Here is a 144,179-nt window from a genome sequence, read left to right as displayed (position 1 = left end):
ATCAAGATAATGCACTTATTATCATACCCAAAACTTTGATATACAACTACTCTAAAATCAGTGCGACTGTGGTCTAGGAAACACTAATCAGTGTTTTCTGCTTAGTATCAGTATCATATGGTAGTATCATTTTTTATTAACATAATACAAATATCCTGCACAGTGATACCCCTTCCATTGCTCCAGGCTTTGGAATCAAAATGTCACAGCGAATTTTACTTTCACTAATCGATTGAGAATTGCACATTACGTTAGTAAGAGTGAACGGGAGTGTGGTATTATGCCAAGATGGCAAAAGCTGGCACACTCAACAACACTGGAAATGACATCTTGGTTACCCTTTGTCTCTAAACACTAACAAAAGGGTGAGCAGTGCAGGTGTATGTGCTTTTTGCCTTTTTAAAAGTAAAGTTCGCCCTTTTCTCCAACTTCTCCATATGTGTTGTCAAAATATCACATTATACAATTCGCAGGAATTGAACTTACTGCTAAATACCCATTAGGCTCCCAAGAGATGCCTCCCATTAATTGTTTAGTGAGAGCTCCCTTAGGCTATCACCAGGGAAGCACATTAAATGCATAAAACGAGAAGTTGACAGAGATCCCCGTAGAACAAGAAACACCTACCAAACTCAAGACACCTCCAGGAAGCATCCGATAAAGCAGTGTTAAGAATGTTCATTTGGGGCCAGGTAGTTTCTTCTTCTATTTTTTTTTTTAATTTCTAGGGTACAAGCAGGCATATTTTGTGGGAGGAAAAAAAAATAAACAATGCTAGCAAACCCTAAGAAAAGAAATGCTTGCAAATCATAAGCAGGGTTGGTTTACTATGGCTTGGTTCTGAGGACCTGATGTAGTTTTCACACAGAGGAAGGATTAGGAGTTAGAGATGAAGGAAATTATGCACCTGATAAAATGTAAAAGTAATAAAACAAAGGGCGAAAGAGGTAAGTTTTTGAACTGAACGGGAAGAATGTGGCTGGTGGATGTCTTAGGGTAATGGCCAAACGGGCTGGCGGAGAGAAAAAGTCAAGCCGCGAGATGAGTGACAGTGGGTACCAGCAAAATATGTTTTCATGCCTGTCTACCACATACTATTGAAAACCTTTCCCTTTCTGAATACAGCACAGATTGTTATCACTCCTCCGTTTAATTACCATTGCCGCTGAAGCCATTGTACATCTATTATGCACTATTATGTTTGTTTATTTCACATTATTGTGTTCAGAATGTTTCTAAAAAGGAAATGTAAGAAAGCAAACAAAATATGTGCTCAAATGTCTTTATAAAAAAAAAAAAATCCTTTTGCCTGTATTACTCTAAACTGCCCACTAGAGGGGGCACTAGTAAAACAATAAAGGGGACTTTTTTTTTTTCAAACTTGCGTTCTTTTCTCTAGGTGAATGCACCTTGCCTTCTCATTTCAAGCCATAATTGTACACCAGAGAAAGCAAAAATGAAGGGACCGCTGGGTATTTAACAATCTTACATTAAGTTCCGTTTAATTTTTTTTTTCTTAATGTGTTGCAACTAAATAGCCCAGATAGCAAAAATTTTTGGTTAAATATAGCTAGAATTTCATGTGCGTGTGCGTTAGGATGGGTGAAAACTGAACTCAGAGATGTCTTACTCTGAAGATTTTATTTTTAGGGAGTGAGTGTTAGGGAGTTAGTGTCCTGATTGTTCACTAGGCACATGAATGACAAGGATTAGTCTAACTGTTAAAAATGAATTTATCCAAGTTGCAGGCTGGGGCCTTTGCTCTCAGTGTGCTGTTTCAATCCTGGGAGGAAAAGGCTAATAAAAAATATAGTATCTCTTGTTAATAAATCTTGGTGAAGTTCCAAAATTTGCTAAGCACTGTAAACTTTAAAGTGAGTATTATTTTGCTGCCTGTTTTATGGCTGTTACTTTTGTATCGAGTCGTATTCATTAATCAGGGAGGCAGCCAGAGCTAGCACTAACAATGTATCATAACAGAGGTACCTGGCATGGAGGGTTCAATATCCTGAGTCTTAAGGGCATGTGCCAACAGGAGCCTCCATGCAGTTGCTAGGAGCTCAACACCGTCACTCACTTCCTAATTTGTAACACTGACAGAAAGTTTAATTGTCAAAAACTTGTAAAATGCCATGTTGCATCAGATGAAATCAAGCCACCTGTCCTAAATCCTCACCATAATGATTGGCAGAAGGTGTATTCAATAAATGTTAGCAAAAGTGTGTTTTTAAAATAATTCTCATCCATTGGAACTAGTCACTCCGGCACCAAGTATATACTAGCTTGATTTCGTGCTGTCTTACCGCCTTAATATTTCTTTCAGCCTTTGCCCCTTGCAGCCTTTCTGCAGAACAATGGTTATTCCTTACCTGAAGAGTCTTTTCTGCACTGACACTCAGAAATGTTATATTTCTCAGGCTTCAGAAGACTATAGTACATTGTCTCTCATACACACACACACACACACACACACACACACACATATACGCACACATATGTATGTATGTATATATGGTCAGACATTGCTTTAGGAAATTAAAATTTAATTTCCCTTATTACTTAATTTCCTTGTTAACTGAAAATGGCTTTGAGGAAAAAAACAGTCATCCTGTGCTATGTATCAGAGTCATTAGAACATACAAACCTGGAATATGTTTCCAGGCATGACTTAGCCCAGATGCTCAAACACATAGAACCCAGGGGCTCGGAAGAATTAAAGGGATGTCCAGAGTCACAGCCTGTGGAGGGAGCTGAACCATCATTGGAAACTCATTTCTCTGCCTTCCTCTGCTCTGGCTTTAAAGACTTGCGTTGTAAATTAATTATTTTATTTTTAAATTTCCAAATGAAGACAAAATAGATTTGGGGAGAAGAAAGATAGAAGGTGGCACCATGACTTGGGCTTAATGAGCAGTGCCAGAGCACTTTAGAGTTTATAAACTGCATCTCCACAAAGTCTGATGGTGAGGGAGCTTTGGAGGTGGCTACAGCATAAATGGTCTCTTCACCGGAAGAATTTTTCACCATATCCTTTTTTAACAACATCTTGCTCTCTGTTTCCCTAGTTCTGGTGCAGGGATGGGCTGGTTCCCTTTATGCAAGTCATTAAGCTGATCTGGATACATCACAATTGGTCGGAAACCCTTTTTCAGACTACCTTGCTCAGGAGTATTGAATTACATTTCTTTTCCCCCACCTCCATTTTGCTGTTTTGTGACCTCAGGTTTGTAATGGACATGAAGGGTTGTGATGGCATTTGGTGCCTGGGGCAGTGTTACCAACATGCTGGCATTTCATGACACCACCATCCCTTTGATCCGAAAGAAACTAGGCAGAGAGGAGGGGTGAGAACATTACTTTGATCTCTAATTCCCTGTGGTCAGCCATTTTTCTCTCTATTTCAGAAACTAGCTACTGACTCCCTTGGGATGAGGTTGGGGGGACTAAAATTTCTGTCCCCTAAGAGCCATGATGTTGTTGTGGTCACAAATCTCAATTTAACAGGTTCTTGGCAATTAACATAATCAAGTTCAGAGCCACCACTCTCTTCTTTGTTTACTTGACGAATGTCATATGCAAAAAAAAAAATCCTTCCATTCTTCAAGTACTTACTAGATGTGGAAACAAATTTAATTTTCTTTTACCAACATCCAATGTTTGCTCTCAGTCATGAATCGTGCTGTAAAACATCAAGATGTTTTTCTCAATATCCAACCAGTGAGTCACTTCTAATTGTTTTGATTAACTCTTTTCAAATTCTTCTGAAACCGTGTTTTCGAACTATTCTGTAACATCCAGGTAACACAACACATTCAAAAGAATCCTATTTGTCTTCATAGGGAGGCTGTGATTCACTTGGGAGTAAGAGAAATGCTGTGCTCATGTTATACATCCTCGGCAAGGGGTTGAGGGCTATGGATCAGTCTGTAGATTGTATGCTCACCATATACAAAGCGCTGGTTTCCGTCTCCATCACTGCTTAAACTGCTCGTGATGCTGCGTTCCCAGAAGCCCAACACTTTCCCAACACTGTATTGCTTCAAAGTAGAATGTGTTCAGTGTTTTAAGCTTAACAGGGATCCTACGCAAAGGGATGGAAATCAGCACAGGTATAAAATTAGTGGCATTTCAAGCTCTGCATCCTTCCCAGTTAGTCTCCAGTTTCTTTAAGTTGAGCATTTTTTCTTAGTTCTCAGGTCTTTAACTGACTTCGGAGCAGGGGGCCAGGGACAAACCCAAGTGCTACTCGATGATGTATCTGGAGTGTTTGGCTATCTAAGAAGGAACCTCAACCCATTGTCACAGGACCCTGAGTAATGGGCTGGAAGAGTGAATTATGATGGGGAAGAGAAGTGATAGGTTGAAAATAACGCCTCAAGACAGGCAGAATATTGTATTGAGGCTAGCCAGGGGGCATTGGGAAGTCAGTAGGCACCAGAGGTTGAAGGAGGTATGAGTGTCAAAAGGGGTCAGGGAGCCAGGAAAACAGAAGTGGAGTTCAGACATTAACCGCGAAACGAAAAAAAATAAAACCAGGCTCTCATTTATTTTCTAATTCATGCTGCAGCCTTAGGATACGTAATGGATACAATTTCCTGCTAGCCCATGGTTCCGCCATGTCTACTTGACATAGAAGCGACCTTGCAGTTTCACCGCAAAGTAAAACATCCAAAGAGTAGGCGATGCTTCGACGTCTCAAGCCAAATCAGTCGTCTGTACCTTCCCCTCAGCCAGAGCTCTTTCTGCCCCCTGGCTGATGCTCCCCCAACCCCCTGAGGGAGCACCATCTCGAGGAAAGAGCTGAAATGTGTGTAGGGACGGTGATCCATTTCCACCCACACAATCGTCAACAGGTTTGTGCACGGCGGCATCTGCAACGGGAGAGCTGACAGGCTAGGAGCCAGCTGTGGCTCGCACTTGAAAATAATAATAATATCCACTTAGGGGTATGGAATTATTTATCACTGCTCGTGGAAGTTTTGCCAAAGGCAAAAGGAAAAAAAAAGGAAGGAAACATCCAATGAATAATATCCTCAGTCCACAGCCCATCATGAGAGCCGATTAACTCAGTGACCAAGAATAAACAGTACTCCTGTTGTTACCATGATTGCTCGGCTTTTAAAAGACATTGGCAAGTAGGAAAATCAGAAAAGTCGCAGCAGCTGACAGGATACGGATGAGTAAATTTTACAAGAGAATTCTATGCAGTATTCCCAAGTCCTCAGCGCTTTTCTTTCTTCCTCTTCTCCTTCTGTCCTTGGTGTCCAATCTTCTTCCTGTGGTTATGTTGAGGCTGGCAGTAAGGTGGAAACGATACCATAGAAGCCTACGGGCGTTTTAATAAAACTTACAATCCAGGATTATGTTGGTCATTGAGAGGCAAGCATATGTATATCCCCACCCTGTGCCCTCTGTATGAGCTTCTGCCCCCACCTGGAGGGAAACAGATCCCCTGAGGAAATTGCACCTTTCTCAACCCGTGCTTCTTTGTGACAAGTGTCTGCGACCTGACTTTGGATCTCTAACTTGGGTTTTGATCACCTCATGGGATCGTTTCCTATCTCCATGTATATTTGACATTGTTTCTGTTCTGGGCCTGCTTTAAATTATGTGGTTTTGTTTTATAAATATTGACCCCAGGACACGCTACATTTCTTGTAATAAGGTAACCTTTTACACTCTAATTCTTTGGGGCAGATTTCTGAGCTTTTCCTGGGTTCCCAAAATCATGAATTTCATGACGGTTCTCTGTTCTTAATTTTGACTCATAAAAATTAGACTTAACAGGCGTTAAGAGCCTTCTATGCCAGGATTCATTCAGCTGCATTTTCTTCTTTTCTCTTTCGTTTTCTTTGTTCCTTTGTTTAATTTCCTTTTCTCTTTCCTTATCTTTCTTCCTATATTTTCTTCCCATTCCTTATTTTATTTTCTCTATTGTTCTTTTCTTTTTTTTTATACAAATTGACTAAAATGTCCTACATTTGGTATCTGGGAACTCCCAAATGTTCAAGGCATATATAGTACCAAGGATGAAGACATTGGTTACATGGTTTAAAATCAAGGAGTAACCGTTCCAGCTTGTCACGTGTATAGGTGTATAGAAGGTGAATGTGGGAGGAGCAGAAGTTCAGGTCCAGTCTGCACTACTTAAGACCCAATCTCAAAAAAAGTTCCATTTGATATGGTTTCTCAAAGTAAACTATAAATCACATAAACATTGAAATTTTGAATTTGAAGTTCATCTAAAATACTAGTCTTGATAGTTAGGAAGTTCTAGGTTAAGAATAGGAAATTGGTGGCCATTGAGATGGTTTTGAAGATAAAGTTACTTGTTGCAAACCCCAAGGGCCTGAATCCTTTCTCTAGAACTCATATAGTATAAGGAGAGAACTGCCTTCAACAAGTTGTTTCTTACCTCCATACATACACCACAACACACACAAACATATACACATACACACATGCACATGCACACACACATACACAACTTATATATTCCCACCTATAGCTGCACACACATATGAGTAGTCCTGGAGGAGACTACTCAGGACATACATACATCACAACGTCAACTACAACACAACCCCTACACCCAAAGCTCAGAGAACACCATAGAAAACGGGAGCAGAAAATTGTAAAAGTCCCTGCCCCTAGAGGTGCTGTATGTGTGACAGCTGTGTCCCATGTGCATCAGTAGGTGACAAAGTGGGTGGGTGGGCCTATGTTCAGTGTTCTTACCTGTGAACTTCTGAATGTGGTACAAGCATAACAGTCCCTGTAAATCCACGAACCTGAGGAAATCACCAGTCCATGCCAGGGACCCCTGGACAGATTGCTAGCCTGAGATGACCACTAGTCACTACTGAGCAAAACTGGGGATAAGGTCATGATCCAGATGTCCCCTGCCCAGTGTCATAATGCCTGTGCGGGGCATAGCACTCGTGAAACCACTCCTGAGATGATCCCAGATGCTCAGAGACCCCAGACACCACTAAGCAATGGAGAAATGGAAGAGAATGAGAAACAGAGGGAGGTGGGCACAACGAAAAGAGACAGAACTGGAGACCCAATGGTCGGGAGGAACAGCCTGATGGAAGTAGCTGTTGATACCACCTGGGACCATATTTGGACATGACCCTGCAGCAGCAGGAGTCTATTACCACCAACGGCCATGTAGCTATCTCTAGTCTGAGCTACCTCCTGGGGACATGTTGATGTGTGAGGGCTGTGCATAACTGGCCCTGTCCCTCAGGCATCACTGGAGAGCTAGCTCTGGTGGCATGGGTACAGGTGAGCCATCCCTGAGGGTGTGAGCATAGGAGATCTGGCCCTGCCATTTGTCTGCCTTGTGGTAGTGTAGGTGAGGGGAAGATGCCCTCCCTCCAGTCTCCCCATTTGCAACCAATGGTGGTTGTAAGAGCTGGCCCTGGACTCATGAGAGCAGGTAAGCTGGCCCTGCTCCTCACCTGCTGCAGCACTTGTGAGAGGGCATGCCCCGCATCTTGCTGGGGCAGCAGGGTAGAGCTGACCCTGGTTGCAGTGTTGCTGGTAATCCAAACCTGGGAGTGTGAGAGCGGGAGAGCCTGGTGGGCTGACCAGCTCAGATACTTCTCAGGCCCAGATCCAGGGCTTTGACTTGTCCCATCCTGATATCTACCCTGTGGATGAACTACTAGAGTCCATAACACAGGGCAACAACAGGAGAGGTGTCCCAGCGAGGTTCCAGTTTTGATAGAGTAGCAGAAGCCAGGAGCCTCGGTCCACACCAATGCACCATTGCACTGAAAATTTGCAAGTAAAGATATGTGGCAAAAAGTGTGTACTGTGGGACACACTGTGACACACTTCAGCTTCTGCAATGAGAATTTTTTTCTGTCTTGGGAGTAGGAGTTGCCACAGTGAAGGGCAGATATGAGGGAAGGAAAATATGTATGGGGTTGGGGTGCATGATATTAAATTCACAAAGAGCCAACAGAAAGTAAAAAAGAATGATTTTAAGAGTCAGAGAGCCAGGAGGTCTGTTGTGAAATTGTCTCTTCAAGGAATGACTGTAAAACCAACACCTGATTTGAATATAACACTATCAATATATGTGGAAACATGGGTCCCATAACATTCACGGAGTCCCATTCCTAGAGAAATAATTACAGGCAACCAAAGGCTGCGGAGTGAGAGAGAATTATCTACTCACAGGGATGAGCCTCCTCATTGGCTCTCCAATAAAGTGCTCATCCCTGACTCATATATATACCCAGAGCAAGACTGGACACAGTGCTGGACACTTGTGCAGCACTCTCTATTTAGAACAATTATAGAAAGAGCTCATCAACAAGAGAGGAAGTGTGGGAACATGGGAGCTGTTGGAGGGAGGAAAAGGAAAGGGGTACGGATGTAGTTACATTTCAATTAAAAATATAGAATTAGTAAGTATAGCAATGGTTAATTTCCTTGAGACAAACTGTCTCAAAATGATAACACAATGTAATGTCTAGCAAGCATTTCTCTGCATTGATAATATGTATCTACAGTTCATATCTTAGGGGATCATTTTTAGTGAAACAAAAGGCAATTCTAAGCATCCTGGGAGGATTCGTGCCTGGCTTACTGGGAACATTTCACTACATATCTGTTTCATTTTGTCCAAAGGTAATGCCTGTTATTGAAACCATGTTCTTTGTTTTTATTTCAGGAGTTTCCACTCATGCCCTTTAAACCTCCCTGGATGATGCACATTGCTCTGATCATCCTGGCTTATTTCTTCAACCACTGCTAAGGCTATCTGAACCTTCACAGGATTAGTCAGGGGTCTCTTCACAAGATCCAATGATGAAAACCTCTGACGGCTGCTCATCAGGGCAAGCCAGGGGAGTTTGATTTCTGTGTTCTCTGCTGAGCTTAATACTCCACTACAGATGCATATCAATACTCAATCCATACCTCCCTTCATATAACTAAAGACGAACAGAGAATAAGAATTCTCATGATCCTAAAAGCCACTTACCTCAACTTTTGGCCACATTGGCTAAAGCATGTCGTTACATTTATAAATGTCATTTCATGTGGGAATATGACTTTTTGAAGCAACATTTTTCAATTAAAAATGCACTGCTGCTCTCCATTAAAGATGTGTACACTATGTTCAAGAATTCACCCTACATATTTAAATACATTATTGAATTAATATTCTTCAGTGACTTTAAATATTGTAAATTCTTTGAAAACTCTCCCAGCAAATATTAGCAAGAATATTTACTTTGCCCAAAGCTCTTGATTAGCATGAAAAGCGAGAGACACATAGTGAAGCCATAAACATATATATTGATATTAAGAATATATATGTAAGTATAATGTTACATACCTAATTATATATACAAATTATATACATAAATAATTATGTGTACATGTCACTGTATATTAATATATTCATCATGTTTAAGACATTACTTTAATTGCAATGCATTTACAAATACTTTTATGACTATTTAAAATTTTAGTTAACATATATTAATGATATATATTAATATGGTTGACTATACTATCATAATACATGACTGTAGTATTCAGATCTAATTCAGCATCCCTTTCACTACACCCCGGTCTCCCACATTTCCAACCTGTTAGTCAGTAGTCTACATTCAGATCAAGTTTTATAGCTTCCGCATTTGGAAAACAACAGAGGTTCCTTGTTTTCTGCCCTGTGTCATTTATTTCATTCAATGTCATGTTGTCTAATTTCATATATATGTTGCTTATCTGACAAACCCATTCTTCTTTAGGGCCAAATCATATTCAGACCATGACATTTATCTCTATATATCATGTCTTCTTTTTCCTCCACTAATTAACTCATTAATTTATTCTCTTTATATCCTGATTACTGCCCTCCTCCTCTCAAACCCCATTGACACAGTGCCTCCTCCTAACACTCCCTCCCCTTTTCCTCTGAGAGACTGGAGGCCCCTCCTGAACATCCCCTACCCTGGCACATCAAGTCTCTCTGGGGCTAGGTGCATCCTCTCTCACCGAGGCCAGACAAGGCAGCCCAGCTAGGGGAATGGGATCTACAGGCAGCCAACAGCTTTTGGGATGGCCCTGGCTCTGCTTGTTGGGAGACCCACAGAGAGACAGAGCTGCATATCTGCTACATATGTGTGGGGGCCCTAGGACTAGTCCATGTATGCTCTTTGGTTGGTGATTCAGTCTCTGAGAGCCCTCAAGGGTCCAAGTTAGTTGATTCTGTTCCTCCTGGTGATCACATTCCTTGATCCACTCTTTTTTAATAACTTTTTATTATATTAAATATTTTCCTTTATTACATAAACAATATAAACATTTTATGCTTGCAAACATGCCTGCAAAGTGCGTGTGTGCATGTGTGTATGTATGTATGTGTATGTATGTGCATGTGTGTATGTGTATGTGTGTATGTGTATGTGTGTGTGTGTATGTGTATATGTGTGTGTGTGTGTGTATGTGTGTGTATGTGTGTGTGTATGTGTGTGTGTGTGTGTGTGTGTGTGTGTGTGTATGTATGTGTGTATGTGTGTGTGTGTGTGTGTGTGTGTGTGTGTGTGTGTGTGTGTGTGTGTGTGTATGTGTGTGTGTATGTGTGTGTGTGTGTATGTGTGTGTGTGTGTGTGTGTGTGTGTGTGTGTGTGTGTGTGTGTGTGTATGTGTGTGTGTGTGTGTGTGTGTGTGTGTGTGTGTATATATGTGTGTGTATGTGTGTGTATGTATGTGTGGGTATGTATGTGTATGTGTGTGTATATATATGTGTGTGTATGTGTGTGTATGTATGTGTGTGTATGTATGTGTATGTGTGTGTGTATATATGTGTGTGTATGTGTGTGTGTGTGTGTGTGTGTGTGTGTGTCCGCATGCATGCCCGTGCACTTGCTATGGCAGGTGTATGGAGGTCGGAGGGAAGCTTGTAGAAACTGGTTCTCACCCTTCTTTGTGCAGGTCCCAGAGATCAAACTCAGGACTTTAGACTAGGAAGCTGCTTCGTTTTCCCACCGAGTCGCCTCACCAGTACCTATTCATCTCTTTTCTCACTTGGATTTTACTTCTCAAATGCCTTTTGAGACATATGGACAGGGTTAAACAATTGTAGACACACAAATTATAGAAGGCAAGGAGAAAGCGAGACAGCAGGGCCTTTTCAGTAAGTGTCACATTGTGTCTCTTCTCCCCGTTAGTGCAGGCAGTATGCCCAGGTCTAGTCTACCCCAATCATGGCAGTTTAACTACAGACAATATGCTCTCATGATTCATTCCCCAAGCATGTTTACCTCTTCTTGCCTTAAAGCACCAACTACTTCATATACGCAGATCTTCCTCTGTCTCTTCTGTTCCAGGTGAAGCGGTGTCTTTAGCCGCAGGTAAGGACACCTGGGTTTGGTAGGTAAAGGGTCTGACTGTCATGGTTTATTAACACCGTCAGGATATAGGTAAAAAAAAAATGAAGCAGAATTCTTTGTACTTCAATAGCCGGAATTTATTTCAAAAGTTGGAAATACTTTTTCAAGTTATTTTTAGTGTTCGGATCTAAGGGAAAAGGACTTCAGAGAATCAATATGGTGTCTCTCCCACCGCAGTCATCTTTCCTTCAGTAAAGCGATGTGCTGCTGGGTGCTCGTTACTTTGGAGACGCAGCCAAGTCTCATTGTATGAACTGTGGCATCCCCCTTCTTTTTCTGAGACTAAGGGGCAGGTTGAGTGTTTTCTAGGAGCTGGGAAATGATGCCACGATGCGAAAGGGGATGGTTGGGAGAAGAGGAATCGTTTTCAGGCTAGGGTTGCCAGTCCGTGTTCAAAGCAAGAGGAGCTTTCGAGCCAGGGCTCCACATTCTCGTTTAAGCTCAGTTGATTCTTTAGGCCAGTGCTCTATCTTTTTATATTGGCTTCCTTCGAATGGTAAACTGCACAGTCATTTTTGTCCTGTTTGATCAGAAAAATGACAAACTGGGCCGTAAAGGCCACTTTGGGGGTAAGGCGAAAGAGATTGCTTCCTACCTGTGTTTTATCTCGGGTTAGAAGTGTGGACTCAAAGCATGTGAAAGGTGGGCCAGTCTGAGTGGGAGGCCTGGATTCCTCAGGTGTCAGAAGTTGTTGTGTTTGTAGTTAGGGCGCGCTGTACAGAATGCGTATTTCTATCTCTTTGTAACTTGTATCACCTTGGCGTGTACAGCTTTGCATGCAAATGCTCCTCCTAACTTCAAACCGGCCCCAAGTTCAGACAAAAACAAACAAGATGCAATTTGAAAGATTCAGCAATTTCTACACTACGTTTGGCAAAGGGAGCTTTAAAAATTCTTAGTGGGAGTTTGGATTTGAAAGCAAGTCACCAAGTAAGTCTAGACAGAGGAGAACGCTTCTTCCCTTAAGCCTTGAGAACCAGTGGGACCGCAAGCATGGGTTTTCCTTTCAGCAGGGTGAAAGGTTGCTGATCCTTTTCAAGTACAAAGGACCAGAAGCAGGATGGAGTCTCAAAGCCAGATGCTCAACTGTTGGAGAGGTGAGGTGTTTGCACAGGCTCTCACAGCACGCCAGAGAGATAATGGCATCCTAGCTCAGGAGGCATCCTAGCTCAAGTTTTGGTACTTAAGAGTTTAGACTCGCTGAGACAGGGGATCTCAAGAGTCTCACAAAACTAACGTTGGCAGCTCTTCTCCTCAGTTCAATCTGAATTCAACAGTAATCCATAGCTTAAGGAATATAAATTTATAAATTTCAACATTAAGAGGTTGGTGCCTGATGGCTGGAAAATAAATGGTCCAGTGCTTGATTACAATTAATTGCTGTTTTCTAGAGGTCTAGAATTTGGTTTCCAGCACCTTTGTGGTTTGCTCACAATTGCCTGTAAGACCTGCTCTAGGGGATCTGACACCATTCTTTACCTCTATGGATACCCCAACACAAATTCATACAGCCATACAAGCACATGTACAATTAAATAAAAATAAGATTTTTTTTTCTAACAAAAGAGGCATGTGCCTTTGTGGTCACCTGGTGCTCCACACTCAGAAAATGCTTATTGAGCAATTAATAGATGGTATGATAACATTTCAGACCACCCAAAGTTACCAATACAGAACTAGGATGTCTTGTTTTGGGTGAAAATAGAGGATTATATGCTGGTGAAACATTGGAGCATTTGCATTTCCTGTAATTTTGGTATTATTTATTTGCGTGTTTTATGAAACAAATCATTTTTTCCCTATATTCTCTCTGCAGAGATGTCCATGGTTGCTTTCCCAGCACGAAAACTGGGTGAGAGAAAGATAGCAAATGACTTTTCTAGTATTACGCAGCCTCAGAAGGGGGAAGAGACAAGGTTCCTGAACATTCTGGAATTGATCTTCAGTGTTTTGTATGCTGTGTTTTACCTCAACTGAAGGTTCTTGAGAATGGACATGACCTCCTAAAACACTGGTGCTAGAATTCGTCCTGTGTTTTCAGTAAACCACTCGTTCTAACGTAACTGGGCCAGGGTATGAAGTCAATTATATCTATGTCAGATAGATAATGAGTTCTTAAACTGCACTCCATGGCACTTGAAAATCCATGCACTCCTTGAAGGAAGCAAGCATGAACTAGATCTTTAAAATCCCAAAACATAAGCATCTTTCGGAGATTGCTTGTGATGCGGTAAAGGTAAGCAGACTCTCCTAGAGTCCAGTGCATTCTTTGCTTGTCTCGATTTAGCTGCAAATGTCAGGTGCTTCCTTTGGAAAGAAATCTCAAAATCCACGCACTCTAAAAGTTCTGGAACTCTTAGGAGAGAAGTCAAATGCTCCACACTTGCTCATCAGAACCCTAGAAAATGTATTCAGTGCAGTGCAGTCTCTCCAGCAATGTGAGCAACCACGACTGTGACTCAAATCCTGAAAATAGGACATTCTCTTGGCATTGCCTTAAAAAAAAAGGGTACTTGTGGGAGGGAAAAAAATAACCCTGCAATTATCCATCACCAGACAACTTCCTGAATCCAGCTCACCTAAGCTATTTTTTTTTTCTCTCTCTACTCTGTGAGCAAAATGAATGCTGTAAGCGACCAGAGTACTAATGGTCTTCCCCCCCACCTCCCTCCCCATACTGCACTGCACTTCCTTCCCAAACCCAAAGCAAGGGACTGGAGAGACTTCAGGAGCCTCTTCACGCTATCACATCACAGGGTAGAAGATGACAGCTTCGCCAGGGACTAATGCAGTCCGACATAATTGAATGTGGCCTGGAGCAAAGCATCTGCCTGCAGCCACTCCTGATTGTAGCTGTCATCAGGTAGAGCCTGCTGCAGGAGAGTACATTTCAGTGGAAGGCCATCCTACCACCCGGCTCCATAGTGATAACTCATTCCCCCTTACACTGTGGCCACAGTTTTGTAGTTAATAATTGTCCTGTCACCTTGCTGGCTGAGTGCAGGTGCTCGGTCTCTGAATCCTCTCTCTCTCTCTCTCTCTCTCTCTCTCTCTCTCTCTCTCTCTCTCTCTCTGTCTCTCAGACACACACACACACACACAGAGACACACACACAGAGACACACACACAGAGACACACACACAGCTCTCATTCTCGTTCCTCTGAAATGAAGTTTTACCTCAGAACTCTTTTCCTTTACCAGAATTCGATCTGATACAGAAGCACTATGCTGTTCACTTTTTAAAATAAATATGTAACTTTACGTGTTCATCGTTTCTCCACAGAGCAAACCATTCCAAGCGTCCCGCTTCTGTACACTGTATATGTAAAATATTATGAACTGAATTAAGCTTTATTGGTAGAATTGAAAATATCTGGCCGTTTTATTTCCCTTTTCGAGTTTATTTACAAAAGGCCAGGGCGGAGAAATGAATGCCCCAGTGACTGCATTTTCTCTTCACGTGAGACATGTATTTTAGGAGGACTGCAATAAACTCTACAGAAGCAATTTTAGCTGAAGAGTAAGTGTTTCATAAGCAAACAAAACGATATGCACTACTCTAAGCATAGGTATGTTCAATATTTGTACATTTTCATTTAAAAAAATTGTACCTATTCTGCAATGCAAGTGAATTAAAAGTGAAAAAAAATCACCTAATTTGGGTTTACTGAATTATTTTATTCTTTATCTCTGGTGGTTTTTGATTAAATAAAAGTCACTATTTTAGCTGCATGACTATACTAGACACACACACACACACAAACACACACACACAAACACGCACACACATGCACACACACATTGATTTAATTGAAAGATTTTACGTACTTGTGATTTCTCTATTGTTCTTACCAAGTTTCAGTCTGACTGTGATGTAAGCATTATTCTTTGGTTGATACATGGGGAGTCTGAAAGGGGACAGGTATGACATAAGCATGCAGAGATCAGACATGGTGCTGAACAGAGTCCTAGAGGCCGTGACTAATTTAAATAGCAAACCTAGGTCCTTCTAGGAAAGTTCGATAATTTCTTCACTATGATGTCTGCACCTAGTTGTCTAGTATTTCTAACAAATTCTTGTCTACACCCAACTCTGTAATACCAACCTGCCATATACTGATACTTAAAAAAAAAACATTTAATTCTTTCAAGCATTTAGGAAACTCTTTGATTAAAAAGAAAGAACAAAGGCCGTAAAGTTGGGTGCGAGATGGGGTGACAGTACCCAGAGAGTTGGGAACACATAGTGGTGGAAGGATAGCACGTGATCATTACACATTGTATAAACATATACAATTTCAGTGAATAAAAATAGTGCAAATGAGTCGCTTAATTCATATGTGTTTCGGTAGTAGTCTTAGCTTCAGCCAGACCATCATTTTATGATTACTGAAACCATAGTTTGTTCTTCTTAAAAATAATTATGATTGTGTGCGTAGGTCTGCACACAAAATGAAGTTTGTTCTCTTCTTCTGCTTTCATGTGGTTTCTGGAAATCAAACTCAGGTGTTTAGGCTTGCACAGAAAGTGTCTTTACCTACTGAGCTACTATGACAGACCAATATTTTGTTCTTGATACAAAACTAAGTCATAACTATTGCAGCAAAAATTTACTATTAAATCACACACACAGCCACCCCCACCACACACACACACACACACACACATCCCATATGCATCCTTAAACCTACAAGGTACAAACTAATCCCTGCTGATTTCTGACAGCATCAAAGACAAGAAATTTGGGTCATTCTAATTTTAAAATGTCCCTTGAAATATCCATATAATAAGATATATACTTATGTATCTCAAGTTTCTTGAAATAGCTACTCATCTCATATAAGAAATTAGATGTAGGAGAAATTAAAAATGTACTATTTTTCTCCATTAGAAATAAAAAAAGAAGTAAAGAGAATATCGATTGGTTTGCTGTGTGCATCCGAGTACTTTCATGTTTGATTTTCTTGAATTCTTTCAGTAGCCTGCCATGTGCTGTATGCTGCTTGATACTATTAAATTGTCACCTCAGTTACAAATGCAGGGCTTCCCACGGCTACTAGCAAGAGCATCATAATTGTGTACTGGCCTACATAAGAAAAATATTCTCCATCACGTCATTATGGAATTTTCCTGTAGAAGAAAACTGTTGCCCACTAGTAATTCTTATTTTTTTGTAATTAGTCTTCAGATGTCCCTTCCTGTAGGTTTTAAGCCATAGACATGCCTATGGGCTAAGATTTATGGGCACTGAGATTTCATTTCACAAAATTGTTATTTGAAAAGGTGTAAGTGGGGAGGATATTTGCCTTTGAAGGAAATATTGCTTTGACTTGTACAGGTCATTTCTGTAACTCAAAATGTCATGAATGATGTTTACAACACAGATATCTCTAAGGCACTAGAGATTGCATTCCGCAAGGAAGCATGAACTTACGTAAAACTCACATTTAAAATGGATAATTTTTCCCCAGTAGATCAAAGAATAAATATTGAAATTTGGGGTTGGGGATTTAGCTCAGTGGTAGAGCGCTTGCCTAGGAAGCGCAAGGCCCTGGGTTCAGTCCCCAGCCCCGAAAAAAAAGAAAAAAAAATATTGAAATTTGATGATGGTATGTATAATATTAAAGGTTGACACATGAAGGCTCATAAGCAGTCAGCCACCAAAAGGTCCTCTCTTGCTCATTCTGGAAGCATAATATAGAAATAATATTATGGCGTTCCACCTCAATACATTTTATAACTTGCTCATTTATAAACAATAGGGTATCAACATAGATCTTCCATGTCCATGGCCTAAATCTCATAAATTATTGTTCATACTGAATGCTATACTTTTGCCAGAAAATGACAACCTAAAATCTATGATTATATATTTGTACATGTGTGACAATAATGTATAAATACATGTAAATCTTCCAGTGAAAGGATTCGAAATCAAATTTGTTTAAGAAATTTAGCTATAATGAATCAATCCTTCTTTGAATGTCAAACACATTGTTTTCTAGAATCTGGTCATTTTAAAGCATAGACAAACAATTTACTAATAGCTCTATTTTAGTTTAAAAATGTTATTTTGTTATGTATATTAAGGAATGATACTACTTGTTTTTCTTTTTAATGAAGAATATATTTTAACCTGTCAGATGTGTAGACAGTTTATGTTTTTCCTGTAGTTTGCTTTTGAAACTAACTGCATTTCATTCCATGTTCATGACAAAATGATTCACAAAAGCCAACATACAGAAACTATTAGTGCCCATCAGTGCCTGAATGGATAAAGAAAACACATACACACACACAGACACACACACACACAGACACACACACTCACACACACATACACACACACACTCACACACACACAGACACACACTCACACACACACTCACACACACATACACACACTCACACACACATACACATACACACTCACATACACACAGACACACACTCAAACACACAGACACACACTCAAACACACAGACACTCACATACACATATACACACACTCACACACTCACACACTCACACACTCACACTCACACACACATACACAGACACACACACACATGCGAGCATGCAAATAAATGTAAGAAGCAATGTTCTGTTTTTAAAAGGAATCCTATAACCTCCAACATTAATGCAACTTGTAAGGGAAGCCAGACCCAACAAATATCACTGTACATCATCTTACTTACCTGTGCAACCTAAAACAACAAAGTAAATTTGAATCTGAGTAGGACTGGTTGAGACAGAGAAGTTAAGACACATAGGGCAAAGAGTATAAAGTATGGAGCACAAGAGTATGTAATGCTTACTGTACAGAGTGGTGAGTCATATATAGTAAATGCATTTGCCAAGAACGTGCGTCTTACGTCCTCACAGACAACACTGTATTAATTACAGTGCACATGGAACAGCACATCAAGTCACCTTAAGCGTATGCAATTTGCGTTTGTCAATCGTACCTTAATTAAGCTGAGGAAAATGTTTACATTCACATGTCAGCAATCAATAATTTTGCTGATAGCCATCATGACAGTCGCCAACAGTTCCTGTGAACTCCACAGGGTGTGGCTGTGTTTCTGAGAAAAGTGAACAGGGGCAGTTTGAAGTGATTGCTAAGTGGCTGCCAATGAGATTGTTCTCAGAGGACTCAGACTGTCCATGCCTGTGAGTGAGATACAAGTTTGCTCTATTTCCTTGAACATGAAAAAAGTCTATTTTTAGGAGTCGACCAACTATGACTAGTCAGCTGTCGGATGATATTTAGATTTGGGGAAGGCTATGAAAAGAGGGAAACCACTTGTTTCTCTTTCTGTGTCACCACTTGTCACTGCCATAAAGTTGGCTCTGGCTCCTGGGAGCCCTTGGTAAAGTACAATGCCCAGGGCTATGGGAGACGGAGTCCTCCATAGCTGATATGAAAGGTCCTTAATTAAGCACTTAGCATTTCAAGGCAAGCATCACGGCTCACCCACAGCCCGATCTGGCAGTCCGTCACCGCAGATAGGCCACCTAGAAGACTAACATGAGTTGAGTCGAGTCTTTTGTACTTGAGGCAAGGCGCCCCGAGGCACAGGCTGATCTGGTGACCCTCCCATATACACTTTCTCTGCCGGAAGGAACAAGATATCGGATGTGACAACACTCCAGCCAGGAAAGGAATCCCCCCTCCCTGCTGTCCACCCCACACCCTCAGAAAGATCAGGGATTTGAGGAGAAACGGAGAATGTCAGTGGCACTTCCTTGGCTCAGCTGATCAGTATGAACATAACCGAACCCAACGAATGAATGAATAATGATGAATGTATTATGAAGCAAAAAGGGAAATCCTCTTCGTTGTTAAAAGTCAATTATTTTGCAATTACCCAGGGCTTCAGAAAGTTAACAAGGAAGGAAGCATTTTCTCCCAGACCCTTGTACGTCATTCTCAGAATTGGAGAAAGAGAAACCAGAGGAAACATAAGTGTTTGGGGGAAGTTTATCTTTATATTAAGGAGCTGCAAGACTTGGCGGAATTAAAGACAGAAAGGGTTAATGGAATGAACTATAGATTAAACTGTAAAGCAATCAAAGAAAACCAAACAGTTTATAGCAGACAACCATCTTCTGGTGTTTGGGTCTGTGTCAAGCCATGGATGTGGAAAATTAAAGCCATACTGAGACAGGAAATGAACCATGTCTAATACATCCTCAGCAATAAAATGTTTTCACTAGGACTGTAAAACTGTGGCTTACATTAGGAAAAAGAAAATCAAACTATATGTCAATTCCACATCATGGGACATGAAGTGTCCACAAAAATTTATATTACTATTTAGAAGTGTTTCATTCTGGTGTTTTATTGTGATTGGATGCGCCCTCGTCAGTATCTTTTGACTGGTATGAAAATGATTTGAACTACTTTTTTTAGCATTTATTTTACATCTATTACCTGTTCTATTACTTTTTATTATTTTATTGTGCTTGTGTAGAGGATTTTGCACAGTTTTCATTATAATGTAACATTAAGTCAATTTATTTGTGTATTACATGCTGTATAATTGCACCTTTTTCTAGAACAATTTGGATTTCATTATCTAAGAAAGCAGCACTGTTACATTCCCGAAAGCTCTTGTTAGAAAATCAAGTGCATTTTCAAAGTAGGACAACAGAGGTCAAGTTTGCATCAGGAAGACTCTGCGCTAATGCTGGGACTGTTTGAACATCAGGGGAAGGTCATAATGAAAAGAGAGAAAGCCTTGTTTCTTTGAGCAAATATTTAATTATTCACCATTGTACTAGGTTAAGATCAATAAGGATCAATACTGCAAGAAACGAAATCGTGTAGAACAAAGGGTTCTGACACGGAACAGAGGAGCGTGAGGTATAGATCACGGAATGAACAAATTAATCCAGGAAAAATGTCAATTGTTACTGTGTTAGCTTTATCATTATAAAGGATGCCATTATACCATCGAAATGCTTGGTTTACAAGGCCATAAATCAGAAAACCATCAGGCACAGTGAACTTTTTTTTTTTGTAAAGATATTGCATGAAGTGATCTGTGCCCTTTTCGGGGCTTGTGTAAATGATTTTTTATCACACAGGTAAGATGTAAAACCAAAATTAACCCACAAATGGTTAGAAATTGATTAGCTTGTTAAAACATGAAGAGATGGTTTATAGGTATGATTAGATTTTAAATTTGCAATGAGCTAGAATGTAAAGTTCACAAGTTCTTTGATAAATCCTTTCTAGGTTGCATAGTTGATATTTATTCTATATCCATTTATTCCATTTGGATTGTTGGGTGAGTTCCTTGAGTGTTTGACTTGGGGTTCTCATTAGATGCTTGGTGTAGTAATTTTATGCTTCTTCAGAACCCTGCAGAAAGCAGAGATAATAGGAATGTTGACTTCCCGGTACTATTACTATTCTCCATCAAAATATTACTTCATTCATTAACACAGTAAGTTGCTTATATAAAGAATGAATTATCAACTTCATTTTTGATTCTCATAAAAGAGATATATCCTATAGGCGCTTTCAAATTTGAGAGGAATTTTGACTGTCATTTGTCAAGGTCAGTATGAAATCTCTTTTTGGTGAACTTGGTGATGTAGGTTCCAAATCTTTACCAACTGAAGATGTTTGATTAGAATAATTCATTATACAAATAGCAAAAATTTAAGTTTTCAATCATAAAAATTCCAACCTAAATATTCTTTAAAATCTGTGAAATCTCAAATCTTATGAAGTTATATATTCTTGTCCAAGTCAAAAATACAAAGAGTGTGAAAGAGTGTCCTAGAAAAATTTTACATGTTTTGGACATGTGGGTAATACAGCTTCTTTGCATGTTGGCCTCCAACGCTAAGTTGCTACCTTCACAGATATTTCTGTGGCATACTATTTTGTCCTTAATACATAACAGGTCAAGTTGAAAAAAAATCGAACTCTTAACAACAGCAGTGACTAAATACACCCGTGTATCCATCGGCTGAAAAAACAAAGCTCAGGGGAAGTCCAAGTGGAATATCCTTCTCCTCTATTCTGTTTCTTCGATTGTCCTTTCCTTTGCTATTTATTTGCTGTTGCATCATTCTTAATTTTATGAGTTCTTTCTCCTGTCAGAATTTACATATAAGCAATCTGAAAAAAGTTAATCTGCTTAGTAGACTCTATCTAGACCTCTGTTCCCTGTAATACATTGTTGAGCTCCTGTAGCTCATTACCTCATACTGACAGTCGCCCATGAGTACTTCCATGACCTAGGTTGCTTGTGTACTTGCTAAATGTTCCCTTTCTGTTCTTAAACTTTTCTTTGTAATGGCATAGCACCAGTGTTGTGTTCAACAAATGACACAACACATATCTAAATTCTGATAGGAGAAAGAACTCATAAAATTAAGATCGATGCAACTCCAAATAGCAAAGGAAAGGACCATGGAAGAAACAGAATAGAACAGAAGGATATTCCACTTGGACTTCACCTGTTAGTGTAATCTTGTTCTGGCCTTCCCTTAGCTATGCAGTCCTTGTGATCTCTATGGAAAAGAATTAAGAAGAGGCACACAAATCAGAGTGCAGAAATAAACAAGATTCATTACAGAATACTAAGAGATACTCTCAGAAGAAGTGAGAGTGGTCAGTGGTCAGATAGACTATTGTTTCAGTTCATGTGTTTAGGCAGATTTTATACTGTTACATAAATTCTGGGGAACAGACAGCTTCCTGAGATAAGTTTGCCCAAGTGAGTAATGGGACGATTTGGATGAACTCTTAACGGGAGGTTTAAATCTATGTTTTTATTCTTTATCTTGTGGACTTATGCATGGACCATTATGCTGGGTTTCCATTTAGGGATAGAGAGAGCAGGGAAGAGGGAGGGTGAGAGGAAAGAGAGATGGAGGCATCAGAACCCATTTCCTTCCTGCAATTAAAGTCCTACAGGACAGTTCCTGGCTTTAGTTGCCAATTAAGAGGGACAGGGCCATCTTCAGTGACCTTTAACCTTACCAACATCTGACTAGCTACCTAGTAATATGAAACAATTACGTGTCTCTATGAAAGCTGTTAAATATTTTTCTAAGAAGACTTTGATAAAGTGATTGCATAAAACATAGAAATATCTTAGATACCTATATTTAAGGAAAATCTTGAATATATGTTCTACATATTCTTATTAGAATATTATATAGTTAGAATACATATGAGGGAATTATTCAGCCATAAAATTGTTGAAATGTTGCCATTCACAACAATAGGAACAAAAGTGAAGTTCTTTAGTAAAATAAACCAAAAAATGAAATATAATTAATTCATGATTTCATTCATATGAATTCTAATGAACTTGCTAACATTGAAAAGGAATGTAAAGGGTGAGCTGTCAGAGACTGGGGAGAGGATGGAGAAGAAACAATGATAAATGGTTGATGAATACACACTATGTTACAGTTAGAGCACACCTTGTTCGAATGCTATATCATACAGTATTATTACAGAATAAGATTCTGAATATATGTGTATTTGCACATATTACATACATGTATACAGCACGTATGTCTCATGTTATACTTTATATTAATAAAGCAATGGAGAGTATTTCAATTCCACTGTTTATTTGAGAGTAAATGATTTTATGACTCTTTGAAAGCTCAAAATTAACCATACAGGAGAACTGTAGTGAAAACTCTGTCAATAAAGTGCTTACTGTGTAAGGAAGAAAATTTGAGTTTAAATCCCCAGACCCAAGTAAGAAGCTAGGCTTGATGCTTTAAATCTGTAGCCTGATGCTGGGAAGAATGGAGATAAGTCGATTTTGAAGCTAACTGGTTATTGATACAGGCAATCGGTGAGATCCAGTTAAGTGGGGAAACTCCATTTCAGAAACATAAGGTGGAAATTATAGTCTCTAGTCTCCATGTGTACATACACATACTTCAACTTAACATGTACTCAGCACATATACACCACACACAAACATCCTCACACATCACACAAACCACACCACACCACACACTATATGCACAGGCTCACACAGACAAAGCCATTATACCACATCATACACACATCACACACTACACACACACACACACACACACACACACACAAACACACACACCAAATAATTGTTAATGAAAATCAAATAAATTAAAGACTGAATTTCCAAATTAAAACAAAAATTAAAGTATAAAGATGCATCAGGAAAGTAGGAAAAATATAACATTTAGAGTAGAAATAAAGTGTTAAACATAAGACCAAAAATGAATACATCTTTATAATGATATATAACTTTATATACTTATATAACATTTATAAACATATAACTAATATATATTTCTGCATAGTTTTGAGAGTAATGTGTTGTGAAACACAACAAGAATTACTGTTCAAAATGAAATTACTCAAAAGTTTATAAATACAAACATAACATATAAACCAGAAAATAAGAATTAAGTTAACACAATAGGGTTCAATTTAAAAGCAAGTTACTTAAGAAAAGGCTAAACACTTTAAAAGAAATAATAAAGTATATAAGCATTTTTCTAAAATATAATGAGCACCCATGTTTCAAATGGAAGGACAGAGAGGTATCTGATATTCTAACAGTTTAATAATTGGATGAATAGTGATCATGAAGGCAACCATGTTTTAGTTACTGACTAAATTTAGAACTCAAAATATGAGAAAAGATGCAGATATTTTAGGTAATTTCTTTTTGAGATTGGGTTACTTACTGGCATGGAGTTCACCAATTTGGCCAGACTGGCTATTCAGGGAGCATCAGGACCTCCCTGTTTCTGTTCTCTCAGACAGATGTACATGCACAAAGTCCGGCCTTTTCACACAGGTCCCAGGCAATGGAAAACTTGGACTCATGGTTGCAAGACAAGCACTTTACCAACCGAGCCATATCCACATTGCTATTTTAAATACCTTAATCATATAATTACAACTGTAAATTCAGCATTAAAAGTTTTATCCTGCAGAGAGCACAAATCTTATTTCACATGCTGTGACCTGTTTGATCAGAGCAGGATCAGAGCCTGGGGATGGTAGCATACATCTGTCATCCCGACATTCAGGTAGCTGAAGCAGGAAGATGGCAAATAGGAGGCTAGTCTGGACCAAAACAGTGAGAAGCAATAAAAGTAAAAATAATGCAATCCAAAATTGCTTTTTATATAATAAAAATAAATATAAACATCATTTTGAGGAATAATAAACTTATCTGTATGGAAGATGTCACCATTGTTCACTGAGTTTATTTTCATTAATATTCACCAACATTAGTTTAATTTAGGACAATAATTATTCAAATTATGCAGGGACCATGTGAATTTTTGTCAAAACTGAGTATTCTCTTTTAAATTTTACTATTCCTTTATTATTTATTTCCATTTTATTATTCTTTTTGTCCTTTTATTGGATATTTATTATTTACATTTCAAATGTTGTTCCCTTTCCCAGTTTCCCGGACATAGACCCCTATCCCATCCCCCTCCATTTCTTATGTAAGGGTGTTCCCTCCCCTTCCACTCCCCCTTAACACTCCCGACATTCCCCTACTATGGGGGTCCAACCTTGGCAGGTCAAAGGGCTTTTCCTTCCATTGGTGCCCAACAAGGCCATCCTCTGTTACATATGCAGCTGGAGCCATGGGTTTAGTCCTTGGGAGCTCTGGTTGGTTAGCATTGTTGTTCTAGTGCTGTTGCAAGTCCCTTCAACTTTTTCAATCCTTTCTCTAATTCCTCTGACTGATTGTCCCTTTCTCAGTTCAATGGTTTGCTGCTAGCATTCCCCTCTGTATTTGACATGCTATGGCTGAGCCTTTCAGGAGACAGCTACATCCAGTTCCGGTCAGCATGCACTTCTTAGCTTCATCAATCTTACCTAGTGTTGGTGGCTGTATATATGTGGGCCACCTGTGGGGCAGGCTCTGAACGGCCGTTCCTCCAGTCTCTGCTCTAAACTTTGCCTCCATATCCCCTCCTATGAATATTTTTGTTCCCCCTTTTAAAAAGGACTGAAGCATCCTCACTTTGGTCATCCTTCTTCTTGAGCTTCATGTGGTCTGTGAATTGTATATTGGGTATTCCTAATTTTGAGCTAATATCTGCTGATCAGTGAATGCGTGCCATGTATGTTCTTCTATGATTGGCTTACCACACTCAGGATGATATTTCCAAGTTTCACCCATTTGCTTAAGAATTTCATGAAGTCTTTAATAGTTGAGTAGTACTCCATTTTGTAGATGTACCACATTTTCTGTATCCATTCCTCTGTTGAGGGACATCTGGGTTCCTTCCAGCTTCTGGCTATTATAAATAAGGCTGCTATGAACATAGTGGAACATGTGTCTTTGTTGTGTGTTGGAGAATCTTTTGGGTATATGCCCAGGAGAGGTGTAGCTGGGTCCTCAGGTAGTACAATGTCCAATATTCTGAGGAACCTCCAGACTGATTTGCAGAATGGTTGTACCAGTCTGCAATCCCACTAACAATGGAGGAGTGTTCCTCTTTCTACACATCCTCACCAGCATCTGTTGTCACCTAAGTTTTTGATGTTAGCCATTCTGACTGCTGTGAGGTGGAATTTCATGGTTGTTTTGGTTTGCATTTCTCTGATGACTAAGGATGTTGAACATTTCTTTAGGTGCTTTTTGGGCATTCAATAATCCTCAGCTGAGAATGTTTCGTTTAGCTCTGAACCCCATTTTTAATAGGGTTATTTGTCTGTCTGGAGTTTAACTTTTTGAATTCTTTGCATACTTTGGATATTAGCCCTCTATCAGATGTAGGATTGGTAAAGATCTTTTTCAAATCTGTTGGCTGCCATTTTGTCCTAAATACAGTGTCCTTTGCCTTATAGTTTATCCTTTGAGTACAGGAAGGCTACTGATTTGTTTGAGTTAATTTTATACCCAGTTGTTCATCAGGCTTAGTAGTTCTCTGGTGGAACTTTTGGAGTCACTTAAGTATATTATCATATCATCTGCCAATAGTGATATTTTGACTTCTTCCTTTCCAATTTGTATCCCTTTGACCTCCTTTTATTGACTGATTGCTCTGGCTAGGACTTTGAATACCATATTGAAAAAGAAGGGAGAGAATAGGCAGACTTGTCTATTCCCTGATTTTAGCAGGATTGCTTCAAGCTTCTCTCCATTTAGTTTAATGTTAACGACTGGTTTGCTGTATATGGCTTTTACTAAGTTTAGGTGTGGGCCTTGAATTCCTAGTCTCTCTATGACTTTTATCAAGAAGGGGTGTTGAATTTTGTGAAATGCTTTCTCAGCATCTAATGAAACGATCATGTGGTTTTTATATTTGAGTTTGTTTATATGGTGGATTATGTTGATGGATTTTTCATATATTGAACCATCCCTGCATCCCTGGGATGAAGCCTACTTGATCATGATGGATGGTCATTTTGATGTGTTTTGGATTCTGTTTGGGAGTATTTTATTGAGTATTTTTGCATCCATATTCATAAGGGAAATTGGTCTGAAGTTCTCTTTCTTTGTTGGGTCTTTGTGTGGTTTGGATATAAGCGTAATTGTGGTTTCATAGAAGGAATTGGGTAGTACTCCATCTGTTTCTATTTTGTGGAATAGTTTGGCCAGTATTGGCATGAGCTCTTCTATGAAGGTCTGATAGAATTCTGCACTAAACCCTTCGGTCATTGGCTCTGTTTGGTTGGGTGATTTTAAAAACTGTTTCCATTACTTTACGAGTTATGGGCTTGTTTAGATGGTTTATCTGTTCCTGATTTAACTTTGGTACCTGGCATCTGTCTAGAAAAATGTCCCTTTCCTCCAGATATTCCAGTTTTGTTGAATATAGGCTTTCATAGTAGAATCTGATGATTTTTAAAATTTCCTCAGATTCTGTTATGTCTCCCTTTTCATGCCTGATTTTGTTAATTTGGATACACTCTCTGTGACCTCTCATTAGTCTCGCTAAAGGTTCATCTATCTTGTTGATTTTCTCAAAGAACCAACTCCTGGTTTTGTTCTTTCTATAGTCCATTTGTTTGTACTTGGTTGATTTCTGCCCTGAGTTTTATTATTTCCTGCCTTCTCCTTCTCTTGGGTGTATTTGTTTCTTTTTCTTCTAGAGCTTTTAGGTGTGCTGTCAAGCTCCTAATGTATGTTCTCTCCAGTTTCTTTTTGGAGGCACTTAGTGCTATGAGTTTTCCTCTTAGTCTTGCTTTCATTGTGTTCTGTAAGTTTGAGTATGTTGTTCCATCATTTTCATTAAATTCTAAAATGTCTTTAGTTTGTTTTTTTATTTCTTCCTTGACCAAGTTATCACTGAGTAGAGCGTTGTCCACCTTCCATGTATATCTGGGCTTTGTGTTGTTTTTGTTGTTATTGAAGAGCGGCCTTAGTCTGGGGTGATCTGATCAGATGCATGGCATTATTTCTATCTTTCTGTATCTGTTGAGGCCTGTTTTGTGGCAGATTATATGATCAGTTTTGGAGAAGGTACCGTGAGATGCTGAAAGAAGGTATATTCTTTTTTCTTTGGATGAAATGTTCTATAAATATCTGTTAAATCCATTTAGTTCATAACTTCTGTTTGTTTCTCTATGTCTCTGTTTAATTTCTGTTTCCATGATCTGTCCATTGATGAGAGTGGGGTGTTGAAATCTACTATCATTGGGTGAGGTGGAATGTGTGCTTTGAGCTTTAGTAAGGTTTCTTTTACATAGGTGCCCTTGCATTTGGAGCATAGATATTTAGGACTGAGTGTTCATCTTGTTGGATTTTTCCTTTGATGAATATTAAATGTCCTTCTTTTTCTTTTTTGATGACTTTTGGTTGAAAATTGATTTTATTCGATATTAGAATGGATACTCCAGCTTGTTTCTTTGGACCATTTGCTTGGAAAATTGTTTTCCAGCCTTTTACTCTGAGGTAGTGTCTGTTTTTTCTCTCAGGTGTGTTTCCTGTATGCAGCAAAATGCTGGGTCCCCTTTATGTATCCAGTCTGTTAGTCTATGTCTTTTTATTGGAGAATTGAGTCCATTGATATTAAGAGATATTTAGGACTAGTGATTGTTGCTTCCTGTTATTTTCATTGTTACAGGTGGAATTATGTATGCGTGTCTCTCTTCTTATGGTTTTGTTGCAAGGAGAGTTGCTTTTCCTAGGGTGTAGTTTCCCTCCTTGTGTTGGAGTTTTCCATCTATTATTCTTTGTAGGACTGGATTTGTAGAAAGATATTGTGTAAATTTGGTTTTGTCAGGAAATATCTTGGATTCTCTCTCTATGTTATTTGAGAGTTTTGCTGGATATAGTAACTTGGGCTGGCATTTGTGTTCTCTTAGGGTCTGTATGACATCTGTCCAGGATCTTCTGGCTTTCATAGTCTCTGCCGAGAAGTCTGCTATAATTCTTATAGGTCTGCCTTTTTATGTTACTTGACCTTTTTCCCTTATTGCTTTTAATATTCATTTTTCTTTTGTGCATTTGGTGTTGTGACTATTATGTGATGGGAGGAATTTCTTTTCTGGTCCAGTCTATTTGGAGTTCTGTATGTTTCTTGTATGTTTAATAACTGAATATTCTTATTACCTATTGCTGCCATTCTAAGCTATAGGATCTTTTTAACTTTTTGTTTGTTGTTTAATTTTGACATTTAATTTTTCTTTTTACTTTATGTATGTGGCTCTTCTGCCCGCATGTATGTCTGTGCACCATCAAGGTGCATTTTCTTTTAAAATGTTGTTGGATCCCCTGGGACTAGAGTTACATATGAATGTGAGCCACTTGCATGTAGATGCTGGGAGCTAAACCAGTGTCCTTTGGAAAAAGCAGCCAGTGCTTTTTACCCATGAGCCATTTCTCCATATCTTCTGACAAAGAAATTTCTTAGAAGGTACCTGGAAATCTTTGTTAGTCTTCTGTGCAATAATTGACAGATTGCAATTTGGAAATTAATAGTCATTTCCTAACTGTATGGGTGGAAAAGAAAATCAGAGACTTTGAAATTAAAGATAAAAGAAAAATATTTACCTCCTCTCTAAAAACTTTTATCCAATTCCTTGGAAGGCGTCAACATATAAATATTTCAAGAGTGGTGAATAAAAAATAGTAGGTAAAAGCTGATGAGCAAGAAAATGTGCTTCCAGAATCACGAAGTTCCAGTGATTCTGGAAGGTGGAAAAAAAAGAGTCCCAAAACATAGCAGAAAATACAACAACAGAAGACAAAAAACAAGACGAGGAGGATGCAGAAACAGATGTGGATGAAGAAGAAACCACAAAACATTCTAAGGTAGAAAATGATGAATTATAAATTATACCCTCCCCTTGGATCCTGTGTGGGGAGAGGATGTGAAATTTTGTTTTGTTTTTTTTAATTGGGTATGTATTTACTTTCTTTTTTTTTGATAGATACCAAAGCCATTTATTCATACAATTTGCTTGTTTTACATACTTGCTTAGTAGCAAAATCTTTGACCAGAAGCAGAACTCAGTCTGCCTTGCAAAGAGACTGCTCTGCCGTCACAACGACTTCAAGGCAAAAGCAACACTCCATGAGCACAATTCACTTGGGGGAACTACATTTCAAGTGTTATTCCCTTTCCTGGTTTCCCGTCCATAAGCCCCACAACCTCACCCTCTCCCCTTCTATAAGGGTATTCCTCTCCCCATCCACGACCCCTCACTGGCCCCCTGACAATCCCCTACACTGGGGGTCCAACCTTGGCAGGACCCAGATCTTCTTCTTCCATTGGTGCCCAGCAAGGCCATCCTTTGCTACATATGCAGTTTGAGTCATGGATCAGTCCATGTATAGTCTTGGGTAGTGGTTTAGTCCCTGGAAGCTCTGGTTGGTTGGCCTTGTTGTTCTTAAGGGGTTGCAAGCCTCTTCAGCTCTTTCAAGAGGATGTGAAATTTTAAGTCATTTCTTTTGAGAGAGACTTTCTTCGAATGTCCCCTCACTCCCAAGCAATGTTTGAATTGCAGGTTACAGGAAGAAATGGGTGTTTCAGTTGAGTGTTTTTCTTTCATTCATTTTTCTGTTAGCATTCTTCACGAATATAAATTTGTATTATTTAACTGGTTATTATTGTAAGGTTCTGTCATATGTGTTAATGCGAAAGACAACCTCCCATGATTTCCCAAAACAGAAACATAAAAACAGGTGGGGCTGGTACAGTGGCCCTCTGTTTAAAAGTGTGTACCACCAGACCTGGTGACCCAAGTTTGGGCCTTTGAATCAACATGGCGGAGAAAACAGACTGACTCTATCAAGCTGTCTTCTGAATTCCACACAAGTACTGTGGCACATAACACATACATGCACACACATGTACACACACACACACACACACACACGCACACACACACACACACACACACACAATTTGTACTAAGTAACAATTAAAATGAAACAAAGCATGAGGAAGCAGTAATTTATTAGTACCAAGACACAGTTTTGATATTCAGATAGGGGAAGAAAACAAGACTCTGTTTGGTATAGAACCTTAGGGAAGACTAAATCCAGGAAAGAGCTGAGGAATTGGACCGCCATCTGAGAAATATGGATGAAAACAATCTTTCTGGGAATTTATCTGACTTAAGGCCCTCACCTCACTCAAAATAGGTAGTGATATTACAGGCAGGATAACAGGCATTCTTGGATGGCGAAATCTGTTGGTTGCAGAGAAAAGCATTATATTCTTGGTAGTTTGCCATCGTGTTTTTTGATGCTATACCCTCTTAATCCATTAAAATATTATCAGTTCCATATATACACAGAGAAAGATCTCACCAGTAGTATTTTTTGAATAGCCATTGTTGGGAATTTGCTCATAATGAGTGCTAAACAAAATATTTAAGCTCCTAAAATAGTAGTGTTGGCTTTGACTTTTTTATAGATTATTTGTAGATTATATAGATTTCTTTATAGATTATTATTTACACAAGTCTTGTTATAATTCTATTTTGAGATTTTGTTTATTTTGAGACAGGGTCCTTAGTGTGCCAGGCATAAACTTGGGATGTAGTTGAGGCTGGTCTTGAACTTCAGTTTCTGAGATTACTGCCAGGCAACACTATTTCTGGTATGTGAGGTACTGGGCATCAGACACAGTGCTTCCTACATGGTATACAAGTACACCAGCAACTGAGCTACACCTCTTTAAGTAGTACATATTGTTTTCCTAATTATTAGTCATCTCAGAAGGACAAGCAAGCATTCTTTTTCTGCTCTGGTTGTTTCACATGGAAATCTACTGTAGCACATGTACTCTTCTACATGGCTCTAGTCCTTTGATCTTGTCATTTATAACCGTTTTCTCTACTAGGTTTCAGCACATCAAAGGCAGATATTTCATCTCTGACAACTGAGTTTCTATTTTTAATATGAGGCTTGCCCTTTAGGAAGATCCAGGGCTTGCAGAAATAGGTGAGGATTATTGCATAGATAACTACAAGGTAGATCACAGCTATTAAAAACCAATCACATCTGTGAGAAGTCAGTAGACCAGATGATATGAAGGTAACTCACAATAGCAGAATATTGTGAGTTAAAGGTGACCCGACCATAAAATTATTTTTGTTGCTATTTCATAAGTGTAATTTTTCTTTTGTTTATGAATCATGTGTTATCTATGTAAATATCTCTATTTTCTGTTGCTTTTTTGGGGGTTTTGATCCACGTTGGGAATCCCTTCTTTAGAGGAAGCTACTACTACTAGTACTACTACTACTACTACTACTACTACTACTACTACTGCTACTACTACTAATGTTGTTTTACTAAATTGATACATTGCTGAACAGCCTTTTGCATTTATATGTTCACAGTAAATGCACATAAAGACATCATTAAAAATTAGAATTATAAATTATAAATATAAAATTTCTTACTAACTTCCATGTGACACATGGACACCCCATCTTACTCTTGCTTTCTTTGACTCATTTTCCTAATAAAATACTGAGAAATTTTTCCTCCTATGCCCTACTTCCACCCTCACCACCCCTCCACCCCCACACCACTATTTACACAAAGCCCTTTCATCATAAAACAGAGGTTCTGTTTAATTTTAGAGAAACATAGGTTTAGTAACATCAGTTTGAAAATAGTCAGCAGCCGCCAGCTCCACACAAAGGCCTGTATGTGGCTCAAGGTTACCATTATTCTCTATTGTTTCCAGAACTCTAATTTAGAGCATAGATCAACACAGTGTCATCCAGTCAGACAAACCACCTAGTAGTAATGTTAATGAGCCTAACTCCTTACTCATATAGTATCTGAGTACTAAGGTTGAGACTCTTAGAGGTGACTTCATCCTTTCTTTTGATCCTGTCAACAGTTCCGTCTCTTCATGTAAATTCTTATTTAGTTCTGTTCCAATGTGTCAAAATGCCCATCCACACATGGTCAGCTGCATCAGTCTATTCGATGACATCACATGTTCTTTACCTGTGGTTGCCAAGGCCTACTTTCAAATTCTCAGTTTTGGTTGTGTCGTCTGAAGATTGCCTGCCCTTGGTGTGTCAGCTCATACTTCATCCATTCAAATGTGTCTAGGGATAATAATGCCATGTTATAAGATTCTATCTTTCTATACCTGGTCCATAGACAGACAGACAGACATAACGTCTGAGTTCTGTATGCATATGAAGGAGATCAGAACTCAGCTGGGTGGAATTGATTCCAGATTTACACGGATTTCAGGCTCCACCGTCATGAACTGCCTGACCAATCAACGTAAAGGAGAAAGTATTATTTTTGTCTTATAGTTTGAGGGAATATAGTCCATCATGGCTAAGTTAAACTGATTAATCATAGCTAGAATTTACAATTAGCTGTTGAATAAACTTATATGAAACCAGAAGTATTCTAAGAAAGCAAATACTAATTTTACCACTATTCTGCCTCTTCCAAATTGGGTTAGTTGTGAGTAAAAGTCCAAATCTACTGAGCATTTCTCACTGCAGCTGAGAGGAGACGTACTTTTGCTTTTTTTTTTCTTAAAGATCCTGGCCCTAGACAGATGGTTTTTATAAATTGGGTATTAAGCTTCTTAAACGGATATTTACAGATACCAGAAAATTTGTCTTAAGGTGAGTTCAGCCAAGTGCAAAAATAATTATACTCTTTTATAGGATTTAGTGAAATTTCCTTCTAGGGAACATTAAAGGACAGGTCCACATTTAGCATTACTTTTTGAGAATGTAGACTCACTTGTGCTTTAGAAAAACCATTGCATACACCATGTAGGTTGCAAAAGTTCATAATTTTATGTGTATTTTTTCTTTGAGCAGACTTTTATCCTTCACCTATCCCCATCTATCTTTTTCCTATAAACTTGCAAACTTATTGTTTCAAGTCCATCCCAGACATAATCTGCCAATAGATCTGCACCCCCATACCTAGAACCAGGTTTCATTGTGTACTCTGTTCAGCCCTGTGATGTGTCTTCATTAGTGAGGTTATTAACTTAAAATTAAATTTTTGACTATCTTCTTATTTTTGTTCTATGTAGTCTTAGATTCCAGTGCCACTAAAGAAAAGATAGGGAGAGAAAAAGAAAACACAAAATTAGGCAACCCGACAGGAGTAAATGTCACGTACAGACACACGATGTTTGTAGGTGTGTGCAGGCAAGTGCCTAAGTTTCCCAGGGAGGTTGAGAGGAGCAGAGGATCCTGGCTTCCACCCATGTTTCCCTCCACTGAGAAAAATGGAAGCTGACATCTCAAGGCAATTCTTTGTCAAAAATACACATCTGCATGAAGAGAAGAGAGTTAAAAATTTAATCTGCAAAGCTATTTAGAGAGTGGATAGGCCTTGACAGGCCTCCCAAATGTATTCCAAGAACAAGAAGAATGGAGTTATGAAATATAAAGCCGTTGTGGCAAGCAAAATGAAACTAAGCCTTCTTGACAGAATCAGTTTGCCAAATGACTTTAGAATTGCATGCCCTTGTTCTTTATCTCTTAAATCTACTTTACTTTAAATGTATAGAAGAAACTTTTAGAATTAACATGGTACCCTTAAAGGATGCCGGTGTAGTATATACTCAGTATTACGTGAGTGTGAGATATTTTAAATAGAATTAAAATACAGTGATATCACTAAATAGTCAGGAATATTGGCAAGGATTCCAGAGGTGTCGATCGTAAATGACACAGAGTGCTCTAACTATCACGCAGCACCAAAAATAGCGCTATCAACCGAAATTATAGAAACCAACTCCAGAACAATGTGACAGGTTGAATTGGGCTTGAACTCTGTCCTCATTGGTCCTTCTTCCTGTGACTGTAGAAAGTTTGCTCTGATAGTCTAGTCTAGTCACCACTGTTTTAAGGAGAATGCACTACTTTTCTGCTGGCTTATACTCGGTACAGATTTTCCTTGTGTTTGGAATGCATATTAATTTCCCCTGAATGCGAAAATAAACTCAAACACACGTCTTTTCTTTTTTTTTTTCCCTCTAAGTTGTTCTTAGGTCAGGTTGATCATCAGTGTAAGAAGGTTTAAAAAAAAAACAAAATGCAATGCCTTATAAACTTTTAGAGAGAGGTGGACATAATCACTTAAGATGAAGTGGTTTATCAAATAATTTTGATGCATCAACAAAATTCTGGAACCCAATGTTACTTTTTCAGCTCTGGGTTTTATATGTGAGGAGAACACAAACAAGGCAAAAGCCACTCTAGCAGCCTTCTTCCCATTAATATTGTAGAATTTCTCTCCATTAAAGTCTTAACAACTACTCAAGCATGAAGTTTGAGCCATAAAGTACGATTCTATAATAAAACATTGCTTTAAATCTTTAATACCTGGGACCTGACTATGGTTTTCATGCAAAATGTGAACTTTTAAACTATACATTTTGGTCTTTAGTCATATCCACCATTTTGTCACCAATTCTGTTTCTTCTTGGTGAGTTCTGAGTGATCTTAGCATCTTGAACAAGATAGAAGCTAGGGACAAACATCCAAAGTTGTCCTCTGACCACTACATATATACATAATCATGGTATAAAGGCTGCTCACAAAACCATTCATACACACACATCCTGAGCCCACATACCTCAAACATACAACATACATCTAATGAAAGATTAAGGTTCATCACATCGTAATAGATTCAAAAGCTGCATTCTCCCTTGCTGTGATATACACAATTGCAATATAAATTGTGTCGCAGTTCCCCAGAATGTAATGAAATGAACTGCAATCACTTTTCTTACTTTGACCAATGAGATTTGAGTAGCACCAGTGTGTTTTATTTCTAGGAAGAAACTACCAATTCTTTGTTTTTATTTTTCTTTTTTCTTTGGACACTTTGGAAACATGTATATAGTCTTCTGTGAAATTCGCTTGGCGTCTGCCTGTGGTTTCGAGTATTTGCTGCTCTTAGAGCGTCTTTGGGTTCAATTTCCTGCACGCACAATGGTGGCTCAACCATCCATGACTCCAGTTCCAGAGGATGCAATGTCTCTTTTAACCTTGAGGGAACCAGTCACACACATGGTACTCATACATGAATTCAGGAAAAACGTACTATAAAATAAATCTTAAGAAGTTTTATAAAAGTCTCTCTCTCTCTCGTGTGTGTGTGTGTGTGTGTGTGTGTGTGTGTGTGTGTGTGTGTGTGTGTGAGAGAGAGAGAGAGAGAGAGAGAGAGAGAGAGAGAGAGAGATGTGTTCATGTGTATTTGTGGTATATATATGTATATATATGTATATATATATATAATATGGGAAGGTACACAGTCTCTCTCTCTCTCTCTCTCTCTCTCTCTCTCTCTCTCTCTCTCTCTGTGTGTGTGTGTGAAGACGTATGATGGATGTTTTTATGGGTGCAGGTCCTTATGTTATGTTTGTGGTGGCCAGTTGGTTCTCACCTTTCTCTGGTTTAAGACAGGATCTATTTTCTTGGTTTGCTCTTGTGTATTGCAGGCTGGGTAAACCCCAACTTTCTTGGAATTCTCTTGTATATGCCACACACCTCACTACAGGAATGCTAGAATTACACATGCTCACTCCTACACTGAATTCAGATGGTTCAAAGATTTGGAACTCAGGTCCTCATGCTTTCTAGAGCCCTTTCCCTTGGATTTATACCTTTAAAATGTTTACTATTTTATTTTATGTATATGAGTGCTTGCCTGTATATATGTAGATGTGTCAGGTGCATACATGACACCCATGGAGATCAGGAAATAACAAGTCCCCTGGAATTGGAATTATGGAATTTTGTGAACTACCATATGGATATTGGAAATTGGACATGGGTCCTAGGCAACAGCAACAAGTTTTATTAACCTCTGAGTCACCTCTCTTGTCTCAATGGCTTTGGAAAACTATGATGAGATAATTATCCTCAGTTTTCCCTAAAAACTACTTATGGCACCTACTGGACTTTTTAATATGAGCAATATAAACTGAGCAAAACAAATTGATTGTATTAGGTAACTGAGATTTTGAAGTGGTGAGTTACTGGAGAACATTCTCCTAAATCCCAACCTAGATAGTATAATTTTAGTTGCTTTAAATGTGTTTCATGGAGAAAAACATTATTTTTTGCTAAATCTATTGAATTTTCTCTATTATTTTCTCTATGTAGTCCTCTGCATTGATATGATATTTTGACCTTTTTGATTGGAATATTACATAGAATGTGATTCTCTTGTTTTAGGTGTGTAATTCAGGGCTCTTAATAAATGTATCCAGTTGTATGACCATTGATAACCTATAAAACCTGCTGTTACTGTTGTGAAACACTCAACTCAAATCCTATTCAACTGTTGTATTTTCTATTTTTGTGGAGTTGATCTTCAATACACTTCTCATATATAAAACCATGTGTTGTGGTATTTGAGATCCTTGCTTCACTTAGCATCATGGTTTCAAGGTCCATTCATAGTACAGCATGAGTCAGAATTTCATTCCTGGGGCTGGTGAGAACAGCTCAGTCGTTAAGAGTTGCTGCTCTTCCAGAGATCCTGAGTTCAATTTCCAGCAACCACATCGTGGCTTACAACCATCTGTAATGGTATTGATGCCTTCTTCTGGAATGAAGGTGTACATGCAGATAAAGCACTCATTTGTAAAGTAAATTAGTCTTTAAACAAACCGATATGAATTTCATTCCTTTATGTTGTTCAATAGTATCTCATTGTATCTATGAACCTTATTTATTTATCCACGTACCCATTAGCAGGAATTTAGCTGATTTTTCAGTTTTTGATATTCTAAACATCGTAACTGTGATCACTTACATGAGCATATGATTGCATTTCTGTTGCCAAAAACCTAGAGCAGAATTGCCAGTTGTCTGGTAAATTTATGTTTAACATTAAAAAAATGATTAAACAGTTTTCCATAGTGGAGGAAATGCCTTTTTCTGACTTGAAACAGCACCATTGAATGATAACCGTATATTATTTATACTTTTGCCTAGGAGAAAATAATTCACCACCCACCCACCCACCCACTCCCTCCCACCTCCCATCCCTGACATTCCCTATACGGGGCATCAAACCTTCCCAGTATCAAGGGCCTCTCCTCCAATTGATGCCCAATAAGACCATTCTCTGCTACATATGAGGATGGAGCCATAGGTCCATCCCTGTGTTCTCTTGGGATGGTGGTTTACTCCCTGGGAGCTAAAGGGGATCTGGTTGTTTGATATTGTTTCTTCTTATGGGGTTGCAAACTCTGTCAGCTATACCAGTCCTTTCTTTAACTCCTCAAATTGGGGATCCTGTTCTTAGTTCAATAGTTGGCTGCAAGCATCTGCCTCTGCATTTGTCAAGCTCTGGCAAAGCCTCACAGGAGACAGCTATATCGCCTGATCAACTCCTGTCAGCAAGCACTTCTTGGCTTCGGCAATATTATCTGGGTTTGGTGTCTGTATATGGGATGGTTCCCCCAGGTGGAGCAGTCTCTATATGGTCTTTCCTTCAGTCTCTGCTCCACGCTTTGTCTCCATATTTCCTCCTTTGAGTATTTTTGTTCCCCTTTCTAAGGTCTGAAGCATCCACACTTTGGTCTTCCATCTTCTTGAGCTTCATGTGGTCTGTGAATTGTATATTGGGTATTCCAAACTTTGAGCTAATATCTGCTGATCAGTGAATGCATGCCATGTATGTTCTTCTATGATTGGCTTACCACACTCAGGATGATATTTCCAAATTTCATCCATTTGCTTAAGAATTTCATGAAGTCATTGTTTTTAATAGTTGAGTACTACTCCATTTTGTACATGTACCATATTTTCTGTACCTATTCCTCTTTTGAGGGACATCTGGGTTCTTTCCAGTTTCTTGCTATTATAAATAAGGCTGCTATGAACATAGTGGAGCATGTGTCCTTCTTATATGTTGGCATATCTTTAGGGTATATGCCCAGGAGTGGTATAGCTGGGTCCTCAGGTAGTACAATGTCCGATTTTCTGGGTAACCACAGGACTAATTTTCAGAGTGTTTGTACCAGCTTACAATCCCACACACAATGGAGGAGGAGTGTTCCTCTTTCTCCACATCCACACCAGTATCTGTTGTCACATGAGTTTTTGATCTTTAGCCATTCTGACTGATGTGAGGTAGAATCTCAGGGTTGTTTTGATTTGCATTTCCCTGATGACTAAGAATGTTGAACATTTCTTTAGATGCTTCTTGGCCTTTCAATATTTCTCAGGTGAGAATTTGTTGTTTAGCTTTGTACCCCATTTTTCTTAAATAGGACTATTTGATTTTCTGGAGTCTAACTTCTTGAGTTCTTTGTATATATTGGATATTAGCCCTTAATCTGGTGTAGGATCAGCAAAGATCTCTTACAAATCTGTTGGTTGTCAATTTGCTCTTTAGATAATGTCCTTTACCAGACAAAAGCTTTGCATTTTAAGGAGGTCCCATTTTTCAATTCTTGACCATAGAGCATGAGTCATTTGTGTTCTTTTCAGGAAAATTTCCCCAGTGCCCATGTGTTCGAGGCTCTTACCTACTTTCTCTCCTATTAGTTTCAGGTTATCTGGTTTTATGTGGAAGTTCAAGATCCATTTGGGCTTGATCCTTGTACAAGGAGATAAAAATGGACAGAATTGCATTTTCCTACATGTTGACCTCCAGTTGAAACAGCACAATTTGTTGAAAATGCTGTCTTTTTTTCCACTGAATGGTTTTAACTCCTTAGTCAAAGATCAAGAGACCACAGGTGCGTGGGTTCATTTCTGGACCTTCAATTCTATTCCATTGATCTACCTGCCTATCTCTGTACCAATGTAATGTGTTTTTTTTTTTTTTGTATCATGATTGCTCTGTAATATACCTAGAGGTTAGGAATGGTGATTCCCCTAGAAATTCTTTTATTATTGAGGATAGTTTTGGCTATCCTGGGTTTTTTGTTATTCCAAATCAATTTTCAAGTTTCTCTTTCTAACTCTGTGAAGAATTAACTTGAGATTTTGATGGGAATTGCATTGAATCCGTAGATTGCTTCATGCAATATGGACATTTTTTGCTATCTTAATCCTGCCAATCTATGTGACATCTTTCCGTCTTCTGAGATCTTCTTCAGTTTCTTTCTTCAGAGACTTGAAGTTCTTGTCATATAGATCTTTCACTTATTTGGTTAGAGTCATCCAAAAATATTTTATATTATTTGTGCCTATTGTAAAGGGTGTCATTTCCCTAATTTCTTTCTCAGCCTGTTTATTCTTTAAGTAGAGGAAGGCTACTGATTTGTTTGAGTTCATTTTATACCCAGCTACTTTGCTGAAGTTGTTTATCATGCTTAGTAGTTCTCTGGTGGAACTTTTGGGATCACTTTATATACTATTATATCATCTGCAAATAGTGATATTTTGACTTCTTCCTTTCCAATTTGTATCTCTTTGAACTCCTTTTGTTGTGTGATTGCTCTGGCTAGGAAGTTAAGTACTATATTGAATAAGTAGGGAGAGAGTGGATAGCTTTGTTTAGTTCCTGATTTTAGTGGGATTGCTTCAAGTTTCTCTCCATTTAGTTTGATGTTGGCTACTGGTTTGCTGTGTATTGTTTTTACTATGTTTAGGTATGTGCCTTGAATTCCTGATCTTTCCAAGATTTTTAATGTGAATGGGTGTTGAATTTTGTTAAATGTTTTCTCGCCTCTAATGAAATGATCATGTGTTTTTTTCCTTTGTGTTTGTTTACATAGTGGATTACCTTGATGGATTTCCTTATATTGAACCATCTCTGCATCCCTCTGATAGAGCCTACTTGTTCATGATGGATATTCGTTTTTGAAGAGTTCTTGGATTCAGTTTGTGAGAATCTTATTGAGTATTTTTCCATCGATATTCATAAAGGAAATTGTTCTGACGTTATCTTTCTTTGTTGTGTGTTTGTGTGGTTTAGGTATAAGCATAATTGTGAATTCATATAAGGAATTGGGTAGTACTCGGTCTGCTTCTATTTTGTGGAATATTTTGGACAGTATTTGTGTAAGGTCTTCTATGAAGGTCTGATAGAATTCTGCACTAAACTCATCTGGATCTGGGTCTTTTTTGGTTGGGAGACTTTTAATAACTGTTTCTATTTCTTTAGAAGCTATCAGACTGTTTAGATGGTTTATCTGATCCTAGTTTAACTTTGGTGCCTGGTATCTGTCTAGAATTATCCATTTCATCCAGATTTTTCCGTTTTGTTGAATATAGGCTTTTGTAGTAGGATCTGATGAATTTTTGGATTTTCTCAGACTCTGTTATGTCTCCCGTTTTATTTCTGATTTTGTTAATTTGGATACACTCTCTGTGACCTCTGATTAGTCTGGCTAAGGATTTATCTAACTTGTTGATTTTTTTCAAAGAACCAGCTCCTAGTATTATTGATTCTTTGTATAGTCCTTTTTGTTTCAGCCCCGAGTTTGATTATTTTCTGCCTTCTACTCTGCTTTGTTGTATTTGCTTCTTTTTTCTAGAGCTTTTAGGTGTGCTGTCCAGCAGCCAATGTGTGCTCACTCTAGTTTCTTTTTGGCGGCACTCAGAGGTATGGGTTTTCCTCTTAGCACTGATTTCATTGTGCCTTCTAATTTTGTGTATGTGGTGCCTTTATTATCATTAAATTCTAAAATGTCTTTAATTTCTTTCCTTATGTCTTCCTTGGCCACATCATGGTTGAGTAGAACATTGTTCAGCTTCCATGTGTATGTGGGCTTTGTGTTGTTTTTGTTGTTATTGAAGACCAGCCTTAGTCTGTGGTGAGCCGGTAGTATGCATTGAATTACTTCAGTCTTTTTGTATCTGTTGAGGCATGTCTTGTGACAGATGGTGTGGTCAGTTTTCAAGAAGGTACCATGAGGTGCTGAGAAGAAGGTATACTGTTTTGAGGTGAAATGTTCTATTGATATCTGTTAAATCCATTTGGTTCATAACTTCTGTCAGTTTCACTGTGTCTCAGTTTTAATTTCTGTTTCCATGATATGTCCACTGTTGAGAGTGGTTTGTGGAAGTCACCCACTTTTACTGTGTGAGTTGTGTTTTGAGTTTCAGTAAAGTTTGTTTTATGAATGTGGTTGCCCCTGCATTTGGAGCATAGATATTCAGAACTGAAAGTTCATTCCGGTGGATTTTTCCTCTGACAAGTATGAAGTGTCCTTCCTTTTCTTTTTTGATAACTTTTGGTTGAAAGTCAATTTTATTCAATATTAGAATGGCTACTCCAGCTTGTTTCTTGGGACCATTTGCTTAGAAATCTTTTTCCCAGTCTTTTACTCGAGAAAATTTCTGTCCTTTTCACTGTATTGCATTTCCTGTATGGAGCATAATGCTGGGTCCTGATTAAGTATCCAGTCTGTTATTCTATGTCTTTTTATTGGGGAATTGAGTCCATTGATATTGAGAGATATCTGAGACCAATGACTTTCTTCATATTATTTTTGTTGTTACAGGTGGGATTATGTTTGTATGTCTTTCTTCTTTTGTATTAGTTGGAAAAAAAACTTACTTTCTTGCTTTTCCTAGGGTGTAGTTTCCCTCCTTCTGTTGGAGTTTTCCATCTATTATCCTTTGTAGGGCTGGATTTGTAGAAAGATTTTGTGTAAATTTGGTTTGTCATGGAATATCTTGGTTTCTTTATTTACGTTAATTGAGAGTTTTGCTGGATATAGTAGCCTGGGCTGGCATTTGTGTTCTCTTAGTGTCTGTATGACATCTGTCCAGGATCTTCTGGCTTTCATAGTCTCTGATGAGAAGTCTGGTGTAATTCTGATAAGTCTGCCTTTATATGTTACTTGATTTTTTCCCTTACTGCTTTTACTTTTCTTTCTTTGTTTTGTACATTTGGTGCTTTGACTATTATGTGATGGGAGGAATTTCTGGTCCAATCTATTTGGAGCGTTGTAGACTTCTTGTATGGTTATGAGCATCTCTTTCTTTAGGTTAGGAAATATTTCTTCTATAATTTTGTTGATGACATTTACTGGTCCTTTTAGTTGGGAATCTTTGCTCTCTTCTGTACTTATTATCCTTAGGTTTTATCTTCTCATTATGTCCTGGATTTCCTGGAAGATTTGGGTTTAGATCTATTTGTGTTGCATTATCTTTGACCGTTGTGTCAATGTTTTCTATGGTATCTTCTACCCTTGAGATTCTCTCTATCTCTTGTTTTCTGTTGGTGATGACTTCTGATCTCTTTCCTATGTTTTCTATCTCCAGGGTTGTCTCTCTTTGTGCTTCCTTTATTGTTTCTATTTTCATTTTTAGATCCTGGATGGTTTTGTTCAGTTCCTTCACCTTTTGGTGGAGTTTTCTGTAATTCTTTAAGGGATTTTTGTGTTTCCCCTTTAATGGCTTCTACCTGTTTACCTGTGTTATTAATTTTTCTTTAAGGGAGTTATTTATGTCCTTCTTAATGTCTTCTAACATCATCAGGAAATGTTATTTTAAATCAGAATCTTGCTTTTCTGGTATGTTGGGATATCTAGGACTTGCTGTGGTGGAGAACTGGGTGCTGAAGGTGCCAAGTGACCCTATTTTCTTTTTTTAATTTTATTTTTCTTCAATATTTTATGTATTTGCATTTAAATATTATCCCTTATCTCCCTTCTTCCATACTCCCTCCCTCTCCCCCTGTTTCTATGAGGGAGAACTGGGTTATGAAGATGCCAAGTGGCCTTGTTCTGTTGCTTAATTTCTTCTACTTGCCTCTTGCCATCTGGTTAACTCTGGTGTTAGCTGGTCTTGCTCTCTCTGATAGTGGCTTGATCTGTAAGTCTGCATGTCAGCACTCCTGGGAAACCAGTTCTCTCCTGAAGGGTTTGGGTTACTGAGCACTGTGGCACAGGATCTGCTCCTGGTGCACAGGAAAACTGAAAGGATCCCCTCTAGACTGCTCCTCAGCTCTTGTGTCCCGAGGTTTCCTGTTGGGTCCGTTGGAGAAGAAGTGGTAGTCTCAGGTGTGTCAGTGCTCCTGGGAGACCAGCTCTCTCAGAGGTATCCAGGCACAGAAAGCCATGGCACAGGGTCAGCTCTGGGTACAGAGGGAAACTGGAAGGCTCCTCTGGTATTCTTATTTTATGATCTCTGAATTATCAATGAGGCTGTACCTATCTGCCTTGCTTAATATTATTTTTATGAGGTGCATAAATTGTTTTGGAAACAACTGGAAGAGCATTTAAGGGCATACTAGTGATATAATAGTTATTTAGGGAAAATGTGTTTCATTATAGATTCTTGTTTATCTTTTAACCTATAGTTAATTTTCATGTATTCTCACCAATGGAATAGGATGCAGCCATGTGTGGTTTCAACTACTCAGAAGTCAGGAAAATTTCTTGTGCCCAGAAATTTGAAATAAGTCTGGGTAACACAAAAAGATTCCATTTCTTAAAAAAAAATAAGTGAGGCAGTAAAGTAAAATTACATTGACTAAAGGAAGTTCCTCACTGTTTGTTTCCAGCATGTAGTCAAATCTTTTCTCTTATATGCATGTAACTCTATTATCATTACCACCACCACCTCCACTACCATCATCATCAACATCATCACCATTATTGGCACAAGGTATATCTACATAACCATAACCCTAGCATGCCCAGAGCTTGGTACATAGATCACCTGGCCTCAAAGAGTTGCATATCTTCTAATTTTCCAGTTCCCAAATTCAAGATGTGCATTACCACGCCTGGCCTACATCACTCTCTTATATATATGAATCCTGATACAAGATCAATCCTACAGTGGACACTTAAACTGTAATGCCTTTAAAACATGGTAATAATCAGAAAAGAAAATAGAGAGAGCTCACAATGGAAAATTACGATGATGGTGCTCACAGAGGACCAACATCAGGAACAGAAGCAAGTTCAAGATGTCAGATTGGGTTTAAAATTCATGGCACCTGCAAACTTTCATGACCTCTAGATACAAAGTGAGTCTCCCTTATACTCTGTACTGAGGAACAGGATTCAAGTGGAGGCAGGTTTCTGGGTGAGATGGGGTCATTTCAGTAGAATCATACAATATATGGTTCTTTGACTATTTTCTTTCATTGGACACAGGTATTGCATTTATATTTTTATGAGAATAATGATCTACTGTATGGATATAGTAAGTTTTTCATCAACCCATTTGGGCTGTTTTTCAACTTTGAACTATTATAAGTAGTACCACGTTAAAAATATCTGTCACTTTCATATCTCCTGGCTAGCAGTGGAATTGGGGGGCTCATAAAATGACTTCTGTCGGCGCCAGCACCGACCTGGTACCGAGAATTGGGCGAAAGCCTACGGGATGAAAGAAACACACACACACACACACAGGTTATCGTGTCAAGCCAGGAGAGGAGAGAGAGAGAGAGAGAGAGAGAGAGAGAGAAGAGCAGAAGGAGGGTGAGGGTGAGGAGTAATAGTGAGAGAGAGACTCCTGTAGCTTTATTCACCACTTATATACCCAAGTCTCCAGGTAGAAAATAACTGGGAAGCACAGAGGGAAACCCTGGCTCGTGACAACCTGCTTGTGACTTGGTAACAAAAGACCAACTAGGAGACCTGAATTAATTAGGGAGAAATCCGAGAAGACCAGCCTAAATCTCCAGGATAAAGGCTGAGGAAGTAAAAGGCAGAAGTAAATTGACCACCACCCAGGTGTGGTCCAGGTGTGTCAGTTCCACCTGCATCAGCCGGGCTCAGCAGAGGTCATGCAGTGGAGACACCGGGTGTTTACTACTTGGTCTTTTCTTCCTGTGCCGTAAATACATGGGAGAGGCCTCTGTCCAACAATCCCATGACTTTGTGGCCATACAGTTACAAAGTGGCCAGGCCCAAATCCAATATGGCACTACATCTCCCCCGTTATTCTTTTATAGTATAAAAGATCATTAGGTGGAAGTAGTGGTCTGAGAGAGATCAGACATGCCTCACAGAGTGCCCAGCTCGGCCATGGCGAGCCACTCTTGCAGTTAGGACTGCACCCCAATGGTTAGGAATGAACTTATGCTGTAACACACCGTTCTGGGCTAACCGTGTGTTTATTGGGGGAGAAACTGGGCAGAGGAGCATTTGACCGGCCCGTACGTTTAAACGGGGTGTAGCTACCTCTGTCTTAGGATCGACCTCTCAGACCCCAGCCTCTCTGTCATAGGACCACCTTGTCGCCCTCAAGGCTCCATGTCTAGATTAGTCAAGGGTCAGAGGAAGTTGCCCGTCACTGAGAATAGCTACATCAGGTCATCTTCTCATTCCTCTTACTTGAGCCCAGGGGCGAAGGAGCAGGGGCCAGATGGCATTAATTTAAGAGATTGTGGAAGTTGAGCCTCTCCCGATAAGTGGTGGGCGCCTCATCTGGTTCTCCTCAGCTGCTACCACCAAGGGCCGTAGTCAAGCCGCTCCTATAATAAAATTTCGAATTCCCAATTGTTAGCAACTACTCCAGAAAGTTCACCCACTGTGCTTGCCTAACAATAGATTGGGAGAGGGTAACTACAGACACTGCAGACACAATGGCTGCAGCAGTAATGGCTGCTACAATAGCAGCAAAAATGCCAAGGTCTTTCCCAGGACAGTTCAGGATCAGTCATTCTCTGGAACAACCAGCAGGCAATGGAACCATTTCTGAGATCTGCAGAACCAGGGCAGAGTTCCCCAGTCCACAGCAGCTTCACGCAGGCAGCAGTGCACAGAGGGTCGGAGCGAAGGCCGCGCTGGGACGGGACACAATGACTGCAGCAATGCCAGAATTTTTGTGATGACAAAAGATGAGGGGGAATCCTCCGTCTTCCTCTAAGGGCACAGGAATAACTCCAGGGACCCGAACCAGGAGAGCTGAATCTTCATGCTCCCAGGATCAGCATGTCTCACCAGACACCCAGGCAGCTGGCACACTCCTGTAGCATCCTGTAGAAAAAACACAAACATTCCCTCTTCCCCCATATAAAATACCTGGACAGGATCATGCCAAATGCAGAAGTATGCCTAGTTGTAGGGTGCCATAAACACTCACGAGTTCCTTGGCATCCAAATTTTAAAATTGAAATAAAAGGAGCATTATTTAGCGTACAGGGATAACTCCCCCTTTTATTAAAATTGTTAAAATATTATTTATTAAGATAAGTCCTCGAGGATTAAATTGAGGACACTGAGCACTTGTATTTATAAATTGACTTGTATACCAAATTATTGTTTTGGTGATATAAAGAATGAGATTTTTTGACTAGTTGTTCCTATGTAAGGCCTATAATCTGCCTGGTATTATTGTCCTCCCTTGCTAAGGGGTCCAGGCAATCCAGTTTGAGTTTTTAAATGATCTATAAAGGAACAGTACTTAGTGCTCTTAACCACTAAGCCATCTCTCCAGCCCCTCACCAGCTTTATTTGCCTAAACATAAGCATTAATTAGAAATGCCAAATCCTGTAAACAAGGTCCAGATTTAGCCTTATTTAGAAATCCCTGAGTTGGCAGGGTGAGGCTGGGCGTTGAAAGTAAGCAACTGGAGTCTTCCTCTTTTCCTGAGGGTGTGTTATCAACTCCATTACCATTTTCAAAGAGCTGGATCTATGGTTTTGTTTAGTTCTCTGAGCCAGAGCACTGAAAGGACAGTGAGTTGTCAGACAATTCACACTGAAATCATCACTCACTGATTTCAAGTAGAAAACCTGCCTCTAATAAAGCATTAAGTAATTGTAAAATTTGAGGGCTAGTAGTATCTAAAAAAAAGGAAAACTTTTTAATCAATTGTAAAACCAGAAGCCACACATTGGCTATCAGTATATGAATTGAAAGCTTGATTTTTTAACATTTAAAAAACAGTGGCTACAGCACGTAATTTAATAGTCTGTGTTGAAGCAGGGGAAACTCAAGAGAATAAACCAGTGATCCAATCATACATGTAGCCTTTTCATTAGATGAACCACCTATAAATACAGTAAGTGCATTTTCTATGGGTTGCATGCACAAATTTACAGGAAATACAAAAGCATGCAAAGAGTAAAATTATCAATTTTGCCTGAAATTTGTATATGTAATAGGCCAAATATCAGTATTTTGTAATAACCAATTAAATTGCTGTTTGGACTAAGGTATGTTTCACCAGGTTTCTTTTTAAAATACTTCCATTACTCTAGCCTACAATTCTGTATTAACACAGCTGAAGTTTTACCTAACAAAGACCTAAGTCCTCTGGTAAGGTGAGGTACTTAGCCAATTAACATATCCTTAGAAGCTTAAAATTAGTTTTAAATATTAAAAATGAATACACTGAAAGATTCAAAGTTCTAACTTCTTACATTGAAGAAGCAACAAAATTACATAATATAAGGCTATTAGCCACTCTTTTGTAAAAATTTTTAATGATATCACTTCATGGGCTCTCTAAAATTATAAGCAAGCTCACAAAATGAAAACTCACAATTGCCAGGACGTAAACAAACTGCATAAAACAATCCTCTAAATCCATCTTGAAATGGCAGTTGGAGTAAGCAAACTGGCTGTAATGTTCTCACAAGTTCCAAAACGTCATCAATCCTTCGTGAATCCTGTAATAATCTCTACCGGTTTGATTTTTTCTCAATTATAAATAAGTTTGAGTTAGTCAATGTAACACTGGCAATCCTCAATCACAATCCTAAATTCTCCTTGTAATAACAGAGCACAACCACAAGGTCACCTGATTCCTAAGTAAGTGACTAGGGCGGCTGTCCTTGGGGCAGTGGAATTAGCATCAAAATACACATAACTTCAGGGCAAACTACGACTTTGGAAAGCAAAACTCAACCTCCAGCAAACTAGTCTCCAAAACACCGAGTCTATCCTTCATGCTACTAAGTTTGACTGCCAATTCCTACATATGAACGCACGATGGTGCGGTCTCCAATACCTCAAGAAAGAGACATTGCCCTAAATTCTTTTAGAAGCCTGGTTTCTACAATAAGAGTTCCATAAAAATATCTTAATTTAGACCTATTTCCCTAGGTTGGCTCATGCCGCATATTGTCTAGAATGACTCCATCCAAATTACCAGCTTTATGTCAACTTTCTGTTACCAATATACCTTTTTAACCATATCCAATAACCTAAAAGCCAATAGTCCATAACCAAGGCATGTAGAGCATATTTATACATTTAAAACCAATCAGAAACAAAATTGAAGTGGCTACACCTATCTTTAATATTTAGACCAAGCACCATTTTTACTTTTCTAGCTATGATTTTAAGAGAAGCACCTTGTCACCTGCTAAGTCTAATAATAAGTCAGGGATTTTTCTAAGAGAAACAGCCATCAGCTCCTGTACCAAAGAAGCTGAGGAGCTGCTGGTACCTTTAGGATCTGCTAGTGTAAACATTTAGCCAGCCCCCTGGGGAGCTTGCCCAGCAGACTTAGGCTTCTAGCTACAGATGTGGGCTCCAAAAGCCAATTGAAACTTTTTATTTATTTGTACCTTTTTTGAAAGGAGTTAAAACTACATCAATGCGTGAATCAACCAGCATTTAAAATTTTAACCTTTTCTTTTAAACATGAAACACAAAACATTTAAACAATGAGAAACAAAACCACAGACATAAACTGACAGACATGGACAGCTTGGTGCACCAAGGACAGACAATAGACATAGAGGGAAAAAACTAGATGGTGTCCCACCGAAGGGACCCACATATCCTACCTATGGAACCCAGAACCAGAAATAAACATTTCTCCAATAGGAGCCAGCAGAGAGGCAGGACGTCTCTCCTGCTTCCCTCTGTTCCTAGGGAGAGCTCTGAAAAGGTTTTTCTCTTTCTCCAAAGCATCTCATGGAGAGTCCGGGAGGACTGTTTTTCCAAACCTGTTCTCTCTCATGTCTAGGGTGTAAAACTATCTCTAGCCAGGGTCCAAAGACTAAAATATAACTCTAACAGAACGCATATGCAAAAACACTTTACCGTTACCTTGTCCCTTTTTATGACAAGTTTTACTCAGGCTAGCCCAAATCATCCAGGCCTTTCCTGCCCCATCTTACGTCCAATCCGTCCCTTCTCCTACGCCGGCCGGGCTCCAGGGACGTCCCGTAGGTGGTACCCCCTTTCTTCTCCGATCTCGGTGGGACCTCCATTTGTCGGCGCCAGCACCGACCTGGTACCGAGAATCGGGCGAAAGCCTACGGGATGAAAGAAACACACACACACACAGGTTATCGTGTCAAGCCAGGAGAGGAAGAGAGAAAGAGAGAGAGAGAGAAAGAGTGGAAGAGCAGAAGGAGGAGTGAGGAGGAATAGTGAGAGAGAGACTCCTGTAGCTTTATTCACCACTTATATACCCAAGTCTCCAGGTAGAAAATAACTGGGAAGCACAGAGGGAAACCCTGGCTCGTGACAACCTGCTTGTGACTTGTAACAAAAAAGACCAACTAGGAGACCTGAATTAATTAGGGAGAAATTGAGAAGACCAGCCTAAATCTCCAGGATAAAGGCTGAGAAGTAAAAGGCAGAAGTAAATTGACCACCACCCAGGTGTGGTCCAGGTGTGTCAGTTCCACCTGCATCAGCCGGGCTCAGCAGAGGTCATGCAGTGGAGACACCGGGTGTTTACTACTTGGTCTTTTCTTCCTGTGCCGTAAATACATGGGAGAGGCCTCTGTCCAACAATCCCATGACTTTGTGGCCATACAGTTACAAAGTGGCCAGGCCCAAATCCAATATGGCACTACAGACTTCTAGTTTATGTGTTTCTGGGGATTGAACCCGGAGCTTTGGGCTACAGAATGCTTCATAGGTTGAGGTCTTTATGCAGGAAGGCTGGGACAAGATAGAATGAAGCCTGTCAGTGGATGAAAAGGAAGGATGGGAGGGAACAAAGTTTTGGAAAGAGGAGAAGTTCCTGGGAAAACATGGCAGCAGATGTTAAGATTCTTCATTGAGCTTAGATACAGGTGGATATGAATATTTTTAAGAGTTAAGTGGGTATAGCATTTTGTGTTATCTAGATGGGCAAGTTATATCTTATCAGTTGGGTCAAAGGTTATTGTGTGGTGTGTTCTTTCATGTGTCAATTTAATTGAGTTCAAGAGAAGGTGTGGTGGTAGGATACACCAAGCCCATCACTGAATTGGGATGTACATGCATGGCGTGGTAACAACCTGCCAAGGGATCTGTGAGTGTAAGCAGTGACACACTGGAACAGCTCCCAGACTGCTCAGGTCAGAAAGTACTTGGGGGCAGCATGGGAGGTGTGAGCTTGGCATAGTAACAAATATCAAAGAAAATAGTCAAAGAACCGTATATTGTATGATTTTACTCACATGACCCCATCTCACCTGAAACCTGCCTCCACTTGAATCCTGTTCCTCAGAACAGAGTATAAGAGTATGAGATAATAACACAAGGGAAAAGATAGTAAGCAAAAAATTGTACTTCATTGGATTTTAAAGTTTTTACATCTACAGCAATTTTAAGTAGTGTGTTTCATTCTTTGTCAATATATTTTTATTTTTACAATTAGAATGCATCTTATTGAGATTCTTTTTCTTTATTTTTGATTTCTTTCTCAAGACAGGGGTTCTTTGTATACACATACCCTGGCTATGCTGGACTTACCCTGTAGACCAGGCTGACCTCAAACTCACCCCAGATCCACCCAAGGGCTAGGATTGAAGGCATGTGCCATCAGCATTTGGCCCACCATATTAAGTTTTATTATCACATTTTAAACAAATGTTGTTATCATTGATTCTCCTCTCTCCCTTTCTCTATTCCCCTGACTCACATCCGTGTATCTTTCCACGCTTTCTCACCTACCTTCCTCAATATCATTTCTCACTTATGGTCCACTTTCTATTTTCTAAGCTATACCCACTCTCATTCCCATTTCTATACGTACACAGAGACGAGAGAGATGTGAAGATGAGAGCCAGCACAAGAATTTTGTATGAGTATAAATTTCTTTAGAAAGTATAAGTTATACTTTCCAGTTTCATCCATTTCCGTAAGCACCTCATGATTTAATTTTTCTTTATAGATGAAAAAATTCCTGGGCATTGTATTTGTCATATTATCCGTATCTATCTGGATGGACACCAGAATGCTTTCCTTTTCTTTGCTGCTGTGAATAATGCAGTAGCACACATGAACTATAGAATTTACACAAGTTTGCCCTGTCCAAACCACAAACAATACTTTCACAAGTGAAAAGGATTTTAGGTATAACATTGCATAGAAAGCATAAGCCAAGGCTGCTCCAGGAAAAATCAAGCATGTGATCACTTGATCTATAATGGAAAGTTTCATTATGAATTTGTGTTCACTTGTGAAGATATTTTGCTTGTTTTCTATTTGAAGCAAACCTGATGGATTTGTATTCACTTCACATTTATAAGCAAGACTACCTGAATATACATGAATGTAAATATCAGATTAAATTAAACATTGGCTACCTTTCCCCAGAATAAGCCAAAACAACGGTTGCAATAGGAACCCAAGTCCATCCTATTTTTACAGTGTTCTGTATTGCTTTTGGCAGTTATTAATGTGCATTGCAGTATGAAACTCATATTTCATGCAGTATCAATATTTAAGGGTGTTTTGTGTATAGTCTATCAATTTCTTACTACTCTACTCATTCCTATAGAACACTTCTCAACATTAGGCATATAAATGACCTTCCTCCAAAAATTTGTCAAAGGAACATTTCATGTTATGGTGCTTATTATAAGATACACACCAAAGGGAACAGTGTTTATGTTGAAAGGATAGGGGTTTCTGAGACACACGACACACTCCCCATAAAACCTTTCTCTTTATCTTCTTTTCTTCCTCTTTCCCTTTCCACTGTAGTTCTCTGCTACCCAACGAACTAAACTCACTACATTTTTTTTTCAGTTGGGTTCACTCCTAAACAAAAGCTGGGCTGGGAGTAGTTACTGAATCAACTGGAATTTGAGTTTTGATGAATGGAGTGATCATGTCTACAAGTTAATCATCTAGACCATGGCAGTGTATGACTAAAAAGTGATGAATAGTCTCCTGATACTGACACACAAGGGAAGTATTGGACAGTGTGTTATGGCTTGCGTCTTTACTCTGGAAGAGCTGTCTTTGTTATAAGTGCAGGACTCACCATCCTTAACAGCCATGAGAGAGAACATAAGAGAGAGGGGGGTGTCTTAAAGAAATGGGGTTTCTTCATGAACACCAGAGTTTTATGGGAAAGTTGACCTTCACAGCTGCCCAGGTCAGTAGGACCTGAGGCCATCTCTAGGGTAAGGTCTGGTCAGGCGAGCTAAAGCAGCCTTGGGCACTTTCAGTATAGATACCAATTTCTTCCTTCTTAGGATAAGAAAACAAGGCTATTTGAGTTCAACTTTTTCCTTCACCTTTTGGTCAGATTCTTTTGTACCCATGAGCAGTATACTCAAGAGTGACTTCTGATGACCTAGAAATTTCTTTTAAAGGATTGAGTCTTCTCGTCAGACCATGGGATAATTTTTAAAGAAATCCTAATCTATTCTCTGGGCTACATGAATGACTGCATAGATTACTGGTGACACCTTACTGCTGTCAGGTTACTAGGTTCTAGGTTCCTTTTTGTCATGAATTCCATGAATAATTTCTCAGGGTTGGGTTCACTGTAGAAAGAATTACTCATGCTATAGACTTGTTTCTTTGACTTCATTTGGTTCCAGACCAGTATCCCTAACTTAGGTTTCTTTGGGCTAATCTGACTCTTAGTTTCTAAAAGCCACAGTAATTTTTTCCAAGGAAGAAGACACTCTGTTTACTGTCAAATGAGAATATTATACACCCTGACACTCCAATGTGTTCGTATTACTTATTGCTTTGCTTTGTTTTTAGGATATGTTACAAAATAAGAGACATACAGAATTCCGTCGAAGTTCATAGTTGAACATGGGTAATTAAAAGATTGTGGTTGACTTTTCCAGTCAATCCAGCTACAGCCTGACCAGCAAAAACTTATTTTTGGATACTACTCTTCCTTAGCCATAAGATTGAGGATGTATAATGCATCTTTCAGTCAAGAGATGTAAGATTAAAGTGGTACAACTAGCAGACCTGGTTTTCTTTATAATAGTGGTCATATACTTGGAGATTTGTTAAAATTAGTCAAAGTCAGTTACAAAGTAATCTTGGATTAGTACTTAATTACATCATAGGTTAATGATCCTAGTTTCCTAATAACTCAAAATCTACTTATGTATACATACCTAATGTCTATAATTATTATATCATTAAGATTATGAATATTAAAAAGGAATTATTCAGTAAGTCACCTTTGTACACCAATTATGATAATTAATGGTAGCACTGTCATAGAAAACCCAATAAAATTCAGTAAGATTCAATTTCCATGAGGCCCTGAGCCACTGTGTCTTTGATTATGTAACTCAACATGAGACCTTGAATATTTACATAATCTAGAAAATGATGTATGCTCCAGCCTCCTCATTTTATAACCTTCTCCACTAAGACAGTGTATAAAGTGTAGTAGAAAATGATAATAATGAATTTCTGTAACATCTATTGTTGCTTGAAAGAACACAGTGAAAAGAAATCATATAGAATTTGATATGCAAAGTGGGGTTGGTCAAAAGTAAGCAGTCTTTATGGTGTATTAGATGTTTCCCCTTCCCTTAGCTTCAGCTGTGTTTCTAAATGATCACAAATTAGACTAGTTAGAGGGGAACTATGCCTCATTCATGGTTTATCAGAGGATTCTCTGTATATTTTACACAAAAAGTAAGACAGCTCTTATACATAGCATGCCTAGATCATAGGGACCAAAAAAAAAAAAAAAAAAAAGTAAATAGAGCTTCGTGACATAAATCATTGGCTCTATATCCATGTTACACATTAAAGGTATATAAGTCAATCTTAAGCATACACAAATAAAAATTATTCCCCTGCCTAAAATTGTGGCTCTTCCGTATGAAACATAATTACTTTTTTTTCATAGTATGTATTTACTTCTTATTTGCTTTTGCAGTGCTAGGTCCAGAGATTGGTGAATGTTAGGCAAGCACTCTAACAGAACACTATATTCCCAGCCTTCTATAATCCATGTTTTGCAATCTGCCCTTTTGGATTTTTAATTGAAAATGATATGACTGACCTTTTATGTAATTAAAACAATAGAACCCTAATTATAATGTCCAGATAAAATTAAAAATTATCTATTTAACTATGTATTTGTATCTTGATAAGTAAAATCTTTTGTTCACCTACATTAGGTGACGTATTATGTTAAGCTGATGCTATGGACTGTATGTATTCCCTAAAGTTCATGTGTTGCAAATATAATTTTGGGAAAAACACTAGTGAGAGATACTATGGTGTAAATGATGATTAGAAACTTCACTGTGATTATGTGTGCCAGAATTCCTAGTTACTCTGGAAGGAAAGGAATTGCCAGATTCATGAGTATGACACCAGATTGGCCAAAATAGAAAAATCCTAATTGCAAAATAAATAAAAAAAAAACAAACTTGTGTGATTAGGTCATAAGAACTTTGGGTTCATGAATAGATTCAGGTAATTATCATTGGAGGGGGCTGATTATTAGAGGAGTAGTTTCTTGAGCGAAGGAAAAAATTTTCTTCCCCTTCTATAGTAATGGTTGTATATTCTTGACCCTTCCCTTTCCCCCTCCTACTCTCCTCTGAGAAGGGGAAGCCCCTCTGGTTATCATCCCACCCAGCGATGTCAAGTCACTAACTGCATCTTCTGTTACTGAGGCCAGACAAGGCAGACCAATTAGTGGAACAGGAGTCATAGGTAGGGAACAGAGTTAGGAACAGCCCCTGCTCCAGTGGTTGGGGAACCCACATGAATACTTGACATTCTTAACCTTTACAGTTGAAATAAGTAAATAAAATCTGTGCTTTACGAGAACCTCATCTTAGGAATTCAGTAGGGCAACACAAAACGGACGAAGATGGCTACAACTGTGCAAGGAACAAATGAAGATAGAATCCACAGATAGATTCTGAAAGACTTATGAGTAACTCTTAATTTTTAAAGCAATCAGTAACATATAAAGAGTTCAAGCTAAATTGGATCTATTCTTCACTACAACTTCATTCAAGAAAGCTTTAGGACAAGAAATTTCACTACACTAAAATTGGAATCTATTTTATTCTTATTACTATCATAGCAATGTTCTAGGAACAAATATTTATTCAGTGACCTTTGCCTTAAGGCATTATTTTTTGACCTGTAATAGAGGTTACACTTTTTTAAAATTTGATGCTTAAACACTACTGGTAATGTCATTAATAACTGTGGCAATTTCAAAATATACATTTGCTTTCCATCATTATTTATAGATAGTTCTGATGGCCTTTCCAATACCCTAGAGTTCACTACTACTGGATGACTTCTTGAGATGTAAGCATGTATGTATTACCACCTGAGAGGGCCCCAAGTGGATAAGCAATAGTTTATTGAGCATTGAGTGGCATGAATGTCTCAAAGGCAGGTACAACAAACCTGCCCACTATATGTAATGACTCATAAAGATGCATTGATGACACTCCTTGCCCAACAGTTAGGCAGTTACTCTGAACTGAGAGCTACTCTCCCTTCCCTCAGAAACTGTCTGATGCTTGTGATGCCCATGAGAATGGCCTCCATGGGTCTTGTGACTTTCCAAGTTTCTTGAGCCTCAAAAGTTTTATGAGCTTCCTGAATCTAGAGAGTTTCTCTTCTGTCTCCAGGAGAGTGTTTCAATTCAGGTAAAATGACTATAAAACAACAACCCAAACTGTAAACTACAGTGTGGTCTAAAGCTCTATAGAATGGCATTACTATTATATCCATAGTCAAGTAGGGATTCTGAATGGATATTTCTCTTGAAAAGTTGGTAACTATATAATTTGTACCCACATAATCTAACTTTAGATATTTCCATATGCCCATGCATAGATGTTTTCCTAAAAAAAAAAGACTTTCTTTACTCAGAATTAAAAGAGTTTGATAAAAATCATAAGCTCTTTAGGTTCATACTTGCTTTTGCAGACAAATATTTTATTTTGGAACCTCGATGTTTATTTTCCTTTCCCACATTGGATGTAGAGCCTGAGGTACTCTTGGATTCAAACATGCAATCCCAGGAATGGCTTTTATTTTGTAATGGGGTTGTGCAGACAGCGGTTCCCGCATGTGTGGTAGAGCAGGCTGATCAATAACCTGATGAGGCATAACTGTCCTGGACTGCCCAGCCCTGCCATTTTCAACCTAATTAGCAGCTGCTCAAAGATGGGAAACAGGTGCAGATCCAGGGCCAGACCAGGGAAGTCTGCCTGTAATTAACAAGGAAAAAAGGGTCAGATATTGGGAAGAATATCAAATCGGCCCACTGGGGTTAGCATGCTGGCCTCAAAGGCATAGTCACCTGAGATCTTAAGCATGCTAATGTAAATTATGCAAGCTTTCAAACAACGTGGCTGCATAATCAGTTGGCAGAGTGGAAAATGATTTTTTTTCTCTGTAAAAGAGTAGGGAAAAGGGCATCTACAAAACTTATTTATTTTTGTAGCATAGTGTGGATTTTAGTGAGGGAGAAATATAAAATAGTGGTATTTTCTCTGAGGCAACCAAGGATTGCTTGCAAGCTGTTAACGAATTCCAAATCTTCAAGAAATAGCTCAAGTTTGTAAGAAAATCTAATAATCAGATTGTTTAGAGAATTACTCTCCTAGAGATGGCTCAGACACATCACACACATAAGCTGCTATATAATTATTTTGGTTTTGGTCATGCAACTTATCTGAATCACTCCACATAGCTTAGTTTGCTTCCTTTAGAATTAATAGGAACTAAGGATTAGACTATGCTTAAAGAAAGTGAAAAAAAAAAGACAAATTCCTGATCGTTATTTTCCCAGCTGATGATTCTAGATTTAATAAAGCAAATTTTGAGTGTTAAGGCATTCTCCTTATTCTTGATCACGGAACTTAAAATACACTCTTGGTTATGACGTCATATCCAGTCTCTTTACCATTTAGGTCTAGAGTTACAGTAAGCTGTCTTCTATTCACTAACAAATATCCTAGGCTATAAGGGAGTTTTGTGGCTCTGGTTGACCAATTGGTTGTAAGTCTCAGGTATCGTAGTCAGATTAGTTGTTATGGTAAGAAGAAAAAAATTAAAAGTCTCAGATGCTTATAAGAACCAAGGTTTTATTTCTCACACTGCATGTTTTAATGGGCTGGCTATGGACTTTGTATTGATTTCATTAGAGATATAACTAAAGGGACAGTCTCTGTCAAGAACATCTTTCTAATGCATATGCTACTTGAAAAGTCAAAGCAGTAATGAGGCAGCTTTAGAATTTTCCTTTGTAAGAGGACAGTGAATACTGTGAATCACATAAAGTCAACTGGAGTGACTTAGACAAGTCCACATATTATTACAGAGTCTAAATATCTCTGTCATGTGAATTCAGAATCTCTCTGCAATGCCAAGACTGAGATAGAATACTTTGCTTAAAGTACTCACTTTTGCTTAATGCAATCCTCAGGTTTGCTCTCAGGGTTTCTGCTCAATTCTTTCACGAAGTGTACAAAGTTACGAGTATCAAAAAATAAAAATTTAAAACGTAGGTGCTGTGCTTCAAATATGTAGTGAGTTTCCGCAACTGGATGGGCTTATTTACTGTCACAGAAACACAGAAGTGGTGGGATGTCCTTGCCACGTTTGGAAGCAGTGGCTCAGAGATTTTCATTTGTGCAGGTAAGAATCAGCAATGAGATGAGGGGTACTCACCCAATTTACACCTTCTTCTTCTCCTTGATGACGTCTCTTCGTGCACCCCAGTCTGGATTAAGCTTTTGATCTTCTTGTCTGAGTAGTGACAGCCAGGACTACAGGTATGTGCCACCACTCAGGGTACAACACCCCATTTTAATAATACATTGTGTTACCATTGAGGATACAGCATGGTGGATTGGAAGTGTATGTCTCAGCGTTTTAAAATCTGCTGCCATTATCAAATTCCAATTCTGAGGCGATGAGGAGGAAATGGGAGGATGTCAGATGAACTTTAGCCAGTGGTTCTGGAGCTAGCCAGGATGCTAGAAATAAGAGGTTAGGGCATGTGATCTCAGGGCTGGACCATGGTAGCATCTTCAAATGCAGTGCTTTTATGTCACATTTTCTCTACATTGTCCTTACCTTCTGCCAAATATTCTTTATCCTGTATGTATGTGAAGTGGTTTTTTGAAGGAGACCAGCCTTTATAGGTTAGATGCAAATATTAACTTTCCCTCCAATTGGGAAAATCATCAGTGTGATATGTATAAATATTTTCAAATGTCCTTGCAGTGAGATATGTATACAAAGCACACATAGCTAAGAACTTTTGCTCTCTATTCAAATGATACAAATCAAACACCACTGAAATAGTACTACATATGTAAAATCTAAGTAAATCACCACGATATGGGTCATCACAATGCTTTAAACAATATTATAGATTGCTTTATGTGAGAGGAAGAGATAATAAGCAGTCGAGTGCAGACAGTCAAGTCTTACCCCAGTGCATGATAAAGGAACCAAGAAAAAGTAGAACAGCTGGAGGTGGTTAAGATATGGAAACACAACAAGGAAGGTTGAACAGAATTTGATAGTGGGCAGAAAAGAAGGCATTTGATTTTTTATTCTGTGCCTCTTCCCAAGATCATCTTCAATAATTTATGTCCAGATAGATGTCAAAATCCCCAGTGTCTTCAAATAGCTGCTCCCACTCCTGAATACGAGGATTCAAGGACATATGATGGTGACTTAGACTTCCAGTCCTTCCTTAGCTTTGGGGATGAAATCAGTCAGGAGAGATGCTGAACTGAATTAAAGCAACCTCTTTTTACTTCAGTTTAGGAAGGTAAGAATGAAGAGAAAGAGAGAGAGAAAAGAGAAAAGGGCGTAGAGGAGAGTCTGTGTGGTGTAATGAAAATGTTAGCAAGGTGCTACAAATATCAAGTTCAAGCCACGTGGTCTCAGAGCAGTTGGGCATCAAGAATTACATCATCTCTAGTTGGGATGAATGGTCACTTCTGTAAACTGGAGCATAGTATTATTTAATCACATTATAGTCCTTGTTACAGGCCAGTAGGGATGCACCGTAAATAAGCTTTTTGAAGCCTTTTTTCTATACCAGCCACAGAATTTTAACATGGAAGGCCCAAGGATATCCAACCATCTCCATTTATATTGTCTTTCCATGCCTGGTGGAAAAATTAGCTAAATAGATCTGGGTTAGGAAAGGAGGGGAAATAGGAGATTTCTATTGGGAACTCACAAAATAATGGAATGAATAAGCAAGATATTTTGAAGAAACTAATTTTCTGGGCTTTGTTGTTTCATTTGGTAATATTGGGGGTTCCACATAGGGCTGTATGCAAGCTGGCTAAGTGTTCTGTAAAAGCGACAACCCTTTCTGTACTTTAAATCGTTATTATCGCATTTTGAAACATGATTTCACTAAGTTGCCTGGAATGGCCTTGGTTAAACTTGCAAATATCTGGTCTCAGCCTCTTCAGTAGCCAAGACTATGGAGCTAATATATACACCATATAATATATGTGAAATAGTACATAGCTAGGAAAACGCAGACCTGTGTGACTAGGTCTGGCTTTTATTAAGGTTTTAAAAAATATGATATTAAGAAAAATTATGCAAAAGCTAGGACCATTTGTCTTTAGAGGAGGAATGTTAGGTTGTTCATTTTAGTTAAACATCAGGGACCTATGGGAGGATTCCATAAGTACACCTTGAGCCCCTCTGAATAGTTAATGTATGTTTTTTTCTTATAAAGTTTCAGTGGAAATTTTAATTGCTTATGTGGTTTGACTTGACACTTTTTGATTGTATTTTTTATTGCTATCTTATGAGTTATATACATTTTCAGTAGCAAATAATCTGGGATGTTTGCTTGAGTCAAAGACCAGGGACCATTGAAAGCTAAGTACTATTTAAGTTGATTGGAGCAAGTTTACTGGGGAACCTACTGATGAAGGATTGATCTTACAGCTGTTTTTAAGTAAGTCTAAATTTTCTGGTACGATTTTTAAGTACAGATAATGATGGCGATGTTGATGGTGTTGGTGATGGTAATGGTGATGATGAAGGTGACAATGACGATCTGAGAATTGGATCTCAGTCAGTAGCACTGACTGAGCTGGAACTTGGTATGTATATCTGGGTGGTCTCAACTCACAGAGATCCACTTGCTTTCCTAGTGCTGGAATTAAAAACTTGCACCACAATGGCTAGCCTTCAATGATGATGATGATGGTGGTGGTGGTGGTGGTAGTGGTGATGATGATGATGATTATTAATACTTTTTCTTTAATTATTTATTTACTTTATGCATAAGTGCTTTGCTGCAAGTATGCCTGCATGCCTGAGAAGGCATCAGATCTCTTTTTAAATAGATGGCTGTGAGCCACCATGTGGTTGTTCAGAATTGATTTCAGGACCTCTTGAAGAGCAGCGAGTGCTCTTAATCTCTGAACCATCTCTGCGGCACCAAATATTATGTCTAAGTGCAAGATATTAAAATATATCAGACAAGTGATCCAGAAAATAATCTATTTCATCTTTTTTTCCCCAGAAAAAGTCTAAATAGGGCAGTTTTATTTAAATCACTGCTAAGTAAATTTAAACTGGGATTCTTATACCTAGGCAATCTTGAGTAACAATCATCATCTTGCATTATGTTCAATAAACACTAGGCTAATACATGTTCCTTACAGGGCTAACCTTATCTCACTGTGGTTCCACATCATGCTGCATATTAACAACAGGGGACACGTAGCTACATTTTATAAATAGCAATAAATAGAGCAGAATCATTTAACATTTCTGTCAAGTTCAACAGCTGCCCTCAAACCTTCTTTTAAAATTCAGAGGTTCAAAATAGACACACTAAGATTTATAAAAATAGATTTGTCTGTCACTTCTAATTTCACATTAGAAAAAAAACAAACCAAGTTGTGTTTCAATGAAAATTTGCAGATAGATTCAACGTCTAAGCATCTGGCAATTGGAAGATAATCATGTTTTCTATAGTTTTGAGTCTGACTACAAAGGGTAATTGGTAAAGATGATCTTTTGTTTGAATAGCCTGAATGATTTTATCCCACTCACCCTGATGGCAGATGGTAGGTATAGTTACTACCAACTCCATTTTGTTACAAGAAAGAGATTAAGAATGAAAATGTTGAGTTACCCATGGCTAAAGTCATATGCCATCTTGGAAGGAGTTCAAATCCCGTACTAAAATTCTGACTACTTCATTATAGCATTTGTGATCGTGGACACAGCCTTTTGTTTTGGGACTTCAGTTACTTAGTTTTAATAAAACAAAGCTCATTAGGGCCTCCCTGTTCAAACGTGGTCAATGGACAAGCAACCCTAGCATCATTTATATTTAGAGACTTTTTTAAACCATACATTTCAAACTTCATCCCTGACCTCCAGAATCCAGAATGCATGTTTGAATAGCTTACATGAGAATTTGATGGATGAAGGGACTTGCCACACACACCTAGCGATCTGTGCTTTATCCCTGGAATGCACGCAAAGGACAATGGAGGGAACAGAGTCTGCAAAGTTGTACCGCAGGATGTGTTTCCTTCCACCATGCACATACATATGCAATAATACAAAATTACAAAAGATGAATGTGTCTGAAGATCTCAGATGACTCTTATGAATACTGAAATCTAACCAGTCCTAGATTTAAGCTTCTCAATGATGTCCTTCAAAGAAGAACTAGTAGGGTGAACCCTATTCCTGTTGGAAGAGTTGACCTGGAATATGTCACAGAGTAAATAAGCAAGTAAAGAGGAAGACATTTTGACAGAGCAGGACTTCAACTACCTTGACCTAGAGGACCTTAAAATTTTAGAAACCCTCTTGTCTGTCTTAGCAAGGGTCAGGTTTTCCCTGAACAATTAAAACACAATGACACCTCATCCTTGTATCCATTCCCATCTTTTAAAGATGATCTAATTTTTGTAATGAAAGCTGCTTATTCCTGATTTTATGTGGCTCAAGCAGTGATACAAGCTGTCTTTTCCCTCTTACTGGCTTCCTTTCCCCCCACTTTCCACATACCCATCCAGGCGTCGCATTACTGCCAGGTCATTTACACCATCTGCTCATTAAGTGTCTGTTGATGGGAGGATGGAGGACACCTGGTGACCATGAAGTCAGGCCAATACACTGAGGAGGATCAGCAAAGTGGTACAAAGTAGAAAATCAAATAGCTCTTGGGAGTCCAGAGGGTTGAATTTCAGAGAAAGGAGGGACAGGTGAACCAGGTCGAGTTTCTGAGGCCCAAAGCAGTCTTGTCGTTTCTTGACCTTGTGCTCTGTGAGCACTGCCTTTAGAAGGGGAAGGGATTCCTTAGGAAGCAGAGGCACATATATTTTTTGCTGAATAGCTTCTTCAAGCAAAGCAAATGCTATACAGGGAGCCTCTTATGGGTACCTGTTGGACTGAAGATTGCTAAATTACCAAAAGGCCATCTGTGTGTCCAGGTTGCTAGCTAGGTCATTCTTTCTAATTTTGCAAAGCACGCCCAATCAACTATTTATCATTTCTGAAAGCACACCCACATTGAAAGACTTAGGTATAAGCTGGAGAATCACGGCCAGAGGGCTACTCTCTGGACCACTGCACCTCAGAGAATCACCTTAGGATGCACAGTGCTCTTAACTCCACAGAGCTTCAATAGCCAGCCATACCTCACCTCAGCTCAGAATATCTTCAAACCGTGTGTCTCTGCTCAGGCCATCATTTCTATTCACAACCCAGAGCTGTATTAGTTTCATTTCTAGTTCATAAATTCCATATCTGCTAAGAAGCTTTCTTAACCGGATTTACCAATATTCGGGACAATTAGAGTCACTTTAGTAGAAAGTATATATTGTTGAAATGAACAGTCTTTGGGTCAGAATCCTTTTTTTAAAACTTCCTGTGGGACCATGCACAAAATACTCAATGTCCTGTCTCAAATTCATTTTCCCTAGAACCAAATAATGATAGCAACCTGCCTTATAGGTTTGTTTTAAAGACTACTTAATACATATAGATGAATAGAGTAGTAGACTCTCACACAATGTTAACTTCTAAGCAAGTGTCTGCTGCTGTTATTGGAGAAGTAAGATGATTCTAAGACTTGTTTTCTTTCATTTGCACCCACAGGGAAGAGAAGCTAATTAAAGAAACTGTTATGATCAGAATTTGTATGGATTCCAGGCTCAAAGGAAAGGTGATAAACCTCTCCCACAGTTCCATTTCCTGCCGTCTTCTTTCCCATTATCTTATTATTTGATTCCTGCTTCTTTTAGAGAAAAAATAAGGAAAAAAAGAAATCTATGTAATGATTCTTTCCTATGGTGTCTTCCTTGTCAGCATGTGCTTCATCACTGCAAGGTATTGATGTATTGAAGGTTCCCTCAAGCTTGCTCAAGCAGGGAATTAACTTCAAGCTCAGTGATGAGAGGGGGCTCTTCTGAGCCAAGTCCAGACCTGTACAGTGGGTCAAGTTACAGGTCTTGAAACTAATGCGATTCAGAGCAGAAGGGTGTGTGCATGAGGAAAAAAAGAGGGGACAAGACAGGAGGACAGACAGAGAGGAGAGAGAGAGAGAGAGAGAGAGAGAGAAGTTACTTTACTTTAGGGAACACTTGGCAAACAAAAGTGTTGTTCTACATATAAAGCTTCTGAACACCAGTGACCACCAGCATTCATATACCACCCAAGTTGGAGAGGAAAAAAATGGTGGCATCTTGGAGTACTGATTCTCTATAATAAATGGGTAGTGGCTACTGTTTATTCTAACGTGGGATCCAACTATTATCCAACATTCTGATTTTTTAATGTTAACTCTAGACATCTGAATTTCAAAAAATAAACATGAAATTGCCATGTTTTTCATCCTGTCCACAACTAATTCAGGCATCCGGGAGGAAGCAGACACAGAGGGAATCCCTGACCAATAACTGGCCTAACTTGAGGTCCATCCTATGGGCAAGCGCCAATCCCTAACATTATTAATGATACTCTGCTATGCTTGCTGACAGGAGCATGGTGTACTCTGAGAGGCTCCACCCAGACTGATACAGACATCCTCAGCCAAACAGTGAATGGGGCTCAGGGATTTTAAGGAAGAGTTGGAGGAAGGATTGTTGGTCCTGAAGGACATAGGAACCTTACAGGAAGACCAACAGAGTCAACTAATCTGTACCCCTGGGGTTCTCAGAGTCTGAACCATCAATCAAAGAATATACATGGGCTGGACCTGGGCCTTCCTGTTCATTTGTAGCAGATGTGCAGCTTGACCTTTTTGTGGGTCCTGAACAACTGGAGTGGGGGCTATCTCAAAAACTGTTGCTTGTACTTGGGATATGCTCTACTAGTTGGGCTGCCTTGTCAGGCCTCAGTGGGAAAGGAAACACTTAGTCTTGATGTTTTAGGGTGGGGGGAAACCCGTGGGTGGTCTCTTGCCCAGAAGAGAAGGGCAAGGGGGAGGGGAAGGATTGTGGGAGGGGTGATTGGGAAGGGGTCAGTGAGAGGGATGTAAAGTGGATCTTACCTATGAGCATTAATTTATCATTACTCTGCAGGCATCCAGTGGTACAGTTTATATCTGAGGTGTCCCACAGAAACTCACCTCACGTGTTAAAGTGTTGGTTCTGAGGTCATTTGATAGAAAGTAAAAGAACACTGAAGAGATGGTGACTAACAAGAGTGTTTGGGGCACTAAAGACTCTCTAAGGCGGTGGTTCTCAACCTTCCTAATGCTGCAATCCTTTCTTTATGTTCTGGTGACTCCTGAGCATAAAATTGTTTTCATTGCTAGTTTGTAATTATGCTACTGTTCCAAATTATAACTAAATATCTTCATTTTCTGGTGGTCTTAGGTAACTCCTATGGAAGGATGACACACGGGTTGAGAAGCACTGCTCTAAGGGATTGTAGCATGCTGTTCTCTTCCTATTTCTCTTTTGCCTTTGATAGTGCAGAGGGAACAACTTTTCTCCTGACTGTCCTAGCACAATGTGCTATGTTCTCTCACCATGGGACAAAAGAATTGACTTGGCCCATGTGAGTCAAAATATTTCCTCTTTCTATAAGTTGATCATCTCAGACGTTCCATTGCATTAGTAGAAAGAAACCTGACTAACTGACTTGTTTGATAAACACCAGATCTAACCCAGAAGGTATCTTCAAAGTAGTTTTGTCCAATAAGGTCTCACTGGGACTACAAACCACACTTAAGAACAGGTCCCATGTCCATCAGAATGGTCAACACAAGATGAAACATTTTTGTCCATAATGCTTTATCTGGACACCATTTTAAAAATCTTTGGTTATATTTTGGGTTCCAGTTGTGTGTTTCATAGGCTTTCTGTGTATGAGCATCTGTATTCTCATGTGGAATATGGTTTTTTTTTTGTTCTTGTTTTTGTGGTTCTTTTGATTTCTGTTTGTTCCTTTTGTCTCATTTGGTAGTTTTTGTTTTGTGTTCCGTTTTGATTTTGGTTTTTTTTTTTTTGGTTGTTGTTTCTTATTTTGTTTTTGTTTTGTTGCTGTTTTAGTTATTGTTGCTGTTATTGTTTTGTTCTTTTTTTTTCAAGAAGACTGAGACTGAGAGAGCTGTGGATTTGGGAAGCTGGAGGAGGTAAGCAGGATCTGGGAGGACTTGAGAGAAAAAAAATTAGGATCCGATTGTATGGCATTTAAAAAATCTATTCTCAATAAAAATTAAAATTATAAAGAAGATGACCTTCTGTGGAAATGCTTTATGCTTTCCAGAAATTGGAGCAGCATTGCAGCATTGGCTCTTTAAAGGTCAGGCATGTCCTAGCTGGAGTCAGAGATTTACCAACTGATACTGTGAAATCTTCAAAACTTTACTCTCTGGAGTTCAGATTCTTTGTTTGTAAAATGGAGAATTATCTTGCCAGCCTCTCATGAAGATTAGCAAGATAAACAAAAGGAAAACATTTAACTCAGTGTATCTGGTGGGTTATATATGTCCAATCAATACAGATTTTTCTTCAACATTCCTTTCTGTCTTAGACAGTTTCTGAGTCTTATTAATTCACTCCATGTAAAAATCCACTGGGAGGAATTTCAGCATCTAGTAACATCTCAAAAAAGGCACAGGGAGTTTTGAATAAATATAATAACCCGACATATTGGAAACAAACTTACTGTGATCTCTTTCATAAAGTCATGCAGAAATATATCTGTGATCAGAAAGTTTATTCTTGAATGTGAATTGCTAAACCAAAGTTTTTATAGAATCAGTCTGATAATTTCAAGCTTCTCTATATTGGTTCTGTGCTGAAGTTCTCTGTTGAAAATGGAAGCAGTTGATTGCAACTCCAGTTCAAAAATTGTTTCAAAGAGTAGGTGAACAAGTCTTTCATGTCATGAATGGAGACTGAAGAATCATGATCATGTGTGGCCTGAGCAATTATGCACTGAGCAGAAGAGCTTATGTGCATGTGTGTGGGGTCCTAAGTTTCATGGTATCTATTTTGATCCCCTCTGGTTTTCATAGACACGTGACATCATAGTCAAGGTAATGCTGGAAGAACCATGAATTCTTATTTTGTCTTCCCTGGATGAACTCACTTTGTACATGTAGATAACTATGCTTTCCACCCACCCCTCCCAGATCTGTGGAGATATGTGCCATCAGAAATGGGTAGGACAAGTGAAATTTCATATTGGATGTTTTGATTTCACTGAGGAAACAGAACTATCATTTTTTTGGTAAACATCATTATAGTAAAAGTATATCCATATGACTTAGTAGCTAAACTTAGAGACATATCGGAGAGAAGGAAGGGATTAGTAATTATACCAATTGACCTTGGGTGTATTGGTCATGTTCTCTTTGGGAACTTAAGCCAAATATTAAAATTATTACCACAGAGCAAACCCTAGCCAAATCAAGTTTTCCATGGATTCTTCTTAATCTCTGCTCAGTGCCTACTTCTCCCAACTACCTCTGCTTCTCTATTACAGGTCCTCATTGTTATCTGGATTTTAATTCACCTCTTCCTAGCAATACCTGAAGACTGTACTGTACACTGCAAAAAACTCAAGTCACACATCTGAAAATTGATCTTTACAAATTCACTTTTGATCGGGCATCTTATTGTAGCCCCTTTAAAGAAAAAGTGATGTTCATATGCAACATGTGCTATCTGGAGCCAACATATTTGAAGAAGAGAATTTTGGTCTCATTTGGGCAATTTTTAAAGACATAGGAAGCATAGAGAAGGTTTCGTTTGTGTCATTTTCAAATGACTTTCATTTTCAAAGTGTGTGTGTGTGTGTGTGTGTGTGTGTGTGTGTGCATGCCTGTGTGAGCACACATGTGTGTATGTGCCTGCACATATGTGTTTTAGTTCAATTGGCTTTCTCCATAGAGGAAACAAATATGCTAGTGATAGTGGCTTAATCTTGCCATATAGACTGTGTCTTTTAAAGGCAAACAAGCAAGCAAGCAAACAAGCAAGCAAATGAACAAATAAGCAAAACTACCACAGAGAACTGGAAAAGCAAATTACATGGACCAGCTGAAAGATTATGGGTTGGCCATCATTAGGGATTAATGAATCGTTGTCTGTGTAATTGTGAGAGATAGTCACAGACTTATCTGAACTAACAGTATTTGTGATAATAGTTACATAATATACTGTACTAGAAATTGTTGTAGGTACCTAACAGTATTCACAAACCAAGAAGTTGAATGATTTATACATTTTTAAAACAATTAAAATATAATTATAACATTTCTTACTTCTCTGTACTTCTTTCAACTCCTCCAGAGCACCTCACACCTTGCTTTCCCTCAAATCCATGGCCTCTGTTTCTTTCATTCTTGTCACATAAACACATGGATAATTTCTAGTAATTAATTTATTTATTTTGTGTGTTTGTATGTATGTGCATACACACGTGTGCGTGCGCATGCATGTACAACATGTGCAGATGTCAGAGGTAATCTATCAGAGTTGGTTCTTTCTTTCCATCATGTGTGTCTTGGGGATTAATCTCATGGTCTTGAGATTTGTGGCCTGTCCTGCAGAGTCAACTCGCAGTTCTCCAAATCAAGAGTTAAAACTGAATAATCATTTTAAAATGATTACTATCATTTTCATGATGCAATGCAAAATTATGATTTCCCCCCATATGAGCAACAAAATTGTTTGTGGACATTAGCCAGACTTTGGAATTCTATACAGAAAAGGATGCTCCATTCCTAGCCCAGTACTCATAGTCACTGACTGTCAGTACTTTAAGCCATTAAGAGTTTTGCAATAGTCAATCCCTGAACCAGTACGAAGCTTCTTTGATCAACATTGAGAATCTCTCAAGTCTATGGATATAAGCATTCATATTCGGGAGGTAGTTTTACAACATTAGTATTTAGCAAAAAGACATCAAAAGGCTTCCCTTTGTGCCTTTGACTTCCCTAGTCATGGGTTTTGATCATATTTTAGTATCAAGTATGAATCACTTCCTGTGAACCAGGTGTCAAATCCAATTCAGAGTGATTGGTTACCATCATTCAAAAGTCCTGACAATATCATACCATTGGATACATGGTGTCTGGGAGGTCCAAATTGTACCATTGCACTGTCCAGACTTATTGTTATCTCTACAAGATCAAGCCAGTTAAAAGTTGCATCATGAAAGGTGGAGAAGCTCCAAAGGTTTCATTTCTAGACAAAGAGCTATTGGCAGTTGATGGTTGCTGGAGAAGCAAAAGTTTCTTTTCTTCGTCGGCTGGCCACTGTTCAGTTGTCTGTGTCTCAGTGGATGACCCCACACTTATGGCATATGGGCAGTGCTATTTGGAGTCAGTATATTATAAGAGAGGACATGACATAGGAAAGGGGAAATATATATTGGGGAAAGTAGGGGAGTGTTAGAAGGAAGAAGTGGAGGTGGAAATGATTAAGATGCATTGTATATATCTAAGTTTTCAAAGAATAAAAAGAAATAACTCAGATTTTTAGGTAGGTTGTTTCCTTATATAATGTAGCTCTTCTAAGGTACTTTATTTTCCATTACATCAGCGCCTTATTTACAAATTATTTCCTACTTTGTTCAAGGCTAAGTGTGTGTGTGTGTGTGTGTGTGTGTGTGTGTGTGTGTGTGTGTTTGCAATGTTATTATTTGTACTGAAGTAGTGTGGATTTATACGATTAGGTAAAGTTTGATGCTAGAGGTGATATGATGCAATTGCTTATCTTAGTTCATCTGGCTAACAGTCTTCAGTGACACTTAACTCTTGTTTTATGTCTATTTATATTCAAATACTTGCAGACAAGAGTTTAGTTTCCTGTTGTGACTTTCTGCCTAATAATACTTTATAGTCTAAGTTTCAAGCATAAGAGAAAGAAGGGAAAACATGAAAACAAAACTGTGCAGGAGACACTGCAGTCAACCACCCATGAAATATTTATGAAGTCTTCTTTCCCTAAATGGAGACCAGAGATATAATTAGACTAAAAAAATTACTTTAAAAAATTACTCCTTCTGCAGCTCAATGTGGGCTTTCCCTATGGGTATTTGTCAACAGTTCTAGGAGTTTGGATTCTGATGACTTTTGTTACTGTCTAAACACCATGTTCTGCATATGATTAAGGCTTCAAATAAAATAGAAAGCATCAACTAGGATTTAAGGAAGGAACCAAAAATATAGGAATTCTAGAAAATGGTTATTTTGAGAAGAGGAATATAGGTTGTGTTGAGAGTAATCAAGGTATGCTCTATTTTTTTTAAAGGAGTGAATCTTCAGACTCCAATAATGAGTGGACTAGAATCCACCAGTGCAGTAGTGAGTGGTCTGATATCCACTAGCTCAATAGTGGCATGAATGTTATGGGAGTAACCAAACATTTTGTGATTTAATTTGAGGCCTCCTTCACAAGATGCAAGTCATACTTAGTACCATTATCAAAGACAGGCTGCCTGAGAAATGTAGATCATAGGCTCATGGACCAAACCTCTACTATTGTTCATCTAAAAGGACAAACTATTACACTGATTACTAATGACGTATTATACTCATAGGTCACTCAATCTCTCAACCCTCATCAGAGAGTCTCTCTCTCTCTCTCTCTCTCTCTCTCTCTCTCTCTCTCTCTCTCTCTCTCTCTCTCTCTCTCCTTCTTGCAGTAGATGACAATTAACCCAGGTGTAAAAGGTAAGACTGTAGGCTGCTCAGCCCTAAGTGTGATATTGGTATCATAGCCCATTTTCCCAAGTCACAGGGATCATTGTAGAAGAGAGGACAGAAAGACTTTAATAGCCAGAGGTAGTTAATGATTTCAAGAACAATCAATATCTCTGGACACAACAGGGCATATGAACTTGTGCAGCAATTGTGACAGCATGCTAAAGACCTGTGTAAACCCAAGACAGACAAAATCCTATTAGTGGACATGTTGTCTCACCGTAGATGAGTAACAACTGGCAATTAATATTTGCTGGGAGAGGGAGAGTTAGTTTTCCTTAAGGGCATAGGTTGTCCTGGTAAGTAAACTACACTCCAGGGGATGATGCTCATACTCCCAAAAGTATACAATCAGTCGTACTCATTGGACTTGATAGGTTTATTTTTAAAATAATATCGAAAAATAAGAACACAAATTGGGAGGATAGGCAACAAGAAGTAACAGAAATGAGTAAATGGGTCAAATGTCCACCTTACCAATGAAAATTTAGTCTTTCTGTTTTCTACTGTTCCTCCAATTTTATAAATGGCAGCTATTAGAATTTAAATTTGAAATACATTCCACAGACTCTGGTATTTGAACAGCTAGAGAGATTGTAGAACCTTTAGGAGGTGGAACTTCACTGGATGAAGTGGGCCAAGGTGGGTTGGGCCTTACAGAATATTATCTAGGCCTACTTCTGGCCTAGTTTCCATTCTTCCTGGTTCCTGCTGCTACATGAACTTTAAATAACTGACTACCACATTTGTGCACTCTAAATAGACTCACTTTCTTTGGGAGCCAAAATAAATATTTCCTTTTAAAAATTGCTTCTTCTCAGATATATGACCTCAGTGAGAAAAAATAATAAAGACAATGGATTCTGAGACATCAACTTTTGCTGTGATAAACCCTCCCTTTTCATTCTTAATCCTTTGAGATTGGTTTGCAGGATGAATGTGGAAAAGTTTCGGTCAGTGGACTAGAAAAACTCTAAACTATTGGAAACAGAAGATATTGGTGATAGTGTACAAAAACCAGAAGGCCAAATGAAGTGAGAACAATTAGGGCTGTGCTTATACAGATTTAGAGGGGGTAAGAATTCTATTAAGAATTGGGTTGGGGGATGGAAAGATGACTCAGTGTTTAAGAGGACATATTTTCCTTAGAGAGGTACAGAACTTGGTTTCTTATAGTCATACCAGGCAGCTTACAACTGCTAGTATCTCCTGATCAAGGAGAATGGTGCAAATTTTGGCACACCAGAGGTACTTAATTTATGTGTACATACTCCCAACATTCTCATTCTCTCTCTCTCTCTCTCTCTCTCTCTCTCTCTCTCTCTCTCTCTCTCTCTCTCTCTCTTCTTCTCTCTCTCCTTCTCTCTCTCCTTCTCTCTCTGTCTCTCTCTCTCTCTCTCTCTCTCTCTCTTTCTCTCTCTGTCTGTCTTGTCTGTCTCCCTGTCTGTCTCTCTGTTTCTGTCTGTCTGTCTGTCTGTCTGTCTGTCTGTCTGTCTCTCCCTCCCCACTTGCTGACATTCTGAACTGAATGACTAAAAATGTGCCTCAGGGCTCAGCCATATGAAAACCAAAACTCATTTGATTTGAAGAAGAATGTCTAAAAAGTTAAGTTCTCAACGAGCTTCTGGAAAATGGCCACCTAGGGAAATAATTTTCTTAATTGAGACACATAAGCAGCTGGCTGCTGCAGCCATAAGAATATTTCAAGGCTGTCAAGAGTACATCTCCAAATGATTGCAGAAGTTGTCATTGTTTTCATGTCTTGCTGACCATAGCAGCAGGTAGAATTAGAGTTATGGTACGTATCACGGAAGCCTACATCAAGGTTCCAGGAAGCTACCAGGACCAGATATTGTACCAGGCTCCACTGTTATCCATGGATACCCTAAATGGTTTGCATGTGACTTCATAAAATTGAAGGTTAAGTTTCAGTGCAGTCTTTAGAATGCTGGAGATTCCAGGAACATAGGGCATTTACTAAAATAATTTTCACCTATTAAGAGTGTCTGCAAGAGGCATATACAGGCAGGCAAGGCTTTCCAAAGTCCATTGGAGCCCAGATGATATCACAGAAGTCTAAGATTTTGGACATGGGATTACAGTGTTTTGGAAATATACTGCTAGATTTTTACTCCGTGTCATAATATATTCAAAGTTCATAACATTTTTTTCTTTTCAATTTACAAGAGGTCACAGCTAAGAGGCTATCTTCGGTCTGAAAAGAAACTTTGAAATTTGGAACAATATTTAAACAATTAAGTCCTTCCAACATTTAAAGTTGGATTGGAAAGTATTTTGCATTATGACACAGCCATGATCCCATGGGGGATCAGGCATAGAACGTTATGGCTTGAATGTGAAATGTTCCCCCACAGTTTATGTGTTGAAAGGTCTGATCCCTACTTAGCTTTGGAGGACGTAGAACTTTAGTAGAAAGAATGTACCTGAAAAGTATGTCATATGGAGTGAGGCCTTATACTTTAAAATGCAGCCCTGCTTTTAGCCATCTTTTCCTTTCCTGCTTCTTGACTGACAGCCTGTGACATGCAGCGTCTCTATGCTCTTGCCATAAACCACAGACCAACATGCCTTCCTTCTCATGATGGACTATATTCCCTTACAAAATGAGCTAATTAAGGCATTTCTTTCTTACACTCCCTGTTTTTAGGTCATAGTGATGATAAAAATAACTAATAAGCAGGCATTACTAATCAATGACAGAAATTTGTCCAAACGAATTAGATGCAGAATCAGAATACTTTCAAAAACGTTCAACTAGAATTCTTTTTCACAAATCATCTGATGTGCCAGTCTCTTCCAATGTCTTTAATACACTTATTATTTGAAATCCACTTATCATGATAGAAGTATAGGCATCATAAAGATGAAAGCAAGTCAATTCCGAGGCAAATTAAGTGGGGACAGACAGACAGACAGACACACACACACGCACACACACACACACACACACACACACACACACACACACACCCTGACTGAAAAAGGCTACTACACATAGCCACATATGGGAAGAGTAAGGGATTCCAGTAGGAGAGAAATGAATCTTACAAAGTCAACTGGGTTGGTATGAATGGATGATGAATGAATAAGTAATAAAAGATGTATTCAAATTAGGCAAAATGTCTGTATTTCCCGCATGAAAATTTTCTTCATTTTAAAATGACCTAGGGCAAGCCCTGTATGTTAGACATTTACCAGCAAGACAAAAAAATAGAAGTGTGACAATATTCTTACAATTCTGGCAAAACCTCCACTTTTAGGGTATAGAAAATACCACTGGGAAATAGAATGATAAATATAAACATGTTGTGTATATGTGTATGTATGTGTGCCATTACCTATTTATGAATTTATACATACATACATTTATTACATCTTTGACTTAGGGAAAAGAATAAGATACCATTAATGATTCTAAAGACGTTAATGTTTTAGATTCACATTAATGTTAATATATGCACGAGGAGAATTGAGCTCTTGTTTCTAAGCAATTGAAATAAAGTTCATGAGAGATAGGATTTGGGGAGAATATTTCAATAGATAATATGAAACCGCCTAAAGTTTATATTGGAGAACAAGGAGGGAAATTGTAATGGAGAATGCCTTCAATCTGCATTTTCATAAGATTATTTTTACTTATGCTTAGGGTTATGTTCGTATGGTTGGAACGAAACATTTGGTAAATTCAGTTTCGTGCTGAACACAATATGCTTCTCTTTTCCTTACTTTAGCTTTGAACATGTCTTCCTTTTCAAACTGTTTAATGTAATGTAAAAAGAAATTCTAAGTTCACTAATTGCCAAAATTTAAAATATATCTATATCTATATCTATCTATCTATCTATCTATCTATCTATCTATCTATCTATCTATCTATCTATCTATCTATATGTAGATAGAAACAATACCTGTTAACGTTTTCGTTGGAGATACATTTCTAAAAGAACACAAAAATTAAATTAATACTTATATGTATTTTTCATCAAATGAATTTATTTTTACCTAAGATGCTTGATTTTCTTATTAAATTTATTTTTATATTAAATTTATATCTATAACATTTCTATAACTGTAATATGTTCTATTGCATGGTTGTAATGCAAGTTACTTAACTAATCATTGTTTTAACGATTTATTTCTATTGATGTATATGTGTATGTATATGTATATATGTTAATGTATGTGGTGGGCATAAATTAGACCATAATGTGGTGCTAGGTTCTTGGAGCTGTAGGTACAGGTGGATGTGAGTTGCCTAATACAGATCCTGGGAATTGAACCAGAATCCCCTGCAAGAGTAATGCATTATTTTAACTACTGAGTCATTTCTCCAGTGCCTTAACTAATTCTCCCAAGAAATTGTTTATTTATTATTGGTATGTATGTGTATGTATATGTATGGTATGTGTCTATGATTTATGTATAGATTTTCTATGCCACAACTCACATGGGAAAGTCAGAAGACAACTTATAGTCAACTCTCTTCTACCTTTATGTGATTGGAACATAGTTTGTCTGACTGGTGGAACAAATGACTATCTACTAAGCCATTTTAATTGGCTGTAGTGGTTTGAGTGAAAATGCCCTCTAAGAGGATGATTGGGAGTACCTTTCTGGAGGTGTAGCCTTGTTAGAGGAAGTGTCACTGGGGATGGGTTTTGAGGTTTTAAATGCTCAAGCCAGTCCCAGTTTCACTCCCTCTTCCTGTTACCTGCAGATCCTGGCGTAGAACTCAGACCTTTCTCTCTAGTACCATGTCTGTGCACCACCATACTTCCTACCATGGTGATAATAAATTAAATCTCTGACCCATAAACCAATCCCAACCAGATGTTTTCCTTCGTTAGAGCTGCTGTGGTCATGGTGTCTCTTCATAGCAACAGAAACCCTAATCTGGCACTCTTCTTGCATAATTCTTAGTTGTAGATATAAGATTGTTTCTAGATTTTGCAGTAGTATAAAGAAATCAGATTATAAGTTTTAATACCAAGGCTTCAAATTTATCCTCAATAATTTATTTGTAGTTAACTTGGGATATGGCACTACAAAGACAAGGAATGTACACATTATTAAAATTCTAAGGTGTACCTTGCTATCTGTTCCTAGAATGGCTGCTATTCTCTTTAAATGGCTCTGCATGGATCTGCCTCCTTTTAGCACAGTAGATAGAGCCTCAGTGGGAATGGCTGTGCATGAACATCGACCCAGCCATGTTCGTACTCAGAAATTTTTTTGTCTTCTTCCTTTACTTTCCACCTTCTTGAACACGAGAAATGTGCGATTGTGTCTGAGATTAATTTTGTCATTTAAGTTTTTCTAGTGAGTCCAGATATATGTTTACTAGCAATTTGTATTACAGTCATATCTACTTATTGATGATGCATTCAAAAGCTTAAGAAGATGGCTAAAGTTATAGGTAGAATAAATCATATACTATATATATACATACATACATATATACATATATACTCATGAAAACAATTTCATCAACAAACTTGATTTTAGAAAGATTGACAACTATCACTAACATTAAAATAAAGCTTTACAAATGCATATTTTCTTTCCTCAGACTAATATAGCAGATTTGTTCCTTCAGTAATATTTTTTATGTCCTGATTAAATTGAGATCACTCCTCTTTTCACTTGGAAGAAGCAACATTACCTTCTTCACTAACAGAACTGACAGCACCATAATTACATTCTGGTACTGTAACTGAATGAAATGAAGATCATTTGAACAGGAGCACCACAGTTCTCTCAGGAGTCAGTCTAATAACCAAGATGACTACTAATCACTATTACAGAGGTAGGTTCGTATAACGTGGGTAACGCTATTTAAGAAGTGGTTTCGTATCTTGCCACGGGGAGAGCAGACAGAATTGTGGGAAGTTCCATCATGCCACTCCAAATGGAGAGCAGTTTACAATCTCTGAGTAATTTTTCTGGAAGTTTCCGCTTCATATTTGAGACTACAGATAAATATAAGTAAATGAAATAGCAGAGATCAAACCAAATCTCACAGGGAATACTGTCTTCATTTTGTGCATCGCACATTCCAGTTTTGACCATTTTCTCTACCAGCATTGCCTGAGTTTTGTTGATTCATAATAATTCAGATGAATGCATAAATCCCCTGAGCATCATGCCTTTCACAATTTTAGTTCATTTCTCAAATTGTACCTCAAGAGTTTGAAAGAGTCCACAGTCATTCCCACACTACTAAATCTTCCCACTATGGTGATTGGTAGCCAAAGTATAATATTAAACCAGCCAGGAAAAAGTAACACTCTAAATGTGTGTGAAAGCTGAGAGTGAAACTAAATCTTGGTCTAGCCAAAAGTAAAGTATAAAATTGGATCAATTTTCAGCTAACAGTAAGAGTAATTTTTTTATTTAAGGATTTTAGACCTACGTAGATATGTCTTGTGGGCTCACTTTGAAATGTGCTTATATTTTCCAATTTTCCCTTTTTTGATCATCGTGGTAATGATTCAGCCGGGGTGTCTATGACTTCAGGACCTGACCTCAGTAGGAAACAAACATTAGCAGTCAAAGTGATTTTGGTTTATGGGGACTCATATCCAGGGTCAAATGCTGTATCCAGGTATGCCCCATGGTTCAGGGAGGAGCTGGAACTGGCAGCCTCACCAGGCCTTTAGGAAATCATTGTGGGGCTCTGACTCCCACTTGTGGGAATCATCACACTCTGCTGTGACTTTCTACCAGACTTAAATCTCAGAGTCTCACCTTTGATTCAGCAAGTACAACATGATGGATATTCATAAACTCATAGACGTGTCGCCTTCCCACCCCTAATTTTTTTTCTTGGTGTTTGGTGTTAGGGTGAAGGGCGAAGGCCACATTTGAACATAAGTCAGGGTTTTTTTTTTTTTATTTTATGTGGGGGAAAGCCGGGGGCATTTGTAGAACTTAAAACAGAAATCAAACCTTTAAAGGTCGACGGTATGTGTCTTGCTACTCATATTCTGTTCTGGCTTCTAACTTTCCTTAGGCTTAAAATAAATCTGGAGTCCCTGGTTCCTTTGTTCTTTGGAGAGTTCATTTCTTATTCTTTCAAAAACACTGTTTTCTTTTTTCTTTTTCTTTTTTTTTTAGGGCAGCAAACAAACACAATAAAGCTTCCGTTGATCACAATGTCAAAGGCTTGCTACTTACCACTCTGTAGAAGAAATTAGGCTGCTCTAATTTCTGTGTATGTTTCTCTGGGAAACCCAAGTTAGGTGTATGAAATTCTGACTGGTCAGAAACACTAGGGTCCATTTGTTCACCATGAAACTAGGAAATACTGGGGCAGAAGAAGTGGTCGTTAGAAGTGCTTGTTGAAGTGGTCATTTGCTTGTTTTGAAGTGAAGTTAGATGAGAAGTTACATACAGAAATGATGTGACCAAAACTATCTTCAGTATCTGCCTTTTGTAAGTCTAGCTACAAAGTTTGGCATTCCATTTCCTTGCTGCCTAATGGCTTTTCTTGTTTATGCCACTGTAATACTTGGGGACTTTAAGCCTGCTGTTCTGCTCATTATGGTTTTCTAATTCCATGATGTTGGTTAGAATTCTCTTCCGTATCAAAAAGTTAATACAACAATCAAAATAATGCTTGTTAAAATGTTCTCTCCGTAGAAGCTTTTTCTTCACAACAATTACTTTACATCTATGTCGAAAACATAAATGTCCTTGACTATTATGAGGGAAAACATCCTGTCTAGTGAAGTGACTTAATTTTCTGCATTGAAAGGACTTTATACTTTATTGTTAGATAATGAACGTGATTACTTAAAGTTTGGATTGTATCCATTTCTTGGTACAGTACATTGATCAATTTTAATTCCTTTGCCCAGAGATTCCTTTATCTTTTTCCTTCTATCCCCAGTATTAAATCTGTTTATAGTTCAAGTTTTAGACTTCTCATTAAGTCATTTCCTTTTGATATATATTGAGTAAAGAATGAAATCAAATATACAAGGCCCTTATCAACCTTGAGGTTACAATACAAAGAAATCTTTGTTTCTCTTGCAGTGCAACTGTTTGGCTTGAATTGAACATAATTTCTCACTTTCTGTATTTCTTTAAATACCCAGAAGATTAAATCATAAGGATCTTTTCACTTTTCCATGGGTTGAGGGCTTATCAATTTCATTGATATAAAACTGTAATACAAGCAGTATACAAAATATCAAACTCATTTTGTTAACACTCATACAGTGGTCAAGTACAGTTTTTCATGAGTCAGTCCATCACTAGCTACTCATGCCATGATGATACTCATGTGGAAATGGTACACAGGTACTGGTTTGGGCCAAATTAGCTGCACTCAGGTCTCCAGCAAGCCCTAAAATTACAAGGAAGAGAAAAACAAACAAACAAACAAACCTAAAGGAAGATAAGGGGACAAGAATGGGAATGGATGACATGAACCTTTTTTGTAATTTCAAGCTGGTCTTGAGGATATAGAATTACAAAGGCAGTTCCAACACAGGACCCATTCTTCTTTAAGAGGGGAAAGCTATACTCCTTGCCCATGGACTCTTTATTTTCAGATGTTTTCTGTGGATAAGGCTGCTTATTTTAGATTTTTTACTTATTTATTAATATGAAGGAGAAGTGAATGTGATGGGGAGGGAGATGGGAAAGGAGAATGGAGGTCAAAGGACAACTTTTTAGCTTTCTGAGGGTGAGGCTCTGAAAGCTGGTCAGTCTTGTTCAGCAGGCAAACTCACACACTGAGCCATCCCACCCACATTGGGGTAATTGTTGAATCCATGAGGACATATAATATGCCGTACCTGTTCATTAAATATTTATGAAAACATTTTACCAGAGAATCAACAGATTTTAGTTATTTGATTAGAAATACAGAAGAAATCCCTCATCTGTGCATATTCCACTATTTGCTAAGTTATGAATAGTATATATTTTACTGTGTATAGATTTTATAGCACTTACATATTCTGTTAAAACTTCTTTTATTACATTTAACCACAGCTGGTTGTTTATAATTGTATTTACAGCATTTTATACTTTTTAAAATCTAAGTTTTATTTTATTTATTACAACTATTATTATTATTATTTTTATGAGTATGGGTGTCCGTGGTGCATTTGTCTTTATGTGCATATGTTTGTAGGTACCTGCAGAGCTGAGGTTATAGATGCGTAGGAACCTTCTCACTTAGGTGCTGGGACCCAAGCTAAGCTTCTCCAAACATAGCAAGAGGTATTAACTACTGAGCCACTTCTCCAGTCCCTACACTTGCTTGGGTTTAGTAAAAAACATGACTGTATATTAAAATAAAATCCTAAATGACAATGCCAGAACTCCAATGTCACCGAAAGCTAAACTATTTGACAGTTTGAGGAGTCATTGACTTGAGCTTTGGGGACAACTAGAAATACTTAATTATTTTCCTGTTTTTTTTTTTTTTTGTTTAGATAGGGTCTTACTATGTAGCCCTGGTTGGTCTGGATCTCACTGAGATCCACCTGCCTTTGCTTCCTGAGTGTTGCAATTGCATATGGTTGCAGCTTCTACTTGGATCACAATCTGACACCTGGAACACTACAGAGAGTAGGGAGTAGGACCTGGATGGAGAGTCATCCAACAGGCAGGAAAATGTTGGTGGCTTAAGTTAGGAAACCTTGATGATAAATGTAGAAATTTAAATTTTCTTAGTTATACTATGTCTTATGCTACCATGTACGTGGGGCCGGTCAAAGGAACATCTGAAATCTGGGTCAGGGTGACAGACCTTTATTATTTAGTCAGGAATATGAGTGGATTTTCCTAACAGTAACATTTGCCTAGGGTTTGCCATTATTGTGTCTAATTATTAACTTTCAATCATTCTAAGGTGTGAACAAAATTTTCCTTCAGGACCCAACCTCTGTGGAAAACCTAACATTTCCACCCTGAAACCCAAAAAGATTAACTTTGTTTTAGTAATGTGGCCAGTGAGAGGAGAGGAGGAGGAAATGACTGACCTACAATTCATGCTGGAGACAGAGGACCCAGGAGAAATAGCTCGGGGGAAAAGAAGCAGGCAGAAAGCAGTTTCCAGACTTGTTTCAAAGACATTAAATGAAAGAAGAAACTGTGGGTGAACAAGTTGGCTGAGTAGTCTTCTTGGTGTCTAACTCTGTGTGATCAAGTAGCACAGAGTGACAATAGGCAGCCCCTTCTAAGAACATCCTGGTAGGAAGACTTTTCTTCCACAGGGAGAGCTCTAGCTGCAATGGTAACAGCTCATGTGCGTGGGCCACAGGAAGAGGTTTAATAAGTCTTTTATTTCTAGGTCAACTTATAAAGTAATGGAAACTGTTTTATGCTAAAAATAAAAATCAAAAGTGATGTTAGATCTGATGGTACCATTTCTTATTCCTCCAAGATTTTTTTTCTTAAATTGATGTTGTTCTAGAGAAATTATTTAAGTAGAACTTTTATTTTAGTCCTGCTTTGAAACCTGAGATGTTAGGGCAAGATAATTATCCGTGTGCTCTGAAAACATCTCCATATCTCAATAAGCAGGATCAGTCTGTAAGTTATCTTTCGCCGTTAGCTTCAGAAAATTATGGCAATTTGTATTTCTGGCAAATGCTGTGCTTATCTGGGTAAATGGCTTCTAAGAGTGAGGGGTGGGTAGTTAACTTCCTGGACCCCAAATAATCAGCCTGAAGAGTTAGTTCAAAGCTTCCTTCCACATCGTTCTGTCTTTTCACCACCACTACCCAATGACTACACGATGTTCAACCATATCCACTCTCTTCTTGAGATACTACCTGAGATTATGTGCGGGCAGGCGGCCAAATTTATAAAACTCTTTGGTTCCTTTCCTTTTTTGAGGTGCTGTGAGTACGTGGCCCTGAAAGCATCCCTTTGCACGTCAATGAGTTTCCAAGACTTGGTTTTGTTTCACCACAGGGCTTTGTGAGCTTTGTCAATAAGAGAAAGTTCAAGCCATTGAACGTCCAATATGAATATTTTCCAATATGTTATATTTTAAAATAGGGACTATATTATCTTATAATATATTCATTAAATGGTAAGAAACATAGGTAGATTGTGCAGTAGGAGTACAGGAGTCAGGAGCAGATGTTTCTGAAATGTTAGAAAATGAGCCAGGTGTTGGAACAGATGTCAATAATCTATCTCCTGACACCGAGGCCCACGAATACATTGCAAGTGAATGTGTTTGCAAGTTTACATTGAGGTTTCAGATAAGATACAGAAAGGACACAAGGTGGCTGTGTTAATCTTCTCCTTTCTTCTACAAGCGGTCCTTGTCATTAGCATAGAGCTTTCCTAAAAGTCAAATATTAAATTATTATTATATATGTTGGTTACGGAAGACAGTTTATGACTAAAACTCAGCACCTAAAACATCACAGAGCTTATAATTTGTATTCCTGAGTCTTAAAAATGTTATGGTTCTCTTATCACATGTAATTTATTTCCATCAGTTTCAAGCTTTTCTTCAAATCATATTTCCCTTTTATGCATTCGTGAATGTCTTGGTTTTATTTCAGATATCTACAGTCTTCCCAGGTCTCTCCTATTGACATGAACAGTCTCACCCAAATTCCAAATTCATTTCTTTCATGCTTCTATCTTAGCCAGTCCTGGGTGGCTCCTTGTGATGGCTTTACTACCTTTTTACCACCAGGGCCAGTTTTATCCAGTATTAGAAGAGAAGAACTGTCACTCAAACACAGGGTCTCTAGTTTCATCTGAGCCTTTGACATTGTCTTAGAAATGTCCTGTAGTCTTTAGCTAAAACTGCCTCACTTCCCCTCAGCTGATTTTTAGAATCATCTCATGCTCTCTGCAAGGTCCCAGTCCTTTCCTATACTTTCACGGGTAACATTATTAAACAAAGCAAAAAGAGAGGTAATTGAGTCTGAATGTCTTAGCCTACACACCTAAAAGTAAATTACATAGACCTGCCCTAATGCATCTTATTCTTCTGAAATAATGGGACTGTTTTGTTGGCCTGAGATGGACCCTTTATCAGTGTTCTCAAACCAATCCATTCCTATCTTCTTGGGTTTGGGTTCACATCCTTATTCCTGTATCACTGTTACCCTTTTCACTGGCTCTTTGAATAAAATTTAATCATCTACAATTATTTTGTTTTAAAGGGGGAGAAAAGGATTGTTTTTATAGTCTTCTTTTATTTTCCTTGGTCCTAAACCCATTTTTCTCCCTTTGTCTACTGTCACATCCTTGAGTTGAACCTAGTATCTTTAGCTTCCTAGTGTTCATTAAGTTGAAGACTTAACTCTTCCAGTCCTACTCCCTGAAGTATCATGGACATTGTTAGTATCAAAGAGGACTAAGTAGCTATTCATAGCTTAAACCCTTAATCATTGCAATTTCATCTCCTCTTTATGTAGCATTTGTTGCCATATTATAAGAATCTCAGAGAAGAGAAAGCCTGGCTTTCTATGCAAGGAAATATGCCATAACCAATAAAGTAGACCATGGCACTTAAGGGAAGAAAAACAGTGGAAATATTTTTTAGACAAAGGTACTCATTTCCCATAACTTTCATAGAGGAGTGGGGAGAAAGAAAATATGTTGGCAGGGTGTTATTGGAAATGCTTTTTGGACTGCCATTGTAAGGAACTGAGAGTATATAGTGCAGAATTTCTGTCCTAAACTATTGGCAAGGAGGATGCTATACATAGAGGCAAGGTGGCCATCATTGATCTGCCACTGTGCATAGCTGTTTCTATGCTGTGGCATCAGTATCAGGACCAAACTCATGAGACCTTAAAAAAGGGCAATGAAAGAATACCAATGTTCTGACCTTTAGGTAGGCTGGGAATTCAAGCAAGGCTCCAAGAAGACACAGAAAGCTTCCGGAAGTGCCTTGGTTCAAGGGTGCTATAGATGATACACAAATCAGAGATTTATTTCTGGAGAGGTTAATGTTAAGATGTCATCATGTTCTATGCCTGGACAAACAACTGTCCTCAAGAAACTGTGTCTACTTTTCTTTTCTTTACATTTAAAGATTTCCTTGCGGATCGTTTACACAAGTTTGATTTTATCTTACGTTTAAGCTGTAGTCATTCATAGATGATACTGCTTTGTTGCATGGATGGGTCCTTTTGTGACTAGTGGGAAAAGCACTTTTTTCCCCTTGACAGTTGGCTTGCAATTTTTTTTTTGTATGTGCTGAGTTGCTTTCTTGCTCTTGCAAATATATTCAATATCACAATCCTTCTTCATGACAGACAGAAAAGTCCTTGGCAGATTCCAACCTCAGGAAGAAATTATGTCTGTCTCTGTAGTACTGTCAAGAGACTCATGTACGCATGCCAAGAGACTCCCTGCTTTCATATTGCATGTCTAGCAAATCGGGGAAGGATGATGTGATATTCTTTGATGTTATTTTACTCTGCTGATCATTGTGTATTTAGTTAGCTGTTAAAGAGTTGGGTTGAACTTGGATTTTGTATGTAGTTTGTGTCATGTCACAGATATATTGTGAGGTAAAATCTCAGGGTTGTGGCTTAGATTTGCTTAGTATCTGAAAAACTTGGGATGTATTGAGAAAGGTACATTTCCAATTATCAATGGGCAATTATGAGCTTTTTCATAATTCTGCTCTTGCAGATATGAAGAGAGATAGCTATAGAGGTGCTGGATAAATGGGTCAGCAGTGAAAGGTACTGCCAGAGAACCCTAGTTTAGTTTTAAGCACCAATTTTCTGTTACTTTTAACTGCCTGGGATGCCAGGTCCAAAGGGATGCCATGCTGAGAGCAGCAGTACTCATATGATACTCCATACAGACACACCCACTCAACTGAAATATACAGAAAAGTTTACACATCCTGTAATAGTTTCTATTTTCACGGTTTACTTAGAGTCTTTATTCCCATTTGATTCTGTTACCATCATCAAAGCAATTCAAAGGATTGCAGACTTATAGACTGCCTGCTCTTCCTTTGCAGAATATAGTCTCTTTAAAGTTCCTTCAAAGTTTAGTTTTACAAACTCTAGATCTTCTAACATATGATGAGTATGTACACCAATAGGATACCTATTATATTCAGTATCTACTTAATTTCCATAGAATGTTAATTTCTGCCACATCCTTGAAGGTAGGACCAAATTTTTGCTAGTATCGAAGCATATGCAATTTGTGGCTGTTGCACAGTTTAGGCAATAAGAGTTTATGTGTTAGAATCTGAAGGAGTTCCCTTATAACAGTGGTTCTCTCAACTCTTGTGTGTTGAGTTTTTCTGCTATTATATGTACACACACACTAGAGAGAGAGAGAGAGAGAGAGAGAGAGAGAGAGAGAGAGAGAGAGAGAGAGAAGAGAGAGTGCTCTGAACTTAGACTGTAAAGATTATTGCTGGCGAGTGGGTAGTTGATATAATGCTGTTTCAAGATTTGGGAGAAGAAACAACTGAATAATCTCAGTTTTATTTTTATTTGCATTCAGAGAAATCACAGTTGTCTTCTTTGCTCTAAACCAAGATCATTTGCACTCAGGTAAGGAGTAAGTGCTCTCTGACTCTTAGTATTCACTTAAGAGTGGTCTTATCTATGTGTCTAGTGAAGTACCCTTTGATTTCTGAGTAGCTACAAGAATTTCTCTAGGGCTGATGAGATGGTTTAGTAGATAAGATAATAACCATCAAGTCAATAGACCTGAATTCAATTCCTGGGACCCACATACTGGAAGAGGAGAACCTACTTATACAACTGTCTTCTGCCCTCCAGCATGTACATGTACATCCACACATTAACATGTGCACTCCAATGTAGACTGTTGTCTTTATGCATGTGAGGGCTGGCACAGGTTGGGGCAGGGCCTGTGACTGGGCAGTGAGAAAGGGACTGGGGACAGAGTTTTGGCATAAGAAGAGAAAGGAGGAAGAGAGGAGAACCAAGACAGAGGTAGAGAAGGATGGCTCATATCCATGTGTCCTTCTATGGCCACAGGTAGTTATGAATATTTCTTAAGGGATGGATTTTTATAGGTCAATTTATCTTATCTAGGTGAGCAGTTTATCTCATCATCAATTGGTTGTGAGTTTATTGTGTAAATGTGGGGTTTGGATTTATTTATTTATTTTTTGTGGGGTTTGAATTTACTGATATAAATCTGATTTCTAAATTACTTATTGAGCTTTGACTTTAACAGGTAACTGGGGGTTGTAACTATAGCCTTTAGGGGGCAAATACTGGAAATGTGAGTTGAGTTTGGCAGCAGAGAACAAGAGCAGTGGCCACCACTGAGGTGAATATAACCTGCTAATCCCATATGGCTTGATGATGCAAGCTAGCGAGGGTTTGTGGATATTTTTACTATTTACCTCTACACTCCTATACAAATAAAAATCAGTACATGTGATAAAAAATTTCAGAGAATTCCTCTAGCTACTTTTTTTCTTTTTTATTAAATTTCAAATGTTATCCCCTTTCATGGTTTCTTGTCCATAAACCTCCTATTCTATCCGTCCTCCCCCTTCTTCCTTGGGGGGGGGTTCCCCCAACCACCCACACCTTTCCACCTCCCTGCTATGACATTACCCTACCCTGGGGGTCCAGCTATGACAGGACCAAGGGCTTCTCCTCGAATTGATGCCCAACCAGGCCATTCTCTGCTACATAGGCAGCTGGAGCCATGGGTCTGTCCATGTGTAATCTTTGGATGGTGGTTTAGTCACTTGATGCTCTGGTTGGTTGGTATTGTTACTTTTATTGGGTTGCAAACCCCTTCAGATCTTCGATCTTTTCTCTAACTCATCCAATGGGAACCCGATTCTCAGTTCAATAGATGATTGCAAGCATTTGCCTCTGTATTTGTCACACTCTGGCAGAGCCTCTCAGGAGACAGCTCTATCAGGTTCCTGTGAGCATACATGTCACGGCATCAGCAATATTGTCTGGGTTTGGTGGCTATATGTATATGTGCTGGATTCTCAGGTGGGGCAGTCTCTAGATGACCTTTCTTTTAGTTTCTGCTCCAAACTTTGTCTCCTTATTTCTTCCTATGAATGTTTTTATTCCCCCTTCTAAGAAGGACTGAAACATTCACACTTTAGTAGTCCTTCTTCATGAGCTTCATGTGGTCTGTGGATTATATGTTGGGTAATCCGGCATTTGGGATAATACCACTTATCAGTGAGTGCATGATGTGTGTGTGTGTGTGTGTGTGTGTGTGTGTGTGTGTGTGTGTGTGTGTGTGTGTGTTTGTGATTGGTTTACCACACTCAGGATGATACTTTCTAGTTCCATTTATTTGCCTATGAATTTCATGAAGTCATTGTTTTTAGTAGCTAAGTAGTACAACATTGTGTAAATGTACCACAATTTCTATATCTATTCTTCTGTTGAGGGACATCTGGGTTCTTTCCAGCTTCTGGCTATTATAAATAAGGCTGCTATGAACATAGTGGATCATGCATCCTTGTTATATGTTGGAGCATCTTTTGAGCATATGCCCAGGAGTGATATAGCTGGGTCCTCAGGTAGTACTTTGTCAAATTTTCTGAGTAACCTCCAGACTGATTTCCAGAGAGGCTGTTCCAGCTTGCAGTAACACCAATAATGAGGGAGTATCCTTCTTTCTCCACATCCTTGACAACATCTGTTGTCACCTGAATTTTATTTATTTATTTATTTATTTTTTTATTAACTTGAGTATTTCTTATGTACATTTCGAAAGTGTTATTCCTTTCCGGTTTCGGCAAACATCCCCTTCCCTCCCCCTTCCTTATGGGTGTTCCCTCCCCCCTCCCCCATTGCCGCCTCCCCCGACAGTCTAGTTCACTGGGGTTCAGTCTTAGCAGGACCCAGGGCTTCCCCTTCCACTGGTGCTCTTACTAGGATATTCATTGCTACTTCCACGAGGTCAGAGTCCAGGGTCAGTCCATGGTATAGTCTTTAGGTAGTGGCTTAGTCCCTGGAAGCTCTGGTTGCTTGGCATTGTTGTACATATGGGGTCTCAAGCCCTTCAAGCTCTTTTTCCAGTTCATTCTCTGATTCCTTCAACGGGGTCCCGTTCTCAGTTCAGTGGTTTGCTGCTGGCATTCGCCTCTGTATTTGCTGTATTCTGGCTGTGTCTCTCAGGATCGATCTACATCCGGCTCCTGTCGGTCTGCACTTCTTTGCTTCATCCATCTTGTCTAATTGGGTGGCTCTATATGGCCACATGTGGGGCAGGCTCTGAATGATTGTTCCTTCAGTCTCTGTTTTAATTTTTGCCTCTCTTCCCTGCCAAGGGTATTTTGTTCCCCTTTAAAGAAGGAGTGACCTTCACATTTTTGATCATCCGTCTTGAGTTTCATTTGTTCTAGGCAACTAGGGTAATTCAAGCATTTGGGCTAATAGCCACTTATCAGTGAGTGCATACCATGTATGTCTTTCTGTGATTGGGTTAACTCACTCAGGATGATATTTTCCAGGTCCAACCATTTTCTACTAATTTCATAAAAGTCGTTGTTTTTGATAGCTGAGTAATATTCCATTGTGTAGATGTACCACATTTTCTGTATCCATTCCTCTGTTGAAGGGCATCTGGGTTCTTTCCAGCTTCTGGCTATTATAAATAAGGCTACGATGAACATAGTGAGCACGTGTCTTTTTTATATGTTGGGCATCTTTTGGGTATATACCCAGAGAGGTATAGCTGGATCCTCAGGCAGTTCAATGTCCAATTTTCTGAGAAACCTCCAGACTGATTTCCAGAATGGTTGCTACCAGTCTGCAACCCCACCAACAATGGAGGAGTGTTCCTCTTTCTCCAAGATCCTCGCCAGCATTTGCTGTCACCTGAGTTTTTGATTTAGCCATTCTCACTGGTGTGAGGTGAAATCTCAGGGTTGTTTTGATTTGCATTTTCCTGATGACTAAAGATGTTGAACATTTCTTTAGGTATTTCTCAGCCATTCGGCATTCCTCAGCTGTGAATTCTTTGTTTAGCTCTGAACCCCATTTTTTAATAGGGTTATTTGTCTCCCTGCGGTCTAACTTTTTGAGTTCTTTGTATATTTTGGATATAAGGCCTCTATCTGTTGTAGGATTGGTAAAGATCTTTTCCCAATCTGTTGGTTGCCATTTTGTCCTGACCACAGTGTCCTTTGCCTTACAGAAGCTTTGTAGTTTTATGAGATCCCATTTGTCGATTCTTGATCTTAGAGCATAAGCCATTGGTGTTTTGTTCAGGAAATTTTTTCCAGTGCCCATGTGTTCCAGATGCTTCCCTAGTTTTTTCTTCTATTAGTTTGAGTGTGTCTGGTTTGATGTGGAGGTCCTTGATCCACTTGGACTTAAGCTTTGTACAGGGTGATAAGCATGGATCGATCTGCATTCTTCTACATGTTGACCTCCAGTTGAACCAGCACCATTTGCTGAAAATGCTATCTTTTTTCCATTGGATGGTTTGGGCCTTTGTCAAAAATCAAGTGACCATAGGTGTGTGGGTTCATTTCTGGGTCTTCAATTCTGTTCCATTGGTCTATCTGTCTGTCTCTGTACCAATACCATGCAGTTTTTCCTGTAATACTGCTTGAGTTCAGGGATAATCCCCTGAAGTCCTTTTTTATTGTTGAGGATAGTTTTAGCTATCCTGGTTTTTGTTATTCCAGATGAATTTGCAAATTGTTCTGTCTAACTCTTTGAAGAATTGGATTGGTATTTTGATGGGGATTGCATTGAATCTGTAGATCGCTTTTTGGTAAAATGGCCATTTTTACTATATTAATCCTGCCAATCCATGAGCATGTCACCTGAATTTTTAAATTAACCATTCTGACTGGTGTGAGGAAGAATCTCAGGGTTATTTTGATTTGCATTTCCCCAATGACCAAGGATGTTAAACATTTCTTTAGATGCTTCTTAGCCCTTCAATATTCCTCAGGAGAGAATTCTTTGTTTACTGAACCCCAATTTTAATATGGTTAATTGAATCTCTTGGGTCTACCTTCTTGAGTTTCTTATAAATATTGGATATTAGCTTTCTATCAGATGTAGGATTGGTAAAGATGTTTTCCCAATCTGTTGGTTGCCGTTTTGTCCTAATGACAGCGTCCTTTGACTTACAGAAGCTTTGCAATTTTATGAGTTCCCGTTTGTTGATTCTTGATCTTAGAGCATAAGACTCTGGTGTTCTGTTCAAGAAATTTACCCTATGTCCATGTGTTTGAGGCTCTTCCCCACTTTTTCTTCTATTAGTTCTGGATTTATGTGGGGTCCTTGTATCCACTTGGGCTTAAGCTTTGTACAGGGTGATATGAATGTATAACCTTGCATTCTTCTACATGCTGACCTCCAGTTGAACCAGCACCATTTGTTGAAAATGCTATCTTTCTTCCATTGGATAATTTTAGCTCCTTTGTCAAAGATTAAGTGACCATAGGTGTGTGGGTTCATTTCTGTGTCTTCGATTCTGTTCCACTGATCTATCTGCCTGTCTCTGTACACATATCACACAGTTTTTATGACTATTGCTCTGTAATACTGCTTGAGGTCACAGTTGGTGATTCCCCCAGAAGTCTTTTATTGTCGAGTATAGTTTTCGTAATCTTGGGTTTTTTTTTTTCCAAATGAATTTGCAAATTGCTCTTTCTAGCTCTATAAAGAATTGAGTAGGAATTTTGGTGAGGATTGCATTGAATCTGTAGATTGCTTTTGGAAAGATGGCCATTTTTACAATATCATTCCTGCCAATCCATGACCATGGGAGATCTTTCTGTCTTCTGAAATCTTCTTCAATTTCTTTCTTCAGAGACTTGAAGTTCTTATCATACAGATCATTTACTTACTTAGTTAGAGTCACCACGAGATATTTTATATTATTTGGGACTAAGGTGAAGGGTGCCATTTCCCTAATTTTTTTCTTAGCCTGTTTATCCTTTGAATAGAGGAAGGCTACTGGTTTGAGTTAATTTTATATCTAGTCACTTTCCTGAAGATGTTTATTAGGTTTAGGTGTTCTCTGGTGGAATTTTGGGGTCATTTAAGTATACTGTTATATCATCTGCAACAAGTGATATTTTGACTTCTTGCTTTCCAATTTGCATCCCTTTGACCTCCTTTCATTGTCTGATTGCTCTGGCTAGGACTTTGAGAACTATATTGAATAAGTAGGAAGAGAGTGGGCAGCCTTGTCTAGTCCTTGATTTTAGTGGAGTCCTTCAAGTTTCTCTTCATTTAGTTTGATGTTAACTACTGGTTTGCTGTATAGTGTTTTTACTGTGTTTAGGTATGTGCCTTGAATTCCTGTTCTTTCTAGGACTTTTATCATGAAGGGGTGTTGAGTTTTGACAAATGCTTTCTCAGCATCTAATGAAATGATCATATGGGTTTTTTGAGTTTGTTTTTGGAATGAATTACTTTGACAGATTTCCATATATTGAAGCATCCCTGCATCCCTGGCATGAAGCTTACTTCATCATGATGGATGATTGTTTTGCTGTGTTCTTGGATTCGGTTTGCGAGAATTTTATTGAGTATTTTTGCATCGATATTCATAAGGAAAATTGTTCTGATGTTCTCTTTCTTTGTTGGGTCTTTGTGTGGTTTAGGTATAAGCATAATTTTGGTTTCATAGAAAGAATTAGGTAGTGCTCCTTTTGTGTCTATTTTGTGGAATACTTTGGCCAATATTGGTATGAGGTCTTCTATGAGGGTTTGATAGAATTCTGCACTAAACTCATCTGGTCCCGAGCTTTTTCTGGTTAAAACACTTTTGATGACTGCTTCTATTTCTTTTGGAGTTGTGGGACTGTTTAGATGGTTTATCTGATCCTGTTTTAATTTTAGTCCCCGGTATCTGTCCAGAAAATTTCCCATTTCATCCAGAATTTTTGGTTTGTAGAGTATAGGCTTTTGTAGTAGGATATGATGATATTTTGAATTTCTTCAGTTTCTGTTGTTATGTCTTCTTTTTCATTTCTTATTTTGTTAATTTGGATACCCTCTCTGTGCCCTCTGGTTAGTCTGTCTAAGGATTTATCTATCCTGTTGATTTTCTCAAAGAACCAGCTCCTGGTTTTGTTGATTCTTTGTACATTTCTTTTTGTTTGTACTTGGTGTATTCCAGTCCTGAGTTTGAATATATCTTCTTTTGTGTAGTTCCTTCTTTTGTTCTAGACCTTTTAGGTGTGCTGTCAAGCTGCTAGTATATGCTCTCCAGTTTCTTTTTGGAAGAACTGAGAGCTGTAAGTTTTACTCATTGCACTGTTTCACTGTGTCCCATAAGTTTTTTGTTATGTTGTGCCTTCATTTTCATTAAATTCTATAAAGCCTTTTATTTCTTTTTTTATTTCTTCCTTGACCAAGTGGTTATTGAGTTCAGCTTCAATGTGTATATGTGCTGTCTGTTGTTTTTGTTTTTATTGAAGACCAGTCTTAGTCCACGGTGATCTGATTGAATGTATGGGATTATTTTCATCCTCTTGTATCTGTTGAGGCCTGTTTTGTGATTATATGTTCAATTTTGGAGATGGTACCATGAGGTGCTGAGAAGAAGGTATATTCTTTTGTTCTAGGATGAAATATTCTATAGATATCTGATTTCTCTTAGTTTCTCTGTTTCTATTTAGTTTCTGTTTCCATAACCTGTCCATTGTTGAGATTGGGGTGTTAAAGTCTCCCACTATTATTGTGTGAAGCACAATGTGTTCTTTGATCTTTAGTAAGGTATCTTTTATAAATGCAGATTCCCTTGCATTTGGAGCATAGATATTCAAAATTGAGAGTTCATTTTGATGGGTTTTTTCCTTTAATGGATATGAAGTTTCTTTACTTATTTTTTTGATAATTATTGGTTGAAAGTTGATTTTATTCAATATTAGAATGGCTACTCCAGCTTGTTTCTTGGGATCATTTGCTTGGAAAATTGATTTCCAGTCTTTAACTGGGAGATAGTGTCTGTCTTTGTCACTGAGGTGTGTTTCCTATAGACAGCAAAATGCTGGGTCCTCGTTATGTATCCTGTCTCTTACCTTATGTCTTTTTATTGTGGAATTGAGTCTATTGATGTTGAGAGATATTAGGAACCAATGATTGTTGTTTCTTGTTATTTTTGTGTTTAGAGGTAGAATTATGTTTGTGTGGCTCTATTCTTTTGGGTTTAATGCAAACAGATTACTTTCTTGCTTTTTCTAGTGTATAGTTTTTATCTTTTTTGTTGGAGTTTTCCATCTATTATCCTCTGTAGGGCTGGATTTGTGGAAAGATGATGTGTAAATTCATTTTTTAATAGATATATTGGTTTCTCCATCTATGTTAATTGAGAGTTTTGTTGCATATAGTAGCCTAAGCTGACATTTGTGTTCTCTTAGGATCTTTATGACATCTGCCCACCATCTCTTCTGGCTTTTATAGTCTCTGTTGAGAAATCTGGTATAATTCTGATATGTCTGCATTTATATGTTACTTGACATTTTTCCCTTACTGCTTTTAATATTCTTTCTTTGTTTTGTGCATTCAGTGTTTTGACTAGTATGTGATGGGAGGAATTTCTTTTCTGGTCCTATCTATTTTTAGTTCTATAGTCTTCTTTTATGCTCATGGGCATCTCTTTCTCTAGGTTAGGATAGTTTTCTTCTATAATTTTGTTGAATATATTTACTGGTCCTGTAAGTTGGGAATCTTTACTCACTTCTATACCTATTATCCTTAGGATTGATCTTGTCACTGTGTCCTGAATTTCCTGGATGTTTTCAGTTAGGAGCTTTTTGAGTATTGCATTTTCTTTAATGGTTTTGTCACTGTTTTCTATGGTATCCTCTGCCCCTGAGATTCTCTCTTTTATCTCTTGCATTTTGTTGGTAATCCTTCTTTCTATGACTCCTAATCTCTTTCCTAGGTTTTCTACCTCCAGGGTTGTCTCTCTTTGTGATTCCTTTATTGTTTCTATTTCCATTTTTAGATCTTGGATGATTTTGTTCAATTCTTACTTGTTAGGTTTGTTTTTGTGTTTCCTCTTTAAAAGCTTCTACTTGTTTACCTGTATTGTCCTGTATTTCTTTAAAGGATTTATTTATGTCCCTCTTAAAGTATTCTAACTTCATCATGAGTTGTATTTTAAAACCAAAATCTTTCTTTTTCAGTGTGCTGGGGTATCCAGGGCTTGTTATGGTGGGAGAACTGGGTTCTAATGATGCCAATTGTCCTTGGTTATCTCTGGTGTTAGTTGGTCTTATCTCTCACAGTGGCTTGTCCCTCCTGTAAGCCTGTGTGTCAGCACTGCTAGGAGATGAGCTCTCTCCCAGGGGCATCTGAGTACAGAGAGCTGTGGCACAGGGTCAGCTCAGGGTGAATACAGAAACTGAAAGCATCCTTTCCCAGACTTCTCCTCAGTTCTTGTGTTCTGGGGGTTATCTTGGGCCAGGAATGTGAGCAGAAATGGTGATCTCAACTGTGATCTCAGGATTTTCAGCACTTCTGAGAATCCAGCTCCCAGTAGGCTCTGCATACAGAGAGCTGTGGCACAGGGTCAGCTCCGCATGCAGGTGGAAACTGGAAGTATCCCATTCCAGACTGCTCCTTGATTCCTGTGTCCTGAGGGCTCCAGGCAGGTCTCTTGGAGTGGAAGTGGTGGTCTTACCTGTGCTCTCAGGTTGGGTCAGCACTCCTGGCAGACGAGCTTTTTCCCAGTGGGATCTGGGTACAAAGAGCTGCCACTCCTCTAGCAACTTGTATTAGACACTTATTGTCATGGTATGTCAGAGTACATTTCCTTTGAGAACTTTTTGTTTAGATATTGCTACATGGGGTCAGTTTTTTCCTGCAAAACAGATGAGTGACAAGTATTATTTTAAAATGCATAAAGTTGTGATTCCTAGAAGATGCTCCCAGACTAACATTAGTACATCACCAGGAACTTGTGAATAGTCAGATAGTCTAGATCTACCCCAGGCATGTAGGTACACCTTCCAACGTGAAGTTAAGAATATATAGGAACTAGTATAGTTTGTAAGGTGATCATATGAATTATAAAACTCACTTCTTGTCTTCATTGTTGTACTGAACTGTAAACAACTCTCAGTTTCAGCTTTCTCTTAGTGTGTGTGTGTGTGTGTGTGTGTGTGTGTGTGTGTGTGTACCGACTGAAGATCAAGTGTGACTAATTCCAAACACAACCACTAACAAGAGTGTTTCTCTAGTTTGTCATAGTTGCATAGAGGTTACCATTCAAATTATCTTTCATATCAAACCTAAGTTGATATAAGATTCATTTTAGCATGCAAGTAGTTTTTTAGTATAGGAATCTTATAGCTTTGGAGCTCAAATCACCATACCCATGTAAGATTACAGGACAAATTTCTTGCTTCTTCCTGCATATCTAAGTCATTCTGGGAAGAATACCAACTATGTGGAAATCTTCTCAGTAAATCCCTTGTCCTTCCCAAAGCCTGGTTGGAATATGGAGGGAATGAGTAGGATATGGTACAGAGTGGTTCCATAAGAGACATAAGAGGTTAGCATGTATAAACACAAATGCCTAAAATGAATTCTAATGAGTAAACTCAACTCTCATATCATCTTCAAAATAAAGCTATTTATATAATCATGTAGAATCAAATCTTCAAACATACAAAAATCTCTGTCTCATTCCAAATCCAATGGACCCTGACTCTTTGTCCATAACTTTTTTCTTAGTTGCATTCATGTTTTAAATTCATCATTTCTTCCGTTGTCTCCACTTTACTTCTTGCAACTTTATAACCCAGGTTTAAGGCTTTAGTAAATTTTGCATTTGATATAATGACTTCTTCATGGTGATGGGTAGCATTTTCTTTAAACTCGAGCAAAAAAAAAAAAAAAAAGCTCTAAAAAAATGAACATGTGCACCAAACTATTTGGGGTTTAATAAATTCCATTACACTTTATCAGAAAAACAAAATGGAATAATTTATTCTCCTTTAGAGAATGACTCTGATAGTTGAATCTATTTGCAGAGATAAATTTAGTGCTGATTTTAATTGACTCTCTCCATATTGTACCAATAACATATTGGAATTCATGATTTCAGTGTCTCAGACTGTCTGTCAGTCTGACACTTTTTTTTTCTTCAAAGCAAATATTATTTCCAACACACACACACACACACACACACACACACACACACACACATCAACTTGGGACTTAAAATACGACTGTAACATTGTCTTTAATTTGCATGAACAATCTTAACCTGCTTCTAGTCATCCAGGTGTGGAACCGTTGCTGTAGCAAACTTCTTACTCGAGCACCATGTTAAAAATACAGACAATTGTATACCTTTATCTAAACTCATGTATTTTTGAGCTGATAAATTATAATGGCTTTGAAAGAGCCAATATGCTCCAGCTGCCTCATATGCAAATGAAGTGCACACCCTCATACTCTATGGAAATTTTAGTGGCTAAAAATATTGCACACAATCACAATCCAATGTTATTTTTGCATTTCCTTTGCAAAAGTTTACCATACAGTAGACAATTGTAAAAAGATTTTCAAGTTTGATAACTTCTAGATTTTCTTTTATTTTAATGAAAGTATCGCCACTCCGTATATATTTGCTACATACCCAGATCTGTATAGTTATAAAAATGCATATTCTTGGTAGCTGTAGCTGAGCCATGTGAAGTCATGAGGATCATTTTATCACTAAATACTCTACTATTGCTTAAGGAGTATTCAGGATTAGATTTTTGTGACCCTCTGGTCATGTTCTGTTTGCTGACAAATCAGTATCTCAGCTTGTTTTGTGTCCTGATTCTGCTAATAGATAATTTATTTAATATAGTACCCATGCATCAAAATTAAATGTATGGCCAGTAAATACCTCAGGTTGAAATATATCTTGTTAATATGTCAAGCCACTCACACTAATTTTTTAGCTAATTACAGATATAGAACTTTGCTAGATTTTTTAAAGCCAATGTATCCTCAATGAGGGAAATTAGAACTCTGTTATGGCTAGGAACCATCTATAAGTCTTTACAGTATGGTAACAGTAATTTTAAACAGCCATAATAAAATCCAAGAGAACATGAAAAATCATGGCACTGAATAGACCATGAAAAGACCTATTGTTTGTAAATTAAAAACTGAAATAAGTAGGTAGAGTACAAGCTGTTCAACAAAAACTGGAAACAGGTAAGTTGGGGACCTGAATTATATTTTGCCACTGTTCACAAACCCATGCATGACCATGAATGTCATATTGAGTATTGATCTGTTTGAAAGTGTTACATATTTTTAGAATTAGGTTTATTAAATACAGAATCTATAAAAAGGAGTACTAAATGTGTATCTACTAAGTGATAAAGATAAATACATATGAAATGTGTTCAGAATACAGAAACATAAGCCCTGAATAAAATGCTACATCAGTATGGATAGTTTAAGAACATAACATTCTGATTCCTGTTTGATGAAATTTAGTTTGCCCTCAAGTACATTTTATGTTCATTATTTAAGATTCTAATAAAGATGCTATTATGTTTTATCAAATAATGTAATAACATTGCAGTTAATTTAATTTAAAATTTTAGCCCTTTGGTATATGGCATGGATCATGTGCAATAGTAATCATATTATTTATTCCACAGACTCTCTAGGCTGTGAATGAGTTGAAGTATCTATTGCATGGCTCCGAAACAGAATGTTCTGAAGAAACATGTGTTGAGTTATTGATGGAATTTTTCCTTCTCAATCCGAACTGGCTATAGACACGTAAATCAACTCACATACATTACAAAAAATTAGTAATGGTGTGGTCTTGTGAAACAATGGAACTTTCTGTTCTTTTCTTAAAATCATCTTACCCAAAGGTTTTTGTAATTTTGAAAGGATTTTGATCTTAATTTATATGTGCAGTAGTTTAGAAAGCTGAGAATAACATAAATCAATGATTGAGTTATAGTACACTATTTTTAAAATTATGGAAAATTATTTAAATTTTCATGGGATAAATTACTTTGATGAAAAATAGCTTTGTAGATAATTAGGCTCATATGGATTATGTTAAATATTTGGAAAAGCAAACCCAAAATAATATAATAAACCTACATGAATATTCTTTAAAAATTTTTAAACTACTCATCTTGAAAATTCCTATTTAATGAAATTTAAGATGCCTCCCTAGTGATCTTTCTTCAAGCACGTAATGATCATATTTTGTTGCTGTTAGTAGTTTTTCCCTTCTATATGCATCTCCCATTATTTTGATCACCAAAGCTGACTACTTTTGTTTGGTTTTGTTTCTCTTGGCTCTTGTGATTGATTAGTCATGACTGGCTATGGAAATTAACCAAATGGTTTACATTGGTGCACAGAGATATAATTTATAAGGAACCTATGATTTTATACTCAAACAATCTTTGTATTTTTATCAATATACACACGCTTTATATTTTCTACCTACTAGGCAAATGATTTTTCTACTTAAGAAAGCCTTTATATTTTCTTTCTAATTCAAGCTTTTTGGTCTTCATCTCTAACTGTAGGCTTTAAAGGAATGTAGCTAGAGAAATAATTTTCTATTTCTTTTTTATTTATAAGCTGATTCCCCCAAATGCACATGAATTTTGGCAATCATACTGCTTTGATCAAAACCTCACTTCTTATTTTGAAGTTTCCTAGGTTCAGTAGAAAGGATAGATTAATTTCTCTAGCATTACAATTAAAGTAGTAATAAATTCTAAGTTATTATGATAGAAGTATAAACATAAATGATTTTGATGCTGTGCTTTTTCATATGATGATGGAATTAATCTTGAGCTTTAGTGAATCTCTTGGTACCTTATTTTCTACTTGACATTCCCACAGTAAGTCAACCATTTATTTATGCTAAAAAATCCTGCTATTTAATATACAACTATAATTCAACATTAACTGAAGACAAAATTTGTGGTATGAGGGTTGGGGATTTAGCTCAGTGGTAGAGCGCTTGCCTAGGAAGCGCAAGGCCCTGGGTTCGATCTCCAGCTCCGAAAAAAAGAACCAAAAAAAAAAAAAAATTTGTGGTATGGGAGTCTGATTTTTTTTTATCTTTAGAACAAGCTGGATATGGGTTCTGACACACAGTTTTCTTTGGCAAATGTCTGTTCCAGGAGCTAACCCAGTTAAGAAGGCTCTGTAAAAATTCAACAAGAGCATTTTCTGAGCTCTGTAGACCAAGCCAGATATTAACAATGCAGAACTCATAGTATCATGTTTATTAATGACTCAGTAGGAGGGACAGGCATGAAACAAATGTGGATGTAGTTCATTCTTCACACTATTTTGATACTATAACAAACCAACAGGATAGATATATTGGTACAAGGTATATACCTTTTCATATGTGTCCTTTCAACTTGCCTCTGAGCTGCACAGATGATTTTTAAAATGCTTATATTTGTTATATTTTAATTAAAACAAATGGTGTTCTCTATGTTTACATAAAAAGGCTTGTCCTATTTGTCTAGACTCAGACTCATATGTCAATGTGAAATCAAAGTAATAGCATTTATGAAGGAAATTCTTGAAAGACAAAAGAACCACAAGAAAGGCATAATTTTGTTTCAACTGAAAGGCTGTTCAGAGTCCTATTCATTTTATAATGGAAGAGAAAGGCTGAATTTAGCTACAAATTATAAAGATCAGGTACAAATAAACAAAAAAAAGTCTCCTTTTCCCCCAATGTTTGCTATTTGCATTACTAGGAATCTTTCTTATGAATCAATATAACGTTACATCATAAGGTAATGTGTGGCATCTCAATGCTGATGGTGCATCTATCCCTTCTGAATATCACCATATAGTGATGGAAAAGGAAGACTGTGTTTCTGCATGTGATGAGACAGGAAGTGACCTTTCCAGGGTTGCGGACTCCAAAAAGAACAGATGCCTTTCTAGAGACAAATTGGATATTTGTGTCATTCAGCAACAATATTATAACTTGGTACTGTCTGAGATGGCATGTATAGAGAGAAACAGAAAGAAAACATTTGGTCAGGTATTGGGTGAGAAAGATTCAGTAAAGCCAGTTTCGATACATATATTTATTTAGTTTCAGCCAAATGGCTTAGATTTTAAGTAAAACGGCACCCTTTTAATCTTTACTAAATGTCACTTAAGCTAATGCTAAACTCTAGATACATTTGATTCTTCCCATGATTACTGGACTATATTCACTTTAAGGGTTTGAATTCTGAAGGACACAAAGAAATTAGTCCCCGTTTCTATGAAATAAGACCATTTATCAGCTCCGCTGTGTTTGCAAAAGAAGGTGCCGTTGCCCTTTGTATTATTGTTAGAGCTCAAGACAATGTTTCTTTACTTATGAGCAGATGTTTGAAATCCTCTAGGAGGTTTCTATAAGACTATGGAAATGAACTTGGCATGGGTACTGGGCTCCCAGGTGGAGCGGTGCACATGAGCTTCCTTAGAAGTGTTAGATCAAGGCTAGTCAGGGAGAGCAACAGAGCCTAGCCACCAAAAGCCGAGCGCTTTGGTGAGTGACAGGTACAGGCTCCTTCTGAAGCATGAAAAGGAATGCTAAATGATTTCCCTGACAGAATAAATCTTCTGTTTGTTTGGTCTGGACCAGATGTGCTACAGGCTGATGTGGAAATGTCTGCTCATGCCAATTTCACTTTAAATCACAATTTGGCAGTCCAGTTAGGTTTGAAAGTTGCGGCCCATTTAGCAATTTAAACAGAAATGTTTTCTAACAGTCTTTTCATTTAATTTGCAAATCCACAGCAGGGTCTAAATAGCACCTGCAAAGAAGAGTTCTTTGGCGATGTGGGTCACTTGCTAGCAGAGTCTGTGTTTAGATGCAGTGAGAAGCACTGCTTTGTTTTCCGTATTGCGCTGGAGGGCCACTGTGCACAAACCTAGTAGCTCTCTGTGTCTAGCACTGTGCTAATGTCGCATTCTATCTTTTTGTCTATGACAATGATGAAAGAAGGAGGAAATAGTAGGCGGCATACCAACTTTCAACTGTACTATGTAATTCTCAAAATTTTAGGTTAGGAAGGATCTAAAAGGACACACCTTTTCCAATGTACATTACATATTTTAAGTCGGTGGCCACTGGAACATTCATCATGGCTATTGCACTAAACATAATTTTGCAAAATTAAACATTAACATAGAATGTTAAACTATTGTTTTTAAAACTAAAACACAATTTTCAAGATTGCAGTGTTTGAAACATTATAACAACTGACTAATGAGTAGATGCATTCTTCAATTCTGGTATTCTTGACTCCATGAAGATTGGCATTTCACCTACTTCATTCATTCCCATAATCCAAGCTCTGAAAAGAAGCTTGGTGCATAGTAGTTGTTTAATAAAACTTTGGTAAAGAAGTTTATTCAATTAACCGAATACATTTTATTATTTAACTGGAAACCAGAGGAAGAATTTGTCAAAATGGTATTTCTTTCTGAGGACATAGATATAAAATTTGCACTCTTTCCTACAATGCTGAACTGAAACTCTTTCAAAGACTTTAAATTAAAAATAGGGAATGAGGGTGCTCCCATTCCCACCCATGCCCTCCCTCCTATCTCAACACCCTGGCATTCCCTGACACTGGGAAAACAAGCCTTCACAAAAGCAAGGGCATCTCCTCCTATTGATGCCAGACACTGCCATCCTCTGCTACATGTGTGGCTCGAGCCATGGGTCTCTCCATGTGTACTCTTTGGTTGATGGTTTAATCCCCTGGAGCTCTGGGGGGTCTGGATGGTTGATATTGTTCTTCCTATGGGGATGCAAACCCCTTCAGCTCCTTCAGTCCTTTCTCTAACTCCTCCATTGGGGTCCCCATACTCAGTCCGATGGTTAGCTACAAGCACCTTCATCTGTATCAGTAGGGCTCTGGCAGAGCCTCTCAGGAGACATCCATATCAGACTTCTGTCAGCATGCACTTCTTGGCATCAGCAATAATGACTGGGTTTGGTGGCTGCATATGGGATGGATCCCCAGGTGAGGCAGTTTCTGGATGACTTTTCCTTTGTCCCTGTATTTCCTTCTATGAGTATTTTGTTCCCCCTTCTAAGAGAGATTGAAGTATCCACATTTTAATCTTCCTTCTTCAGCTTCATATGGTCTATAAATTGTTTCTTGGATATTCCAAGCCTTTGAACTAATATTGATTTATCAGTGAATGCGTACCATGTGTGTTCTATCGTGTAACCCTGAGTGGGTTACCTCACTCAGGATGATGATATTTTCTAGTTCTATCCTTTTGCCTAAGAATTTCATATAGTCATTGTTTTTTGGGGGGGATGTGGGATGGGATAGGGGAGAAATGGAATAGCAATTTAGATTTGAAATCTAAATACATAAAATATCCAATAAAAATAAATAAATATAAAAAAGAATAGGAAATGTGGGGCTAGAGACATGGCCCAGTGGTTACTGGCACTTGGTCCTCCTACAGAGGGTTCAGTTTGCAATACCAACATGGTGGCTCATGGTCATCCATAATTCCAGGTGCAGTGGGTCTGACACCATCTTCTGAATTCTATGGGGGCACAAGGAATTCCCACGGTGCATATATACACATAGAATAATAAATAAATGAACACTTTAACAGTTTTGAAAAAGGAATAGGAAAATGAACATGACATCAATAATTGGGATCTGGACAACTGAACTATTGCTCCATTATGAAATGTTCACATGGACTCCATCAGTCTTCTGAAACTTACACTAAAAAAGCTGTCGCTTTTACCAAGCTCCACTACCTCCCTGAAGAATAAAAGCAGAAAGTCAATCATGAATGTAAATGAGCACTCTTTTCTAGAAAACATTATCTAGATAGAAATATGTCTTTGCTCTTTAGAAGAATAGAGTTCTTTTTTTTTGTTTTGTTTCAGTTTTTCAAAGAAAAATGTTAAGTGATACAAATCTCAGAGTCCACTTTAGAAAATGTTTTACAATATAAGTAATATAATGGCAACTCTTGATTGGTAAATCAAATCAATACAACTAAATGACATATCAAAATAGTAATTGCAAAGCAAAATAAAAAACATTTTTGAAATTCAAAGGTCATTTTTCTTTTAAAATATATAAAAACTGCCCTCAATTCAATTAAACGCTAGAAAGTAGATGATATTCAAATTCATGCTTAGTGAAAGGAACGCTAATTAGATCTCTGACAACATATCGTTTTTTTCAATACAGCAGACTGACAAATGCAAAAAAGTTTGCAAATATGTAGATACAAAAATGTGTAGAGATAGAGACTTTTGTGCTTCGTTAGTACGTCAATTTGGGAATGGCTCATACCATTACCTGCACGTGCCATGACTGGGCAGCTCCACATCCCAGAATACATCACAGAGCACTGAGTACAAGGAAGTATGCAGGTGTATTAGGAAGCATGCACCTGTGTGTGAAGCGGCACACACCTGTGTATGAAGAAGGATGCACCTGTGTATAAGGAAGCATGTGCCTGTGTATGAGGATTCATGAACCAGTGACTGAGCTCATATGCACCTAGGTACATGGATGAATGTACCTGGGTAAAAGAATGCATGCACCAGTGAATAAAGGATGCATGCACCCATGGATAAGTATACTGCACCTGTGACTGAGGACATATCGACCTATGTATAGGTATAAGGGTGACTGCACCTATGGACATGGATGCAAATAAAACAGGAAGCAGGAAATGTTCAGCTAATGTTGTTTGCTGTTGCTAAATGCTGTCAATAATTTCACTATTAGTCTATCAGCAGGAGAATGTTAATTTTAGCACTCCCATTTTAAGGAATAATGTAAGATCAGTAAAGGTAAAGTTCAAATGTGTTTAAAATGAACTAGCTCATTTGTTGTTCCATTTAATTTATTTCTTATAGTGTGTGTGAGTGTGTGCGTGTATGTGCGTGTGTGTATTGTACAGTGCTAATGTACCACATGGCTAAGTTAGCAATGGCTGCCCGACACTTCCTTAAATATTTTATAAAGCAGTCCATATTTTATTGGCCTAACCTTAGGTCATGTTTACTGATGATGATGGCACTGTCTAGGGATTTTTACACATACCATCATGGTTTATTTTCAGATATGATGTAGGGCATTTTTTTCCCACATGAGGAAATGTTGGGGTAATTAAAATGGCATTTTGTAAAAAGACTGCAACAGTGTAATAAATACAGCTCCAGGCACCTGGAAAACCTTATTATCCCCCTAAAATGCTTCATGATTTTGTCACTACAGAAGCAAAGTCCATAAGCAGGAGTTTCATGTGTTCACACTGGGTGTAAATTGTGGTGTCTGCTTTTCAGTGCTTTACTCCTGATTCATTAAAGGTATCACAGGCGATACTTGGGTGCTCAGATTCTCTTGACAGTGAAGGTTGAGTGAGAGGGAAAAGCATGGAATGCAGGCCTTTAGGTAAAAAACGGGGGCAGGCAGGTGCAGGGCAAGCAATGAGCTCTGTAAGAATCACAGCTAGCTGTTTGTTTGCCTCTTGGGTAGTTACATGACAGAATGAGGGAAGGTAGGGAAGGAATTGAAAAGTTTTCTTTTCTGGCCCTCAGACTATAGTTAAAGAGTGTTAAGTGATCTATCAATGTCTTTCCTGGTTGCCAATTCTTAGGGTCTGATAAGGCCTGAGAAGCAAGAATATAACAAGACAACTTACTTTAAGTCTGGAAACCAAACAATTATAGCTGTAGGAGTTGTTACACAGCAACTAAGATGGAGACGCCTCACAAATTGGGGGGCCTTAACCACCTGATGGAAAAGATGTGGAAACGAACAGACCTAAAGAGCTCTGGTAGCTCTCAAGCTATACTCACACCGCACCTTGGTTGTATCATATTATAGATATTGTATACAAAGCAAATTTAATACCCATTAGTGCCAAAAGACCTAGCCAAATTTCTCCACCTTTTTAGGTTCCTAAGATAATACACTGTCAAAGTCCATGCCAATATATTTAACACACACACACACACACACACACACACACACACACACACACACACACACTATGGATAGGAATATGAGAGCCTTTCTTATTCATAAGTGTTCTCTACAGTAACCTTTTATATAATTGATTAAAAAAATCTATTAGAAATGGTTAAAATGTAACTTTATGGTTCTCATATTTTTGATTTTTATGTATTATTTTTATTAAGACAAGGACTCATAGGTTCTAGGCTGGCCTCCAATTTCTACGTTGCTTAGGGTTACCTTGACCTTCTGATTTTACTGCCTCCCCCTCCAGAGTTCCAGAATTGCAGCCATGCATCATTGCATTCAATGTTTACAGTTCTGGGGATCAGGCTCAGGGTGTCATGCATGCTAGGCAAGTAATCTTCTATCGAGCTAGATATCCAGTCCTTGTGCTCTGCCATTTCTGGGCCCTTATTTCCCACCTCTCAGATGTGTCAAGTAAATACACGCCTTATATCCTAAATTTCCTTCTGTTTCCCCTGAAAATTCTCAGATATGGGACTCAAGTGCGTTCTATGCATTCAGGATTTTTTGTTTCCTTGATAAGCATTTGCAATATGCTTGCCAGGTGCTAGCAACTGGGAGTTGCTGGGGACAACATATGTTCTGGGGCCCACAACGTTGCACCAAAGTCAATGTCTTTCTGGTGCTCACATGGTGACCCAGGTAGGAAGTTGTGACAGACAGAATCAGTTGAGAGATGGTCCATGGATTCCTTCTCTTTGACCTCAGACTTTCATTGGTCCCGTATTTGAGTGAGAATGCAAACTCCTCTTGTAGACCCGTGTTATGTCATTACTCACTGTTCTCAAGGCTCTGTGGCCTTTGAGATCCTCATCTCAAATTATTTTAACTCTGTATTTGTCTGGAGCTTCCCCCACATTTGACTAATCACCCATTTTTGATATGGAATCCTGCCTTGTGCATTTTGGAAGCTTTACAGTATTTCTGGTGTGCCATGTTCTGGACTTTCTCAAATTGTATCAAGTGCTTACTATTTGATTAGTAATATGGTCCTACAATACCAATATTGAGAAAAGCTTGTCCAGTTACTATGAACCAAGTATTAGTTAACCTTGTGCTTGGCCAATGTTATGTATGTAGCATGTGTCAACCTCAGACATGCATCTGTGAGAGTGTGTGGTTTGCTAAGCTAACTTTGTTTTTCTAAGCTGATTATTTACCCTCTAGTAATTATCCTGCTACTTCCAAAGGCAAGCAAAACTATGTTAACTGTTAGAAAGTCATTAAAATAACCCTGTGGAATTGTGCAGGCCCCCTAAAAGCACAGACACCTGTTGTCTTTTATAACAGTCCCAGGTCTACCCCATGTGTTTTCTTTCTTTTTCTTCTTTCTGATTATTGGGAGATGATTTCCATGAAAATTAGATCTTTATTTCTTGAGAGTTCATCTGTTCCTGCTGCTCCGAGCAGGGAAATGCTTAAAATATGAGCTCTATGAGTTGAATTAGAATGCTCCCTGGCATTTTCCACAAGGATCAGTAGCTCTTTTTCTGGTCTAGCAGGAATTCAAGCCCTGCTGCTCACCAGCTGTTATTGGGATGGAAGCTTGTTTGCTGTTCTCTTGTCAAGGACTTGTCATTCCCAGGAGCAGTCTTTGTCACCCAGGAGATGGTAACCAAGGAGTACCTGCTCCACCTAGCCTCTTTCCTTTCATGGCTCCTTCACACTTACATGTGGGAGAGCCTGTACTTGAGGATACCTTTCCTCAGAGCATTAAGTTCAACATGACTGCCCTGCTGTATGTAAAAGAGTTTCTATATCAATGGATTTATGCACTACTTTCCACTTAATATCTTTTTCAACATAATGGATTTTATTTTGCAAGTAAAGGCAGCAGAAGTTTTTAAGGTTAAGAACTCAAGTTGGCACTGTGAAGTACTGATTTGAGTGTTTGCTCAGTAAATTAGGTATTCTTATTTTTACTTCAATATACTGTATGTCTAAATGTACATACTATTTTTTTTGTTTCAATAATAATGTGATAGAAGAGGGAAAACTATACTTATGTAAAATGGTGATTTATTTCAATAAATTTAAATGGAATTAGTAACACATACATTAATGTCTTGAACAAAGATTTGAAACTACATACATATAGAAAATGTCACATAAATAAAATTTCTAGTATGGTACATAGCACAAAATAAAAAGTAGCATTGCCTTCTTAAAATCTTGGGACCATTTTTTTTCATCTGTGTGAAACTTGTAATCATCTGTTATCCAAATTCATACATCCAAATGACTTTATGGAGTTTAATTAATAGTTCCTAGAAAACAGGGCAAGGGATATAGAACTGGTTTTCTTTACTGTTACTTAAGAAAAAAGATGCGTCAATCATTTATGTATCTAGTAAGCAAAAGAAAAACTTACTAGAAACAAACAAAATTGTGGACTTTGAAATGACTCATTGGGTAAAGCTCTTGCTGTGTAAGTATGAGGAGATAAAATATATGGAAATACTGCACTTACTCTTTACCGTGAAGTGATTTAAATTTATTAAGAATAGAGGGCCATGAAGACTAAAGGAGAAGGTATCTGTTAGTATCATGGAACCACTCCACCAACCATATGTGCCTCAATATTGTTGCTAAGTTAAGCTGTAATGGATGGTATGGTATTGGTACAGAGACAGACAGGTTGATCAATGGAATCGAATTGGAGAAACAGAAATAAAACCACACACTTATGCACACTTGACCTTTGACAAAGAAGCCAAAAATATACAATGGGAAAGAGAAAGCATCTTCAATAAATGTTCTGGTCTATATGGATGTTTGTATGTAGAAAAATGAAAATAGACCCATATTTGTCACCAAGCACAAAGCTCAAATCTTAGTATATCAAGGAAGGGCCATAAAACCAGATACACTGAATCTAATAGAAGAGAAAGTGGAAAAGAACCTTGAACTCATTGGCATAGAGGGAAATTTTTTAAACAGAATTCCAATGGATCACGCTCTAAGATCACGAATTGAAAAATGGGACCTCATGGAAAAGATTCTGTAAGGCAAAGGACTTAGTCAGAAGACTAAGCATCCTACAGATTGGGAAAATACTTCACTAACTCCACATCTGATAGAGGGCTAATATCCAAAATATATAAAGAACTCAAGAAGTTAACCAACCAAAAAAAAAAAAAAAACAAACAACCCAGGGAAAAAAAATGGGGCATAGAACTAAACTGAGAATTCTCAACAGAGGACTCTTGAATGGCTGAGAAGCATATAAAGAAGTGTTTAAAGTCCTTAGTTATCAGAGAAATACAAATCAAAATGATCCTGAAATTCCACCTTACCCAAGTCAGAATGGCTAAGATCAAAACATCAGGTGACAACACATGTTGGCAAGGATGTGGAGAAAGAGGAACACTTCTCCATTGTTGGTGGGATTGCAAACTGGTACAACCATTCTGAAAATCGCTTTGGAGGTTCCTCAGAAAATTGCAAATAGACCTACCTAAAAGACCCAGCAGTACTACTCTTAGGAATATACCTAAAAGATGCCTCACCATGCCACAGGAAATATGTTCCACTGTATTGTAGCATTCTTATTTGTGAAAGTCAGAAGCTGGAAACAACCCAGATGTGCCATGACAGAAGAATAGATATAGAAAATGTGGTTCATTTATACTACTCAGCCATTAAGAACAAGGACATCCTGAATTTTGCGTTCAAATGGATGGAACTAGAAAATATCACCCTGAGTGAGGTACCTCATACCCAAAAGCACATGCACAGTATGTTCTCATTAATAAGTGGATATTAGACCCCCCAAAAAAGTACAGAATGCCCAAGATACAGTCAATGGAACTCAAAAGGTTGGCAAGCTGAAGGACCCAAGTGAGGATGCCTCAGTCCTACTTGAGAGGGGTCAAGAAAGCAACCACAATGGAGGATTGAGGGAGGGACAAGGGAGGGAAAGGGAATGGGAGTGAGGGGAGAGGGGAACATGATCTGGCATTGGGTGTGTGAAAAGGACTGAAGCCCTGAAGGCCAGCAGAAAGAATGAAAACAGGCAACCTTGGGAAGAAGGAGGTTGGGAGGACCCTCTGGAATGTAACAGAGACTTGGGGAGTGAGAGACTCTCAGGATTCAAAAGGGGGGGACCGTAGATGAAAAGCCCTACAGTGAGGAGAGGGAACTTATTGAACCCACCTCCAGCAGAAAGACAGGGCATAAAGTGAGGGATGGGGTTCCTATCCTACAACCAATGCTCTGACCCATATTTCTTCCTGTCTGAAAGAAACACGGGGGTAGAAATGGAGAAGAATCTGATGAAAAGGAGGTCAAGAAACAGAGCCAAAGTGGGTTCTAGCTCAAGGGGAGGCCCAAAGACTTGACACCATCACTGAGGCTATGGGGCATTCACAAAAAGGGATCTATCATGACTGCCCTCCAAAACACCCAACAAGCAGCTGAAAGGGTCAGATACAGATATGTGCACCGAACCAATGAACAGAAGCTGCTGACCACTCTGGTTGAATTATGGAGGAAGCTGAGGAGGAGGGCAACACTGTAGGAAGAGCAACAGTCTCCATTAACCTGGACCCCCAAGATCTCTCAGACACTGGATTACCAACAAGGCAGCATACACCAGCTGAGATTAGGCCTCCAACACATATACAGCAGAGGACTCCTGGGTCTGGATTCACTCAGAGAAGATGCCCCTAATCCTCAAGAGACTGGAAGTTTAGAGGTCTGGTGGGGTACGGACATCCTTGTGGAGACATGGAGGCAGGGGTGGGGTGGGGAGGAGATATGGGGTGTGGAACTGTTGGCGGTAGGGGCACGGGATTGGACTGGGAGGGGTATAAAATGTGGAATGTAAAAATAAATAAATTAATTAATTAAAAATCTTAGCCAATAACTTATCAGCTGCTATATGGTTTACCTAGGAGGCTAGATGTACAAAATTGCTAAGATGTAGTCTGGTTTATATAGGAGGCTTGTTACTTTGTGTGGTGGTTTTGAGTTGGTGAAAATTTAAGAGATCCATTGAGAGGTATTTTAGAAGACTGGGAAGATTGTCTTTAGTACATATTAAGCTAATTTCTTCTTAAGACATCCTGCCTGGTTCTTATGAGAGTTAAGTTGTGATAGATGAGAAAACTTACCACAGGATCTCCCTGGCATCCTGTCATGTCATGTGGTCTCTCCCACCAACACTCTTTCCATTAGGTTAACAATCACTATGAGGTCTTCGTTATAGCCAAAGAAGATGCTAAAGCCATTGTTTGAGACCTCTAAGAGTCATCTAAACAACCTTCTGACCAAGGATAAAAGTTACATTACCTAATACAAATGGGTAGACTGCACCATCCAATTTAAAAAGGAACAGATATTGTATGAAGTAGTGTCAAGAGATAAGTGCTTGGAAGTGCAAGTACTTGTCATCGGAACAGCCAAGAAAGAAGACCAAATGCACTCATTGATAAGTGGCTATTAGCCCAAATGCTTGAATTACCCTAGATGCACAGAACACATGAAACTCAAGAAGGATGACGAAAATGCGAATGCTTCACTCCTTCTTTAAAAGGGGAACAAGAATACCCTCGGCAGGGAATATGGAGGCAAAGTGTAGAACAGAGGCAGAAGGAACGCCCATTCAGAGCCTGCCCCACATGTGGCCCATACATATACAGCCACCCAATTAGACAAGATGGATGAAACAAAGAAGTGCAGACCGACAGGAACCGGATGTAGATCTGTCCTGAGAGACACAGCCAGAATACAGCAAATACAGAGGCGAATGCCAGCAGCAAATCACTGAACTGAGAACGGGATCCCTGTTGAAGAAATCAGAGAAAGAACTGGGAGAGCGTAAAGGGGCTCGAGACCCCATATGAACAACAATGCCAAGCAACCAGAGCTTCCAGGGACTAAGCCACTACCCAAAGACTATACATGGACTGACCCTGGGCTCCAACTGCATAGGTAGCAATGAATAGCCTAGTAAGAGCACCAGTGGAAGGGGAAGCCCTTGGTCCTGCCAAGAATGAACCCCCAGTGAACGGGATTGTTTGGGGGAGTGTGGTAATGAGGGGAGAATGGGGAAGGGAACACCCTTACAGAAGGTGAGGGGAAGGGGCATGTTGGCCTAGAAACTGGGGAGGGGAATAACAATAAAAATGTAAATAAGAAATACTCAAGTTAATAAAGATAAAAAAAAAAAAGCCCAGAAGACCAAAGTGTGGATGCTTCAGATCTTAGAAGGGGGAACAAAAATACTTGCAGGACGAAATATGGAGACAATGTGTGGAGCAAAGACTGAAGGAAAGGCCATCAAAAGACTGCCCCACCTGGGAGAACCATCCAACATAAAGACACCAAACCCAGACAATATTGCGGATGTTGAGAAGGGCATGCTGACTGGAGTCTGATATAGCTATCATAGTTCGTTCAGTTGTCTTAAATGTCTTGCTGAAGGGGAAATTTGTAGAAAGAGAAAATGTGTGAGTGTGTGTGTGTGTGTGCCTGTGTATTTATATAAGCTTTGTTTCTTTAAAGAATATCTGATCAAATGTTGAACAGTGTCTTTTCTTGGTCTTTGCCTATTTCATTTTTTTCATATTTTATTGGTCAATTGACCAAATAGAATATTAGTAAAAACGAACTCTCTTTTAGACAGGTAGATGTATTACATGAGAAACTAAGTAACAAAGTTGTTATTTTGCTTTCTCAAAGTCATATAGCACATTCATTATTTATTTCATAGAAAATTATTCTTTTTTGAGGCAGGGTCCCATTAAGGACTGTCGTTGGCATGGAAATCACTGTATAGACTAGGCTGGCCTCAAACCTACAAAGATCACATTGCGTCTGCCTCCCTAGTGCTGGTTTTAAAGGTGTGCACCGCCACACCCATCCACCATGATTTCGATGAGTTGTGTTTCTTCATATTGAACACTAAATTTACTAGGAAGTCATCAGAACTGCAACAAGTCACTTTGTCTTAGAACTGGAAACAACACGGAGTTACACTTTCAGATTTACAAAGGACAGTAGCACTGCCATCGATGAGCTTCGCTGTCAACTTTTATAGACTTAATTGCCTAAATAGATAGAGTAGTTGATGGCACATTATCTGTTATATTTTATTATTGAAGAGAGTGAAACCCACAGACATTTCCTAACCTGATATTAACAGTTTTCTTTGTTTAAAATGTAAGTTAGAAGTAGTTTATATGATATATAGGATGCAACTCATTTAAACAAAGTACCTTGTTTAAATATTTTCCCCAAAGTGTGTTTTAGGACATAATCATTTAAGAAATTTCTATCATATTATAAATGATATTTGGCAGTCCCAGAAATACATATTCATCATATCAGTCACCCTGGGTCAGGGGCAGGAGAGACTAATAGCCTGGATAACACATGGAGACTGAACCACAAAACAACAAATAAAAGCACAAAATCCCTCAGTCTTTTTCTCTGTGTATTAAAAGTTATTTAAAATTGCCAGTCATTGGTAGATTGGTGAGGATTAGACATGGCAAAAGTAATCAACAAAGGTATCGCCTACAAGAGGGTGGTTAAAATTGCATTATAGGAAATAAACTAGAGATCTTGACAGTTCTGTACTAACTAGTAGAGAAAAGGGAACTTTTTCTACATCATGGTAAACCTTCGATGTAGTCTAACAGAAATTAATTGCCTTTCTTCCTTCCTTCCTTCCTTCCTTCCTTCCTTCTTTCCTTCCTTCTTCCTTCCTTCCTTCCTTCTCTTTCTTTCTTTCTTTCTTTCTTTCTTTCTTTCTTTCTTTCTTCCTTTCTTCCCTTCTTTCTTCTGTGGCATCTGAGTGTGTACATGTGTGTGGGTTCCTGAGTGACACCATTTGCTTAAAGCAGAGGGAATGTCTTGCTTACTGTATGGAACCTAGGAATCAGACAGCTCAGCAAGCGTAATGGTAAGTACTCCTTCCCAGTGGGCAATCCTGCAAGTCATCATGGCTGACTTTAATACTCTATGTATATAAGATTTTTGTTTGTAATAATTTCCTCTCCTAAAACATTGCTATATAATTTGAATGTTTATATTTGCTTACCTAGTGTAACGGGTCTAAGAAATTAGTTATCTGGTACGGAACAAAGAGAAATGATTGAGAAGTGATCGTAAAAAAAAAAAAGCCAAGAGTAGATTTAAAATACTTTTACACATATTTGTGAGTGTTTGGAGGATATGCACACATGTTTGTATGTAAGTGTCCATGTGCATGCATGTGTGGAGGACAGGGAGGGACTTCAAACACTAGGTGTCACTTTTTAACTTTTTCTCCCAGGATAGTCTGTCACTGAACCTAGAATTAGCTGGTCTGGGAATGGGGTGGCCAACCAGGAAACCTCACTGGTACCCCTGTCTCTACCCTTTCACAGTTCTAGTGTTACAGATGTGCAGCCAAATTTTTCACGTGGATGCTGGCTATCCAAACTCAGATCTTAAGGTCTCACCAGCAAGCATTTATGTTCAGTAAATCATCTATCTTTCCAGCATGATGGAGTTGGGTGATATTTGATAACGTAACGTTTACTTAAATTTTACTATATTCCGTGAATTGAAGCTGTACTCCTATGCCAGCGTTTATGGACAGAAACAAACAAAGCTTATGAAGAGGCAATGTGCATGTCCAAGACGGATAAGGACGCTGAATATTTAAGTGTTTCTTACCCATTTAAGATCCCTCTACTGAGAATTCTTTGTTTAGATCTGTGTATCTCATTTAAAAAATTGGATTATTTGCTTCGTTGAGATTTAGTTAATATATCTACATAGTTTGCATGTTAGACTTCTATTGAATATGGGATTGGTGAATTTTTTTTCCTATTTTCTAGGTTGCTGTTTTGTTCAATTGACAGTGTCCTTTGCCTTACCGAAGCTTTTCAACTTCACGGGGTCCCATTTATTAATTTTTGATCTTAGAGTCTGAGCCTCTGGTGTTCTGTTCAGAAAGTTGTCTCCTGTACCAATGTATTCAAGGCTATTCCCTGCTTTCTCTTCAATCAGCTTCAATGTGTACGGTATTATGTTGAGATTTTGATCCATTTGGACTTGTGTTTTATGCAAGGCGGTAAATATGGATCTATTTGACTTCTTCTGCATACAGACATCCAGGTTGACTAGTACCATTTATTGAGATGATTTTTTTTTCAGTGTGTATTTATGGGTTGTTTATCAAAAACCAGGTGTCCATAGGTGTGTGGATATATTTACACACACACACACACACACACACACACACACACACACACACATGAAAGCAAAAGAAATAAAAATAAAAATAAAAGAAAGCTACTGCAGAAACAATCAAATAAATTTTTTTTTTTTTTGTTCTTTTTTTTCGGAGCTGGGGACCGAACCAAGGGCCTTGCGCTTCCTAGGCAAGCGCTCTACCACTGAGCTAAATCCCCAACCCCTCAAATAAATTTTATACATAAAAACAACTTCGTATTTTAAAACATTTAAAACAATAACATCAACAAAATGACCGAGAAGGGAATGTGAATGTAGGTTCATTTTTTCAATGATGTATCGTCCTTTAAATTTTCATGGTGACCATGTATATTACAGACTACCTGACACTAAAAAGACATTAAAAAGATAATGTGTACACACACACACACACACACACACACACACACACACACACACACGCTCATACTTCTTCTTTTTCCCTCTGTATGTATGACTTTATAATCCATTCATAATTTACATGTTGATGGGAGACTCACCTGAAGTTAGATGCCAGTGATTGTGGTTTGAGAACTCTGCACATGAATTCTGCTGCTCCTACTGGAGAAGACTTTTGCATTTGCTTGCTACACATTAGGCTGTCTGTTAGATTTCCCAATGACATACAGCACATAGGGAAGCTGCCCAAAATGTCAATTTCTTAGACCCCTCCTGGACTGTTGGATTCATTACTTTACTTTTCCGTGAGAGAAAAAAAAATTCCACTTAAGCAAGTGAAGATAGGAAAGCCTTATTTTGACCCAGGGTTTAGTTCAAAGAAGAAAAGACATGTGACAAGATCATGTAGTTACTGGTCAAATTCCTCTACAGTCAGGAAACAGAATGAACAGTTAGCAGGATATGCCTTTAAAAGTTCAAACCGCATTCCCACCACTGACCTGCTACCTTAAGAGATGTTTCAGTCTTAAAAGCTTCACAATGCCCCAGACAGCAACTCCACTTTGGGGCATGAGCACATAAGGGATAGTTCACACTCAAACCACAAACAGATAGCGGGAATCTGGTTTTAAATACTGACTCTCTTGAGTAATTCTCATCAGGAAGGATTGAAAAACAATGCTGTGAGAGAGGTTTTTAAAATGCAAAGGATGCTTAGAGCTGACTAAATCAAACTTAGTTTGGGTCCCCATTGTTTAAGGAGAAAAATACAGAAGACGAATGGAAAGATGCTGGTGAGGCTACATGGAAGGAGAGGTCACTTCATTCAAAGTAACAGGAGCAATTTGAAAGTATCTGAAACAGGGGCTATTGAGGCAGCACAGCAATTAAGGGTTCTTGTTGCTCTTGCCGAGGACCATACCTGGGCTCCAAGATCATTCAAAACTGCCTGTAATTCAAGTTCCACAGGATACAACATCTTTTTTTGGTTCCTTAGGGTACCTTCATACATGTGGACATACATACATTAAAAACACACAAAACACACAAGTGCACACACACACACACACACACACACACTCCAATAAAAAATTAAAAATAATCTAAAGGAAATAACTGAAATACTAGAGATGATTTTATAATGAAGATGCGAGCACTTTGGTGATAACACTGGAATTTACGTTTTCTTTCTATGCATTTCTCATGCGATTTGCCACTTCTCTGTGGAAGTACTGTTTTACAGCTCAACATTCCCAGTGTTAGTCTGGTCAAGTACAGAATATTCTTTTTGGCTGTGACTTTTCTTAAGTTATGATGGACACAGTAAAAAATCGAGGATATAGAGCACTCTGCACCTCATAAAAAGAACAAATAATTCTATGTCAGGAAACTACAATATCCCTGTAATTCAGATGTATTTTCTACACAGAGAAAAATCAATATTGCTCCAGGAAAAGTTTTAGATGATATATGGCTAACCTCAATATCTCAAGGTGAGAACTTTTTGGAGAATCAATATTTCAGTATCATGATGAAGTAATCCAAAAATTCAAAAGTTAGACGATTCAACAGAAAAGATGTTTTGGCATCTCGAGAATACATAGACTTGGGAAAAAAATCAGAATTGTTCTAGTCTATGAGCCATAAGACATCATACAATATTGTCCAATGTAGCATTCTGACCTAGATTAAATCTTGATCAAAATAAAACACAATGTTGGGAAAATTGAAGAAATTTGAATAAATGTTGAATAGCAAAAGCCATTATGAAACAATTATTTATTTGCTCAGGTCCTTAGAGTACGGTGGATTTTGTCTTTGTTTTCAGAAAATATTTGCACTGTTTACGGACCATAGTACAATGATGCTGACAACTTCTAAAGGTCCCTGGGTTCATGCAAGGAAAGGGAATGAAGATTTTAGCAAGCTCTATTGCTATGTTAGTTCCTACTGAAGAGAACAGGAATCTTTGGCAGGTAACCTGAGACCAGGACTCAGGAAGATTTTCAACATTTTTTTTTAAGATAGAGATCAAAGGAGCTTTGAAAGACTGACAGTTTTTTGAAAACATGCTGTACTAAAGCATGGACAATGTGAATATCAATAAAAACAATTTATCATTAAATGCATAAACTGTTTTAATATTTTTAATTCTTACTGATGTGTTGAGGATTGTTAGTAATTGTTACAATGAAATTTTCTAAAATTTCTAAACAAAGACTAGAATTGAGTATATTTAATTTTCAATAAAGCTGTAATAAAGGGTTAACAACAAGTGCCTGAAGCACATTTCTCCTTCTGGAGACATGCTAAAAAATACATTAGAATAATTAAATCCTTAAAATTTATTAAAATGTTTATTAAATATACTATAATTAACTATATTGTAATAAAATATTAAAATAACTTTGTAACATTTAAAGAATCATCAAAATTATTGAATTTGATACTAATAAAATCATTAGAAATAACAACAGTGTCATAAAAATATAGAAGTCGGAGTAATATATTTAAAGCAAGTAAAAACAACTTAGCAGAATTTAATTATAAAAGTATAGACTATGACAAAATGAATATGTACAAGAGGTATCTGCCTTCTTTAACAAATAAAACATTCTGTAGTAGAGAAGAAGAGATATACATTACAGGAGGCAAAGAGACGGAGTCTTTGTGATGGTTGCCCCTTGTCCAAATTCAGCAAATATAGAATGATAAATACTGTTACTCTTTTCTATGATTTATTTTGGTGATTTGGGGGGATTTTTGTTGTTTCATATAGAGTGATTTTTTTCTAGCTTTAAGAAAGTTATAATTGATATTTTAGTAGAAACTACTTTGAATCTATAGATGGCTTTGAGTAGTCTACATATGCTAACAACAGTGATTTTTCTTAATGTTCTTATTGCTCTTTTTACAACAATGTTTCTTTTTTAAACTCATAAACACCAGGTGCCTATTTTCCTGTGTGTTCTTTCTTTTTTCCATCAGTGTTTAATGGTTTTCAATGTAGAGATGTATAAAACGTATGTTTACTTCTATTTATTTATTCATTTAGTGTGTGTGTGTGTGTGTGTGTGTGTGTGTGTGTGTGTGTCCTTGCTATGAAATATATGTGGAGGTTAAAGGGCAACTTAAGGGAGTGGGTTCTCTTCTTCTACCTTGGAGGTCTTACAGATTGCCTCAGGTCATCTGTCATGGTAGCAAGCGTCTTTACTCATTGAACATTCTTGTTAACCTTCATATAGACTTCTTTTTACATCCTTGATTAAATTTTTTCCTAAGTAGTTTATTTTCATAGCACTTGTATATTTGAGACTTTTATATAATATTTACATATTTTTCTACATGTATGTAGAAATGCTAGCAGATTTTGCAGAACTTCAAGTTTTATCCAAGCCACATGGGTTTGGGTCTAGGACAATGGGCATGCTAAATGGGTGCACACAAATCTGGGGTTTATGACTTCAGACTGAGACACATCCAGGCCAACCCAGGGACAGAGGGATCAGTCTAGTGATTCACATTCTACAGAAATTTAGCCACAAATACTAAGAACTCCTACTATAAAAAGACAACAACACCCAGAAAACTCCTACTGAGGAGAAGACAGACAGGCAACTGAGAACAAGTCTAAATAAAATACAGAAATGATATTTACTTTAAATTTTTTTCTAAAAGTCTTTGCCATCACAGACACTGGGTTCTAAGAATGTGGTCTACATGAGAATTGCTTAGCCTGAGACATGACACATTTGAGTTTAAAAATAGACTCCTACAAAAATATCAAAGGGAATTTAATTAAAGTTAAATACATAAAAAGAATGTTAATTAATTTAATTCAAGTTATAGAAAGAGAAAGGGGATATATATATATATACATATATATATATATACAGAGCTACTAATCTCCATGGAAGGGAGGAATGAATAGAAATTTTATTTATTTGTTTTAAAGAAATATAATGGTAATTGTTTAAGTGTTTTTATGTATATGTGGAATAATGAAATCTAGACCTTTAATCTCAAATGTAGTAAACAAAAGTGTGGATATAAAATAAAATAAATGAGAAAAGTACATTAAAAGAAATTTGGAAAAAATATTTGCCAGTGCAGCACTCAGGATCTTTCGAATGTGGTCTACATGGGGTTTTGGGATTGCTTGGCCTGGTATGACAAATTAATAACCTATGATAGGCTCATACGGAAATATAAAATACATCAAAAAGATGTTAATTCATGTTATATAAAGAGAAAAGGGGACATATATACTCATAGTGATATTAATCTCTATAGAAGGGAGAATTGTACTAGATGAATAAATAAATTTAGGCCTTGATCTCACTATTAAAAATTAATCATGCAGGTCAAGAGCAGGGAATAGGGAGAATAACCTTACCTCAGACAATACATAGATAAATACATAAACTGAGGCCTTGATATTGTGTAAGAACAAGGCAGGAGATAGTTAAGAAACACTGTCTCAACAGATAATAATATTTGTTTAGATTATTTGTTTTCTTTAAATTATTTTAATTATCAAAGTGTGTGAGTGTCTGTGTGTGTGTGTGTGTGTGTGTGTGTGTGTGTGTGTGTGTTTGGCGGTTATAATATTAAAAACCCTCTGAGAGAGAGGTCAAGCTACTAAATTGAATTAATGAATAACTTTGATGATTTTGGGTTTCTAGACCAAGGGCATGCTATTTTGGGAGGAGGCTCTATATTTTTGTCAATAGGAAAGAAAAAAGCTTTAAACCGCTTCCAGATTGATAGGGATCAGATATGATAGGGGAAGACCCCTGAAGATCTTGACTACAGAAAATAAAACTTTGAGAAAATCGAACAGAAGAGGTAACTTGAATTGCTCATCCCTCCACATGGGAACAGACTAGTAACTGGCATAGACATAAAATTGTCTCTATCTAAAACTTCAGCTAAAATTAAACAATAAATCTTAGTGATAATAATATTTTTAAGACACATCATGCCATCCTTCACATAACATAAATGAAGATTTGTTACAATTGGTTATTAATCAAATTAACTCATAAAAAGATAATTGTTGAGAGATAACTCAGTGTTTAAGAGCACTTCCAGAAGTCCTGAGTTCAATTCCCAGCAATCATATGTTGGCTCACAACCGTCTGTAATGAGGTCTGATGCCCTCCTCTGGTGTATCTGAAGAGAATAGTGTACTCACATAAAATAAAATAAAGACTTAAAAAAATTGTCTTTCACATGCACTAACAAGGAACAAAATATTTATCATTAACTAATCTGTACAATTTGCATAATCCATACAAATATTTTAATAGTACTAAATTTTGGGTAGTAAGATTCATATATTACTGAATATACAGCTCTGACAAGATTCAGCCATGGGGATGCGTGGGGCAGCAGGTGATGAAAGGTACCATGATTCCTGGTCTAGATAGGTCAAATCCCAGGGAGAACCTAAAGGAATGGTAGGTGCATGCCCATTCTCCCAGGTTACCAGGGCCTCAAGTAGCTGAGCCCCACAAAGACCCCTATAGAGAGGTTTGAGACAGATGTCACTTAGGGCAATGCCTCAAGCCTCTCCTCCACAGGTGAAGATGTGACCTCAGGTTACAAAGGCTCAAGACAATGCCCCAAGCCCCTCCTCCACAGGCGAAGATGAGACCACAAGTTACATAGACTCAAGATGGATCAGTCGAAGAAACAGGACCACGCCCCGAAATATGTAGATGAGGTCTTCCCAAGCTCTCAGGTAAAGTCAATAAGAAGTACCTGACACTGACCCATGCAAAAAAACTCTAAGTGCTGTGTTCAGAATTAAAGGTGTACAGGAATTATTCCGTCTTCTGAGAGCTTCTGTCATAAGACCTGTAACACCGATTTGGGAGAGATCTGCTCTCCAAAATCAACGCCAGAAGCTCCCCTGTACCTCTCGCCAGCTAGTCAGTGCCCTGCTGGCTAAGCCCAGCCTGAAACAGAGGGGGAACAACACCGACCCGAGTTCTCTTCCTTTCTTCTGGACCTGCAAACCTAGCCAGACCAGAGATCTCCATGGGAAACTTCCAGCATGAAGGCCCACATCGATGGCTGAAATGACTTGCTACTCCTCCCAAAACAACTTCAGGATCATCTGCTGATTCCCAAAGGACTCGGTTCATCCAGCCTTTCAGACAGATTCAGTCTAAACTTCAGTCAAGTAATGATCCTTCTAAGCACACAGAGACTGAATAACAGACGCTAAAGGTAGGTTTCTTAAGTTTAACCAATTTTTCTAATTTTACTACCACCGTTTTAAAAAAATTTCTATCACCCAATTTACCAGGAAGAAGTTGTGGAGAGTGGTCCTCCTGATGTCTTGGGTTTGGGTGTACATTTACGGTTATTTCCTAATTTATAGATATGTTATCATTTTAAGAGATCATTTGCAAATGGTCATAATTTTGAACAAGGAGGAAATAGATGTGATGAATTACTAAATTTATTCTTAAACAATACATTGAAAAAAAACTTTATATTTGATATAAAACTAAACTTATAATTTCTTACATTGATATAGAATTTATATATTGATATAGATTTAAGGTTTTCATTGCTATAAATCTTTATATATACATATAAAATTTAAAATTAATATTGTTACTCTTAGCTAGGTATTATACCTATACAGCTCACTTAAGAATACACGGCTTTCCAATTTCTCGAATTACCCTAGATGCACAGAACACATGAAACTCAAGAAGGATGACAATGACCAAAATGCGGATGACGCTTCACTCCTTCTTTAAAAGGGGAACAAGAATACCCTTAGAAGGGGATAGGGATGCAAAGTTTAGAACAGAGGCAGAAGGAACACCCATTCAGAGCCTGCCCCACATGTGGCCCTTACATATACAGCCACCAAACTAGATAAGATGGATGAAGCAAAGAAGTGCAGGCCGACAGGAGCCGGATGTAGATCTCTCCTGAGAGACACAGCCAGAATACAGCAAATACAGAGGCGAATGCCAGCAGCAAACCACTGAACTGAGAACGGGACCCCCGTTGAAGGAATCAGAGAAAGGACTGGAAGAGCTTGAAGGGGCTCGAGACCCCATATGAACAACAATGCCAACCAACCAGGGCTTCCAGGGACTAAGCCACTACTCAAAGACTATACATGGACTGACCCTGGACTCCTGACCTCATAGGTAGCAATGAATATCCTAGTAAGAGCACCAGTGGAAGGGGAAGCCCTTGGTCCTGCTAAGGCTGGACCTCCAGTGATTCTTGGGGGGCAGTAATAGGGGGAAGATGGGGAGGGGAACACCCATAAAGAAGGGGGAGGGGTTGGGGGATGTTGGCCTGGACAGAGAAAGGGAATAACATTTGAAATGTAAATAAGAAATACCCAATTTAATAAAGATGGGGGGGGAAGCTAATGTAAAAATAAAAAAAAAAAAAAAAAAACAAACAAAAAAAGGAAAACACGGCTTTGATCCAGTCCTTCTATACCTCGTATTACAAACTATTTAGGATGATTAAGTAACACAAGAGTCAAATAGTAAACTCATGGTTATGTTAGATTTTTATTTAATTATAATAAAGTGTTTTCAATATTATTCAAAGAGAAACCGCTAAGAGTAGTCATGGTTTAGCAGTTCATATATGCTTTCTATAGATAGTCTTCAAAACCATCAAACATTCACAAAATATGACATTTATAATTATTTCATTATTATTAGATTTTTTTTTTACTAAAAGATATATCAGTTCCTGACAGTGCCCCTACACAGTTCAAAGAAGATATTAAATACCATTACCTCCAGACAGTGTTGCTTATTGTGACAAGGTAGCCACTGAACAAGATTTGCCTTAATACATCTACAGGCAGAAAATACTGTCTAGAAAAAGACACACAATGCGAGATAGTCAATAACTTAGTTCTGCCAAGACAGGGCAAGCTAGTCCTTCACAGTCCTACTTCTCTTAAGAGCTTTATGATGGTTCTGGGTCAAAAGGCTAAAGACAAATTCTCTCGTATTAGAAATTAAGGGACTGTCCAAGAAGCCAGATGTCTTTCTAAATTATATAATTTTAAGAGCTAGGTCCTTGTGCTTCCTGCATAATCAGGTAATATTTCATTCTCAGATTTCTGACAGGGTTAAAGACTAGTTATACTCTCATAATCAAACTTATATTTTTTAATATTGAGAAAGATAATATAGATTTAAAAAGAGAGTTTTTCAAATGGTAATACAAATTAAAATCAAAACATAATTCAGGTATAGAACTATAAACTGTTTAAGTTAAGATAGGTTTTAGCATAATATACCTAAATTGATAAAATTGATAATTATTAATTAACAATTATAAAATAATAAAATAATTATTGTTACTATAAAATAGCATTATTAATATATACCATACATTTTAGTTTATATAACTGCTACAGCAATGTTCAATATATATCTGTGAGAGAAGGCCTTTTTAGTGGAGGAAAAGAGTGAGATATTCTGGATTGCTTCTAATGCTGTTTGTGTTAATTTTGGCTTCCAAAATCACAAGGAAACCTGCACAGTTGTTCTGAGGATCCCTGCCCCCAGTTGCCTCTGATTGGAAAATAAAGTTGTTGGTAGCCAATGGCTGGTCAGGGAGACAGAGACAGGACTTGTAGAATTCCAGGGCAAGAAATGCAGGAGAAGAAGGAAAGAGAATTGCTGGGATATGGGGGTTGGGGGTTGGGGCAGAAAGATTAAGCTTGAGAGCTGCAAGAGAGAAAACATAAACTATGTAAGAAACATAATAGAGTGACCCCAGAGGCCACTCCCCACATTGGGTTTGGGGTAGCAGAGATGGAGTATAGATTTTAGAAAGTATTAATTCAGGAATATCAGAAGGGAGAGTGTGTTAGCTGTGGGGAGGTTTGGAAATACCCAGCCATTGCACTGTTTAAGGCATATTAAAAAATAAGGCTGCATGTGTATATCTTTCTTCTGGGACTCTAAAACATTTGGGTGGGGCAGAGGAAGCATGCACACCTGCTGGGGAGTTTAGAGTGGAATAACAAATTTCTGCTTCACTTCTCTCCAAGCTATGTTTATCATTGTGCTGATAGAACACCATGATCTAAGCTACGTGGAGAGGAAAGGACTTATTAGTTTATGCTTCCAAACTGCTGTTCATCACTGAAGGAAATCAGGACGAGAACTAATACAGGACAGGAAACTGGTGGCAGGAGTTGATTCAGACACCATGGAGGAGCACTTTCTAGTGGCTTGCTCCTTCTGGCTTGCTCAGGCTGCTTTCTTATAGAACCCAGGATCACCAGTATAGAGAAGGGATCATCCACAATGGGCTAGGGGCTTGCCCATCAATCAGTAATTAAGAAAATCCTTACATCCTTGTCTCAAGCCCCACCCTCTGAAAGCATTACTCTCAATTCAGGCACCCTTCTCTCTGATGACTCTAGCTTGTGTCAAGGTGCCCTAAAACTGGACAAGAGGCATACACATACACACACACACACACACACACACACACACACACACGCACGCACACTCATACTAATGCTTCTGGGCATACAATCTCCCAGTCAACCTTCCTTTCATCCATCCCAGATTGTCTTCTCTTCAAAAATGCAAAAAGCCATTTGCTCTAATGCTTCGGTCACAGAAATAGCTCAGTTAGAAATCTTGGATCTCCCTGTGTTGTTGCCTTCAAACTATTTTTCTTCTTTGTGTTTCCTTTTCCTTACATTCAAAGGGGAGTGGGCTTTGTAAAGATTAAGTGAGGTAGTGTTAGCAAAGTCAGCATAGGATTCATAGCAGATGTTGATAAACGGCGATTAACCCAATTGGTTCCCTCCTCTCAGATGATGTTTGCTTATGTCAGGTTGACATAAAACTATCTAACATAATTTCCACTAAAGTTTTATGTTTGTTAGTTTTGGTTTTGGGGTACAGTCTCTAGGTTATTTTACATGTTTTCCCATATAATCTACACCAAGAACACCCTGGCTTACTCATTGGCAGTTTGGATGCAGTTAAGTGGCTTTCTTTATTGGTATATTTTGAGTTCGTGAATCCATTTTTATCTAGTACAGTTGCTTTTTAATTATAAAGTTTATTATTTTTTATTCTATCGCTTTACATTTTGGATTTTTCCCATTTAAATGTGTCTAACAACATATAATTAAAAAAAATGCAAGGGCTGGAGAGGTGGCTCAGTGGTTAAGAGCACTGACTGCTCTTCCAGAGGTCCTGAGTTCAATTCCCAGCAACCACATGGTGGCTCACAACCATTTATAATGGGATCCGATGCCCTCTTCTGGTATGTCTAAAGACAGAGACCATGTACTCATATACATAAAATAAATAAATAAAATCATTTTTAAAAAAAGAATCTAGAGGTCACGGCTGTGCAACATCAGTGGCTTCTTATAAAAAATTCAATAGTTTTATTAGCTTATTATTAATGTCAATAATTATGTATGATGTAATTGTATACCATATAAAATATGAATAATTAATAGTCAGCTTATTACTTTAGTAATTATTTTTACTTTGCTAGGATGCATATTACCCACCAAAACATTTATATATTCTCCATTTTACTACTTAATTTTACTATTCATTATTTACTTTCTGATATCTCTCTGCTGTTTATTAGCATTCTTTAATTTTCCAATAGTCCCTTTACCATTTCTTTTTGTGACAGGTATGGTCTCAGGTCAGTCCAAAAAGAGTCTGGGTTTCTTATTTTTAAGACAGCTTTGCTGACTAAAATACTTTTTGTTGGGTACTTTCTCCTTGTTTTAAAGGGCAAGTCACATTAATTCTCATCTCACAGACAGCTCAGTTATCATTTGTTTGAGGTCAGTGCTATTTAACTTGACTCTTAAGGGAAAATTTTAACATTTATATTTCTGGATATTTCTGTCTCTAGTTTGTAGAGTTTTCTGTTATTTAAGTCCAAATTCTTTTATCTTTACCTCCTTCCTGACCCCCACCACAGCACTTCTAACTCATTTGATTTTTCTGATGTAATCCCGTGAAATCTGGGACCTTCATTTCTTTTTGATGAGTGTATATATCTTCTATGTAATCTGTCTTCATATTCAAAGGTTCTTTAATCTTAATGGTCACTTCCCCTTTCATTGTTCTCTGTCTTTCACCTCTTTCTTATTTGGCCTGGCTAGCCCCTAGTAACTGTTTATGTAGACCAGAAATGACCTCATTAAAATCTGCCTGCCTTTTCGTCCTGTATGCTGGATTAAAGGTCTATACCTCTATGCCCATATTATTGGATGTTTCTTTATATTTATTGTATTTTTCAGTTCAAATTTTTAAAAATTCTTCTTTTGCACTTGTGAAGGTGCTCATTCCTCAACCCTCCAACAGTCTTGCCTGTCTCCTAGGAGGTCTGCTCTAACCAGGAACACAGTGAGATTCTTCTTACCCTGATACATTCCCTGCTGGGACCCCACATAGCCCAGCAGATGTGAGGTTTGCCTATCCCTCTCTCTCTCTTGCTGTTCACACCTGCACTCACACTCACAGATCTACAAGGCGTTCTCTACTCCCACTCTACAGTTCAGCCTTCCTCCCAGGAGACCTGCTCTAACCTGACACACTTGCCTCCTGGGAGGCCTGCTCCAATCAGGGACACCCAGGCCAGACAACACCATAGACAACCAGGTGACGAAAAGCAAACAGACACAAGAAACAAACTAGAGTAGCCATTTTAATATGTAATAAAATAAACTTTCAAACAAAAGTAATCAAAAGAGATGGGGAAGGACAGTTCATACTTTTTTTTTTTTTTTTTTTTTTCGGATCTGGGGACTGAACCTAGGGCCTTGTGCTTAGGCAAGCGCTCTACCACTGAGCTAAACCCCAACCCCTGACACTTCATACTTATCAAAGAAAAAAATCCACCAAGATGAAGTCTCAATTCTGAACATCTATGCCCCAAATGCAATGATACCCACATTTGTAAAAGAAGCTTTACTAAAGCTCAAAACACATATTGAACCTCACACAATAATAGTGGGAGACTTCAATACCTGACTCTCACTAATGGAAAGATATTGAAACAGAAACTAAACAGGGACATGATGAAACTAACAGATGTTATGAAGCAAATGGATCCAACAGTTATCTACAGTATCTAAAATCAAAGGAATATGCCTTCTTATGGAACAGTCTCCAAAACTCATCATATAATTGGACACATAGCAAGCCTCAGCAGATACAAGAAGATTGAAATAATCCTTTGCATCCTATGAGATCACCATGGTTAAGTTTGGAAGTCAACAACAACAACAACAGAAACACCACATATTACTGACCTATTCAATGATCTCTGAGTCAAAGATGAAATAAAGAAAGAAATTAAAGACTTTCTACAGACTAATAAGACAACGAAAGGAAACGAAGTTGATATAAATTGGAAAGGAAAAAGTCAATGTACCACTATTTGCAGATGATATGATATTATAATATACATAAGCAGCCCTGAAAATCTGAAACAACTTTAGCAAAATGCCTGGATATAAAATTAACTCAAAGAAATCAGTAACCCTCCTTTATACAAATGATAAATGGGCTGAGATAGAATTTAGGAAAACAGTACCCTTCATGTTAGCCACAAATAATATAAAATAATATAAAAGTTATACTTGGTATAACTCTAACCAAGCACATGAAAGATATGTGTGACAAGAACTTCAAGCTCCTGATGAAAAAAAATTGAAAAATACCTCAGAAGTTGGAAATATTTTGCTTGCTCAAGGATCAGATTAAAATAGTGAAAATGTCTATCTTACCAAAAGCAACCTATAGATTCAATCAAAGTTCCAATACAGTTTTTTTTACAGATCTTGAAAGAGCAATTCTAAGCTTCATATAGGAAAACAAAAAATAAAGGACAGTCAAAACAAACCTGAACAATAAAAAAAACAAAAAACAAAACAAAAGAACAAAAACGTCTAGAGGAATCACCATCCCTGACCAAAAGCTGTACTACAGAGCAATAGTAATAAACCTGCATTGTATTGGTACTGAAACAGACATGTTAATCAATATGAAATAAAATCAAAGACCCAGAAATAAATCCACACAAGCATGGATATTTGATTTTTGACAGAGAAGTTAAAGCATACAATGGAAAAAAGAAAGTGTCTTCAACAGATGATGCTTGTTTAACTGCTAGTCTGAATGTAGAATACAATGTGATCCATATTTATTACCTTGAACAAAGCTCAAGTCCAAGTGAATCAAGAACCTCAACATAAAACCAAATACAGTAAACCTAATAGGAGAGAAAGTGGGAAATAGCCTTGAATGCATTAGCATAGGAGAAAATTTCCTGAAGAGAACTCCAATGGCTCAAGATCTAAGCTCATCAATTGATAAATTGGACCTCATGAAACTGAAAAGCTTCTGTAAGGTAAAGGACACTCTCAATAGGACAAAATGGCAGCCTATTTATTGGGAAAAATATCTTCATCAACCCTCCATCTGATAAAGGGCTAATATCCAAAACAAAAAACTGAAGAAGTTAGTTTATAAAAACCCAAATAATCCAATTTAAAAATGGGTTACAGAGCTAAACAGAGAGTTTTCATCATGAGAATACTTGAACCCCACTTAGAAGGTAAAACAAAATAGTCCTTAGGAGACAAAGGGAAGGAAGGACCTGGATGGGAGAGGGGAGGAGGAGGGGAATGGGGTACAGGATTAGGTATGTGGAGAGACATGAGAGAGGCCAAGAGAACCAGGAGAAAAAAGGGAATATGCAAAAGCTGGGGGTAGAGGGTGTCTGGAATCTCTAGGAAGTCCCAGAGACCTGGGATGTGGGAGGCTCCCAGGAGTCAATGCAGCTGACCTCGGCCAAAATACCCAACAATGGAGATATGGAACTTGAAGAGGCTACCTCCAGTAGCCAGGAGACCCAGGGGAGGGATAGGGACACCAGCAAATCTACAAAACTTTTGACCCCAAATTGGCCCTATTTAAAAAAGTTGCAGGGACAAAGATGGAGCAGAGAATAGTGAGGTAAACCCAATCACAGAAAAACACATGGTATGCACTCATTGATAAGTGGCTATTAGCCCAAATGCTTGAATTACCCTAGATGCCTAGAACAAATGAAACTCAAGACGGATGATCAAAATGTGAATGCTTCACCTTCTTTAAAAGGGGAATAAGAATACCTTGGCAGGGAATAGAGAGGCAAAGATTAAAACAGACACAGAAGGAACACCCATTCAGAGCCTGCTCCACATGCGGCCCATACATATACAGCCACCCAATTAGACAAGATGGATGAAGCAAAGAAGTGCAGGCCGACAGGAGCCGGATGTAGATCTCTCCTGAGAGACACAGCCAGAATACAGCAAATACAGAGGCGAATGCCAGCAGAAAACCAGTGAACTGAGAATAGGACCCCCATTGAAGGAATCAGAGAAAGAACTGGAAGAGCTCGAAGGGCCTCGAGACCCCTTATGAACAACAATGCCAAGCGACCAGAGCTTCCAGGGACTAAGCTACTACCTAAATACTATACATGGACTGACCCTGGACTCTGACCTCATAGGTAGCAATGAATATCCTAGTAAGAGCACCAGTGGAAGGGAAGCCCTGGGTCCTGCTAAGACTGAACCCCCAGTGAACTAGATTGTTGGGGGGGGGGTGGTGGGGGGGAGGATGGGGAGGGAACACCCATAAAGAAGGGAGGGGAGGGATTGGGGGATGTTTGCCTGGAAACCGAAAGGGAATAACACTTGAAATGTAAATAAAAAATACAAGTTAATAAAAAAAAAAAAAAAAAGAAAAGACATCAGGGTGAGGCCATCATAGTGGAAGCTTGGTGGCTTTGTAGAAAGAGAGAGAAACCATAGTTCACACCTTCTCTTTCTCTTGCCATGAGTTGCTGTGTGGTCCTCCAGGTCTTACGGCTTAAGAAGACTATTTCGAGATCCAGGCCCTTGTCCATGGACAAAATCAAAGCCCAAATAAACCTCTTTTCTTTGCAAGTCAAAAAAAAAAAAAAAAAAAAAGAATGTCCTACCAGTGACTGACCAAACTTGAGACCTGTCCCATGGGTGGGCACCAATCCCTGACACTGTTAGCGATTCTGTGTTATGCTTGCAGACCGAAGCCTAGCTTAGCCATCATCTGAGAGGCTCTGCCCCACAGCTGACTGAAACACCTACAGATATCCACAGTGAAACACTGGATGAAGGCAGGGGACCACTATGGAAGAGTCAGGGGAAACAAATAAGGTCCTGAAGGCCTAAAGAGGATGGCAACCCACAGAAGACCAACTGTGCCAAGTAAGCTGGACCCCCAGTGCACACAGAGACTGAGCTACCAACCACAGTGTGTAAGCTGGCTAGTTGGAGGTCCCAGGCACATATGCAGTAGAGGGCTGCCTTGTCTGGCCTCAGTGGAAGAGGATGTGCTTAATCCTGCAGAGACTTGATGCACCGGGGTGAAGGGATACCCAGAATTAGGACACCCTCTAGGAAGCAAAAGGGAGGGGGGATGAAAGTAGGATTCTTGGGCTGGGGGAATTGGAAGGGAGGCAACAATTGGGATGTAAATACATAAGTTCAAAGAATTGTTTCTTATATTACATCCTGACCACAGTCCCCACCCCCCCGCAGTTTCTCTCCCCAACCTCCTCTCTTCCCCAGATCATTGTCCTCTGAGCCTCCCCTGAGAAAAAAATCAGGCCTCCCAGGGACACCAACTAAACAGAGGATAACAAGCTATGATAAGACCAGGCACATCAACGCTGGGCAAGACAATCTAGTAGGAGGAAGAATCTCCCACAAGAGGGCAAAGGAATCAGGGACAGCCCGGTTCTCACTGTTAGGATTTCAACAAGAATACCGAGCTACCCCGCCATAATGCATATGCAGTGGACTTAAGTCAGACCCCTACAGGCTTTCGGATCTCTATGAGTCCCTATGAGTCCCTATCAATAGACTCTGCGGGTTGAGTTCTTGTGGTGTTTTAAAATTTATTATTATTATTATTATTATTATTATTATTATTATTATTATTTCAATGCCTGTTAATTATTTTAATGTCTCTTTTTCTTATTTTTGCATGCTTTCTCTGTATTTTACTATTCTAGAATTCACTGAACTTTCTCACAACACTTATTTTGTGTTCTTTGTTGAGAGAATCTTCCATCTCTACTTCTTTCAAATCACTCAGTGACACTCATTTTGATTCATTTACAGACACCTTGTTTTCTTGGTTGTTCTTACTTATTACAGTCCTGAGCTATGTACGTTCCTTTGAAGGATTACATACTTAATCCTAGCCTTTACAATCTGGCTTGAACCAGGAAATGTCCTTCAACTTCAACGGTGAATCTAGAAAGGCGGGTCTTAGGTTGCATGCTGAGCCTGTGAACAGCTGCCGCTGTTGCAACACTAGAGGGAGCGCTGAGCCCAGCACCACTGTGGATCTTGTGGCATCAACATGGAGTCTTATGGAGGTAGAAATTGTGGCTCAGTACCTTGGGTGGCTCAGTAATACCAGCTACTGGGAGCTGTCCAGTTCCCATGGCTGCTATAGTTGACTGGTGGGTGACATGAACTGGAAATTCAGGGTTATGAGTTTCTGCCTGCTGTCAATGAAGGGCTGCAGGTTGAATGTTTGGAATCACGAGACACACGGGTCTATGGCAGTAAATGTATTCTACTGTGGTCCAATTTGGGGGAATTAAGAAAATGTTTTCTGATTACCTCCCTGTCCCAAGTTGCTGAACTCTTCCTCTGTGCTCTGATGCTTTAGATCAGAAAAAAATGTGACTGAGCTAATGCAAAATATTTATGTTTTTCAAGGGAACATTTCTTTTTGCTCTGCTGTATAAATGAGGATGGTGGCCATGGCTTGTGTAAAGGTACAAAGATATAATAGCACGTAAAGGTGTAATAGCCTGGTCATTGCTAAAATTGATGGTTGTTGGGGGAATGATTGTAAGAGCTTTGTTTGTTTGTTTGTTTGTATTTTTACCCACTCTTTCTCCCGTCTCACTTTTGCTTTTTTGATAGATTTCAAATTTAAAGAAATACACTACAATAGCTATAGGAAAAGAGACATATTATTTGGGAAATATTCCATATAATATAAAAAGGAAGAGAAGGTATAAAACAAGATTTACCAAGGGCTGATAATATCTGAACACAAGAAGGAGATAAATACTTTTTTAAAATACCAGTTGATTAAAATATAGCTTGGAATGAAAGCATGAACATCCCCTAGCACTAATCTGCACTGGGGTAACAGGTACCATCGTAATAGAAGACATTTACAGGAAATGCCATTACTTCCAAGGCTATGTTGATTGCTACTTTTATCATCTCCATCTTTCAGACAAGGAAGGTAAAGAGCCCTCCAATGGTCTGTAGAGCTAGTTTGCAATTCCAGACACTTGAGGTTCAATGGTTTTGTGCTTAATCAGAAAGAAATCAATCACATATATGATATTATCACTGGGAGATTTTGGCCTTCATGATTGGCTACGTCTTTCTTCCTTCCTTCCTTCCTTCCTTCCTTCCTTCCTTCCTTCCTTCCTTCCTTCCTCTCTCTCTCTCTCTCTCTCTCTCTCTCTCTCTCTCTCTCTCTCTCTTTCTTTCTGTAGCTCATTTGGAGGGTAAAATTTCAAATCGCAGCCCAGCCTTAGAAATGAACATATATTAATTACACTAGTGGCTTTTGACTCTGTGTCCCCACATTCTACAAGTAAAATATATTATGATCTATGCAAAGAGTGACCACAGGCATTCCACATGGACTTGACTATTAAGTTTGGAGGAAGCAGAGTTGGGCAATCGTGTGATTATGTTGCAAGGGAAGCCCACAAAAATCACCATACTTAAATGACAAAAAAAGACATAAAAACAATGACTTCATGAAATTCATAGGCAAACGGATAGAACTAGAAAATATCATCCTGAGGAGGTCTCTCTCTCCTCTCTCTCTCTCTCTCTCTCTCTCTCTCACACACACACACACACACACACACACACACACACACACACACACATACACACACACACACGCACACACACATATAGTGTATGTACTCACTTATAAGTGGATATGAGCCCCAAAGCTCAGATTACCCAAAATATAATCCACAGACCACATGAAGCTCAAGAAGAAAAAAAGACCGAAGTGCAAATGTTTCAGTCCTTCTTAGAAGGGGAAACAAAAATATTCATAGGAGGAGATACAGACACTAAGAAATGGCCATTTAGAGACTGCCCCACCTGGGAATCCAACCCATATACATACAGCCACCGAACCCACCAGACCCAGATAATATTGGAGATACAAAGAAGTGCATGCTGACAGAAGCCTGATAAAGCTGTCTGCTGAGAGGCTCTGCCAGAGCATGACAAATACAGAGGCGAATGCTCACAGCCAATGATTGAACTGAGAGCAGGGTCCCCATTGGAGGAGTTAGAGAAAGGATTGAAGGTGTTGAGGGGGTTTGCAACCCCTAAGAACAACAATACTAATCAACCAGAGCTCCCATAGACTAAACCACCATCCAAAGAGTACACATGGACAGACCCATGGCTCCAGCTGCATATGTAGCAGAGAATGGCCTTGTTAGGTACCAATGGTAGGAGAAGCCCTTGGTTCTGCCAAGGCTGGAACCCCCCAGTGTAGGGGAATGTCAGGGCGGGGAGGTAGGAAGGGGTGGGTAGATGGGTAGGGGAACACCCTCATAGAAGAAGGTGGATGGAGGATGGGATAAGGGATTTGTGGACAGGGAAGCCAGGAAAGGGAACACCATTTGGTAAATTAACCCCCAAAAGAAATACTTTAATACTTTATTTGCTGGCCAATGGATGCATGGGAACTTGATGGTTGGCGTACCTAAGTTAGGAAGAAGCAGAAATACTTGGGGACTTTCCTGGAACTGTGGACTAGGACTTTGTTTGTATTTTAGCAGGTGTCGGAACTTATGTGCTGGTTTTTAAGATAAGAATGATGTCAACAAGGTTTCAGTCATGCTAAGGTCTTGGGGAGAGGGTTGTCTGTTACATTATATTGACCTTTTTATTTGTGTGCAAAACAAAGAATGTTATTTCTTTTGTAGAAGAGAAATGTTCTTTGCAAGGAATGGGGACTGAAAAATCATTTTGACATTTTACTGGCCATAGTAACATGGCACAAGTTAACTGACTGATAAGAACAAATGAGAAAGAATAGTAACATATTTAAATCTTTCCTATGCTAATGTTTCCAGATAGATATTAGAAACAAATTGATTACACCTGTGAAACAGAAAGGAAAGAAAAATGATACCCTCCAGGAGGCAGCAGGGAGAGCTTAATAAGCTGGTTGAAATCACTGAACCTACAACATATCTAAAATGTTAATTAAGCAGGCTTTTTTCCCCCTCACCTTTGCACTGCTGGCTTTAGTAAAAGCCTGTCTGCCAGCATCTCTCTCCACAGGTACCTGTAATTCTGTTTGAAGTTGGTGATCTGGGCTTGGCTCATAACATTCACAGTAGATTTACCTGAAAGATCAATAAAAGCATGTTCAAAGCTAGATTGGCTTCATAGAGCCCAGGATTTTTATTAATTCATGTAAACTTCCTAAAAGTTTCAGTATAAAGAAAAGAGAAAGAAACTTGAGAATATTCACATTGTAAGAATTGGTATCTTGGAATCTCAGAATTGTTTGGGAGTCCAGTGAATCCTTTCACATGTCAGAATTTGAGGAAGTGCCAGTCGCTGAGTCTTTCTTAAATCTTCTAGGAGGTCTTAGAATCATCAGTCACATCAAAAAGTATTTGGTGAATCCCAGCGTCTTTGCCCTGGATGCTGTGCAAGGTTAGTAACACGGGTTTTGCCCTTTTGTTAGAGAAGTTACTGCCTCTGTAGGGTATGTGTATCTTGCTGCTAAATATATTTTTAATTCTAGGAAGGAGGTGAAGATAGCAAAGAATAAAGTGCATCAGTTGGAGAAGCAGGAAAGTTCCATGTGAAGAAAAGATAGAAAAAGTAAGACTGTTGTAGGTGTGAAAAAAATAAAATAATATTTCAGGACGTTTCTGATGATATAGAAATGTAAATAATGTATTTAGGAACCAAATGGAAACAAAGATAGGATGATCTAGAGTGATTTATTGATCTTGAGTCTCAGTTTCTGTAACAGTGAGGAATAAAAGAAAATAATTGCTATTTAAAGAAAGGATTTTGAAATCCATCCCAATAAAAAAGATCCTATATCTTAAGGGATGAGGAAGCAGAAGGGGATTTCTGACATGTGCTTTGGTTTGAAGAGCTTTTCTTGGAACAGTGGTATTTTCACAACAGATCTACAATTTACCCAGCACCCATAGCTCATTGGGAATGGAGCTCATGTAAGGGCAGTTGTCCTGTAGTTATTTTTTTTTAAACCGAGATGTGTTAAAAAAAGATTATTGTTGGCCAAGAGCGTAAAACAAGGACCAGGAAACTAATCAACCAGCAGAGAAGCTTTGATCTTTAAAATTCTGGAATTACCAGTAATTAGAGGAGATTTAAATAGGCTAAATGGTGGGATTAAGGTTGAATTATTATGACTTTGCACAGTAAAATGTTGATTTCCTTTCCGGTAACAAAGATAGTCTTTTAATACAACTTTTTTTTTTCATTTTGAATTACATTACTGACAGGCTTCTAATTGGTTCAGTTTTCTAAACTACTTTATCTCTTCAGTCTATTAGTCCTCAACATAGTGAAATAAACTGCTGGTATAGATCTATCTACATTCATATTTTTAACTATTCTCTTCAACAGAGTACTGCCACTATTTGGATAAGGACAATTTTATTAGGAATTTATTTTCTGTTAGAAAACCATTTTAGCATTTAAGAATACGTTTCATTGTTTTAAAACATTCTATGGAGTCCCTGTCTAGTGATCCACAAAAATTTATTTTGTGTGGTTATCTTTAAGTGTCTTTTAAACATTATAAAGCCCAGCAAGTATACCCAAACTATAGTATGTAATGTTTACTGCGACGTTGACTTATTTTAATTCCATCCTGAGCGTTTCCTAACTTATGCATATTTTATATCTTAAAAGTGTTTCATAAATTATTTATGTCTTGTGTTCATTGATGAGGAGTTAGTTATGTGTGTTGGTGTTCAGGTGTTTAGAGAAGGAAACTTTTTTTGGTCTGTTTGTTCATTTAATTTATTCATCTTTTAAAATTGATGCTGTTACCCTCCTTGGAAAACAAACCCAAGTTTATTGTTTATTCATTAAGCACTTATTAAGAATTGTCTTAGTGTCAGTTTTTAGAAATAAAAAATGTGCAACCCAATGTTTGTATTCTCAGAATAGAAAGCAAGTAAAGTGACAAATATTCACACAGACAAATAATTATACATAGAGGAGAACTTTCAAATCTGTTCTGGGGATTCATTGACTCTGAGGCCTCAGGCATAGGAGGGTAGCTCTGTAGTATTAAGCCTCATCCCAACCTGGATGTAGACTTTTTATAGGAAAAAAAATGTTATGTTCAGAAAGTCCAATAGATAAGTTATCTCAAAATAAAGACTAAGGAAAGAACTTTCTACATAATAATTTCAGTTGTAGCCTGCAGTTAATTAAGAATGATTAGTCAACCAAAGCCTGGAAAAAAGCCTCTGTATGACTGTGCCAAGGCAAGGAAGTACCTGAACGTATTATATTTCCATCCAAAGAAGATCAGTTTTAATGAGCAAAATGCGTGAGAGAGAGGCCAAGACAAGAGTGTATGAAGGGTTAGGCAGAGTCTGTTCAAGAAGATCTTAAAGGAGATAGTACTGAGCTTAGAGCCCATTTGGGGTGGAAAGAATCCCTTGGTATCCCAGAGTCTTCCTTTAGTTTATTTCCAAAAGATGCAGTGTGTTTAGAAATTACAGTTTTGGCTTTTTTAATTAATTAATTAATTAATTTTATTGAAACTAGATTCTTCTTTCTTACAATACATCCAGACCACAGTTTTCCCTCCCTCCTTTCTTCCAAGTTCCCCTCTACCTACCCTCTAGCCCAGATCCACAACCCCTCCACTGCCTTTAGAAAAGAGCCAGCCCCCAATAGACAACAACCAAACACAACAGAACAAGATACAATAAGACAAGGCAATCACCCTCATATCTTGAGTCTGGGCAAGACAACTCACCTAGTGTTCCAAGGACCTAAAAAAGGATTCCATTTATTGAATAATTATCTGCAAACCAAGCAGGAGTAGAGGTTAGGTTTAATAAATTTCTTTTATTTTCTGCTTTCTCAGAAGCTTATTTTGGGAATCTTGAAAAAGGAAACTAAACTTTTAGCTTCTCCCGAAGGGTGAGGTGCTATGCAGTAGACACTGGAAAACACTGGATATGATAGAAACCCTTCTCTATATTTGCATTTTCCTTTCAAAGCTTTAAAGGTATGCTGTGATGCCATCTGAATTCTGCAATAGGCTTCATTAGGGCAGGAGCTAAAGATGACATTCAAGTGCAGATCATTCCAGGGTGAGTAATGTATTTCCAGGAACATGTTTTGGGAAGAGCATTTATTGAATAAGTTATTTTACCCCCTCTAGAATCTCTTGTGGGGAAAAAAGAGGAGAATGCTTGTAATTGAAACAAATTTATTTTGTGTTTTTTTACTTGTGTCTCAAGCATGAGTTGTCCCAACAGCCTCATTTTTTGAAGCCTTATTATCCAGCTGATGAAACTATTTAGGGGAGGGGATGCATAGTTGTGGGTGGGTCCTCCTTGGAGCAAGTTGATTACTGAAGGTCGTATGGAAACACATACATTGTTTCCTGTTTCTCTAACCCATGATCTCTCTCCACTTCCTGTCTAACATGAAGTCAGTAGTTTTCTTTTTCTCAGTTTCTCACCATGCATGATCACTTAATTCAGGACCACCACAGTGGAGCTTTTGGGCTAATATCCACTTATTGAGTATATACCATGCATGTACATTCAGGTCTGAGTTACCTCACTCAGGATGATATTTATTAGTTTCATACATTTTCCTGAAAAATTTGTGAAGTCGCATTTTTTAAAAGATTTATTTATTTATTTTATGTATGTGAATACGCTGTCGCTGTCTTCAGACACACCAGAAGAGGGCATCAGATCCCCATTACAGATGGTTGTGAGCCATCATGTAGTTGCTAGGAATTGAACTCAGGACCTCTGAAAGAGCAGTCAGTGCTCTTAACCATTGAACCATCTCTCCAGCCCAAAATTGTCATATTTAAAAGCTGAGTAGTATTCTATTGTGTAAATGTACACATTTTATGTATCCGTTTTTATGTCGAGGGACATCTGGGTTGTTTCCAGCTTCTGGCTATTATAAATAAGGCTGCTATGAATAGCCTTATTGATGATGCTTTCTTTTTTCCATTGTGTTTTGGCTTCTTTGTCCAAGATCAAGTGTCCATAGGTGTGTGGACTTATTTCTGCTTCTTCACTCTATTCCATTTGTTCGCCTATCTGTCTCTGTACTAATATCATGTGATTTTTATCACTATTATTCTGTAGTATAGTTTGACATCAAGGATGGTGATTCCCCCAGAAGTTCTTTTATTGTTAAGAATTGTTTGTTCTATCCTAGGTTTTTTTGTTTTTCCTATGAACATGAAAATTGCTCTTTCCAAGTCTCTGAAGAACTAACTGTATTGGAATCTTGATGAGGCTTACATTGAATCTGTAGATTGCTTTTGGTAGGATAGCCATTTTTACTACGTTAAACCTACCAATCCTTAAGTATGGGAGATGTTTCCAACTTCTGAGATCTTCTTTGATTTCTTTTTTTCAGGGATTTGAAATTCTTATTATAAAATCTTTCACTTGCTTGGCAAATGTTACAAGAAGATATTTTATAGTATTTGTGGCTATTGTGAAGAATATTGTCTACCTAATTTTTTGTAAGCCTGTTTATCATTTGTATAAAGGAAGACTACTGATATGTTTGAGTTAATTTCATATCAAGTCACTCTGCTAAAGTTGTTTATCAGCTGTAGGAGTTCTCTGGTAGATGTTTTTCGGGGGAATCTCTTATGTATATTATCATATCACCTGCAAATAGTGATACCTTAACTTACTCTTTTCCAATTTGTATCTCCTTGACCTTCTTTTGTTTTCTTGTTGCTCTAGCTATGACTTTGAGTACTATATTTAATAGATATGGAGAGAGTGGGCAGACTTGTCTTTTCCCTGATTTTACTGTGATTGCCTCAAATATCTCTCCATTTAATTTGATATTGGCTGGTGGTTTGCTGTTTATTGTTTTTATTGTGTTTATGTAAGGGCTTTGAATTCCTGATATTTCCAAGATTTTTAACATGAAGGACTGTTGTATTTTGTCAAATGCTTTTTCAGCATCTAATGAAATGATAATGTTATTTTTTCCTTTGAGTTTTTTATAAAATGGATTGCATTAATGGATTTTTATATATTGAACCATCCCTGCATCTCTGAAATGAAGCCTACTTGACCGTGGTGAATAATGGTTTTGATGTCTTCTTGGAATTAGTTTTCCAAATTTTATTTATTATTTTTACATTTATATTCATTAGTGAAATTGGTCTGAAGTTTTCTTTCTTTGTTGAGTCTTTGTGTTGTTTATGTATCAGAGTAACTGTGGCTTCATAGAATGAATTAGGTCATGTTCCTTCTGATTTTATTGTATGGAATAGTTTGAGGAGTGTTGGTTTTAGCTTTTATTTGAAGGTATGGTAGAATTCTGCACAAAAGCCATCTGTCCCCCTTTTATTTTTTTGTTCGCAGGTTTTTAATGACTTCGTCTATTTCCTTAGATGGTATGAGACAGTTTTGACAGTTTACATGCTCTTAATTTAAGTTTGGTAAGAGGTATCTGTCTAAAAAGTCATCCATTTCATCTAGATTTTCTAGTTTTTTTGACTAAGGCTTTTTTAGTAAGACCTGGATTTTTTTTAATTTACTCAGTTTCTGTTATTATGTCTCTGATTTTGTTAATTTGGATACTGCCTCTGTCTCCTTTAGTTAGTTTGACTAAGGGTTTATCTATTTTGTTGATTGTCTCAAAGAACCAGCTCTTGGTTTCGTTGATTATTTTGTACTGTTCTCTTTGTTTCTAATTGGTTGACAACTGCCCTGTGTTTATTTCCTGCTGTCTACTCCTCTTAGATGTGTTTGCTTCTTTTTGTTCTAGGGCTTTCAGGTATACTGTTAAGTTGCAGGTGTAGAATATCTTCAGTTTCTTTACAAGGGCACGTAGTGCTATGAATTTTCCTCTTAGCACTGCTTTCATTGTGTCTCCTAAGTTTGAGTATGTTATGTTGCTGTAAAATTATAAAAAATGGCTCTTTTACTCTGCACTAGGTTTGGCACCATAGTGCCACAAGGTATCTGGTAGTCATCTCTATCTCAGTCAGCAAAGCCTCTCACCCACTTTGCTCTACCTCATATTACAATGTACATGGCCTCTCTATGAGCCTGGCAACAACCTCTCTACCCATATAGTTCCCAAGGCAGGTTGCTACCATGCCAGAAATATACTTCCCAATTCTGTGGTGGCCTACTGTCTCCAACCACCACATAATCTCTTGAACTTAAATCGGCACATGAAAGAACACACAACACAATTGGCTTTTGATCCACTTGATATGATACAATTGCCCACCTAGCCATACAAAGCCCTGTATACATCCATCCTTTAAAAATATTCATAACAACATGCAAATGTGCAGAGGAATCTTAACATCAGCCTCCATGTTCTCTCCATTGCCTCTCCCACTTGCTCCAGTCTCCTCCTGTCTCTCAAACTTTTCTCCTACCCATCTTTCCTTCTTGTCCAATGACAGGCTTTGTTCTATCTTGTACCTGCCTCCACCTATGTAATGACATCATCCCACAGTGTTGTGTCTTTGTTTTCATTGAATTCTAGAAAGTCTTTAATATGTTTTTTATTACCTTCCTAATAAAATTATTGTTTAGTAGAGAGCTGTTCCGTTTCCATGTGTATGTGGGCTTTCTGTTTTTTTGTTTCTATTTTGTTATTGAAATCAAGCCCTAGTCTATAGTGGTCTGATATTTTCAATCTTTTTGTATCTGTTGAGGCTTGTTTTGTGACCAATTATATTATCAATTTTGGAGAAGTTACCAGGAGGTGCTGAGAAGAATGTATATTCTTTTGTTTTCAGGTGAAATATTTTCTATATTTCTGTTAAATCCATTTCATTCAAGCTTCCTATGTCACTGTTAAGTTTCTGTTTCAATAATTTGTCCATTGTAGATAGTCTGGTATTAAAGTCTCCCACTATTGTTAGGTGAGATTCAATGTGTGCTTTGAGCTTTAATAAAGTTTCTTTTATGAGTGTGGGTGCTCTTGCATTTGGAGCATAGATGTTCAGAATTGAGATTTTATCTTGGTGTATGTTTCGTTTGATGAATATGAAGTGTCCTTCTCTATCTTGTTTTTAATTTACTGTTCAAAACCTATTTTATCGGCTATTACAATGGCAACTCCTGCTTGTTTTTTGGAAGCATTGCTTGGAGAACTTTTTTCTAGCCTTATACTATGAGATGGTCCCTGTCTTTGTCATTGAGATGTATTTCTTAAATGCAGCAAAATCCAGGATCCTACTTGTATATACAGTCTGTTAGCCCATGTCTTTTTCTTGGGGTAACTGAGTCCATTGATGTTAAGAGATATTAAAGACATATGATTGTTAGTTCCTGTTATGTTTGTTGTTGGAGATGGAATTATGTGTGTGTGATTCGTTGATTTTGGTTTTGCTAGAAGATGATTAATTTCTTGTTTTTCTGTGGTGTAGATACTCTTATAGTTTTTGAGTTTTTCTTCTAGAATCCTCTGTATGGCTGGATTAGTAGATTTATATTGTTTAAATTTGGTGTAAATTGTTTATCTTGGTTTCTCCATCTATGATGATTGATGGTGTAGTAGCCTGAGCTGGCAATTGTGTTCTCTATGGTCCGCATGACATCTGTCTAGGATCTTCTTGTTTTTAGAGTCTTTGTTAAGAATTCTGTTGTAATTTTGATAGGTCTGCCTTTATATGTTACTTTGCCTTTTTCTCATACAGCTGTTGTGGATTGCTTAGCTATATCTTACATTGGTAGAAATCTTTATAATTGATACAAACTTGAAGTTAAAATTTCTTATACTGGTATAGAATTTTTGATACAAATTTAAGTTTTTCATTGTTAAGAATTTCTTTATTATTTTAAAATAAAGGATTAAGGTCTCTATTATCTTAATGAGATGGTATTTAGGTCAGCATTATGTTTTTTGGGTGTGTCATGGAATCCATGGCTTGCTGGGCTGAAAAAGCTGTGCTCTGATAGTTTCAAATTATAGTGGCTTCTTTTGCTTATGATCTTGTGCTTGCCTCCCACCATCTGTTTATCTCTGGTGTTAGCTGTCCTGAACGACTCTGTCTGGAGCCTTCCTCCTGTGTCACTGAGTTGCAGCAGATCTCCTGGGGGGATCTGTGGCCCTAGCTTTAGCTAATCTAGGAGACTTGCAGACTCTTGGCCTGGCTGTAGCAGATCTCCTGAGAGCCCTGAAGACTGTGTCTTGTTGAGAGAGAGACTAGGACAGGCTAGTTGGACCCCAAGCAGGTGCACACTGTAAGGGCTAGGTGTTCAGAGGTAGCAAGGAGGAGTCCCGAGTCTGTTGGTGGGTCCTAGCTATGACGGTTATTTGGATGGCTATCCTACCTGTTAGCCTGGCTGCCTCAGATCTGAGAGCCCTTTAGACTGTGAAGTATTGAGAGAGGGTAGCAGGGAGGACAGGCTGATCTGCCCCCAAGCAGGTGCAGACCAGAAAAAAGAGCCAACTATGTGATTCTTAAACCTTTGGAAATGGTTTGTGCCATGGATTTGAATATGTGTCAAGTCGTGTCCTTAAAAAAATCTTAGGATAGGTTTGAGGCGAACAGAGCCAGAGACAAGAGCAGAGCTGAACTCGGGATCTGACAAGACGGTGGGACTGGCCCACTGGATAATCAAGGAAACCCAGCGCTGGCTGGCAGAATCAATTCCTGACATTAAAGAAAAACCTGATTAGAAAAATGCCTGTTATTTTCATGTGGTCATTCTGTCCCCCCCCCCCAGATTTCCCCTTTGAGGGAAGGGATTTTAAAACTTGAACTATTCCTTCAAGAATACCCAATGGCAGCACCTAAAGTATGTTTCATGACCAAAATTTATCATCCTAATGTAGACAAGCTAGGAAGAATATGTTTAGTTATTTTGAAAGAAAAGTGGTTCCCCAGCACTGCAGATCCAAACAGTTCTGCTATTAATCCAGGCTTTGTTAAGTGATCCTAATCCAGATGATCCGTTAGCAAATGATATAGCCGAGCAGTAGAAGAGCAATGAAGCCCAAGCCATAGAAACAGTGAGAGCATTGACTAGGCTATACGCCACGAACAGTATTTAAGTCAATCAAATCATCAGGTGTACACCACTTCTGTTCTGCCACGACTTCTTCCTTTTGTTGTTGTTGTTTGCGTTTAATGGACACAGTCTTAAAAACATTGCAGAATAAAAGCACGGGCATCTTATCTTCAACTTTGGTGATTGTGTGTACATTAACACATCTCTGTCTTGCCCTGATTCACTGTTGTAAAGCATGAGCAGAGGCTAGAAGTATTACCTGGGTCGTTGAGAGATGTTGAGGAGCAGAGACTCTGCTTTGACTCCTTTCCCCATCATGGTCTAAGTACAAGACACTGTGAATGAAGGTAGTTGTCAGGGTTAACTGCCAGGGGTATGGGTGTTTTTATTTTAATTTTTAGGGGGAAGTAGTTTTATTTTAAATATATTTTATGGCCTCTTTTCCCCTCCCCCCTCTTAAGGAATCTACTTGCAGTGGTTAAATGAAGCTAACCAGTATTGTAGAATATGCTCTCTAAAGTCTAACTTTAGTTGGCCAAGTCTAACTTTAGATGCTGTAGTTGGACAAGCTTGGTTGTCTGAACCAAAATGGGAACATTAATAAACATCACAGTGCTCACTAACAACATGGTAACTTTGCCGTCAAGTGTAGATTCTCCATCTCCCACCCCACCTCCAAAACAGAAAGAAAAAACTTGTGACCATTGTGTATGGCTTGTCTGGAAACGTCTGTGAATCTTACGTTTTAGTAAAATATTTTTGTTATCCCCTCTCCAAAAAAAAAAGGAAGAAGAAGCCTTAGGATAGTGGTTCACAATCTTTCTAATGCTACCATCCTTTAATACAGTTCTTCATGTACTGGTGACCCCCAACCATAAAATTATTTCATTGCTACTTTATCACTACAATTTTGCTGCTGTTATGAATTGTAATGTAAATTCAGGAAATGCAGGAAATCTGATATGCCATCCATGGAGGTGTCATGACCCACAGGTTGAGAACCAATACCCAAGGATGCCAAATCTGTGTTTTA

General features: G+C 38.2%; 1 non-coding gene and 2 pseudogenes across 1 annotated transcript; 2 read left to right on the top strand and 1 right to left on the bottom strand.

Annotated features, from left to right (window-relative positions):
- LOC116898449 overlaps positions 1-49,954 on the bottom strand; it is a 75,437-nt pseudogene extending 25,483 nt beyond the window's left edge.
- LOC116899866 lies at positions 6,644-6,771 on the top strand. Its single transcript, XR_004387860.1, has one exon. It is a non-coding gene; the product is annotated as a small nucleolar RNA SNORA17 (small nucleolar RNA).
- An 8,538-nt stretch (positions 49,955-58,492) lies between the features above and the next one.
- LOC116898448 lies at positions 58,493-143,189 on the top strand (annotated as a pseudogene).
- The last annotated feature ends 990 nt before the right edge of the window (positions 143,190-144,179 follow it).

Source organism: Rattus rattus, chromosome 4, assembly GCF_011064425.1.
Source record: "Rattus rattus isolate New Zealand chromosome 4, Rrattus_CSIRO_v1, whole genome shotgun sequence".
Classification (NCBI taxonomy): Eukaryota; Metazoa; Chordata; class Mammalia; order Rodentia; family Muridae; genus Rattus; species Rattus rattus.
The sequence above is the reverse complement of the archived record's forward strand: the minus strand, read 5'-3'. Positions and strand labels throughout refer to the sequence as shown.